The 134,982-nt window shown below is 57.3% G+C and overlaps 7 protein-coding genes, 1 long non-coding RNA gene and 1 other non-coding gene across 15 annotated transcripts; 8 read left to right on the plus strand and 1 right to left on the minus strand.

Moving 5' to 3' along the window:
- Nucleotides 1–1,447: 1,447 nt before the first annotated feature.
- EHD1 (EH domain containing 1) lies at nt 1,448–21,111 on the plus strand. Its single transcript, XM_058305220.2, has 5 exons — nt 1,448–2,117; nt 5,335–5,432; nt 15,892–16,304; nt 18,467–18,631; nt 19,109–21,111. Exons 1-5 carry the CDS (start codon nt 1,714–1,716, stop codon nt 19,631–19,633), a joined length of 1,605 nt encoding a protein of 534 aa, XP_058161203.1. The 5' UTR covers nt 1,448–1,713; the 3' UTR covers nt 19,634–21,111.
- A 2,359-nt stretch (nt 21,112–23,470) lies between these two features.
- LOC139439787 (uncharacterized) lies at nt 23,471–27,149 on the minus strand. The gene is made up of 3 exons (XR_011649889.1): nt 27,059–27,149; nt 24,335–24,440; nt 23,471–24,031 (listed from the first exon to the last, which is right to left on the minus strand). It is a non-coding gene; the product is annotated as an uncharacterized lncRNA (long non-coding RNA).
- Nucleotides 26,337–44,178, plus strand: CDC42BPG (CDC42 binding protein kinase gamma). Of its 4 annotated transcripts, none has more exons than XM_058305223.2 (37): nt 26,337–26,534; nt 28,874–28,965; nt 29,056–29,139; nt 29,488–29,583; nt 29,904–30,052; nt 30,492–30,585; nt 31,092–31,292; nt 31,395–31,643; nt 31,962–32,041; nt 32,744–32,841; nt 32,943–33,023; nt 33,285–33,391; nt 33,488–33,646; nt 33,866–33,958; nt 34,095–34,216; nt 34,293–34,365; nt 34,578–34,684; nt 34,766–34,880; nt 35,091–35,239; nt 35,320–35,408; nt 35,699–35,751; nt 35,829–35,927; nt 36,010–36,069; nt 36,434–36,590; nt 36,850–36,983; nt 37,064–37,203; nt 37,307–37,388; nt 37,787–38,003; nt 38,896–38,958; nt 39,076–39,675; nt 40,648–40,745; nt 40,843–40,927; nt 41,085–41,205; nt 41,329–41,443; nt 41,683–41,827; nt 41,923–42,008; nt 43,037–44,178. In XM_058305223.2, exons 1-37 carry the CDS (start codon nt 26,375–26,377, stop codon nt 43,091–43,093), a joined length of 4,710 nt encoding a protein of 1,569 aa, XP_058161206.1. In that variant the 5' UTR covers nt 26,337–26,374; the 3' UTR covers nt 43,094–44,178. The 4 variants fall into 4 exon arrangements, with proteins under 4 accessions (XP_058161206.1, XP_071074061.1, XP_071074060.1 ...); XM_071217959.1 differs by having other exon boundaries at nt 26,338–26,534; nt 35,832–35,927; XM_071217961.1 differs by lacking the exon at nt 26,337–26,534 and adding an exon at nt 27,375–27,679.
- A 7,695-nt stretch (nt 44,179–51,873) lies between these two features.
- On the plus strand, nt 51,874–58,144 carry MEN1 (menin 1). 3 transcript variants are annotated; one of them, XM_058305226.2, is made up of 10 exons: nt 51,874–52,102; nt 52,493–52,953; nt 53,902–54,110; nt 54,271–54,399; nt 54,702–54,742; nt 54,821–54,908; nt 55,661–55,797; nt 56,150–56,285; nt 56,696–56,860; nt 57,037–58,144. In XM_058305226.2, coding segments are annotated over exons 1-10 (1,851 nt in total). In that variant the 5' UTR covers nt 51,874–52,100; the 3' UTR covers nt 57,520–58,144. The 3 variants fall into 3 exon arrangements, with proteins under 3 accessions (XP_058161209.1, XP_058161210.1, XP_058161211.1); XM_058305227.2 differs by having other exon boundaries at nt 51,875–52,114; XM_058305228.2 differs by lacking the exon at nt 51,874–52,102 and adding an exon at nt 52,348–52,366.
- A 265-nt stretch (nt 58,145–58,409) lies between these two features.
- On the plus strand, nt 58,410–71,859 carry MAP4K2 (mitogen-activated protein kinase kinase kinase kinase 2). Of its 2 annotated transcripts, none has more exons than XM_004478553.4 (32): nt 58,410–58,570; nt 58,675–58,732; nt 58,946–59,036; nt 59,133–59,197; nt 59,472–59,527; nt 59,830–59,877; nt 59,966–60,008; nt 60,406–60,478; nt 60,556–60,687; nt 60,762–60,824; nt 61,095–61,176; nt 61,280–61,387; nt 61,863–61,941; nt 62,036–62,094; nt 63,936–63,979; nt 64,058–64,096; nt 64,190–64,223; nt 64,321–64,426; nt 64,507–64,595; nt 64,676–64,717; nt 64,796–64,880; nt 64,988–65,067; nt 65,155–65,215; nt 65,293–65,410; nt 68,779–68,837; nt 68,979–69,082; nt 69,180–69,357; nt 70,587–70,655; nt 70,760–70,846; nt 71,049–71,119; nt 71,220–71,275; nt 71,387–71,859. In XM_004478553.4, exons 1-32 carry the CDS (start codon nt 58,475–58,477, stop codon nt 71,472–71,474), a joined length of 2,463 nt encoding a protein of 820 aa, XP_004478610.2. In that variant the 5' UTR covers nt 58,410–58,474; the 3' UTR covers nt 71,475–71,859. The 2 variants fall into 2 exon arrangements, with proteins under 2 accessions (XP_004478610.2, XP_058161212.1); XM_058305229.2 differs by having other exon boundaries at nt 58,414–58,570; nt 62,036–62,100.
- A 12,308-nt stretch (nt 71,860–84,167) lies between these two features.
- On the plus strand, nt 84,168–84,270 carry LOC111760577 (small nucleolar RNA U13). Its single transcript, XR_002794228.1, has one exon. It is a non-coding gene; the product is annotated as a small nucleolar RNA U13 (small nucleolar RNA).
- A 3,026-nt stretch (nt 84,271–87,296) lies between these two features.
- Nucleotides 87,297–100,212, plus strand: SF1 (splicing factor 1). The gene is given in 15 exon segments (XM_058305230.2): nt 87,297–87,468; nt 87,470–87,645; nt 87,647–87,831; nt 89,276–89,404; nt 92,187–92,262; nt 95,343–95,495; nt 95,716–95,805; nt 96,168–96,351; nt 96,441–96,556; nt 96,661–96,768; nt 97,646–97,826; nt 98,075–98,348; nt 98,663–98,722; nt 98,843–99,022; nt 99,830–100,212. Coding segments are annotated over 15 exon segments (2,289 nt in total). The 5' UTR covers nt 87,297–87,429; the 3' UTR covers nt 100,168–100,212.
- A 5,509-nt stretch (nt 100,213–105,721) lies between these two features.
- Nucleotides 105,722–116,602, plus strand: PYGM (glycogen phosphorylase, muscle associated). Its single transcript, XM_058305231.2, has 20 exons — nt 105,722–106,047; nt 107,078–107,179; nt 107,275–107,353; nt 107,432–107,535; nt 107,860–107,991; nt 109,258–109,369; nt 109,455–109,537; nt 109,827–109,970; nt 110,283–110,375; nt 110,516–110,662; nt 110,819–110,982; nt 111,323–111,437; nt 111,942–112,043; nt 112,391–112,538; nt 112,844–112,902; nt 113,031–113,172; nt 113,534–113,741; nt 115,762–115,896; nt 116,060–116,126; nt 116,232–116,602. The coding sequence occupies exons 1-20, from the start codon at nt 105,805–105,807 to the stop codon at nt 116,379–116,381; spliced, it is 2,529 nt and encodes an 842-aa protein (XP_058161214.1). The 5' UTR covers nt 105,722–105,804; the 3' UTR covers nt 116,382–116,602.
- Nucleotides 116,603–118,568: 1,966 nt separating this feature from the next.
- Nucleotides 118,569–131,625, plus strand: RASGRP2 (RAS guanyl releasing protein 2). Its single transcript, XM_058305232.2, has 17 exons — nt 118,569–118,587; nt 119,647–119,787; nt 120,455–120,557; nt 120,899–120,961; nt 121,334–121,465; nt 122,266–122,416; nt 122,543–122,716; nt 122,924–123,040; nt 124,044–124,325; nt 125,004–125,081; nt 125,305–125,427; nt 125,793–125,908; nt 129,381–129,522; nt 129,797–129,833; nt 130,225–130,395; nt 131,226–131,290; nt 131,444–131,625. The coding sequence occupies exons 2-16, from the start codon at nt 119,715–119,717 to the stop codon at nt 131,282–131,284; spliced, it is 1,821 nt and encodes a 606-aa protein (XP_058161215.1). The 5' UTR covers nt 118,569–118,587; nt 119,647–119,714; the 3' UTR covers nt 131,285–131,290; nt 131,444–131,625.
- The last annotated feature ends 3,357 nt before the right edge of the window (nt 131,626–134,982 follow it).

The raw sequence follows: 134,982 nt of genomic DNA on the forward strand, positions 1-134,982 counted from the left end.
TGGAAGGGGGTTAGGCTGAAACACCCATAAAGACACAACCTCACAAGTACCTGAGGCCTCTTTCTTCCCAGCAGCACCTGATCTTACAGAGGTAAGGAGTGGGCGCCGGAACCTCCCATCTCGCCCTCTCTGGCTCCCTCTTGCCTCCGTGCCCCTTGTCAGATTCGCCTTCCCTTCCCACACCCCAGCATCCTTGTCCTTGCCACCTATTAGCCTCTTGGTCAGTCTGCTTTCTTTCCTGTCACAGGCACCCAGCCCCCCAGGCTTCCACACCTGGAAGCCAGAGAGCTGGTCTGGAGGCGCTGTGAGTTCCCAGTTTAATTTTAGATCTGTCCAGGAGACCCCCGGCCCCGCCTCATACACACACTTTGGTGTCACGCAAACCCTGGTTACATAACAATCACAGACCCCAAAGCGCTGACATCACCCCACTGAGGTTTCACCAGCTTGGACAGCCAAGTCATGTATGGCCAGGGATGATGGCGGGGGACCAGGCCTAATGGAACAGCCGGGAACTGGTAAGGACAGGCAGGTCAGAGTAAAAGGTGGAAACTGCTGGTGACTCTGAGAGGAAAGCAGAAGTATTTGGGTCCTTTAATTCCCCTAAATTCCCACCACATTTCATTGTTGCCCCACATTTCTCCTCCTCCCCACACGGGGAGTTTCCGATTTCACTTCCTCGGAACTTAAGCAGCTAGAGGGCATCGACTTCCTCTTTATCCTCCCCCACAGTGGTGGCCTCTTCAGGGAGGACGTCTCCTCCCGCCAGGTAGATGTCATACCTGCTCCCCATTCCCGGATCCGTGTCCCAATCCCAAACCCGCTGGCTTCAGGGGAGGTCGGGCCTCTGACTGCTGACCTGCCTTTCCCCACCCGCCTTCTCCCTCCCCATTTTGCTTTCTTTTCACCCCTGGCCTTGGATTTACTACTCTCTCGGCTTCCTCTATCACCCCTTTCCTGTCTCTCCCTCTCCCCAAAAAATCAAAGATGAGGGGAAGAGAGAGAGCTTGGAAGGGCAGTGCAGGGAGGGAGGCGCGCGCCCCCGGGGTCCCCTGATGCTGCTGGAGATTCTAAGCAGGTGGGAGGAGGAGGCCGGGTCTTGGGGGGATCTGCTGGGGGACGCGAAGCCACGGAACTGAGGGGCGTAGCTGGGGGCCTGGCGAAGCCATGCGGCGGGGTGGCCCCGACCCTTCCTCGCGCCCTTCACCCGCTTCCCGCCTTGCCAACGGCAGCAAGACCGCGAGCGGCCCCACTCCTGCCGGACCAAACAGGTGCGGTTGCCAAGGCACCCAGCGCGGCGACCAGGGGCGGGGAGCCCGGTAAGCGCAACTCGCGAGATTTGGGTTCGGCCAATGGGAGGCGGGGGAGGGGAGGACGTGGCGCGGGGATCGTGGGCGGGGCTGGGGAGGGCTCCACCCCCTCCCGTTCCCCCCGCTGCACCGCCCCGCCCCGCGGCGGCGCGCGCTCCGGAACGCAGGGCCCAGCCTTATAAAGGCGGCTGGGCGCGGCGCGTGCTCCACTCCGCAGAAGGTGCCTCGGCGGGTTGTTCCGTGCGCGTGCGCAGTGCGGGCCGCTTCCCCGCCCCCGGCCCCGCCGCCGCCGCTGCCGCCGCCGCCCGCCGCCGGCCGGTCCGGCCCCGCCTCGGTTCCGCGCGGTCGCCGCCGCTCTCAGCCGCCGGTCTGCCCCGCAGCAGCCAGGCCGGGCTCCGGAAGCATGTTCAGCTGGGTCAGCAAGGATGCCCGGCGCAAGAAGGAGCCGGAGCTCTTCCAGACGGTGGCCGAGGGACTGCGGCAGCTGTACGCGCAGAAGCTGCTGCCCCTGGAGGAGCACTACCGCTTCCACGAGTTCCACTCGCCCGCGCTGGAGGACGCGGACTTCGACAACAAGCCCATGGTGCTCCTCGTGGGCCAGTACAGCACGGGCAAGACCACCTTCATCCGGCACCTGATCGAGCAGGACTTCCCCGGCATGCGCATCGGGCCCGAACCCACCACCGACTCCTTCATCGCCGTCATGCACGGCCCCACTGAGGGCGTGGTGCCGGGCAACGCGCTCGTCGTCGACCCGCGGCGCCCCTTCCGCAAGCTCAACGCCTTCGGCAACGCGTTCCTCAACAGGTACCCGGAATCCCTGGCCCCGGGGGCGGAAGGGGAGGCCTGGTCCCCGGCTCGCCCTCGGGCCCCGAACGGTCCGCGGCCCCCCGCCACGCTTTGTCTGGGAGGCCCCGGCGGGACCCCCAGCGACCACTCCCTGGGGCCGGATCTCCTACCTCTTCCCACCGAACACCCGCGTGGGGGTCTGGGAGCGGGCGTTGCCAGCTCTCCCGGCTTCTACCACTCCCAGAATTTTCCGGTTCATCAGTTTAACTCCCCAACCCCCGCACCCCCCCCTAAGACCCCAGCCCCCGATTCCCTCCGAAGCAGGGGAGCCGTTACGAAGGTGACAGATTCCTGTCTTCTCTTTCTTGGTCTCATCTCCTGCCCTTAATGTAGTAACCCCCCTCTCCCAGCGGCCCAGGCACCTAGTTCGTTCAAATACCGCCCCCTCCCCTTGGCTTTCTTCAGGGGGCACTTTCTGAAGTGTATTGGAAAAGACAGGATGAAAATTTTGGTGCTTCCCCTTGCTGGGGTGGTGTGTGTTGTGCTCAACTTCCGCTGGGGTTGGTGGTTTTGTGTAGGAGGGACAGGGAAGGCCCTGCTGTGGCCAGCTCTTTAGGGCAGGCCCCTTGAGGCAGCGGCCAGATGGGGGGGCATGGACAACCTGCTCCCAGAGGCAGGTCTGGAAGGGCCTGGGCTGCCTTCAGGAGCGCGGAGAAACAGGGTGAGGCAGTGGCACTAGCTGCCCTGGAATGGCATTCGGGCCCCAAGTACCTCTATAGACTCTGGGAGGTTCCCTGACCTACTTGGGCCTCGGTTTCCCCTGTTGAATGGGTGAAGTCTCCCTCCAAGATTCTAACCCTGGCGACACTATGAATGAAACTCAGTGACCTCCTTTCTGAATCACGGTGAAACAGCCAGCCTCACTTTTCTGGAAAGGACTCATCAGTGGTTCCGACTCCCCCCCGCCACCCCATGAGACATACCAGAGGACTTACAGCGCCTGCCCGCTCTCCCACCTCCCATTCTAGGAGTGACTCCTCATGCCTTTCGACATCTGAGTGGGGGGAAGAGCCTAGAAAGGAACCCTTGAATCCTGCCTTCCCAGTCTCCGCCCTGTATGAGCACATTCCTTTCCGGACTCTGTCCAGCCCGCCCCAGCGCAGAGCCAGGGGCCGGGTTCCCCTCCCTTGAACAGAGAAGATAGGCAAGTTTCTCCTGGTCCTGTGGCCCCCGGCAGGCATTGGCCGTGTCAGGGCTGGGGTTGAGTGAAGCCCCTTGGGCTGAGACCCCTCCTCTGGTGTGTTAGAATTGCCGTGCCCGTTGGGGAGCAGTTGGCGCAGACAGTTTAGTGTTGGGAGCGATAGGATCTTGTGGAAAGTTTGGCTGCTGTGCTGGAAATTCCAAGCATGAGGTCTTTGCTTTCACTCAGAACTTAGGGGAGCTGGGAGGAAGGGTTGCTGCACCTGCCTCTTGTGGCCTTAGGTATCCACCGGTGATCACGAGAGCAGGGAGAGGACAGTTTTCAAGCTGCAGTGACCTCAGGCACCCCCGGCCCGCCCCTCGCTGCGTGAGGAACGGAGGCTCCAAGCCTCCCGTGGGTTTGTCGAACCCACACAGCAAGTCAGCGCAGCCACTTGCCACGCACTGCGCTTCTGCCCAAAGAGCAGTTCAGGAGCGCTTGGTCCACGACAGGCACTCTGCTGACATTGGTGCACAGAATCTGAGCATGGCACCACGCTCATGTTTCCTTCCTGCCTCCCCTTATCTCCAGAGGGGCCTTACCTGCCAAGGGTGGGGGCGTGGGTTTGCGCTGGAGCTGAGGCCTGGGCTGTCAGATGCCGAGGACTCTGCGTTACACCCGGGCACGGAGGGGACTACAGGGGGCTTTTCTCTGGGGGACACAGCCTCTCCGGTGCCCTTAAAGAGACCCACCGAATCCTGAACTCGACCCCCACCCCGCAGTACCTGCATTGGGGTGCGGATGGAGCAGCCCTGGGCAGGGTGCAATCGGTGTCGGAAGAGACTTGTGAAAACTCCTTGCATAACTGGTACTGCCTGCCTGCAGTGAGAGGGGAAATCGGGGTCCCCTGTTGGTCAGGAAGAGGGATGGGGGAAGGGTCTGTCCGGGCTGCTCCCTGCAGTGTTTCCCGCCTCGCTGGGCTTTGCCGACCCCCTCACCCCCAAGACGTGCAGGTGGTAACCCGCTCACCAGGCTCCCTCACCAAGCGTTTTTGTACACCCCCTCCCAGAGCCAGCTCTCCTCCTAGTCCTTGTATTTTGCCTTCTGCCCGGTGGCTCCTGTCCCTCGCAGGCACCCTGGCCTTTCGTGCAGTTATTTATGGCGTGCGCGGTTGGCTCCTGCTGCTCGTGAGTTGAGGTCCAAGTTTTGTTCACATGTGGGTCAACTGGCTTTACTCCGTGGGCACTTGCAGGCGGCACCTCTCACCCAGCCTCTGGCCACCGGCCTCGCAGGGGATGGGGCCCAAAGGAGAAGCTAAGCCGTTCAGTTTCCTCCCGCTGTAGGAAAGGCAGCTCTAACCTGCATCCGACAGGCAATGGGTCCGGATTTTCTTTGCTCACAATACCTTTTAAGGGAACCCCTTCTGTGCCCAGGAAAGAATCCCTGCCTTCAGTTTGGGCAGCTCCTTGTGCTGGGCATAGCGTGGGACCCGGGCACCCACAGCCAAGCCCTCACCCGTGAGTCGCAAGCCTCCCCGTGGCGTTGTTCTTCCTTGGCCCGCCTTGACTTTCAGAGCCTGGTGTGGCTGTTTTGCTACCCCCTCACCCACCGGCCCCTGCGGTCCCCAGCTTTTCCTGACCACCCACCGCAGTCCCTTCACCCTCGCAGCTGGGTGAAAGGGGAGGGCTGGTCCCGGCCTTAGCAGCAATAGGGAGAGACCATCTAGTGTGCAAATTTAGCCAAGGGCTTGGAAATTTTAGCATGGAAAATCAGGATCCCAGTGCTGCCCTGCTGAATGGAGTGGCAAACCAGGCCAGCGCACTCTTACAGTGAAGAGTTCCCCCTTGAACTCCGAGGGGGAAAGCTTAATGTGAGGGGGCCGCGTGAGCCTGGATTCCCAGCCACCCGTGGAACTAAGGCGATAGAAAGCCCTCTAAGTTCCCTGCTTTTGGAAGGGAAGCCGGAGGAAACGACGGCGTCAGGAAGTGCTGCTGCCCCGTCCCGGGCAGCAGGACCTTCGTCCTGATGTCCATGTTGCGTGCTTGCTTCCCGCAGGTTTATGTGCGCCCAGTTGCCCAACCCCGTCCTGGACAGCATCAGCATCATCGACACGCCCGGCATCCTCTCTGGAGAGAAGCAGCGCATCAGCAGAGGTAAAGCAGGCCGAACGCGGGTTGAGTCAGCTGACTTCCTTTGGATGTCTGGGACCTGAACCTGGAGCGAGGTGGAGTCTCCCAGCCCCAGGCTTTTTTGTTTTTCTAATGTGCGCAGGTGAGAACTCATCTCCCATCAGCGCTTTATCTCAGCACCAAGCCCACGGGAGCTGCTTTCTTCCTTCACTCCCTGGGCTAAGGTTGCAAGAGCAGGCAAGGTGAGACCACTGCCGCCGTGGCTCTCGTGTGCAGGCAGGGCTGGGAGTCGGGGGTTGGGGCTGGGCTGGGGGGCGTGTGGGAATCTCTATATCCCTGCTTCAGGCCCCTCAGCCAGTGGTGCCCAGGGGGCCGTGGTGCTGCCCTCTGGAGCTGACTTAGCTCAGACGGTGTTTAAAAACCTTTGCCTTCTATGGGAAGTGGATGTGGCTCAGGCGACTGGGCCCCTGCCTACCACATGGGAGGTCACTCGTTCAGATTCCGGTGCCTCCTAAAGAGACAAGGAAGATACAGCAAGTGAAAAACAACAAGGGGGTGGGAAGAAAGAAAGAAATACAGTAAATCTTTAAACAAAGCCAAAAAAAACCCCTTTGCCTTCCAAAGCCATGTAAATCCTAGGGAGTCCAGCAGGACCGGGACAGAACCATTTGGCCCGGGAGGCAGCCAAAAGAAGCTAGCTGACATGTGTTCAACCCTGAGGGTTGATTTGCTTAAACGCTGGCTCAGCAGCAGCCCCTCTGGGTGCGGTGCATGGCCTCAGCTTTCGTGCAGAGTGTGGTGCTTTTCCGAAAGGCCTTTCAGAAAAGGCCATGCTTTTCTGAAGATCTGGTTCAGGATGAGCCCGGGGCCTGTTCCTGCCTCCGCCCTATTTTGTAGAAGGGAGGGGCGCCTGGGGGCCTGAGTGCTTTGGTACGTGGAGGGGGGAGGTGGGGGGTGTTGAGTGCTTTCTATGCGGAACCAGGGAGGCAGGTGGATGGGACCTGGAGACTCAGAAGTGGAACCTGCTGCTGAGGTGGGAAAATGAAATAAGCCCAAACTCAAAGGGTTAAGGACAGGTGACCAGGTTTGTTTATAATGACCTTGCCAATCTTTCCAGAGCTTCTGTCCCTCTGGGCTGCCAGGCAGTGGCGACCCTTACAGGTGATGTCCCATCCTGAGGTGCGGGGTGTGGGGGGGAACGGGGCAGGGCAGGGTCTGTGCTGTGTGGCAGCTGTGAGTGGGTGGGGCCCCATTCTACCACTGAGCACTTTTGCTGCTTTTTTCCCAGTCAGTATTGGTGCTCATTGGAGGGTACCAAACTGCTCAATCTCCAGCTCTAAATCTGGCTTAAAACTCTCTAGTTAAGCTTTTAGGTTCCGTCCATTTCTGGAGGTAAATAGCAGTCCTGAGAGTTTAAGGGAATCGATTTTGGAACACCTTATAAAAAAGTTCTTTTTTATTGCTCTCCATCTGATTATTCTAACCTAGTTTTAGGAAAATGCCCAATAGGCTCAAAGTCCTGTCATCTGCCAAAGCAAGCCTAGAAAATCTGGATAAATTACTCTTAGAAGGCAAGAGAAGGAACCACCAAAGAATTTCTTCTCAGTCTGTCTCCAGGGCCAAAGTATCTGCTGACATTTTCTTTGAGGCGCTGTAGAGTTATCCTTTCCATGACCTGGAGTGGGAGGTGGCGGTGAATTCTTCTGACTAGGCCATCAGATAGAGACAGAGGCCACCTCTGGGCTTTTCGTAATGCTCCCAGCCCCGGCTGGTGGTCAGCTGGGCAGCTGGTGTGTCCACATCTTCAGATAAGTCAGTTGCCTACAAAAAAAGCTGACCTTCCCCAAAGGCCACTGGCTGCCTCTTGTGTGAGCACTAAGGGGGGTGGAGAATCTTGGGGCCTGTTTTGGCCCCTAAAAAGGAACTCAGAAGCAGCTGTTTTCCACCCAGTGCTGGGGATTTCCCCCACTGGTCTTTGACACTTTAGCCTGGGCCGGAGAGGTCACAGTGAGAGGGTCTGAGCGTGTGTCCTGATGTATCACGTTCTCTGGCCCTGCCCCGGCCCCGCTGGGATTGCTTCCCAGCCCTGCTTCCGGTTCCCATCCCTCTGCTTCCTTTCCCGTTAGGACGTTGGTGCCTGAACTTGTTCTCTCTGGGCGAGGCACCGAAGTGGAGCTTAGAGGACAAAGCCGCAGGTCCAGGGCGCAGTCTGCTTGGGGGCCAGGGCTGTGGGCGGATGCAGCGGGCGAGGCAGCCCCTGCCTTCAGGCTGTCACGGGAGGGCTGCGTGGGGGACAGGCCGGCAGGAAGCGCCCTGCCTGTGGGGCTGCCCTGCCCTTCCAGGTGTGGGGGTGGCCTGGGGCCCTGAGCAGCCCACCCGCCCAGTTCCCGCAGAAGGCCTCCTCTCGCCGTCGCTGGCGGGAAGGAGAAGGCCGGCTTCAGGCTCAGCCCCTCGCTGACCGGTGGGGGTTTCCGCCGTGCACTGGCGAGAGGTCAGGCCCATAGATCTCTGGACTGTTGCCCTCCGCCACCCCTAACGCTGTGCTGAGTAGATTAAACTAAAGGTTGCCAGGTGGGCCCTGGCCACGCAGTGGGCTTGGTGGCAGCACCGTGTGGGGGGAGCGGACCACGGCGCGGTACCTCTGGACGGACGGGAGGGTGAGTAGGTTTCCCCTGGCAGACCCCGCTGTGAGTCACGCAAGGTTCCCTGCGGCGCCGTGGCCGCCTCCTGCGAGGAAGGCCGAGGAGGCTGGGTGCTCCCAGCCTGGCCGCACTCTCTCCCTTAGCTGAGGGCGTGGAAAGCAGGTGTTTCCCTCGCAGAGCGATAGGGCCGAGGGCGGACGCGGGGCCGGGGTAGGGCGTGCGTTTCTGTGGTCCTCCGACCCTGTTCCCTGGAAACGACATTCTTTGGAGGTTGCATGTCCATTGGCGTTCCTAATTACATCGACTTTCCTTTCCCACCCCACCTGCCTGGCCCCTCCTGGTGTTTTTCCCTCTTCCCCCTCCTGCAGGAAACACTGCCTGGTGAGATAAGGTAGGGCCTGCCTGGCCCCAAGCTGCCGGGGTACAGTTGGGGCTCCGCCTCGGGGCCCCGAGAAGGGCTGCCGAGAACAGAAGGGGGCCCCGTGGGGGTCTCAGACGGCCCTCCCCCATGCCCTCGTCTTCCGAATGATTTTAAAGACCGCGTTCTCCTGTGTCAGCAGAGAGGTGGCCTTTGCGGACAGCGTTCATTCCTGTGCCACCCTTGTGACTGATAAGGGGTGTTCCAAAGGGCAGTGGGCCCGGCAGGGTCTGTGTCCCGGGCCTCCAGCGTTGGTGGCCGCCCGCATCTGAGCAGCATCTTTCCATGGTGGGGAGGCACGCTCAGAATGGGGCCCCAGCCTTGTCGTTATGTGGCTGTGAGCCGAGCCTTCGGTGCCTCAGTTTCCCCATGAAAGCCATGTCAGCAGGGCAGTGTCGTTCCAGCTTGGATTAGGAGAGCTGCACTCTGTGCCTGGCTTTCTGCCCGCCCCGCCAGTTCCGTCTAGTCTTCACAAGCAGCTGCTTCCACGACAGAGTGGCTGCTCTTCAGATGAGGAAACAGAGGCTTAGGAAAGCTAAGTGGTTAGCCCAGGATGACACCCAAGCTAGGAAATGTCTCAGAGCCCTGCCAGGGCTGTGCTCAGAGCCGCAGGGAGGCCGGGAGAGGCCATGTGGCAGGAGGCCGTGGGTGGAGGGATCCCGAGAGCTCGGATTCAAAGGGCCTTGACCCTGCCAGGGCGTTCCTGTGCCTCTCTCTTGTGGCCCAAGGTCAGACTCCAGGTTCTAGGCTTTTGGGGTACCTGGAACTTGGATTCCTAGAAATGGGCCTTGGGGGCTGGGGTTTTGAAGAATGTTGCTGGTCTCTTCTTTACTTTTCCCTCTTCCCTCTCTCCAGCCAGAAGTTGCCCCCAGGCCCTCCTGGAGGAGGACTGGGAGCCCCAGCGAGGGGCACTGGTCACTGGGTTCCCACTTTCCCTTCTGCTGGCAGGCCCAGGTTCTCAGGCTGCACCCAAGCCCCAGAGCCGTCCCCGTCCTCAGCGTCCAGCCTGGAGCCCTCAGAAGGGGCCCTGTGCTGTGGGCCTTCCCTCCTGGGCCCTACCTCACCGGGTCAGTGCTGCCCCCAGGGTTTTTTGCAGACCGTAGAATGCCCGGCGCTTGCCTTGGGCAAGGCTGAGGGGACTCTGTCCCTGCGATCCACCACACCCACGCACGGGTCAGGTCCCAGCTCCTAAAGACCTGGGAGGCACATGGGTTAGAAGAGCCTCTCAGCAGGAGTATGCACATGCTGATAAGCTCTCGTCCTGGTGCCTGGCACCCAGGTAAGCGCCAGCAAGTGCCATTGGGTGAAGAAATTCATAAAGACCCTGGCTCAGCCAGCGTTTCCTTTCAGACTCCAGGCCCTTGGGCCACCGCCCTTCTCTCAGAGCCCCCTCAGCTGTCCCCTCACCCTGCAGCCTTGCTGCTAGCCTGAACACCTGCTGGGATTCCTCGCAGGCTCTGCCGAGGGTGTGGGCCGCGCGTGCCGCAGGGGGCGCCGCACAGGCCGTCTCCGACCCGTCGGGGCTGGGAGCAGCTGGCAGGAACGCCTGCAGACCTTCGGTCTATATCTGGGATGTGAGGCATTCCTCACTTGACAGACGCAGGTCGTTGCCTACACACCCATCAGCATCTGAGCTTCTCTGCCACAAAAGACAAATCCTATGTATAAATAAGAGCAAACATTACAGAGAGCTTGCAGCATACCAGGCACTTGCTCAGCCTCACTTCACCAGTGGAGAAACCGAGGCTCAGAGAGGGTAAGTGGGTCCCACAAATGGTTGTTGAACAGAAGGTTCAGGATTCAAAAGTGGACCCGACGTCATCCAGCCTCATTGCTTCTATTTAGGTTGGATTTACTGCTGTCTGCGTTCCATTTAGTAAAATGCACTGTTCAGATGTGCAGCTCTAAGACTTTTGACTTGTGCCTGCGGTCGTATAACTGCCACCACAAAAATCAAGATCTAGACTAACATCCCATTCCTCCAGAAAGTTCCCTGTGCCCTAGCAGTCAGCCCTGACCCCCGACAACTACTGATCTGGGATTTGTCCCTAAAGCTTTGCTTTCCCCAGAATGTCATATAAACAGACTCGTGCAGTAGAAGCCTGTTGTGTCTTCTCTTTTTTTGCTGAGCAGAATCTGTCGCCCAGACATCACAGTCCTTTTATCCCTTCACCTGCTGAGGGGCGTTTGAGTGGTTTCCCGTCTGGGGCAGCTGTGAATAAAGCTGCTGTGAACACAGGTGGCCGGGGCCCAGTGTGGCCTGTGTTTTTTAAAGATGGATTTATTTTTTTATTTCTCTCCCTTTCCTGCCACTGCCCCCCCAGTTGTCTGCTCTCTGTGTCCATTCGCTGTGTGTTCTTTTGTGTCCGCTTGTACTCTTGTCAGTGGCACCGAGAATCTATGTCTCTTCTTATTGCATCATCTTGCTGCATCAGCTCTCCGTGTGTGCGGCACCACTCCTGGGCAGGCTGCACTTTTTTCATGCTGGGCGGCTCTCCTTATGGGGCACGCCCCCTGCACGTGGGGCTCCCCTACATGGGGGACACCCCTGCATGGCATGGCACTCCTTGCACGCATCAGCACTGCACATGGGCCAGCTCACCGCATGGGTCAGGAGGCCCTGGGTTTGAACTCTGGACTTCCCATGTGGTAGGCGGACGCTCTATCCGTTGAGCCAAATCCGCCTCCCATCTGGCCTGTTTTAATGCCTTGGGTAAATGCGTAGGCGTGGGGAGGCCCCTGTCCTACGAGCACGGTGGCACACTCAAGAATCCTTCTCACAGAACACAGCTGAAGGAATCCGGGGGCAGGTCCTGGCAGCGTGGGGTGTCCTGAGTCCCTGACTCCGACTGTTCTGTCTTGTCTGCGGGGCCCAACCTGAGCTGGAGATGTGCGACGGGAAGGTATGGCAAGAAATACCAAGGCCCACACTGCTTGAATGGCAGGAAGCAAGAGTCAACTGGAGACAAACCCTCTATTGTTCCGTGTTCTAGAAACTTTTGGAAAGTATGAAGCCGCTTTCCCCCAGCTGTTGGAACTACCTGCGCTTTGGAGGCTGCACGGGGAGGGCGAGGATGCATCAGAATGACTCCCTCTTGCGCCTCTGTGCCGGTGGCAGGAAGCGTACTGTCAGCATATCAGGAAGGCAGACTGGGGACGAGGCCAGCACACAGACAGCCGGGCCCCCCAAGAGCTGCAGGGGTCTGGAGGAGGCTCATGGGAACAGAGCCAGGACTGGAGCAAAATGCTTCCCGGTGGGGGGGCGGGACCTGGCCGACTGGCCCAGCCTGGTTGCCCTGAGTAACCGTTGTCCTTCTCCGCATCCCCATCCCATCCCCCATCTTTCTGAGCCGGAGCTTGTCCTGGGGGTTCACCGTGGTTCCCTAACTAAGACAGTTCCTGCTGCAGGGTCGGCTCTTCCTTTCTAGCCCGCTGGCCGGCGGTCCATGTCCTTTGTGGAGTTAGCAGGTGTCTCCCCGCTCAGTAAGGACACACAGTTTTCTGTCCGCCAAGCTCACCACAACGTCTCGTTTGGCTGCTCAGTTGTTGCACGGCGGGGGGGGGGCGGTGACGCCTGATTCAGGTGGCCAGACAGCCGGGCATGGACTCTGACCCACGGTGTGTGCCAAGCCTGAGGGCTCCCTGGTGGACCTTGCCTTAGGCAGTGTGGGGAAGGGCAGGCTGGGGCGCGGGCTCGCGATGGCTGGGGGGCTGGCAGGCGCCTTCCGCTCTTCCTCACCTGCCCGCAGGTGGCTGGGGCTGCCCCTGCCAGCTGTGTGAACCTGGCGCGCTCGCCGCCACAGGTTTGCCAGCTTCGGGGTCTGGCCTGGTTGAAACTTGGCAGCTCTCGGGCGGCGTGCGGCCCCTCCAGAGAGGAGCAAGGGGTCGGGCCTGGCAGTGGTCCACAGCCCCGGGTCACCCGGATGACGTCGCGTGAGCCCGAGCAGTATGACCCCGTCGTGGCCTGCGTGTGTACTTGGCTGGGTACCCTGTTTCTCTCAGACCGAAAGTGAGTGTTTCCCATAATTCACAATAGGAAATTTCATTCACCTGAGGAAAAGTGGGCTTAGCTCTTGCCACCAACTTGTGTTTGCCAGATGGGGGCATCGGCTCTGGCTTCTGGGCCTCTGGACCTGCCCGCTGCGGGTTTGCCATAATTCAGAGGTGCCCAGTCTTCTCTCTCGTGCCCCATCATCCCCCCTAGGGGGATAGGCCTGCGGCCACTGGGCGGAGCTGGGGCTGACCTCATCTCCCCACACCGTGTCCTGATGCCCAGGCCAAAGCTAACATGGCCCGAGCGCCAGCCCCTCAGGACGCCCCTGTTCCAAATAACTTAGTTTTGGCCTCGCTGCTTCCCCAGCTGTTGGAATTCATAGTTGTTTCAGCTCGTGGCAGTCTGAGGACACATGGACTGACGCTGGGAGAGGCTGGGCCTCTTTTTGCTGAGCACGGAGCCTCTGGCTGTGGTTCAGTCCCTGAGTCATCCAGCTTCAGGGCCGACCTGCTGTTCCCAGAACGGCCTTAAAAGGGGCGGCCATGGCCTCAGGCAGGCCCTACAGACTCGAGGCCCAGCCCCGGCCTAGCCAGGGAGCCGGCACCCAGCCCCCGCTCTTCGTCCCCGGCCTCCTCTCTCTCCAGTTTCGCGGGCGTCCCCTCTGGCTCCCGGGGCCAGCTGCCCAGCGTCTGGGGGCCCTCAGGGCCCCGTACTTTGGAACCGGCAGCCTGTCGGCGGGCGCTGGCTGCTCAGGAGTAGCCGACCTTTGCCCGTGCCATCGAGCCCTGCTGTTCTCTGCCCCGTGCCCGCCCGATACACATGTGCCGCTCCAGTGCCAGGCTCCGTCCGCCCTCCCCGTGGTGGCAGGAGGACTTGCTGTTTGGATTTTACAGACGTGGAAAGTAACTCAGAGGTCAGGAGATACATGGAAGGTCACAGAGCAAGAGTCTGAAGCCAGGTCCCGAGCCGAGCCGGCTGGTTTCTGAGTGTTGAGCACAGGGAGAGGCTGGGAACGTGTGGCTTCAGGCAGGCAGAGGCCCATTTGAACCCAGGGAGCCTGGGGGCTGGAATGTTGGTCTGCCCAGCATTCCTCCTCAGGTACAGCTTGTGTCAGGAGTTTATCAGAAGGACCTGGTGATAGGGGCCCGGAGCCCCAGCAGAGGCTGCTTCTCAGGCTGTTGACTTGCCTCCGGGCCTGGCGGGATAGGGAGGCTCGGCAGCCGGGCCGCCTCCTCGGCTCGTGGGATGCCGGTCAGCGCGTCCCTCACTGGAGGGGCGCCGAGGGCAGGTTGCTCCAGGCCCAGCTGTGCTTTTCCCTGACACTGTGTCCTTTCTCCTCCTGTTTTTCTGTTCCCTGCAGCCCAGAGAATGCACGCCTGACGCCTCGGCTCGGCCGGGGGCAGTGAGCGTCCTTCGCCGGGGACAGGCGGGCGAGGCTGCGAGGGCGAGGGGGTGGTTCGGGCCAGTAGCTGGGCTGCATCCCAGACCCCCACACCCACCCTGGTGCCTGGAGCTGGAACTGGCCCCGGCAGGAACGGCTCCTCTGGCTTGTTCTCAGGAGCGTGCCTGCTGTCTGGGAAGCACGTGGTGGTTCTTAGGGGGCCAGCCTATGTCCAGGGTGGCCTCTGACCGTGGGCAGCAGGGGAAGAATGAGACCCAACCCACATACAAGGGGCTTTCCCGGAGTCGCCCCGAGAGGAGGTGGGGGCCCCAGGGCTGGCCTCCCGCTCCCTGAAGGCGCTTCGTCTTCCCGCTCCTCCTCGTATTCCTGAGTGATGAGAAAAATGTTTCTTCCTCTTAGGTGGGGGCGACGGAAACAAGGGAAAAATTTTGAAGAGGCAAAGTTGTAAACTATGACACACATTAAGCCCTTGTTACAGAGACCCCAAGATCTGTTGACTTAAATCAGATATCAGGTCGTTTGTGTTGGACATAAGCATCTTGAACGAGCAGCCTTCCTGTCAGGACCCTAGGTGGCTGCTCCAGCTCCCACCGCACATCTGCATCCAGTCCTGAGGAAGGGAGAAGTCCTTGGATACCTTTTCTTCTCTTTTCTTTTTTTTAAAGATTTAAAAAATTTATTTATTTCCCCTTCCCCCACACAATTGTCTGCTCTGTGTCCATTCGCTGCGTGTTCTTCTGTGCCTGCTTGTATATTCTTGTCAGCAGCACCTGGAATCTGTGTCTCTCTTTGTTGCGTCAGCTCTCTGTGTGTGCGGCGCCATTCCTGGGCAGGCTGCACTTTTTTGTGCTGGGCGGCTCTCCTTATGGGTGCACTCCTTGCGCGTGGGGCTCCCCTACGCGGGGGACACCCCTGCGTGGCACGGCACTCCTTGCGCAACATCAGCACTGCACGTGGGCCAGCTTACCACACAGGTCAGGAGGCACTGGGTTTGAACCCTGGACTTCCCATGTGGTAGGCGGATGCTCTTTCAGGTGAACCAAATCCTCTTCCCTCATTTACTTTTCTTGTTCACTTCCGCTTCAAGTAAGATTGGGAAATGCAGGCTTAACTTGGGGGACCATGAATTCAGCTAAAACCTAAAAGTTCTGGAATTTAAGGAAGAGTTCCAATTAGCAGTTTCTACCACAGAAGGAAAGGTTCCCCTTAGGGCCTTAAACGGTTAGTGGGAAACAGCAGAGAACTGAGTGTAGACCTAGAGTTGATTCAGTCCAGCCCCCTCAGTTCGGAAAAACATTTAAGACCTGCAGGAGGGAAGTGGTTTGTAGCATTTCACAGGCTTGTTGTAGAGCAGAGGTCAGCAAAGTCTTCTTGCCGGGTAATAAATATTTTAGCTGTGCCAGCTTCGGTCTCTGTCACAGTGCCTGAGCTCCACTATTGCGGAGAGAAAGCAGCCCTAGGCAGTACAAATGAGCATGGCTGTGTTCCGATGAAGCTTTTTTTACAAAACCAGGTGGATTTTGGTCCCCGGGCCATAGTTTGCCAACCCTTGTTGTAAAGTGGCATTTATGCGTAGCAGGGCCTGGCCATCCTCACTGAACAGTAGCAGCCGCAGTTGTCAGTGCTACCCAACGGTACACAGCTGCAGAGGCAGCACCCAATCTGCTCTTTCCACCATCCTGGGCTGCGCCGTGTTGCCGGCATCGCCTCATTCTTGCCTTAGCCCGGTCTCCTTTAGAGCTTGGATATCGCAGCTTCTTTTGTGTTAGTTGTTTGTTAAGCACCTGGTGGGTGGAGGTGGGGGGTGCCAGGTGCTAGGTGGAAGAGGGGGCTAGGATGGTAGGCCCAGAGCTGGGGAGACCTGGTGATTCCTGCCCTCAGGGTGCTGTGCTCTCGGGATTGGTACATCCTGGATATTCTAAAATCAATCTCAGGCTGAGCAGTGTCAGGCCAGGCTAGAGACAAGAGCCGCTGAGCAGCCGGGAACCTCGGGGTGCCCCGAGCTCACCCTCCTTGTCCCCCCCCAGGTTACGACTTTGCTGCTGTCCTGGAGTGGTTTGCCGAGCGGGTCGACCGCATCATCCTGCTCTTCGACGCCCACAAGCTGGACATCTCGGACGAGTTCTCGGAGGTCATCAAGGCCCTCAAGAACCACGAGGACAAGATCCGCGTGGTGCTGAACAAGGCCGACCAGATCGAGACGCAGCAGCTGATGCGGGTCTACGGGGCCCTCATGTGGTCGCTGGGGAAGATCATCAACACGCCCGAGGTGGTCAGGGTCTACATCGGCTCCTTCTGGTCCCACCCGCTCCTCATCCCCGACAACCGCAAGCTCTTCGAGGCCGAGGAGCAGGACCTCTTCAAAGACATCCAGTCTCTGCCCCGGAATGCCGCCCTCAGGAAGCTCAATGACCTGATCAAGCGGGCGCGGCTGGCCAAGGTAGATGGCGGGGGAGCAGGCTGGGGAGGGCAGGGTCCCTGCTGGGGGCCTTGGCATTGGTCTGTCCTGGCTCTCGGTCCTAAAAGGCCCATTGCAGCCGTCCACATGGCCCAGCCCGCGTGGCACCGTTCCTGAACCTGTCCTCGCCACTCCACGGCCTTTTTTCGCTGAGGTTCTCACCTGGGCTCCCTCTTCACTTGTTCTGTTTTTTGGCGGATGCCCCCAAAAGGGATCTGCCGTTCCCGCAGCGGGTAAACACGTGAGCCAGGAGGTTAGCGCCGACACAGGAAGCCGCACCGGAAGTGGCGTGTGTGTTGGGGGCCAACGCCGAGCCTTGTCGGCGGTGCCCTGTGGTTTGTTGGGTGCTGAAGCACACCCAGCCCGGTGCCAGGCGCAGGGGGCACAGTAGGGAATGACGGGCGTGACCCGCCCTCCTGGCACTCGTCAGCCTTAGTGGGGAAGACAACAGTTACACTGAAAGTCCAGTGTGACTGGCGGCGGCGTGCGCACGTCAGGCAGTCTGGGGCAGTGGGAGCAGAGCTGGGTGTTGAAAGGCGGGCTCAGGCCAGGCTGCTGGTGCCAGTGAGGACCCCGGCCTGGCCCCGCAGGGCACAGTTGGCTCCTGAGACTTGCTGTCGACCAGCCCGAGGACCTGTCCCGACGGCCCCGCCAGAGCGCCCTGCTCCACTGCTCCTAGTGACAGGGCGGCGGAGGGCAGGCTGCTGACAGCCCACAGGCGGGCTCCACCTTGCGGGTCGCTAGGAGGGGCGAGAGCTTTGTGTGGCTGTTGGGGTTGCAGTGGCGCCCGTCCCTGTAGCTGAGCTAAGCCATCACCCGGGGCTCCCGGGGGGAACAGGACCTCAAAAGGACGCTGCTGGGAGCACCGAGGGCACTCGGGAGGGCCCGGGTCCTGCTCGGGCCTGGAGACTCACGGACGCTGCTATGCCCGGGACGTCCGGGCTGACCTGGAGTCTGGAGACCAGAATCGGGTGGCACTTGGGCACCCAAGGAAGGGAGCTGACCCTTGGTGCTCGGTCTACCCTTTGCTACCCAGAGCGTGGTCTGCGGACCAGCAGCATGGGCACATTTTAACACCATCCCCTTGTGGTCTGCATGCACAGCACAGTTTGCTCCAGGGGACACACAGCTGCGTGTTTTCTGGATAGTTCACTTCTTAAACCTCTCAGGTGAATGGAGCCAGTCCTGAAACAGGAGCCCTGAGAAGACTTGGGTAGCTGCCCCAGGGCCTCAGAGGACCAGAGAGCACCTGGGGCGGGGCCGGGGGTGGGCCCGAGCCTCCTGCACCAGCCCCTGCCCCCCTTGGCCTGCCCGCCTTCCTTCCCAAGTGGAGACCAGAGCATGGGGCTCCCACTCCCCGTTCATCTGTAGAAACGTGGTGCATCCGCCTGCCGGGGCTCTGAGTCACCATGCCTGGAAAGCCCCGTGGCCTCCAGCTCTGTCCTGAACCTGCTGTTTCCAGACTCTCCTCCTGCAATGAGGGCTGCCCCTGCGCTGACTTGCATTGTCCTCTGTGGTCCGCCTGGAAAATCCTAGATTTGTCAAACCAGATGGGGGTGTGGGGCCTGCTCCCCTCAGGCAGCCCTCACTGGGCTGAACTCAGGGCAAGTGGGGGTCAGGCCGTGGAGGGGGGCTGATGGGGTCGAGGGGGCAGTTCTGAGAAGTGGAGGAGAGGCCTGCTGGCTGCAGTGCTCGCGGCTGGACTTCCTTTGGGCTGCTCGGTGGGATTCCAGCATGTGGGCAAAGTATTTGGCCTCGGTGAGCCTTGCTCTCAGGACTGACACGAGAGGAGCAGGAGCCAGCCCCAGGGAGTTGGGGAGCGGAAATGGAGAGCGCGGGTGGGGCCGAGTGTGCTCAGGAAGCGGCCTTCTCCCTCTGCCAGACTCTTCTGCTGTTCCTAAGTGGTCACTATCGAGTATTCAAAGCGCTGCGTGTCTTCTGCTTCAAGTGGGCTTTCCTCGGCAGCCCCGGTGGCGTGCCCCGTCACGCCTCTTGCCAGAATTGTGGGTCTGCTCTCCTCGTCCCGTGACGGAAGCGGCCACTGGGAGCCTGAACCCCTCCTGACCTCGTCCTTGTCGCCCAGCCCTGGGCAGTGGGGGCTCCCAGCCCCTCCTCCCCATGACGTGTCCCCTCCGTCTCCCCAGGTCCACGCCTACATCATCAGCTCCCTCAAGAAGGAGATGCCCAACATGTTCGGGAAGGAGAGCAAGAAGAAGGAGCTGGTGAACAACCTGGGCGAGATCTACCAGAAGATCGAGCGGGAGCATCAGATCTCCCCCGGGGACTTCCCGAGCCTCCGCAAGATGCAGGTACGACCGCCCCGTGTACCCTGCTCAGGCTGGCCGCCTGGGGAGTGAGGACGGCCCCGGGCCCTGGGGCAGTGGCTCCAGAGGGAACCCCCGGCTCCAGGGGTGGGGCCTCCCCGTGGGAACGTCATCCCAGGTTCCTCCCAGATCGGAACACCCCAGAGGGGAGTGCAGTGACTCATGCTGAGTGGTGGGGAGGGAGAGGACAGGGCAGGCTCTCGGCTCACCCTCCCACAGCCTTCCCAGAAGGGACGGCCGTCGCCTCCATTTGACAGATTGGGCAGCTCAGGCCCAGAGAGGTAAACCGAGCTGCCCTGGAGGCTAAGTGGTGGGGCCAGGTCCTGGGGACAGCTCTCCACGTGTGAATGCCCCGCTTTGACCACCTGGCCGCTGCAGGGCCCCCGTGGTCCTGGCCCAGGCCAGTGGGTGCTGGGAGGGGCCGCCAGCCCCCCCACCCACACCCCTCCCCTCCCTCCGCAGGAACTCCTGCAGACTCAGGACTTCAGCAAGTTCCAGGCCCTGAAACCCAAGCTGCTGGACACGGTGGACGACATGCTGGCCAACGACATCGCCCGTCTGATGGTGATGGTGCGCCAGGAGGAGTCCCTGATGCCCTCGCAGGCCGTCAAGGGCGGCGCCTTCGACGGCACCATGAACGGGCCCTTCGGGCACGGCTACGGCGAGGGCGCCGGCGAGGGCATCGACGACATCGAGTGGGTGGTGGGCAAGGACAAGCCCACCTACGACGAGATCTTCTACACCCTGTCGCCCGTCAACGGCAAGATCACAGGGGCCAATGCCAAGAAGGAGATGGTCAAGTCCAAGCTGCCCAACACAGTCCTGGGCAAGATCTGGAAGCTGGCCGACGTGGACAAGGACGGGCTGCTGGACGACGAGGAGTTCGCCCTGGCCAACCACCTCATCAAGGTCAAGCTCGAGGGGCACGAGCTGCCCGCCGACCTGCCCCCACACCTGGTTCCGCCCTCCAAGCGGAGGCACGAGTGACCGGCCTCGCCCGCACCGCCTGCACCCTGCGCCGGCCTGGCACCTGGGCCAGCAGAGGCTGGGGGCGCAGAGGTTGGGGGGAAGGGGTGGGGCGCCAGTTCTCCAGGTCCATAAAGACAGCAGGTGTTCCCTCAGCTCTCACAAAGGAAAACCACCATCTTTCTTTTAAGGCTGTCCCCGGGCCCGTCGGGGGAGGCAGGGGTGATGCTCAGATGTGAATGATGGAATTTTTGTGCACAAGAACTATGGATATTTTTAATATATAACGTTAGAGGCAGTTTTCTTTCTTGCCTCCTCCTCTGTGCGACAGCCCCACGCACAGGGCCTCTGTCCTCTCCCGTCCTCTGCCCCCCACCCGGGGCTCGGCCGAGCAGCCCGGCAGCTGCTGTGACCGCAGGGGAGGAGCAGGCCTGTCTCAGCCGGCTCCCCTCCCGGCCCCTGCCAGGCCTGGGGTCGCGGATCAGCTGAGCAGCCTGGTGTGTCGGTTGCTTCTCGGGAGCAGCGGCTTCTGCCCGCGGTGCTGCCGCGGCCCCTGCGCTCTGGGCCAGCGTTGGTACTTGTGCCTTCACCCCTCCCCCTGGGCAGAGGCCCTGTCCTCGCCCACCAGCTTTGACAGCCCAGCGCGCCCTCCCTCGGCAGGCACAGGAGCCAGGCCCAGCTACCGTTGGGGGGCGTGAGGGAATGTCTTCCAGAAAACTATATAAGCTAGTTTTTGTTCTGCAGAGCAACACCTTTCATACTTGACAGGATTTTCCCGTAACTTCCCGACCAGTTGAGAAGCTGTGATTTTTGTCTCCTTCCCCCCACATCCCAGCCCCCGGCAGCTCCACCTGCGAGCCATTAGGTGTGGGGAAGGTGCAGGGGACACCCCGAGCCTCCACCAGAGCTCGTGCTTCCTGGTGGAAGTGGGGACGGCCATCCCAGCTCCCGCCTTGTCTGCAGTGTACCCCCGCGCTCCACTCGGGGCTTCTGAGTTGGCCCTCTGGGTGGGTGGAAGTTCTTGGGAACCTGGTTTTGGCTCTGGGCCTGTCGGAGGAGGGATGGCCAGAGCCTGCGGGCCAGGGGAAGCCCAGCGCCTTCCCTGCTTTGAAGGAAGCCCTCGCCCACCTCCTGCCTCTGTCGGATGTCCCCGGGACTACTGCGCCAACTGCGCCTCCCAGCTGAGCAATAAGAAACTGGAGCCGGCGAGCGCAGGTCCAGGCCGCCTCCCTCTGCGCTGCCCTGCGGAGCCTCCTGGGCGCACCCCGAGGCCGGCCGCACCAGCCCCGTCCGGCAGTCCCAGGGTGGGTTTCAGGGAATCGCCTCGCCCAGCGCTCCCCCGGCTCCCCCGAGCTGGCCGTGCTCCCTCCAGCTGGCACGAGGTGAGGAGGGGGTCAGCCTCCTCCCGGGGACCCGGGTCACGCGCGAAGGAGGGAAGGAAAAACTGAAGATGGAAGACCTTTTTTTCCCTTGGATTAAACGAGTGTCATTGTGCCGAAGCTGGTTTCTGGTGCTTCGTTGTCTTTTCCAGCCCCATGTCCTTCTCCCAGTGCCTCAGGAGATACCGGCTGGGACAGGTGGGTAAGGCGAGGCAGCCGGCGCTGCTCAGCCCTGCTCCACGGGGCCCCCCCTGCTGCCACCTGGACAGGCAGAGGCGTGGACCAGGGGTGGGGAGAGGGCGCCCCCCCCCCCCCAGGGGCCTGATGACCCCCCTTGTGGGGGTGGGATTGGGTCTCCGTGGAGAGGGCGGGAGAGCGCCAGTGATGGAGGCCGTCCTGGCATTCACACCTGGGCCCCACCTGAGCCTGGGCTCCACGCGGCCCCTCAGGGCAGTTGAGGACAAAGCTGAGGCAGCAGCACAGGAAAGGGACAAAGGTGTCAGGTTCACCTGCCCTCCTCATCCTGGAGGCCTGCCTTCTGTGCATTTTCCCGCTGAAGAGCCCAAGACTCCGAAGGCCTCGAATAGCAATTGTAGTGGAAGCAGGTTCAAACCACCCCCTGTCCCTGGTGTTTGTAGAAGGTGAAAGCAAAGCTCCCACCCCAACCCTCCCAACCCCCCCAGGCTGCTGCTATAGCCTCAGCTCAGAGATGAGATGCTGTCACTCCCAGCTCCTCCATTTCCAGGGGTCACCCAAGAGAGGCAAAGCTCGCTGAGCTCCCAGAATGCTGCGGGGCTGCTCTGCCCCCCTTGCTGAGCTTGCACCACCCGCAGGCCTTGGAGGCACATCCGGGTACTCTGGGGCCGGGGGTGGGGCCCTCGACCCCCAGACAGCCCGGGGGTGGGGCCCTCGACCCCCAGACAGCCCGGGGCCTGGATGCTGACCCGAGGCGTAGAGGGTGGTAGAGGTCCCACGTCTGCCCCGCTGCCCAGGGGCCGGGGGCTCCTCCAGGCCGTGATGGGGGTTCTGGAGGGCCCAGGTGTGCCGCCCCCCTGGGGTGCGAGCCCCAGCCCCTCGCTTCCTCCCCAGCTCCCTCAGTGGCCAGGGTCTCCTGGGTGAAAAGCTCCCCCTGCAGAGGCTGGTCTCAGCCGAGGGGTGTTTCCACCGCCCACGAGCTCCTTTGGGGCCCACCCCCTGCCCCTGGCCCCCACGGAACAGCCGCTTCACACGGGGTTCCCTGTAGGGTCTCGTTCAGAATCCGCCTTTCTCCTGCTCCTTGGAAAACAAAAGCCTGACTTCCATCCGCCACTGGGCTGGTCACAGGACTTGCCCGAGGCCCCAGGCCCGGGAGAGGGGTCAGGGTACCCGCCGGCTGTCCCGCCCTCTCAGTTAACAGGGTGCCTGCTTGGGCAGCCCCCTGGAAGGCAGGCCTTGGGCAGCCTGAGCCTGGATCCCAGCGCCGCCACTTAGGGGGCCCAGCTGGGCCCTCGGCCTCAGCCCGTCTCGAGTGCTAAAGATGGCTCGTGTCGCCTGCTTCGGCCGAAGAGGGCGGAGGTGGCAGCCTCCGTGGCTGAGTACTCCAGCAGTCGGTCAGGGTGGAGGTAAGGGTGGGGTGCAGATTGCACGGGCCCACCCAACTCCCACAGCAAAATAGGCTGGACCCACCCTTCCCCAGAGCAGCTGGGAGACTCCATGGCGCCTGCACACTCATGGGCCAGGACAGTGGTGGCCAAGGGGGCTCCAGCCGGCTTCCTCCCGGCCCCAGCAGATGATTGTAAAACCACATGGGGCTGAGCCTCTGTGTGAGGCGGGGGTGGAGCTCTGGAGCGCCCGGCCCCTGGAGCCTGCCTTAGCACTGCACAGAAGGCTTTTGGATGAAAAAGCAGGAGGACAAAGCCGCCATATGTCCACCCCCTGGCACTTTGGACTTTTTAAAGGTTGGGCCCCCAGTGTGCTGGGATGGCAGGAGGACAGGGCAGTGGGCCTGTGGGACTGGGCAGTGAGGGTGGTCCCAACACCCCACAACCTCCATCAGCCTCTCCCCCAAACCACTCTGGTAACACACATTTAAATAAAACCCGTGCTGAACTGCAAGGCAGTTTTCAGTGAACTCCCCCACCCTTCCGCCCCTCGGCCGCCCAGGCTTCTGCTAGCTGGAAATGCTGCCATGCCCTCGTCCCCTGCCCACCGGATCAGGTGCAGTTCTATTCTGTACACTGAGAGGCGGAGCCTCCCCTCCCTTCCCCCCGGGGAGGAATTGACTTGGCCAAGGCCACATGCCACATGCCTGGTCAACATGGAGCCTGCGGTCAGGGGCCAGCCCCCAGGACTGGAGCAGCTTCCCAAGCCAGGGCTGTCCTGAGGCCTCCTCTGGACTCAGGGGAAGGGGAAGCTGTGGCCAGGCCCCTTCCAGAACCAGAGGAACCTGGGCTCCCTGCCACTCGCCTGCACTGGGCCCTCGGGGCCTCTCCCTGCTCCCTTTTCTGAACCTTCTCTTTCTTTCTGTCTACTGCATGAGTCATCTGTTCAAATGACAGTTTCTCTTTCTCACCATCCAAACCTCTTCTCAGAAGCCGACATCAAATCCTCCACCATCTGGCCTTGCTCTGGCCCTGGGCCCCGGTGTCTGGAGGCCACACAGTGCCCTTCTGGGCCAAGGCACCGACCTAGGCGCTGACCGTGGGGCTCAGGCAGGGTGTGGCCCAAAGCAAAGAGCTGCGTGCCTGCAGGAGACCAGGGCTCCAGCTGCTCCACCCCTGCAAGGACAAGGAATCTATCTCTCAAGGAGGGCCAGGGCCCTTGGGAAGATAACCAGCCTGAGGGCACTTGTTTTTTCCACCTTTTTTCTACCCCTGATCTGGCTCCCTCGTGTTTGCTCCTTGTTGTTGTTGTTTCCTCTTGTTTTTGCTCATTGTTGCACTCGTTATCTGCTCGTTGTTTGTTGTTTGTCTTCTTTAGGAGGACAACGAACAAACCTGGGCCTCCTGTGTGGGAGGCAGGTTCTCAACTTCTTGAGCCACATCCGCTGCCTCTGAAGGCTCTTTGAAATGCCAAGAACACCACAGGAATGCAAGGTGTTAGCCTCAGGTGAGAACTAGCCAGCCAGTGCCAGCCTCCCCCACCCCCATAGAAAAGGGCTTCGGGGTGGGGAGTGAGAGGCTGTGGGGGGAGCAGGTGACCATGGAGGGAAAGAGGCGGGCTGACTGCCCAGACCAGCTGGGCTGAGGCTCTGGGGTAGAGTGGCTCCTGCTCGAACCCTCTCGCCCGCCCAGCACCCTGGACATGGTTCCTGGGGAGCAAGGCAGGCCTCTCTGGCTCGCAGGGGAGCAGGGAGCAGGCTTACCGGGGTAAGGTGGGCCCAAGCTCAGGAGCTGTTTCTCGCCGGCAGGGCCAGGGGACTGGGCACTTGATCAGGTGGAAAGGATGTGGCCGTCATGGGCTTTCTGACTCTGGAAGTGCAAAGGTGTGAGCAGGGACCCCCATCTCCCTGTGACAGGCAAGGATACCGAGGCATGGAAAAAGAGTGTGACGAAAACTAATACACGAGTATAAGTAGAATTAAACACCAGATGGGCAGGAGGCCGACAGCCTGACCCAGCTCTGCCCCAGGCAGCCCACGGCGGACGCCCAGGTTTTGCTCTCTGGGACTCAGTTTCTCCTCCTCTGTACCTCCTCTGATGGCCCTGGGCACTGGCCTTTTCTGAGAACTCAGCATTCAGCCTGAGCCAGCCAGAATCCAGTCGCCTTGTTAGTCTGGCCTCTGGGGGCCGTGGTGGGGTGGGGGGTTGGGGGCAATCTGGGTGTAGGAGAAGCAGCTTGGAGGCCGTCTCTTAACTCAGGGCCCCTCCCTCCCTTTCCTTGGAGATGGGACCTGGTCCCATCCAGCACCTGCCTCTCCCCCGGTCTCTGGCGCCCCCGTGTGGCCTTGGAGGGCAGCGCCCCTTCTTACCACCTGCGGGCCCCATCCCTGACCCCAATCCTGCAAGGAGGGCCCAGAATCCCTCAGGTGAGAGCAAGAGGGTGCAACCAAACGGTCCAAAGTCCTTCCCCCTACACCCCCCTAGGAGGAACGGAGGTGGGGTGGACTCCCCAGATCTGGAGTCGAATCCTAGTTCCCTGCCCCTGCCTGCCTGCCTTAGGTGGGACAGCTGGACTGTTTCCCCATTCCACAGATGGTGGCAGCTGTGAAGTCACGGGGAGGGCTCTGAGGGGATCACATGGGAGACACACAGGGAAGCACCCTGTGCGCAGCCAGGGGCTCGATCCGGCTCCACCAACACAGAGGCCTCCCTCCCCAGCAGGAGGACTCGGGCCCCGCCACCTCAAGAAGGCCCCTTCCGAGGGGCAGGCAGGCCCCCAACCAGATCCTAAAAAGGAAGAATTTGTTGTCTGGAGCCACTAAGATGCCCCGTCCTTTGACCTCTCATCTCGGATAGACCCAGGGCCCCATGGTGTCCAGTCCAGCACAGCTGGACACAGCTGGACAGAAATGAGAAATGCCGCGGGACAAGCCAGCTTCCCCCCCCCAGCCCTCCTCCAGCCCCTGTCCCGCCTCTTCTTACCCCTCCCCATCCATGGCAGGCGGGAGGCCGCGATCCCGCCCAAGCTTTCAAAGCCTGCGGTGGAGGTAGAGGCCCGCACCCACTCTAAGCCTCGTGTCCGCGCCTCCTTACGGTCAGTCCCTCAGTGCACACCCTCCCAAGCCTCAGAGTGCCCATCTGCCAAATGGGTGTAATCACCCCTGCCTCACCCACTGGGTAGGGTTTCCCAGGTCCAAGGATACAAATAAAATGAGGTCAGACACTGGCGAGCGTTTGGGCGGGGTTGGGAGGGAGGGTAAGCGCGGGCGGGCAGCCCGGGGAGGGAGCGGACTACAACTCCCAGCCGGCCCCAGGGCCGGGGCGTCCCCAGCCCCTCTCCCTAGGCCAAGGGCGAGGCGGCCGCTGCCCCCGGGGCCGAGGGAGGCTCCAGGGCCCCGGGCATCCCCCAGCTGGATTGGGGCATGCGGGGCCCCCGGTGGGGCCGGCGCCCGGACCGCGCGGGGGTTTGGGCAGCCCTCCCGGGTCCCCGGGACCGTCCCCCCAACACGCCCGCGGGGCCCAGGAGTTCCTCGGCCCGGCCCCGCCCCCCACTTCCTGGCCGGGCCGTGGCCCCGCCCCCGCGGGCCTCCGCCCTCCCACCTCCGCCTGCAGCCGCCGCTCCCATTGGCCGGCGCGCACCTGCCCGTCTGCCGGGGGCGGGGCGCGGCGCCCAGGTGAGGGCGCGCGGGCGGCGGCGGAGGAAGGTGACAGCGGGGAGGGCGGGACGCCGCGGGGAGGACGGCCGGACCCGCGGGCATGCGAGCGGCTCGGCTCTAGCCCGGGCGTGGGCTGCGGCCGCGGCCATGGAGCGGCGGCTGCGCGCGCTGGAGCGCCTGGCGCGGGGCGAAGCCGGCGGCGGCCCGGGGCTCGACGGCCTGCTGGACCTGCTGCTGGCGCTGCACTACGAGCTCAGCAGCGGCCCCCTGCGGCGGGAGCGCAGCGTGGCGCAGTTCCTGAGCTGGGGTGAGTGGCGGGGGCGGGGCGGGGGGCGGCCCGAGGGACCGGGCGCCGCGACCCCCTCGCCCGCGCGCTCCACTTTCCCGCCGGGCCCCGCACTCGCGCCCTGGCCTTGGCACGTGCCCGCGGGGCCGCAGGCCGGCTCCTTCACCGGGGTACCTCACACCCACCCCGGGGAGACCCTCACTCACATTCGCACCACACCAGTCTACGGGCAATAACACACGAACTTGTTCCCACGGACAGGCCCAGACACGGACCCGACACGCACCTCACACCCAGAGCCACTGTGGGGCTCCTTGCATACAGTCTCCGGAGACCCCTGTGCGAATCACCCCGATAGGCACGCTGCCTCGCAGTCCGCAGGCGCTCGGGGACACACTGAGACCTCACAGGGCCGTGGATCCCCACGCTGGCTGGACACACACTTGCCTGCTTGCACTCACAGACGCGGCGGGATCCCACGCTTGGCACACACACCTCCATCTCCCTGCATACGAGACCACCCCAGGCTGGACCCAGGCGCCCACCTCAGCCCTTTTGTCTGTGCCAGCATTCGCCAGGCTCCGTGCGGGCTGCTTCCCCAGGACCAGGGGGCCTGTGCCCCTGCCTCGGTGACTCATCTGTGCCACCGGGAGTGGCTGGCCCCGGGTGACCCTGAACCCAGTGTGGGCACTGGCGCCGGCCCGAGAGCTCCCTGGTCACGCCCGGCCGGGCCCTGGGGAGGGAGGGCACAGGGCCTGGCCCCGAGGGTGGGGTGAGGCTGGTGTTTGCCTAATGGGCAACGAGCGTCCTCGACTCTCCTGAGCTCTGGGCAGGCATGGGGCCCGCCACCCAGGTTGGGGGCCCGCCACCCAGGGGTGCCGGCAAGCCGGGCCCCAGCCCCTTCCTCCTGGGCAGGGCAAGCTGGACAGAGGGCCTCTGCCCCTCTGGCCTGCCCCGTTCCCGGGTTTCCTGCGTGCTGTGCGTGTGTCTGACATGTTGTCAACACCTCCCGTGATGCCTCCCGCCTCCTGCGTGCTCTTCCCTGCCGGCCTCTGCCTGGGACCCTGGCGTGGGGGCTGGTCTGTTGACACCTCCCGAGGTGACTCACTCTTCTCCTGTCCCAACTTGAGCTGCTCCTGTCCAGAGCCCCCATCCTCTAGGGCAAGGTGAGGGGCCTGGGGAGCCTGTCCCGGGGGCCTGGACCCACCCCAACCCCCAGGCTGGCTGATTGCTGGTACCTGCCCTTGCCTCAGTTTCCCCTTGGAAGTCTGGGGCTGCCCTGCCCCAGCTCCCCACACAGGCCTGGGAAAGACGATTTCGGTAATGAGGTTTCCACACCACCCCCGCTGCAGGGGATCTGCCTGATAAACCTGTGGAGCAGCTCTCCGTCCCACCCACAGGCCCGCCCAGCTGGCAGGGAGTTTACCTCCTGGCAGGGGGAAACTGAGGCAGGAAGCCAGCCCCCTCAGCTGTCCCCAAGCCCTGCTGGTCACTCTGGCTTCCCTGAGTTTCCAAGACCTGACTCCCTCCCCCCAGGCCCGTGGCCACTCCTGGGCTGGGAGGGGCTGGAGATGTCCCAGCGAGGTTAGCAGGGCTGACAGGAAGGCAGAGGATCGCGGCCAGACACAGGCTGTGTCCGGGCTGAGTCCCAGCGTCGTGGGGCCGGCCAGCGCTGGAGGGCATCCTGGGCGCACACCCTTGGGTGCCAGTGGCAGGCGCTAGGGAAAGGGTTTGGGGCCTTGCTTTGAGTCCTGTGAGAACCTGGGCAGACTGGAATCGATGCCGCGCCCACGGAGGCCCCTCTGGGGAGCCTGTCCTCCCAGGGCCCTGCTGACCTCGCGCCCCACCGGCCCCCCACCGGCCCACCAGGCCCCAGGCCTACCCCAGCCCAGGACCTCTGTGCCTGCAGGGTCCCCAGACCTCAGCTCCTGAATGGCAGAGAAGCCACTCTGGGGACAAGGAATGTGGCCCGTCCGGTTCCCTTAGACAGGCCTGGCCTGGCCCTGCTAGGGGGACAAGAGCTGGGAGCTGGGGGTGGGAATGGTGCCCCCATGGCCCCCAGGGTGACCTGGCCGGCCAGGGGCAGGCCCCAAACTGGGCGGGACTACAAGTCCCATCAGGCCCTGGGGTGAAGGCTGCCTGGGGTCTGGGGACCGGTCCAAGGGGGCCGTGGACTCAGGGAGATCTGGGGGCCAGGTGGCAGCAGAGCCCGGACCCTCACTGGCCATGCCCACATCAAGCCCTTGGCGGGAGGGCGTCCCTGTCGCACCCCACGGGCATTGCAGCTCCTGGTTTCCCACGGTGAGAGAGGATGCCGGGGCCCCCCTCCAGCTCCCTGAGCCCCCCTTTGTCCCCCACAGCCAGCCCCCTTGTCACGAAGGTGGAGGAGCTTAGGCTGCAGAGAGATGACTTTGAGATCTTGAAGGTGATCGGCCGAGGGGCCTTTGGGGAGGTGAGCACAGCGCCTGGGGAGGGGAGGGGGGAAGGGGGGAGGCTGTTGGTGCCCAGACCGGCCTGACCCCTGCCCCCCCTGCGGCTGCAGGTTGCCGTGGTGAGGCAGAGGGACAGCGGACAGATTTTTGCCATGAAAATGCTGCACAAGTGGGAGATGCTGAAGAGGGCCGAGGTCAGCTTGGAGTTGGGGGGGGGGCGGGGAGCCGTGCGCCACCAGTGAGCAAGGCCCCGGGGGCAGCCAGGGAAAGGAGCTGCAGGCGGAGGGGGCCAACCCCGAACATCTAGGGACTTTCTATCCCTTCCTCACAATGAGCCTTTCAGAAAAACCGGCAGAGGCGGTCCCATTTTCCATAAGGTGACACCGAGGCCCAAGGCCATCAAGCACGGCCTGGACTTGCACAAGGCTAGCCCTGGAGAGAGCAGAGCTCCTAGACTTTCTGAGCCTTCCTCCAGCTCCCGAGCTGATGAGGGGGCTCCTGACTCTGCCCACACCCCCCTCACTGCCCCGGGCCGGCTGCAGGTGGCCTGCTTCCAGGAGGAGCGGGACGTGCTGGTGAAGGGCGACAGCCGCTGGGTGACCTCTCTGCACTACGCCTTCCAGGATGAGGAGTACCTGGTGAGGGTACTCGGCAGGGCGGGAGGGGGTCCCCTGGGGGCAAAGGAGACAGGGCAGTCCCGTGGGGACCTGAGCTCTGGGTCCAGTGAGAGCGAGACCCCCTCCTCCGGGGACTGAGAGGTTTCGCCTTCTCACAGCCCCTGGGGCTGCCTCCTGCCTGGGCTCGGCTAGGGGCTCACTGCCCCGGGGCTGCTGGGAGACACAGCCCTGCCTCCCCAGAGCCCCGGGGGGCCATGGTGAGGGTGGCAGGGGCAGCTCCCGGGGTGGGTGCCCCCTGCTCCCAGTCTGATTCTTGACACCCACCCCCGTCACCGCTCCAGTACCTGGTGATGGATTACTATGCTGGCGGGGACCTCCTCACGCTGCTCAGCCGCTTTGGGGACCGCCTGCCACCTGAGCTGGCCCAGTTCTACCTGGCCGAGATGGTGCTGGCCGTCCACTCGCTGCACCAGCTGGGCTACGTGCACAGGTGGGCCCCCGAGCCCCCACAGCCCACCCAGCCTCACCGAAAGCTCTGGGGAGAGCTGCCTTTTCCCGAGCACCCCACGTGCCCAGCCCTGTGCTGGGTGCCTCACTTGCACGATGCCTTTTTGCCCTCGACCAGGGGGCTCAGCACAAGGAAGCACCGGCTCGAGGGGGCTCAGCTCGCAGGGGGCCGAGCCATGGTTGCCCCCGGGAAGCCTGGCTCCTGTGCCCCCCGGCGCACCTTGCTGCCCGCTGAGCCCTCCTCCTGGCCGCTCTCCTCCCCTTGAGGGCCCAGGAGGCCGGGCCTTCCCCCCCTGCCATGTGCTAGCGTGCAGGAAGCCGCGTGAGCACACGCCCGCTGGTGCACGCTCATGCACACGCATGCACGGGGCGTGTAAATGCACATCCCCACACGCAGGTCAAGCCCTCCCCCCCTCCCCCAGGGATGTCAAGCCGGACAATGTCCTGCTGGACATGAACGGGCACATCCGCCTGGCCGACTTTGGCTCCTGCCTGCACCTCAACAACAGTGGCATGGTAAGGGCCCTCCTCAGAGGTGGGCACGGGGGCAGCAGGCCGAGCTCCCAGGGATGGGAGGCACCAGGACTCCTGCAGGGCAGCAGGGTCCCAGGGGAATGAAGACTGGCCTAGACCCTGGCGGGCAGCAGCCAGCTGAGCCCTAGGGGAGTGGGGTGCCAGGGCCTGGGTTGTAGCAGGCTGGCTGAGCCCTAGGGGAGTGGGGTGCCAGGGCTCGGGGGCAGCAGGCCAGCTGATCCCTAGGGGAGTGGGGTGCCAGGGCCCGGGGGCAGCAGGCCAGCTGAGCCCTAGGGGAGTGGGGTGCCAGGGCCTGGGTTGTAGCAGACTGGCTGAGCCCTAGGGGAGTGGGGTGCCAGGGCTCGGGGACAGCAGGCCAGCTGAGCCCTAGGGGAGTGGGGTGCCAGGGCCCGGGGGCAGCAGGCCAGCTGAGCCCTAGGGGAGTGGGGTGCCAGGCCTAGATGAGGGCCAGCTGGTCCTCCTGGCGTCATCAGCAGCACCTCCCGCAGGTGGACTCATCAGTGGCAGTGGGGACGCCTGACTACATCTCCCCCGAGGTCCTGCAGGCTATGGAGGAGGGCAAGGGCCACTACGGGCCGCAGTGCGACTGGTGGTCGCTGGGAGTCTGCGCCTACGAGCTGCTCTTCGGGGAGACGCCCTTCTACGCAGAATCCCTGGTGGAAACTTACGGCAAGATCATGAACCACGAGGTCTGGCCGCCGGGCTCCGGGGTTCCGGGAGGGCAGCGGGAGAGACCCCTCCTGTGGGCCAGCGGGGGGTCCGGACCCACCATCACCCTCCCCGCCCCGCAGGACCACCTGCAGTTCCCCCCGGACGTGCCCGACGTGCCGGCCAGCGCCCGAGACCTGATCCGCCAGCTGCTGTGCCACCAGGAGGAGCGTCTGGGCCGCGGCGGGCTGGACGACTTCCGGAAGCACCCCTTCTTCGAGGGGGTGGACTGGGAGCGGCTGGCGACCAGCACGGCCCCCTACATCCCCGAGCTTTGCGGGCCCGTGGACACCTCCAACTTCGATGTGGACGACGACACCCTCAACCAGCCGGTGAGCGGCCGGCTTCCTGCACAAGTTCCCGGGGCAGGGGCTAGACCGGGGCTGGGCCGCCCTGAAGTGGGTTGTACTAGGTGAGGGTCCTTTGACCCCATACCCATTCTGTTAACCAGAATTCACGTAAAGACGAAAACTCCCAGTAGCCCCGGAGAGGCCCATAACCTCAAGGACTTGTCAAAGCTGGGGTCTAATTCAGGGGAGCCCATGTTCTCCCCTGCTCCCCACCTGAGCAGCGTGAGGGCATCGTGCCTGGCATTGGGGAGCCTCTTGGTCCTGGGGAGTCGGCTCTAACCCCTTCCCCTCGTCCTGCAGGGGACCCTGCCGCCACCCTCCCACGGGGCCTTCTCGGGCTACCACCTGCCGTTTGTGGGCTTCAGCTATACCTTGGGCAGGTGAGTCTACCCTGCATCCCTGGGAAGGTCGGTAGGTGCTCAGGTAGCAGGCCAAGCCCTCAGGAGGATGACCCCGTGTCCACCCCTTCCGAGCCGCGGCCCAGCGCTTGGCCTTCGCCGCGCCCTGCCCAGAAGGCCAAGAGGACCCTGGACTTGGAGCCAAAGGCTAGCGTTCGAAGGGCCCCCCTGGCTCCCCCAGCCTCACTTGGTGCCTCTGTAATGGGATGGAGACCTCTGCTCAGTCCTCCTTCACGGGGCCAGCCGGCTCCTGCCCGAGGTCCTCGGGGAGGACGTGCTCCTAAGGTGTAAGGAAAGATGTCTGGCTCCCCCTCCCTGAGTGCCTACTGTATATCGAGTGCTGGGCCCCCTGGGCCCCCTGGGCCCTCTTGATCCTCTTGATGGCCTTAGAAGAGGCCCTGTGAGGTCACCCAGCTGGAAGGGCCAGGCCTGGAACTTGACCCTGTGCCCTGGAGCCCCTACCTGGGCTGCCACCCTGGGGCCGGCTGGGTAGCTCTGAGTGCAAGGTCTGGTCTGATTTGTTTCTCTTCCCAGCACAGAGCCCCAGAAGGGGCTGTGCCATGGCATTTCTTAGATTCTTAGGTGAATGAGTGATTGGCAGGATCGGCTACAGGAAGACAGAGGAGGCTTTGCGGGGTGGGGTTTCTGCCAACTTGTGTCACCCCTGCCGTCCCCCCGTCCCAGTCCCAGGCAGGAGAGCAGCGCCAAGCTGCCAGCCGCCCTGGAGCAGAAGCTCCGTTGTCTGGAGCAGGAGAAAGGGGAGCTGAGCCAGAAGCTTCAAGGTGGGGGGGTACTGCTGGGCTGGGCAAGGCTGGGCGGGTCTACCCTGGGGGCTCCTGCTGCAGGGCGAGCTACTCACCTGTGGGGACCCCTCCCTGGCCAGAGGCTCTGCAGACCCCCTCCGCCCATCGGGAGCTGGAGCAGCTACAGAAGGAGGTGCAGACCCTACGGGAGAGGCTGCCAGGTACCCCTCCTTCCCTGCCCCCACCAAGGCTGAGCTGCTTTCCCAGCACACAGAGTCAGCCCCGGGTTCCAGCTGTGCCCCTGCTCTGTACCTGCTGTGTGATTGTAGGGAGGTAACGTAAACTCTCTGAGCCTGCATGTGGGAAATGGCAAGGCTGTCCACCCCAGGGCTAGGACAGGGCTCCATGACCGCCTGCCCGTGGAGGGCTGGCTGCAGCTGCTGCAGTCCAGGCGCGTGGCTCTCAGTGGCTATTCCTGGCAGAGACGCTGGAGGAGAGCAAGGCCCCCTTGGACCAGACGGACGGGTCCCCTGCTAGTGGCCCAGGCCAGGCCAGTGCGCTACGACAGGAGAGAGACCAGTTGCAGCAGGTGATGGCTGGCAGGTGAGTGGCCTGGGGCTCCCTGCCAAGGGGGTCTCTGCCTTGACCTCGTCCTTGTCCTCCCCACCCCACTCCGACTGCCCAGGAGCTGGCCGAGGCCCGCGCCCGGCTGCAGGTGCAGGAGCAGGAGCTCTGTGGAGCCCAGGCGCGGCAGGAGGAGCTGCTTCGCAGGCTGCAGGAGGCCCAGGAGAGAGAGGCGGCTGTGAACTCCAAGCTGGAGGAAGCCCAGGGGTCCTGGAGCGAGGTGGGTGACGGGTAGGCAGGGAGAACAGATCGGCTGGCGGAAGCCTGGGAGGGAGGTGTGAGGGGCTGGCACACAGCACCCCTCGGGCCCCATCGAGACTGCACAGGCCTGAGCAAGGGGGCGGGGGCTGAGGATTGGGCAGGAGGGCCTGGCAGAGCCAGGTGGGGCAGGGGGCGGCGCGGGCCAGGGCGGCACTGCTTCATCTGCACCCCCTCCCAGCTGGAGGTCCAGGTGGCCGTCCTGAGCCGGAAGGTGATGCGGCTCCAGAGGCAGCGGGAGCGAAGCCTTGAGAAGGAGCCTTCCCAGAGCAAGGTAGTGGCCCGGGGGAAGGGTAGGGGGGGCGTCCCTAAGCCCAGGCCCTCTCAGGGCCTCCGGGCCTGTGTCCCGGGGCGGGGCGGGCTGTGACCTCTCTCGGGCCTGCCTCCTGACTCCTCCCCGTGTCCTCAAGACCATCCACACCTCCTCTGAGACCAATGGCACAGGCCCGCGGGGGGACGGGCTGCCGGCGTCGCAGCTGAGGGAGAGGCTGGCCTCCCTGCGCGTGCTGCTGGACGAGGCCTGCAGCCATGGGTGAGCTGGGCAGCCGAGGCTGGTGGGGCCGGGGGTCCGAGCTCGGGGCTCACCGCCCCATCCTTCCCTTCCCCAGGCCAGGCGGGAAGGAAGAGGCCCTGCAGCTGCTGCAGGAGGAGAACCGGCGGCTGAGCCGGGAGCAGGAGCGGGTGAGCCGGCGAGGATGGAGGGCGGCTAGACAACCAGCGAGACGGCAGGTGGGGAGGCAGGCTGATGGGTGAGGCCCCCCGACGTAGCTGCCAGCCGCCGGGTAGGCTGCAGCGGGTGAGCGGAGCGGACAGAGGCAGGGCTCAGCAGTGCTGTGTGGATGGAAGGAGAGCTGGCTGTGCGGCCTGACCCCCCCTTCCCACCCCATCCCCAGCTGGCAGAAGAGCTGCAGCGGGAGCAGCAGAGTAAGCAGCGGCTGGAGTGCGAGCAGCGGGAAACGGAGAGCAACTGGGAGGCCCAGATATCCGACATGCTCACCTGGTGGGCGCCCGATGGGCAGGGGCATGGGCCTGGGTGAGGCTGAGGGCCCGGCCCTGACCCCAAAGCCCCCTTCCCAATCAGGGTGAACGATGAGAAGGTCTCGAGGGGCTACCTGCAGGCGCTGGCCACCAAGATGGCCGAGGAGCTGGAGTCCTTGCGGAATGTGGGTGCCCAAACTCTCCAGGCCCGACCGCTGGTGAGCCCCGGAAATACCCGGGAGGGTGCCAGTAGCCTTGTCCCACTGGTGGGGACACTGAGCTCATAGTGGGCCAGTGACTTGCCTAAGCTCCCAGCAGGTGGGTGGCAGACCTGGGGCTCCGAGCGTGGCTGGCTGGCATGGTGGGAGGGGGCCTCAGAGGCAGCTGGGCCCGGAGGGCATCTGACACGGGGGTCCCCCGGCCGCCAGGACCACCAGTGGAAGGCGCGACGGCTGCAGAAGATGGAGGCCTCGGCCAGACTGGAGCTGCAGTCGGCGCTGGAGGCCGAGATCCGCGCCAAGCAGGGCCTGCAGGAGCGGCTGACGCAGGTGCAGGAGGCCCAGCTGCAGGTCGAGAGGTGGGGCCTGCGCCGGGGCCGCGGGGGGCCCAGGGCCCCTGCTGAGGCCTGTGGTGAGCCCCCACCCCGCTCTCCCCCAGCCGTCTGCAGGAGGCCGAGAAGGTGAACCAGGGCCTGCAGCAGGAGCTGGCTGCGCTGCGGGAGGAGCTGCAGGCCCGCAGGCCAGGGGGTGAGTGGCCATCGGCCTGCCCGTCCTGGTGCGCCGGCCCCAGCCTCAGCGGGCCCCGGGGCGGCCCTGCAGGAAGGAGACACGAGGCTGCTCCCTGCCACTTCCCCGCCCCGCTAGCCAGCACTTGCTGAGCACCTACTGGGTGCCGGGCTCCACCACGGCCTGGGGCTGCTACCCCAGTTTACCAAGAGGAAACAGAGGCCCCCACTGGCCCGTTTGCTCAGAAACAAGTATTAGGGCTGGGCCAGGGACCCCCCGAAACCCTGGTGAGCCCTGTCCTGTGATTGCAGATGCCAAGCCCTCCAACTCCCTGCTTCCCTTCCTGTCCTTCTGGAGCTCAGAGGTAAGAGGCAGGTAGAGGGGCTGGCTGGGGAGGATCCCTGGGGGCCTTGACTTTGTAGCACCACCACCCCTCCCCAGAAGGACTCCGCCAAGGACCCTAGTCTCTCGGGAGAAGCCCCGAGGCCTGGGGTGGAGCCAGAACTGAGGCCAGAGGGCCGCCGCAGCCTGCGCCTAGGGGTGAGGCCAGTGGGAGCCCCGGGGTGGGAGGCCCGGCCCCCCTCGGCCCTGTCTCCCTCTCAGCTGTCCCCTCTCCTCCCAGGCCGTGTTCCCCAGAGCACCAGCTGCAACCCCAGCCGCTGCGGAAGGTCCTCCTGCTAAGGTCAGCACCTCGAGCGGCGGAGCGGGATGGGTGTGCCGGGCCATTCCGCCAGGTTTCCGAGGGAGGCTGGTCAGATCCTTCCAGTGCCTGGCACGGGTGGGGGCGGCCGGCTCTGCTCTCCTTCCCCATCACGGCCGGCAGGCCCCACCAGGGAGGACCGCCTTAGGCCTGCAGGGTTCCTTAGGCCTGGGGAGGCCGGAACGGGGAGGCAGGGGCTCTAGCCGCCTGGCCCGGTGCCCAGTTCTGCCTGACACCAGGGCGCCCTCAGGGGTGGGGAGTCTGGCTGGGGTGGCATCACAGGGCATGGGCTGGGGCCTTGGGAGACGTGGTCAGGCCTGGGGTAACTTCCCGTCCAACCCGCCAGCCCTGCCCACGTTCGCTGCGCCCCCGGAGCCTGCCATCCCTCACCTCCCAGCCCGGCTCCCACACGCTGCACCCCCGGAGCTTCCCGTCCCTCACCAAGTGCCTGCGCTGCACCTCGCTGATGCTGGGCCTGGGCCGCCAGGGCCTCGGCTGCAACGGTGAGCACCCAGCCCGCCCGCTGCCCGAGAACGGGGAGGGTGCTCGTGATCCCCGCCTACCCTGGTTCTGTCCTCGACCCAGCGTCGCTGGCACTGCTGGTCACATCTCCCACTGCTCAGTCTTTCTGTTCTTTTCTCACTTGCGGTGAACCGGTAGCATTCGAGGGTCACTGTGGCCTCAGGGGTGCTGGGGTGGGAATACCCAGAGGCCACGCCTTGGCTCTGGGCTCACCACCTGCCCTCTCCCTCTCCCCGCCAGCCTGCGGCTACTTCTGTCACTCAGCTTGTGCTCCGCAGGCCCCACCCTGCCCCGTGCCCCCCGACCTCCTCCACACGGCCCTGGGAGTGCACCCTGAAATGGGCACGGGCACTGCCTACGAGGGCTTCCTGTCGGTGAGCTGGGCATGGTGATGGGGGAGAGTGGAGGGTCCCGTGGGCCTGCGCAGGCCCCACCACGCCTGCCTCCCCCGCAGGTGCCCCGGCCCTCGGGTGTCCGCCGCGGCTGGCAGCGGGTGTTTGCTGCACTCAGCGACTCGCGCCTGCTGCTGTTCGACGCCCCTGACCCACGCCTCAGCCCGGCCAGTGGCGCCCTCCTGCAGGCCCTGGACCTGAGGTGCGGGCCAGGTGGTGGCTGGGGGCAAGAGACCGGGGGTATGTGGGGGGGTGTGGCGTGGCCAGGGGCCGTGTGGCTCTGACCTGCTCCATGGGCATCCCAGGGACCCCCAGTTCTCGGCCACCCCCGTCCTGGCCTCTGATGTCATACACGCCCAATCCAGGGACCTGCCACGCATCTTCCGAGTGAGTGCCTGGGGCTCTCTGGGCCCTCCTGCCACCCTGCCTCCCCGTGCCAGCTCTGTTCCGGCCACTTTTCTCCATCCCAGCGGCCATCGTTGTCGAGCAGCCCCCTCGCCTCTTTCTCGGGGCCCCCGCACCTCCTCTCCACCCTGCAGCCACGCATGAACCCAGCTGCCACCTGCCCGTTTAGGACCCTTCGCTGGCTCCCCATTGCCCTCCCTGCTCCTTACTGTGGCCCCAAGGCCCCGGGGGCCAGACCACGCAGATCCCCAGCCTCTCCCCGGCGCCCCCCGGCCCCGGCCACACCGTGCTGCTGCCAGTTCCGAGACCGTGCCCCGTCCACCTCCCTCCCGGCTCCCCGGCCCCTCACCCACCTTGACCGACCAGGTCCCCACCGGCAGGTGACGGCCTCCCAGCTGACGGTGCCGCCCACCACGTGCACCGTGCTGCTGCTGGCGGAGAGCGAGGGCGAGCGGCAGCGCTGGCTGCAGGTGCTGGGCGAGCTGCAGCGGCTGCTGCTGGAGGCGCGGCCCCGGCCCCGGCCCGTGTACTCGCTCAAGGAGGCCTACGACAACGGGCTCCCGCTGCTGCCGCACACTCTCTGCGCCGCCATCATCGGTGAGCCTCCCGCTGGGGGGGGGGAGCTCAGGGGAGAAGCCAGGCCTGTGCGGACCGTGGGGACCCCAGGCCCAGTAGTGTCCCTGCATCCGTGCGCGGGAGCCCATGGCCACTCTGCCCACACGTGCCCTCCACGACCCTTCTCGGGGCAGAGCTGTGCGAGGAGGCTGGGGGCAGGGGGCTTCTCGTTGCTCCGTTGCTCTGATCCTAGTTTCTCCTTTTCCTAAAAGAGACTCTCAAGTGAGGAGAAGGAGCTTTAGAAGCACCCGAGTGAGGCCTCCGGGCCTCGCTCCTCCTGCCACCAGCAGGTGACCGCTACCCCTGAGCCATATGCCGTCTTCCAGGCGGGGCTGCCCGGGGGGCCCTGGTGTCCAGCTGGGCCTCCGTACCTGACCGCTGGGAAAGAAAGGAGCAGAAGCCATGCTCCTTGGCTTCTGCCAGCAGCCGAGGCCCCAAGCCAGCCCCTGCTCTTGGCAAGCTGGGACCTCTCTGGCATCACGCGGGGCAGAAGCCGCCTGCGTGTGGCCGCTGGGAGTCAGAGGGGAGAGGGGCATTTCGTGAGCAGGGATCGGCGTGGGCTAGAAGCTCTGCCTAGCGCCCTCCCCGCATCGCATCAGCTTTCTCCATGAGAAAGGCGTTGTCATTGTTCCCGTTATGAGGGGAAACTGAGGCTCAGAGAGAGAACGTGACTTACCCAGATTCCCACAGCTCAAGGTGGTGGGCCTCTCACCCATTAGAGCCGGTCTGGACTCTGGGAGAGAAGGACAGTGGGTTCCCGTATGCTGTCCCCATGTCCTCGAGAGGAACTGGGGCTGTGCACGGGCAGGCAGTCGGCCCAGTCTCCCAGCCGCTGAACACCCTCTGACCCCTGACCCTCTCCCTCCCCCATCAGACCAGGAGCGGCTTGCCCTGGGCACCGAGGAGGGCCTGTTTGTGATCCACCTGCACAGCAACGGTACATGCCCTGGCTGGGCCCGGGTGGCGTGTGGGGACGTGCCCAACAGACAGAGGCTGGGCACCGGGCTGCTCTTTGCCCTCTGCTGGTGACGCCCTCCCCTCGCCAACCCCACAGACATCTTCCAGGTGGGCGAGTGCCGGCGGGTACAGCGGCTGGCCGTGAGCCCCACTGCGGGCCTGCTGGTCGTGCTCTGCGGCCGCGGCCCCAGCGTGCGTCTCTTCGCCCTGGCTGAGCTGGAGAGCATGGAGGCGGCAGGTGCCAAGATCCCCGAGTCCCGAGGCTGCCAGGCACTGGCAGCCGGGCGCATCCTGCAGGCCCGCACCCCTGTGCTCTGCTTCGCTGTCAAGCGCCAGGTGCTGTGCTACCAGCTGGGGCCAGGCCCGGGGCCCTGGCAGCACCGCATCCGTGAGCTGCAGGCAGCAGCCCCTGTGCAGAGCCTGGGGCTGCTGGGCGACCGGCTGTGCGTGGGCATGGCCGGCGCCTTCGCCCTCTACCCACTGCTCAACGAGGCTGCACCCTTAGTGCTGGGGGCCGGTCTGGTGCCTGAAGAGCTGCCGCTGTCCCAGGGGGGTCTGGGTGACGCACTGGGCGCCGTCGAGCTCAGCCTCAGCGAGTTCCTGCTGCTCTTCTCCACTGCCGGGGTCTACGTGGATAGCAATGGCCGCAAGTCTCGTGGCCACGAGCTGTTGTGGCCAGCAGCCCCCGTGGGCTGGGGTAAGGCCCGTGAAGGGCAGGGCCTGGGTGGGGCCAGGCTGGGCTAGCCTGTGTATCCCACATCGTGGAGGAAGGCAGGGCGCTGTCCGAACCCCTGAGCCTCCCACACCCTGGCCTTGATGTCCCCTGCCGCTGGGGATCCTTCCCTCAGCCCCACCCTGGGCTGTTTGCATGGGCTCTGTCCCCTGCCTCTGCTGTTCTCTTTTTTGTACCTGGCAAACTTGACCCACTCCAGCGTTGGCTCTGGAGGTGGTAGGTGCTCCATGAACAGTCACCGTGGCTGCTGTCACTGTCATTGCTTTCATTCTCCCTGCCCCGCCTTCCCCCTTCTTTGGGCCTCTCTCCTCTTTGCCACTGCTTTGTTCAGCCCCCGGCCCACCTCTCACCACCTGCTATAATGACTGGTTGGTGCGCCGGGGGCCTGCAGAATGGGCTGGGGCTGGTGACTTCATCCTATACCCAGCACCCAACCCTGGCGAGCTCACCCCAGGGAGTTGGAATGCTTGGGAGAATGAATGAATGAGTGGGGCAGTGGGGGAGTCGGGCAGATGCACAAGTAACTGGTGTGAGGGGGCTGGGGGTAGCACAGAGATGCTGCCCTGAGCTGCTGGACCCAGACTCTCACCAGCTGGGGGGCCCGGGCCGCTATTTGGGCCCTGGGGTTTCTGTATCCTCCTCTGTGAGTTAGGGAGGGAAATCAGACCTACTCCAAGGTGGTTGGGAATTAAGGAAGAAAAGGCGGGTGAAGAGTTGGCAACTGGGCCCTGTGTTAGTGAGAGCTCCATAATTGTCACCTGTGATGGATGGTGGCGGTTGGGTGAGGCCAGCAGTAATTTTCAGAGGAAGGACCTGTGTGTGGCTTGCAGAGCTACTGTGCTGACAGGGCACAGGGCGTGCCCGGGGGTACAGACGAGGAAGCCAGCTCAGAGAGGTGCGGAGGCCGCACAGCACAGGCAGTTTCCTGCCCTGCAGGGTACGCAGCCCCCTACCTGACAGTGTTCAGTGAGAACGCAGTCGATGTGTTTGATGTCAGGAGAGCAGAATGGGTCCAGACCGTGCCGCTCAAGAAGGTGAGGGCAGGCCCGGACCCCTGGGGCGGGCCTGGGGTGGGGGTGGGGTGGGGGCGGGGTGGCCTGGTGTGACCGCCGGGCCTGCTGCCATGTGCAGGTGCGACCCCTGAACCCTGAGGGCTCCCTGTTCCTCTATGTTACCGAGAAGGTCCGCCTGACCTACCTCAGGAACCGGCTGGCAGGTGAGGGGGTGCGTGTGCACGTGTACAGGTGTGTGCAAGCGAGTGGCGGACCTGTGCGCGTTCACCTGTGCACAAGTCTGGGCTGGGACCTTGAGCGCCCGCTGGCGGGGACCCTGGGTCCTTGTGAGCCCCGCCCAGCTCTCCGCTCCGCCCACAGAGAAGGACGAGTTCGACATCCCCGCCCTCACGGACAACAGCCGGCGCCAGCTCTTCCGCACCAAGAGCAAGCGCCGCTTCTTCTTCCGCGTGTCGGAGGAGCAGCGGCAGCAGCAGCGCAGGTGCGCCTGCGCCACCCGGGGGGCGGGGCCTCCTGCCCTTGGGGGCGGGGCTGAGCTTCGGAGGGGGCGGGGCGGGCGCCTCTCCTCGGCCGTCCCTCTCCTACCCGCGTCGGTCGCCCGCAGGGAGATGCTGAAGGACCCCTTCGTGCGCTCCAACTTCATCTCGCCGCCGACCAACTTCAACCACCTGGTGCACGTGGGCCCTACGGAGGGGAGGCCCAGTGCCAGGGACCTGCCCGTGAGTCTAACGGAGCCGATCACAAGCCGCGCTGGGGAGACCGAGCCAATCCCAGGCGTCTCTAGCGAGCTCGAGCCCATCGCAGGCCTGTGTGGTCACCTGGCCTCCGAGGCCGGACTCCTCTCCGGTCCTTGGGGGTCCTCGTGCCCAGGCTGGGGCCGGGTCGGGTGCCAGGGTCCTACCTCTCCGGAGCTGGGGCTGACCGTCCTGTCCCCATGCCTCTGCACTGCCCCCTACAGGCTCTGGAAGAGAAGAGCCCAGGTGTCCACGGCTCCGGCCCGCGGCGGCCCCACAGCTTCGAGGCCCCTCAGTGCCGGGCCTCCCTGGGCAGTGATGGCCTCGCTGAAGACCCGGACCCCAGGAAGGGCAGCCCCATGGCCTCCAGTACGTACACATCCTTCCCCCAAGTGTCCATCCCCTTTGGACCCAGCAAGTACTGACCGTGGCATTTTTATCCCCTCGTCCTGCACCTGGAATAGCAAAGAGGAAAACTCGGACATCTCTGCCCAGCGAGTCCGGGTCCTGCCCCCAGGGATCTCTGAGTCCGGCGGCCTCCCGAATGCAGGTGAGTGAGCTGGCAGCTCCTTCCTCCCGCACTCACCCAAGGAGCGGTGCTCTTGTAAGCAAGGTCCCCTCTGGGAGCTGATGCCAAAGGACAAGCTGGGCCCAGCTCTGCCCTTGGTAGCTCCAGCTCCTAAGAGATGCAGACCCTTAACCTATCTGAAGCCTCCAGCAGGCCGAGGTGGAGTCTTGGCTCTTGACTGTCCCTGAACTTCCTCATCCATCATAGGAGGTTATTACTGTGTGGCCTGTGGGAGGTGATGCTACCTGGGAAGGGCTCAGCACAGGGTCTACCCGTGGTGGGGACGCCACAGAAGGGGAAGCTCTTGGGATTCATAACAGAGACCCAGACTGTGTGGACCCAAGGTTGGGGCAGGGAGGACACACACACACAGAGCAGTCCATTCTGGCTTGGGACTGAAGGTCTAATTGGACTGGGAGGGCTCCCACTCACACCGTCCAGCCACATCTCCAACTGTCCCCCACCCCCCCACCCCCGCCAGCCACATCAGTACACACAGAGCCCCAGGGCTTGCCATGTTCTTTTGTACCATCAGGCTCTTTCCCCTTGTTGCTTTTGTTTTGAGTGCCCTTCCTTGGCCTCAACCTGATCAAGCCCTCAATCTCATGCCAATATCACCTTTTGCAAAGAAGCCCTTGTGGCTGGTCAGGTGGTCACTGCTTTGCTGGGTCTCCATGGGCGCCTTGCTCCTGGCTCCTGCTATGGTGTGGATGTCCGTCTGGGAGCCCACCCTCCCCCCTTGATGGGGGTGCTCCATGATGGAGGGACTCAGGGCTCTTCTGCCCAGAGTAAAGCATGAATGGTGGAAAGACCGGACCAGGGACTTTGAGTTGGTCTCCAAGGTGGTGAAGGGGTTGCCCAGGTTCTCCCATGATTTGTGTTACCCTATACTTACACATCCCTCACATCCGGCCTCCTCCAAGTGCTCTGCTTCTGGAGGGCACTGTCTTGGTGAGCAGAGACTCCTGCCTGCTTCTTGCCATCCTGACTTCCTTCTCTTCCCTCTCCAGGTCTCAGAACGGCCCCAGAGCTTCCCTCCAGCTCCAGAATCAGAGAGCTCCCCTTGACACCCTCCAGCAGGGCCCACCCCAATCCCAGGACAGAGAGCTGTGAGGAAACCGAGAGCATGAGGAATGCCATACTCCGGCTGGTCCGGGACGCGTGGAAACCCAGACTCAGGGAGGGCCCAGGCTGGGCAGTGACAGGAGGCCTCCCAGGCCTTGGGGCTTCTGAGTCCCAGCTTTCATCCTGCCTTTCTTCTGTGGTCCCAGCCCAGCCTTTGATAGTCATTAGGAGTAGAATGGCCCCCTTTCTACCCTGTGGGTCCATTTGCCTTTGTCTCCAGGGGTGATTGTGCCAAAGTTCTAATTTTCAGTGCCAATCCCTAGGAGGCTTGTCAGGAAGAGGGATGTAGAAGGACCAGGTCCCTGGGGGCAGACCTGGGGTCTTAGTTGTCTGTTGCGCCCCCAGCTGAGGCCAAGATGAGTATGTCCAGGTTCTGCTCAGGTCAGGGTGAGAAGGGCAGGCCCTGGTCCAGAGGAAAGGAGGATAGAGGAAAGGGAGGGATGCAGGTGAAGAAGGTCAGAGCAGCAAGGGGGAGGAAAGCAAGTGGAAGGGGAGGTGGTGAAGAGTGGAGGGAGACGGAAGTGATTCAGAGGAGGAGAGAGAGAGACAGAAGGAGAGGGAAGGAGAGGGAGAGGAATGTGTGTAGAGAACTCAGGATTCACAGATTATTTCCTTCTGGGGAAAGGGCTCAGTGAACAGAACTGATATTTAATCTGCCCGGAGACGAAAGTAATTCCTAGGCAGGGATGGGTTGCGGTTATTTATAAGGGCTCCTTGGTGGGAAGGAGGGCACCTGTGGGGGCCACTGGAGGGTCTCCAGGCACACTCTGGCCCTTCCCAGAAAGGAAGGTCCTTTCTCTCAAAGCTTCAACCAACTGTGTATTAGGGGACTCTAGGGGGCATTTTATTATTGATCACAATTATTATTATTATTATTATTATATAACTATTTTTATTAAACTTCCTCCTACTGAAGCATAGGGGGCAAAATAAGTATTTATCTCCTTAAATGCCACATTCCCTCGAGTGATCAACTCTGATGCTCTGTGAGGCAGCAAGAAACCAATAAAGACAGCTTTGTAAGCTCCTGGCCTCCCTGCCTGGATCTGTCAGGTCTTCTTCCCAACTTTTTCACATGGGGTAACTGAGCAGAGTGTTATGATTGGGGCAGTTTACACAAGTGTGGGCAGTGTTAAGGTTACCCAGGAAGGAGGGGCAGGGCTCCCAGGGCCCTACCAGGGCTGTCCAGGCAGGATAAGAAAGTGGTGTTACCCAGCAGGAGCTGTGACTTTCAGCAGAAGAACTCAGCCATGGATAAGCAGGAAGGCAGCCCAAGAGATAACTTCCTTGCCCTCACTTTACTCTCTCCTTTATCCTGCCTCCCTTATCCATACTCAACCAGCCTCCAAAGGCCTGAGAGCCCAGTTACTGCTGATGATAGAGGGCAGCCTTGGGGCACAATGCAGGGTGGAGAGGGCTAGAAGTGGACCTGGAGGGCACATAAGGGTATGCAGCATCCTTACTGTCCCTCCCAGGCCAGGTTGCTGAGCCCTAAATGGTTACACTAAAAAGAGGAAAGACCTCAAATTAGAGACAACCTCAAAACTGAAGGATCTAGAAAAAGAAAAGCAAACTAAACCCAACGCAAGCAGAAGAAAGGAATTAACAAATATTAGAGTGGAGAATGAAATAGAATAAAAAAAAAATAGAATCAACAAACCTTTAGGTAGACTGACAAAAAAAAGGATATGACTAACGTTAGAAATGAAAAGGGGGACATTACTACTGACCCCACAGAAATTTTAAAAAAAAAAAGGATACTATGAATAACTGTACACCAACAAATTAGATAACCTAGAAGAAAGGGACAAATGTCCAGAATTACACAAACTACCTGCACTGACTCAAGAAAAAATAGAAGATCATAACTCACCAATAAAGATTGAATCAGTAATTGAAAACCCCAGAGCCATATGGCTCACTAGTGAATTTTACCAAACATTCAAAGAATTAACACCAATCCTGCTCAAGCCCTTCCAAAAACATCAGAGGAAATGACCCTAATTCATTCTATAAGGCCAACATCAATGCCAGATAAAGATACAAGAAAAGAAAATCATAGACCAATATTCCTTATAAACATAGACGCAAGAATCCTCAATGTCCAGGAAGACTGAGGATTAGAGAGATACAGGACTCATTTCTCTCCCGGAAAAATAGCTGGAAGACAGGCAGAAATGGCCTGGGAAAAAAAATGTTCTAGGGTTTAGGGCACCAGGGGAAGGCTGGACACCACCCAAAAGAGAAAGGGGCAAAGGAAAAGGATCTTGGCAGGAAAACTGTGAGTAAAAGCTGCAGCTGCCAGCATCCACACCCCCATCCTCAGAGCAGACAGCTTTGAATTCTCCAGTTATTGGCTGGTGGCTCCAATGGACCACAGGGGTGCATGTCCCTGGGAGAGGAAAGAGAGGGATGCAGCTTATGGCTGATTCAGCTTTTGATCACATATTTGGTCTGCTGTGTCCCACAAGCCCATCCAGGCCAGGTGGGGCTGTACCAATGTTTGCCTTGGTAATGAAGGGGTTCCAAATCTAACAAACACCTTCCCTACTGACAGAGACTGGTTGTTGAGGACACAGAAGGGAGTGGAATTGTTTCCTACCTGAGAAAAGAGAGGAGGGTGCCTGCAAAGGTTGGAGAACAGCCTCTGAGAAAGTTTGATTTGTAAGGCTCTGAATAGCCTTGAGGCAGGATCCTCTGTCACATGGTTGGGTTCCCTTGCCAAAACATTCCAACCCAGGTTTGAACTGAGAAGCTGTTGAGCACCATTTGCTACTGAAACAAGGAAGTGCTTCTGAGGAAATTAAAAGTAAATAAGAGAGACTTTCCTGGGCCTTTAACAGCCTCCCTCCCCAAGACCCTTGGAAGGGGGTCTGCAACCCATTACTGGATCCATGGCCCAGATTTGACCAATGAAACAGGGATAATACTAAAAAACTAGGACGGGTTGAACCAAGAATCAAGAATGGCAGTAACATATAGTCTCCTGCCACTAAAACCCTATGCAAGAGAGAGAAACTGGGCACCAGAGTGAACTCACCATCATGATTGTATGCCTAGAAATCAGGGGGAAAAAAATTACAAGCCATTCTAAGAAAATGGAAGATATGGCCCAAGCAAAGGAATATATCAAAGCTCTAAATGAAACACAGGATTTGAGTCGACTAATCAATGAGGTCCATACACATTTCCAAAATCAAATTAAAGAGTTGAATGACAATATGGCTAAAGAGATAAAGGACATCAAGAAGACACTGAGTGAACCCAAAGAAGAGTTTAAAATCCTGAATAGAAAAATAACAGAGCTCATGGGAATGAAAGACATGATGGATGAGATCAAAAACACATTAGGGAAGCAGCTTGGCTCAATCAGTTGGGCTCCTGTCTACCATATGGGAGGCCCTGGGTTTGCATCCTGGGTTCGCACACCGCGGAGAGCTGCCAGTTCACAAGCACTGCCGAGAGCCGACTCAGCAAGGTGATGCAAAAAAAGGGAGACAAGTAAAAACACAAAAGAGTACACAGCAAATGGACACAGCAAAAACAACAAGCAAGCTGCGGGGGGGGGGGGGTGGAGATAAAAATAAATACAGACGCACAGAAGAACGCACAACAAATGGACACAGAGAGCAGACAGTAAGCAAAAACCACAAAGCGGGGGGGGGGTGTTAAAAATGCTAAAAAAAAACAAACAACATTAGAGGGAGTGAATGTAGCTCAAGTGACTGAGCACCTGCTTCTCATGAATGAGGTCCTGGGTTCAATCCCCAGTACCACCTTAAAAAAAAAAAATAGAGGCATACTAAAGCAGACTAAATGATAGAAGAAAGAATAAGTGATATGGAAGACAGAACAGCTGAAATTGAAGAGAGAAAAGAATGGAGCAGAGACTCAGGCAGTTGAATGATAACACAAAGCACAACAAAGTATGTGTCATGGAAGTTCCAGAAAGAGAAGAGAAGAGAAAAAGGGCAGAAAGAGTCCAACTCTCATGGAAGAAATGAATTTACATGTCTAAGAAGTACAGTATACCCCAATCAGAATATATATTAATAGATCCACTTCAAGATACATAGTACTCAGAATGTCAACGTCAAAGATAAAGAGAAAATTCTGAGAGCAGCAAGGGAGAAGCAAACCATCACATACAAGGGACACCCAGTAAAACTTAGTGCAGACTTCTTACTAGATACCATGAAGGCAAAAGGACAATGATATGAGAAGCTTGGAGGAGAGTGTAAAAGGCAATAGCAAAAGGATAACCAAAAGAATAAAAGAACAAATGAAAAGACATGACATGAAAACCAAAGAATAAAATGGTGGAAGTAAATAATGCATTTATAGTAGTACTGAATGTCAGTGGATTAAACTCCCCAATCGAAAGATATAGGATCGGGAGTGGATGTGGCTCAAGCGGTTGAGCTCACACCTCACACCTCACACATGGGAGGTCTTGGGTTCTGTTCCCCATGCCTCCTGAGAAAAAAGCAACCAGCAAAACAAATGAAAGGAAAAAAAGAAAAGAAAAGAAAAACCTCAGGGAAGCTGATGTGGCTCAGTGGTAGAGTACCAGCTTCCCACATAAGAGGTACCAGGTTCAATCACCAGTCCCTAGAATCTAAAAAAGAAAAAAAGATATGAGCTGAACAGAATGGATTAAAAACTTGAGTATTTCCACATGTGCCTACAAGAGACTCACCTTCAACCCAGGGATACAAACCAGCCAAAAGTGAAAAGTTGGAAAAAGATACTCCATGCAAACAGTAACTAAAAAAGAGCAGGGGAGCCATACTAAAATCGAACAAAACAGACTTTAAATGCAAAAAATTTGTAAGAGATACAGAAGGTCATTCTATATTAATAAAAGGGACAATCCACCAGGAAGAAATAACAGTCATAAATATCTATGCACCTAACCAGGATGCCCCAAAATACATGAGGCAAGCTCTGGCAAAACTGAAGGGAGAAATAGGCATCTCTACAATAAGAGCTGGAGACTTCAACACACCCTTCACATCATTAGATAGAACAACTAGACAGAAGATCAACAAGGAAACAGAGAACATGAACAATATGATAAATGAGGTAAACCTAAAACATACAGAACACTGCATCCCAAATCAGCAGGTATTACATTCTTCTCAAGTGCTCATGGATCTTTCTCCAGGATAGATCACACGTTGGGTCACAAACAGGTCAAAATAAATATAAAAAGATTGAGGGAGTGGATGTGGCTCAGGCCTTTGAGCACTCCCCTCCCACATGGGAGCTCCCAGGTTCAGTTTCTGGTGCAACCGTGGTGGTGGTGGTGAACTACGGAGAAACTATTAATAGAAAAAGAAGAGCAAAACATTCCCAAAGCAAGCAGAAGAAAAGAAATAATAAAAATTAGAGCAGAAATAAATGAAATTGAGAACAAACAACAAAAAAGGATAAGAAAATCAATAAAACCAAAAGCCGTTCTTTGAGAGTAAAATTGACAAATCCTTAGCTAGACTAACAAAGAGTGCAAATAAAATCAGAAATGAAAAGGGGAAAGTTATGATTGACCCCACAGAAATAATAAGGATCATAAGAGGATATTATGAAAAACTCTATGTCAGCAAATTGGACAATCTAGATGAAATGGACAAATTCCTAGAAATGCACAAACAACCTATACTGTCTACAAGAAATACAAGAACTTAAGAAATCAATCACATTTAAAGAGATTGAATCAGTCATCAAAAATATCCCAACAAAGAAAAGTCCAAGACCACATGGCTTCACATTTGAATTCTACCAAGCACTTTTAGAAGAATTAACACCAATCCTGTTTAAACTCTTATAAAAATTTGAAGGGGGGGGGGCGAAATTACCAAACACATTTTATGAAGCTGACATCACCCTAGTACCAAAGCCAGTTAAAGACACTACAAGAAAAGAAAATTACAGAATAATCTCTCTAATGAACATGATGCAAAAATTCTCAACAAAATACTTGCAAATAGAATCCAACAGCATATCAAAAGAATTATACTCCATGACCAAGTGGGACTTATTCCTGGTATGCAAGGGTGCTTCAGCACAAGAAAAACAATGAACATAATACTCCACTTTAGCAAATTGAAGGGGGGGAAAAAAACATGATAATCTCAATTGATGCAGAAAATGCATTTGGCAAAATCTAAAAAAAAACACTTTGGAAGATAGAAATAAAAGGAAAATTCCTCACTATGATAAAGGGCATATATAAAAAACCCACAGCCAACATTGTATTTAATGGAGAAAGGTTGAAAGCTTTTCCCCTAAGATCAGGAATAAGACAAGGATGCCCACTATCACCATTGCTATTTGATATTGTGCTAGATATTTTAGCTAGAGCAATTAGACAAGAAAAAAAAAGGCATCCAACAGGAAAAGAGGAAGTAAAATTATCACTATTTACAGATGACATGATCCTATTTTAGAAAATTCTGAAATGTCTACCACAAAGCCAAATGAGTTAATAAACAAGTTTAGCAGAGTGGCAGGATACAAGATCAACACAAAAAATCATTAATGTTTCTGTGCACTAGTGTTGAGCAATCTGAGCAGGAAATCAGGAAAAAATTACATTTATAATAGCAACAAAAAGGCTTAAATACCTAGGAAACAATTTACCCAAAGAAGTACAGGACCTATATTCAGAAAACTACAAAACAATGCTAAAAGAAATCAATGAAGACCTAAAGAAATGGCAAGTCATTCTGTGTTCATTATTGGAAGACTAAATATTGTGCAGATGTCAGTCCTATCCAATCCTGATTTATAGGTTCAATGCAATACCAATCAAAATTCCAAAAGCCTACTTCTCAGAATTAGAAAAAGCAATTACCAAATTTGTTTGGAAGGGAAAATGCACCTGAATAGCCCAAAGCATTCTAAAAAAGAAGAGTGATGTGGGAGGAATTTTACTGTCTGATATTGAAAAATATTACAAAGCTACAATCAAAACAGCACGTGGCATTGACATTGATCGGTGGAATAGAATTGACTGTCCAAAATGAACTGTCAACTCTAAGGCCAACTGTTTTTTTTGTTTGTTTGTGTCCATGTGTGTTCTTCTGTGACCGCTTCTATCCTTATCAGTCGCACAGGGAATCTGTGTTTCTTTTTGTTGCGTCATCTTGTTGTGTCAGCTCTCCGTGTGTGCAGTACCATTCTTGGGCAGGCTGCACTTTCTTTCACGCTGGGCAGCTCTCCTTATGGGGCACACTCCTTGCATGTGGGGCTCCCCTATGTGGGGGACACCCCTGCGTGGCACGGCACTTCTTGCGCACATCAGCACTGCACATGGGTCAGCTCCACACGGGTCAAGGAGGCCCGGGGTTTGAACCACGGACCTCCCATGTGGTAGGTGGACGCCCTATCCATTGGTCCAAGTCAGCTTCCTGTTTGGAATTCTTGCTCCAAATATCCACACTGCTTATTCCCATTCCTTCTTCTGGTTGTTAATTCAGTGTCCGCCCCTTTTCAGTAAGGTCTTCACCAGTCAACCTATCTAAAATTGTAATCTCTTTGAGACTCCTATCCCCTTTCTTTGCTTCATATTTTTTAATGTTGATAGTTTCCTAACATATCATCAATTATCATATTTTAGATTTATAGAACCATTGCAATGATACTACAGGGTTCCCTAAAGTTAACATCTTACATAACCGTAGTACATTTATCTAAAAATAATGAAAACTATGAACAAAGCTACAGACTTTTATTTGGATTTCACCAATAGAGTGGCTAATTTGTCCCACTTTACTCAGGACTTTCCCGGTTTTAAAACTGAGAGCCCCATATCCCAGGAATCCCCTCAGTCCTGGGCAAACTGGGGCAGTTGATCACTCTATTTACCAGATTTCCCATTAATGTCCTTTTTCTGTTCAGGATGCAACCTAGGATACCACGTTGCATTTAGTCATTCCTTAGTCAACTCTGATCTGCAACAATTTCTTGGTATTTTCTTGTCTTGTACACACTTGACGTTTTTTAAGAGTGCGGGCCAATGATTTTCCAGAATGTGCTTCAATATGGGTTTGTTTTATGTTTTCAATGATTAGACTGGGTTTATGGATTTCGGAGAAGGAAATCACAGAGGAAAAGTTGGTAAAGTATTTTGTTTTATTCACTGCTATATATGCAATGCCTAGAACTGAGCACCTGGCCCATTGTAGGTTAATAAGTGAGTCTGTTGAATAACCAAGTGAATGAATGACTCTACAGAAATTATTTAGTATTGTTTTGAGGTTTTAAAACGTTAAGTTAATGCTATCATACATATTGCTCTGCGGCTTGTTTTCCCTCAACAATATGCTCTAGAGACCTATTTCAGGATGTCTAGGGCACTTCACTTTTTTTAACTTGTACCCTATTACAAATAATTACAATGATTCTTTCGATGTTCTTTTTTGCACACACGCTAGACTTTCTCATGGACGCAATTAGGGAAGAATTGCTAGGCGTAGGGTAGGCCCATTTACATGTTAATGGATACTGATAAATATCCAACTAAAGTGGCTAAACACACATACACACCAGCAATGCTTGTGTACCTGTTTTCCTCATATTTGTCGATGCTTAATAATATAACCCACAGCAGCGGAGGAGCTACCAGGAAACGCCTGGTCACGTGCCGGACTACATCTCCCAGGAGGCACTGCGGTTCCTCTACCCACCTGGTCTACGCAAAACGGAATGACCCCTCCCTAAGGGCCTCAGGCCGGAGGCGCAGCCTCCGCTCTCACCTGCCTCTGGAACGCCCAGAGCCGAGACTACCGCTCCCATAAGCCACCGCGGCCTGGCCACCATTTCAAGGCTCGGCCCGCGCGCGAGACTGCCCCGGACTCAGCTTCCCGGCAGGCAGTGCGGTTCGCGACACGGAACTCCATTTCCCAGCAGGCGCCAGGCCGCGGGCGCCGCTCTGCCTTGTGTGGGATGTAAGCGCGGAGGTGGGCGCGGGGGACTGAGGCCGGAACCCTTCTAGAGATTGGGGGGACTAGGTTGGCCTGGGGGCGCCTCGCGGACCGGCTGCAAGGGGCCGGGGGGCAGGGTTAGGGGGAGGGGGCGGGGCGGCCATTGGAGGTCCTCAGCAGGGTCCTTGGGGCGCACCCCATCGGGGCCGGACCCCGGGGATTGTGGGGGGTCGAGGAGGCCCTACAGCCTCGGGTGAGGGGGTCTCGCCTACGAAAGGAGGGGAGCAGGTGAGCGGCAGGTGAAGGGAGCGGGGAAGCACGGGAGGTGTGTGTGTGTGGGGGAACCCCAGCCGAACCTGGGAGGGGGCTCCTCCACCGGACCCGCCCGCCCCTCCCTCCCCCGGCCTGCTGCAGGCCGCCGCCCGCCGCCATGGGGCTGAAGGCCGCCCAGAAGACGCTGTTCCCGCTGCGCTCCATCGACGACGTGGTGCGCCTGTTCGCTGCGGAGCTGGGCCGAGAGGAACCGGACCTGGTGCTCCTGTCCCTGGTTTTGGGCTTCGTGGAGCACTTTCTGGCTGTCAACCGCGTCATCCCCACCAACGTGCCCGAGCTCACCTTCCAGCCCAGCCCTGCGCCCGACCCCCCAGGTGGCCTCACCTACTTCCCCGTGGCGGATCTCTCCATCATCGCCGCCCTGTACGCCCGCTTCACTGCCCAGATCCGGGGGGCCGTCGACCTGTCCCTCTACCCCCGGGAGGGGGGCGTCTCCAGTCGCGATCTGGTGAAGAAGGTCTCCGATGTCATCTGGAACAGCCTCAGCCGCTCCTACTTCAAGGACCGAGCACACATCCAGTCCCTCTTCAGCTTCATCACAGGTTGGAGGCCGACAGGTGGCAAGGGCGAGAATCCTGGCCCACTGGAGAACCGTGGCCTACCTCTTCACAACCCTGTCTAGTTTACAGAGCCCTTTTGAGACCTGTAGGCCTTGTACCTGGGGGCAGGTGTGATTCGCCCCCCCGTTTGCGTGGGGGAAACTGAAGCTGGAGAGGGCAAGTGATGTATGAAGGTCACACATGGAGAGAACAGGCAGGGTTGGTCCCAAACCCATTAAGCCACTTTCTACACCCTCAGCATCCTCTCCCCCCCTGCCCTTGAGCAGCCACTGGAGTCCTGTGGCCCAGAGAGTGGCAGTGGTTTGGGGGAGGGGAAGGGGGGGTGAGGAGACAGTTGGGTTACACTTTCAAAAATGAAATAAAATACTATCTGTGAGAATGTTTAAAAGTAAACAGACCAGGGGCTTGACCTCCGGAAGCTCAAAGCGCTGGGCTTGCAAAGAGCCTTCTTGGTGCCAAGCCCAGTTAACTGGCTGTCACACCTTGGAGTGCCATGTTAAGAAGGAATCTAAGGATGCCTTTGAGCTTGGCAGGAGGAATGCAGAGTGAAGTAGGAGTACTTGCCAGTGGGGTGTTAGAAGAGTGTTGGCCGGAGTGCCCTGTTTTTGTTATCGCTGTGATAATCTGATAGGGAAAATAAAATGGGGACAGCTGTATATTAACAGAAAGATATACTATGGTTGCAGAAAAAGGGAAGGGAGAGGCTCAAAGCCTGGGCTGAGTTATGAGAGATCCAAGAAAGTCTTTTGTTGGGGCTAAGGAATTTTGAAGGGGAAAGGAGATAGAGAATAGTAGGAGGAGGGATTGAGAAACGATGAGCAGGAGTGTCTGAGGTCTGGGCACTGGCTGGGAGATGGGGGCTGGAGGGAGCATGGTCCCTTCCCCAGGCCAGAGCTGAGAGGACCCTTTTCGTTACCTCCCCTCCCCCAGGCACCAAACTGGACAGCTCTGGTGTGGCCTTTGCTGTGGTGGGGGCCTGCCAGGCCCTCGGTCTCCGGGATGTCCACCTGGCCCTGTCCGAGGATCATGCTTGGGTTGTGTTTGGGCCCAACGGGGAGCAGACAGCTGAGGTCACCTGGCATGGCAAGGGCAATGAGGACCGCCGGGGCCAGACGGTCAACGCGGGTGTGGCTGAGCGGGTACTACCTCCCACCAAGCCCCCTTCACACTCTGCCTACCCAAGCCACTCAAGAGACTTAATTTTTTTGGGGCATACTGTCCTCTTCCTTTCACCACCTATTGTGTCAGGAAGAGGAGGCAGCAGGCCATCTTGAGATATCTGCTCTTGTCCCTCCCCAGAGCTGGCTGTATCTAAAAGGGTCATATATGCGCTGTGACCGCAAGATGGAGGTGGCATTTATGGTGTGTGCCATCAACCCTTCCATTGACCTGCATACTGACTCCCTGGAGCTGCTGCAGCTGCAGCAGGTGAGGCTGGCCCGAGGCAGGAGTGGGCTAGGCCAAGTCTCTGACTTGCTGTGGGTTCCTGAGCTTCGACTTTTCCTTCTGTAAAGTGGATTGATGATTCCTGGCCTTTCCCAGGACTCCTGTGAGGGTGGAATTGAGATGTAGAAGGGCTTTGACTCCAAGGAAGGACTGGTTCCTGAATCCTGGCCCTTCCCACCTGGTGGGAGGTCCCTGAGGTGCTGGACCCCACCTCTTCCTGACAGGCTGCGTACTCCTTTCCCCCTCCCTTCCCCCAGCTCACACCTCTCTCCTTGGGTCCCTAGAAGCTGCTCTGGCTGCTCTATGACCTGGGACACCTAGAAAGGTCAGTAGGGGGAAGGGGCCAGGGATCCTTGGTGGGTGGAGTGCTGGGTGGCAGCTTGGACTCCTGCCCCTTTCCCAGGTACCCCATGGCGCTGGGCAACCTGGCAGATCTGGAAGAGCTGGAGCCTACCCCTGGCCGGCCAGACCCACTCACCCTCTACCACAAGGTTGGGGCATCTTGGGAGGGCACAGAGGGAAGGCCTTAACAGTGGCTGGGCACTGGGAGGGGGCAGGCAAATGGAGAAAAACTTCCGGTAGCGGAGTGGTCACCCACTCAGTCCGTGTTTTGTGGGCACCTACCATGTGCCCAGCCCTGGACTGGGTCCTGGGAATGGACACATGACCTGCCTGTGGCCCCTGCTCTCGAAGAGCTTCAGGCTGGGGCTGGGAGCTGGTGGCTCGCTTTATGATCAGGGCAGTCTGAGGCTGAACCCTTGTGGCCGGCTTCCCAGCCTGTGCGTGGCAGGGCCTGGATTTGACCCCTCAGCCCTGCTTTTTCTGCTGTCCTCTTGCTGTCCTTCCTGGACTACAAGAGAGGTCAAATGGGGGATGCACTGAAGAGGGGGTGGTAACTTGGTTGGAGTGGGTAGGAGGGACAGTGAGCTGTCCTCTGAAGGCTTCAGTGTTTGTGAGGAAAGCTGGGGAAAGGGTCCAGGCCCGTGTGTGGAGGGCGTCCCCCTCACCCTCCCTGGGCCTTGCTCTGTTGGAGACCCCCACCCCCTGCAGTCTGGCCCGGGGCTCATAAGCTGTCCTGCCTACCCAGGTGAGAGTACCTAGTTGAGGCACAAGCAGGGTGGGTTGGAGTGGGTGGTTCTTGGGGGTCCTCCAGTTGCCCCTTGTGGGATGACTTAGAGGGCATCTGTGCCAGCCGGGGCAGCTGGGGGCTGCCCGCCTGAGGCCCTTGTGCCCCACCCCCCAGGGCATCGCTTCAGCCAAGTCCTACTACCGGGACGAGCACATCTACCCTTACATGTACCTGGCTGGCTACCACTGTCGCAACCGCAATGTGCGCGAAGCCCTGCAGGCCTGGGCCGACACGGCCACTGTCATCCAGGAGTGAGGACCCCCCACTCTGCACCCCCTTTCCGGCCGCCCCATCCCTCCCCACCTATTCCCCCCCCCCATCACCCAGGGGGGAGGAGCCCCTGGTCAGGGCCGAGGCCCCGCCTGCCTTCCCTGCCCCTCCCCTGCCCCTTCCCCCACCCTGCCTCTAGCTGTGGGGCCTCGACCCCCAGCCCGATGCCCCCCCCCCCACTCTTGCTCTGGGCTGCCCCAGACATGTCATCTAGGAGTCAGGATCCTAACCACTAGACTGGCTCCCGGGAGAACCCTGGGCCCCACGCCTCACCAGGCCCCTGGGCCCGCCCATGTGGCAGAGACCGCATAGTGCCCTCTTCTGCTCTCACAGCTACAATTACTGCCGGGAGGACGAGGAGATCTACAAGGAGTTCTTTGAGGTAGCCAATGACGTCATCCCCAACCTGCTGAAGGAGGCAGCCAGCCTGCTGGAGGCCGGCGAGGAGCGGCCGGGAGAGCAGAGCCAGGTGAGGGGCCGGCCTCCGCCCGCGTGCACCCTCCTGAGCCGCTCCCCAGCCACAGGCCCCCGAGACGGAGAGCTCTCTTCTCTTCTGTGTGGCTGGGGTTCTGAGCCTGGGTGTGAGGGAGGGGTTTTAGGGCTCCTAGCCCAGGTAAATGAGGTGGAGGCTCGCCCCTTCCATGGCCAGAGCCCCTCAGGTGAGGGGTCGGATGAAGGTAGGGGATGGGGCCTCCCTTCTCAGTCCTGGCTGAGGACTGAGGTAAAAGGCAGGAGGTCCTGAGAGTGCTTTTGGCCTCCACTCGCCTCTTCTGGAGCCGGGGCCCTCGGTCTAGGTGGGGTCCTGGAGTCCCTTCTCATAGGGTGCCTCCTCCAGGAGCTGTGGGGGTCTGACCCGGGCCTTCCCTTCTCCCCTTCCAGGGCATGCAGAGCCAGGGCTCTGCTCTCCAGGACCCCGAGTGCTTTGCCCACCTCCTGCGCTTCTACGATGGCATCTGCAAGTGGGAGGAGGGCAGCCCGACGCCTGTGCTGCACGTGGGCTGGGCCACCTTCCTTGTGCAGTCCCTAGGCCGTTTCGAGGGACAGGTGAGGGGTGGCAGTGAGGGTGCTGGCAGGGGGACTGGGGACAGGTGGTGCCAGCAGCCCCCGGGGGTCCCAAGGCAGCATCCGGGGCCCCCAGGACGACCACTTGCGGCTGGGGCTTGAAGTTCCAGCCCCTGGCCTGCAACCTTGCCCTCGGCTTGCCCTTCCGGTTGGCCCAGGTGCGGCAGAAGGTGCGCATAGTGAGCCGCGAGGCCGAGGCTGCAGAGGCGGAGGAGCCGTGGGGCGAGGAGGCGCGGGAAGGCCGGCGCCGGGGTCCGCGGCGCGAGTCCAAGCCCGAGGAGCCGCCGCCGCCCAAGAAGCCGGCGCTCGACAAGGTCCCCGGCGCGGGCCAGGGCGCAGTGCCGGGGCCCCCCCGGCGACCCTCAGGGACGGTCCCGGGCCCTGCCCGCGGCCCTGAAGGCGGCAGCTCGGCCCCAGCTCCCGCGCCCGCGGCGTCGCCGCCTCCGGAGGGGCCGGTGCTCACTTTCCAGAGTGAGAAGATGAAGGGCATGAAGGAGCTGCTGGTGGCCACCAAGATCAACTCGAGCGCCATCAAGCTGCAGCTCACGGCGCAGTCGCAAGTGCAGATGAAGAAGCAGAAGGCGTCCACGCCCAGCGACTACACGCTCTCCTTCCTCAAGCGGCAGCGCAAGGGCCTCTGAGCCGCCCCGGGGCTGCCCCAGCCAATGCCGAGCCTGGCCCCGGGAGGGCGGGCTCGCCCCCCGCCCCTGAACCTAGGATTCGCCCCCAGCTCGGAACCGGGGGCCCCAGCCCGGCCATTGGACGACAGGTCGCGCTTCTTAGGGCCCCAGCGCGGGGTCGAGGCACGAACCCCAGGCCGTCGCCGCTCAGGGGCTGTGCCCCTGTCCGGGACTCGGAAGCTGAGGCTTCCTCCTGACCCGGGGGGTGCGGGTCCCGCCTGGAGCCCGGGAACCAAGGACCCCTGGGCCCCCAGGAGCACCTTTTCACGCTTCAGAATTCCATCTCTCGGGAACCCAAGTGCCCCCACCCCAAAGTCCCTCTCCCAGTTCCTCCTTCGCGGCCTCAGAAGTCGGGGGCGAGGCTCCGCCCCCAGCCCGTGGGCCCCGCCCCTTTCGACCCCCGGGCGCTGGGTCCCAGCGGGAGCGCCCTTCCGACCCGCGGGCCGCCCGGGCCCGGGCCCGTCTCGGGGGACGCCGGAGGAAATCTGCAGGGGGTTGGGAGCGGGCGAGAGGAGCCAGATCTCTTCCTGTTTTGTACATAGATTTATTTTTCAGTTCCAAGGAAGACGAATACATTTTGTAAAAAAAAAAAAATGCGCGTCTGTGTTTCGTGGGGGACGGGGCGGGCAGGGAGGGGGCGCACTCCCCAACGCCAGCCCCGCAACGCCTGCCCCGCGCCGGGCTGCGGGCTCCGCACCTGAAGCGCGCGGCGGGCGGGCCTGGCGCCTCGCTCGGCCCCGCCCCTGGCCCGGGACTTCCCCGCGGCCGAGGGCCGGCCCCGCGGGCGCCTCCGCCCGGCCGCGCCCCGGCGCCCCGCCCCCGGCCCGCCCCGCGCCCGCCGAGCCGCCCGCGCCCGCCCCGCCCCGCGCCGCCCGGCGCCGGCTCCGCAGCTCGCGCCCGCCGGCCCGCCCGGGCCATGGCGCTGCTGCGGGACGTGTCGCTGCAGGATCCGCGGGACCGCTTCGAGCTGCTGCAGCGCGTAGGGGCCGGGACCTATGGCGACGTCTACAAGGTGCGCCGCGTGGGAGCGCGGGTGCCCGCTCCGCGTCCTGCCGCGGGGTCCAGCCCCCGGCCCCGCCCCCTCCTCACACCGCTTCGCCCCCTCCGCCCCTGCAGGCCCGCGACACGGTCACGTCCGAACTGGCCGCCGTGAAGATAGTCAAGCTAGACCCAGGTGAGGGCCCGGGGCCAGGCCCTCTGCGCGGCCAGGGGCGAACGGGCGGGGAGGTGGCCTTTCTGAGTCCCCTGCGAGGCCGCCCCCAGCAGGGACTGTCGCCTGGCACCTGCCTGGCCCGGAGGGAGGCCCTCTGTGCCCATTCCGCAGATGGGCCACTGAGTCAGAGCCGCCCCTGACCTCTGCTCCCCCATGATGCCTTGTGCTCCCCAGGGGACGATATCAGCTCCCTCCAGCAGGAAATCACCATTCTGCGGGAGTGCCACCACCCCAATGTGGTGGCCTACATTGGCAGCTACCTCAGGTGAGGCTGCTCTCCTCCCAGCCCCCAGGCAGCCCCCACATGGCCCTGCCGTGTGCCCACCCCAGCTCTGAGTTGTGTCCCCTCCCCCCCACCCAGGAACGACCGCCTGTGGATCTGCATGGAGTTCTGTGGAGGGGGGTCCCTGCAGGAAATCTACCACGGTGAGGCCCGGGACTCCAGGCTCCAGAGAGCCCCGGCCTTCCCCCAGATGGAGCAGCTGGGGACAGCCGGCGGGACTGGGCCCCCCTGCCACTCTTGACAGCCTTTGTGACCTTGAGGGCAATGCCGTCCTCCTCTGGGCCCCGTGTCCCTGACTGTGCAGGGAGGAGATGTGGCCGACACTGTTTTTACCCAGCAGTGCCTGCTGCCTCCCCCACAGGGTGGCCGGGCCTCTCCCCCGGACCGGCTTGCCAGCCCTCACCCCTTGCATTTCAGCCACTGGGCCCCTGGAGGAGCGGCAGATTGCTTATGTGTGCCGAGAGGCACTGAAGGTATCCGGGCGTGAAGTCACCCACCCCGCCCCACCCCATTCCCCAGGAGCTGTGGGCAGCGAGCCCAGCTGGCCAGTGGGGGGGGGCGGGGAGGGCCGGCCCAGGGGGCTGCGGGTCCCGGGAGGGAAGGGGCCCCAACCCTGTTGCCGGAAGCAGCCCATTTCCCTCTTGGCTCAGCCACTTCCTGTTTGGGGAGAGGGGAGGAGGAAGCCGCTTGGGTGGGGGGCCCCAGTCCAAAGAGGGAGTTGGGGAGAGGCGGGATGGTGCTGGTGGGCCCTCTCAGGGGCTGTCTTGGTCCCCAGGGCTTGCACCACTTGCACTCTCAGGGGAAGATCCACCGTGACATCAAGGTAGGGATCTGGCCTGGGGCACGGCGGGGGGAGGGGAGGAGGAGCCGGTCCGGGTACCCAACGGGATCCTCTCTCCTTCATCCCACAGGGAGCCAACCTTCTCCTCACCCTCCAGGGAGATGTCAAGCTGGGTCAGTACCCCAGAGACAAAATCAGGGTGAGGGTTCCGTGGGGCCTCCTGAAATCCTAGAACCTGGATTCCAGTGCTGGGTGTCTTTGGGCAAGTCGCTTTATCATCTTGAGCCTCAGTTTCCCCACTTAGAAAATGGAATAGTACTCTTTTCTTTCTGCTGGGAGTTGGAAGAGGTTGGGTCTGTACCAAGTGGGACCTGGAACCGGTACTTGGTCAGGGATGGAGTGTGGTGGACTCCTCCTGGGAAGGGGACCCGGCCTGGCCTGGGGCCCGGGGCAGCTGGGGCTGGACCCGGACCACCTGCCTGTCTGAGCCCCGCCAGGTGCATCCTGACCTTGAGCCCTGGAGAAAGCAGCAGTCAGGGGGCGGGTGAGAGTAGCCGTTTCTCCCTGCAGCCGACTTTGGGGTCTCAGGCGAGCTGACGGCGTCCGTGGCTAAGAGAAAGTCTTTCATTGGGACGCCATACTGGTGAGGCTGCTTCACGAGCAGGGGGACGGGGCCACAGGTGGGGTCCCTTGTCATCCCATCTGTGACCTTTTCCCTAGGATGGCCCCGGAGGTGGCCGCCGTGGAGCGCAAAGGGGGCTACAACGAGCTGTGTGACGTCTGGGCCCTGGGCATTACCGCTATCGAGCTGGGCGAGCTGCAGCCCCCTCTGTTCCACCTGCACCCCATGAGGTCAGCCTCACACTTGCCCCTTGCTTGACTCCTGCCCTGCTGACCCTTGACCCCTGACCTTGCACTCTCCACAGGGCCTTGATGCTTATGTCGAAGAGCAGCTTCCAGCCCCCCAAGCTGAGAGACAAGCCTCGCTGGTGAGGACCCCCGGGGCAGGAGGAGCCCTCTGCTGGCTCCCAGGGTATACCCCCAAGAACCCTGTGCTCTCTGGCCTCCACAGACCACGGGGGGAGGGGCTTGCCTGCCTGTGATATAGACAGGGAAGAAGGGAAAAGGGTGATGCTACAGGAGCCATCATTGCTCAGGCTGGCTGCCCTTGACCTCAGGCTGACTTCCTGGTACAGCTGGCAGGATGCCCGGCATGGGCGCTAACCTGGGTTGGGGGTGGGGGCTCTTGTGCCCACTAGGACCCAGAATTTCCACCACTTCCTCAAGCTGGCCCTGACCAAGAACCCTAAGAAGAGGCCCACAGCAGAGAAGCTTCTGCAGGTGGGAGGCAGAGGTGGGATGAGGGGCCTGATGCTTGAGAGCAGGGGCCCAGAGGTCAGGGGCTAACCTGTGTCCCTCCCCTCCCCCCCGCCAATTTTCCCAGCACCCATTCACAACCCAGCAGCTCCCCCGGGCCCTCCTCATGCAGTTATTGGACAAAGCCAACGACCCCCACCTGGGAACGCCCTCCCCAGATGACTGTGATCTGGAGGTGAGTGGGGGGTGGGGGAGCTGGGGAAGCAGGTCTTGCCTGGCCTGGTTGGAAGGATACCTGAGGTCAAAGAGGGCAAGGTCAGTTTAGTGCGAATGTTTCCCGCACAGGGAGTCTCCCTCCAGAGAGTTGAACCCACCCATTAGGAATCACTCCTGAACCAGAGTAGGGTCCTGCCTTCCTATAGCCCCCTGCTCCCCACCTCCCACTCCAGATAGGCTGCTGCCCTTGGGCCCAGACTGACCGTGATACTCGCAGAGCCATCTTCTTGCTCTCTGTGTTTATCCTTGGCAAGTTACTTGACCTCTCTGTGCTATTTTCTCCTCCGTGAAGTGAGTGACAGTGTATCTCCCAAGAACCTTAGAGGGTGGCTGTGAGAATGAAGCACACTGATGGGTGGAAAGCACCTGACGGATACCTGGTGTGGAGCAGGAGCCACGCTGGGTGACATGCCGCTGCTTCTGTCCTCTCTTAGACTTATGACATGTTCCCTGACACCATCCACTCCCGGGGGCAGCACGGCCCGGCCGAGAGGACCCCCTCGGAGATCCAGTGTGAGTTTGGTGGGGTGGCTGCAGTTGGTGGGGGTGGCCTGAGACCCAGGCCTCCGTAACCTCTGTCCTGACCCTTGTACCCTGGGTCTCCCAGTTCACCAGGTGAAATTTGGCGCCCCTCGCAGGAAGGAAACAGACCCGCTAAACGAGCCGGTGAGGGTGTGTTGGGGGAGTGCGGATGGGCAGGGGTGAGGGGGGCAGGGTGGGTCCGGGTGGCACAAAGGAGGGGGTGCTGATGGGGGGTGAGACTTTCAGCTCAAGAGAGCTGCAAAACGGGCAGCAGTAGAGGTGAGTATCAGAAGCCACGTTCACTTTGGCCATGATGTGATTTCGTGGTTAGTCCGCGCTACAGCAGGTGCTGAACATCTAGCGTGGCACACGAATGCTCATCTTCAAAATCAACGAGCTCAGCCTTGACCCCACGCATAATGCAGATCTGACTCCTCAAAGACAAAGCCGTACTGTTGGGTGTTTTAGAGATTTTCCTGTAAATAATACATTTGATAACAACAACAACAAAACGACAAAAAACAACAAGAGGGGCAGCTGGCTCTCAGGCCTGGGAAGGCTGCGGGAGCAGGTGGCCCAGCCTGGGACCCAAAGACCGGGAGCTCTTCCTGGGCCAAGCCCCTGTGGACAGCCCACTGGGAGGCCATACTTTCTGGAAAGCCTCCCTGCTCCTCCCTCCCCCTTCCTCCTCGTCTCTCTTCCTCACCCTCTCACGTCTAGTAATTTTTTTTTTTAAGATTTTATTTTTTTAATTTACTGCCCCCCTCGGTATTTGCGCTCACTCTCTGTTCTGTGTCTGTTCATTGTGTGCTCGTCTTCTTTTTCAGGAGGCACCGGGAACTGAACCCGGGACCTCCCATGTGGGAGGAAGATGCCCAGTGGTTTGAGCTACCTCCACTCCCTCCCATAGTCCTTTGAGTCTCTATTTCTTGCTCTTGCAGTTGCCCCATCTCTGTCTGTTCGTTCCTCTCTTTCTCAATCTTTGGTTTCTCTGCCTCTCTGCCTTAACAGGTCTCTTGCCTTTACCACCTCACTGTCCGTCTATCTTCTCTCTCGAACAATCTCTACTTTTTTAAAAAATGCAGTTTGAAATAATTCCAAACTTAACAGGAGATATGCAAAAATAATACAAAAAAAATACAGAGAACTCCCAGATACCCGGATTTACCACCTTGGGTGTTTTGCCATGTTTGCTGTACCTTTCATTTCTTTTAAGTTATCTACTTGTTTATCATTTATCATCTATCTATTGACTCAGCATTTGAGGGTACATGACATGTCTCGCTTCTCTAACACTTGATATTTCTGTGTATCCTAAGAATAAGGATGCTTCCTTATGTAACCACATTAAATATGGTTTTCAGGTTCAAGAGATCCAACGTTTATTAATATGTATCAATAAAAATCGATGTGGAAAAAGAAATCCAACGTTGCTAGAAGGCTCACAATCTATATTCCAATTGCTCAGTAATGTTTTTTGGGGCCTTCTCCATTATTCAATCTGGGCTCATGTATTGCACTTAATTGTCATTATTTTTTTAGTCTTTCTCTTTTTTGTGTTATAATATACATACAACTTAAAATTTCCCACTTTTCATAAAATGTACCACTCCCAACCGTACAACTCCGTGGCATTAGTTTTGTTCACAGTGTGCTCCTATCGCCACCACCCGTTACGGAAACGATTCCCTCAGTCCAGGCAGAGACCTGTACCGTTAAGCCTTGGCTCCCCATCCCCCATCCCCGCCCCTCCTAATCTGAACTCTACTTTCTGTTCTTATGAATTTGTATATTCTAGTTATTTCCTGTAAGTAGAATTATGTAATGTCTGTTCTTTTGTGTCTGGTTTATATGTTTATTTCACCGAACGTGATGTCTTTAAACTTCGCCCATGTTTTAGCATGGCCCACAATCTCTGGATTGCTCTCTTACTTTGCTTTTCTGTCTCTGCCTCTCTGCCGGTCTCTGGCTCGGTTTCCTCGCAGTGGGAGGAAGAATGGACGCTGCTGGGGAAGGAGGAGCTGAGTGGGTGAGTGAGGGGAAGCTGCTGGGGATAGCTGGGGGCGGCGGCGAAGGCTGCCCTCTGAACCGCTCCCACCCTGCCCAGGAGCCTGCTGCAGTCAGTCCAGGAGGCCCTGGAGGAGAGGTGAGGGAATGGGGTCGGTGGGGGGGGAGGTGACCAGCCCTGGGTCCCAGTTCCATCTCACACGTTCTTTTCCTCTGGTCTGTCCCCCCACAGGAGTCTGACCATCCGACCAGCCTCGGACATGCAGGTTGGGGGGTGGGGGGAAGGCAGACTGGGCAGGGTGGGAAGTGTGCTGCAGGGGTGTCCCTGGGTGGGGTAGGGTCACAGGGTCCCCCTCCTGCCAGGTGCTGGACTCCCCAGACGACGCCATGGGAACCATCAAGCGGGCCCCTATCTTGGGGCTGTCCCCCCCTGAGCCTCCAGCTGAGGACCTTCTGTCCAGCCCTCCAGGTGAGTCCCAGACTTGGGAGGCCAGAGGCCGGCCCGGGCCGGGCCTGGGGCTGGAAATCACAGCGGGTCTGTGCCTGCAGGGACCCCGTCCCCGCCTCCACCAGGCCCCGACAGCCCCCCACTGCTCCCCACTGCGTGGGCCACCATGAAGCAGCAGGACGGTCCCGAGGTGAGGGGGCCACAGAGGGGTTGTGGAGATCGGGGGCTGGGGGCTCACCTCAGCCTGACCCCTTCTCCACCCACCCCCAGAGACCATCCTGCCACGGGCTCCCGCCGACCCCCAAGGTGCACGTAAGTGTTTGCTCCGCGGCCCGCAGCCCTGCCCCCCCGGCCCCCGCCCGCCCTCACCAGCCTCGCGCCTCCCCACAGATGGGCGCCTGCTTCTCCAAGGTCTTCAACGGCTGCCCCCTGCGCATCCACGCTGCTGTCACCTGGGTTCACCCCATCACCCGGGGTAGGCCAGGGCCCGGGAGCCAGGGAGGAGGCAGGAGCGGGGGACCGCCCCAGCTTGGGCCAGGGGGGCGGCCCCCCTGACCCCCGATCCCATACCCAAACCCGCAGACCAGTTCCTGGTGGTGGGGGCCGAGGAGGGCATCTACACGCTCAACCTGCACGAGCTGCACGAGGACACACTGGAGAAGGTGAGGCCGGGCGGGCTGAGGAGGGCGGATGGCCTCTGGGGCCTGGCGCTGACCGTCAGTCCGTGGGTGTCTGTCTGTTCCCTCCAGCTGATTTCACCCCGCTGCTCCTGGCTCTACTGCGTGAACAACGTGCTGCTGTCGCTCTCAGGTAGGAGCCCGTGGCGGTGGGGGCGGGGCCGGCAGCTCCCTGCCCGCCCACACTCTCCCCGTCCTTCTCCCTGGCAGGGAAATCCACGCACATCTGGGCCCATGATCTCCCCGGCCTGTTTGAGCAGCGGCGTCTACAGCAACAGGTTCCTCTCTCCCTCCCCACCAACCGCCTCACCCAGCGCATCATCCCCAGGTCAGGGGCGCCGCCAGGGAGGGGGCCTGAGTGCGGGGGGAGGGTGGGGGAAGCAGAGGGACCTCGCCTGATACTGAGACTTGGCCTCTCTGAGCCCAGTTTCCTCATCCGTCAGGGCAGTGCTGGCCCCCCACGCCCCCCGCAGACTCGAAGGCAGAGGATGTGAAAGCGCTTTGCAAATCGTGGGCCCTGTGCGTGTTAGGATGTGGGCCTTTGTGCGACAGTTAAAGGTTTACTGAGTACCTATTTCATCCCAGGCCCCGTGCCAGGAGAGGGAGAGTGTTAGGGACAGGGAGAGGGCGAGGGAGAGGCTTGGGGACATAACGAATCAAACACATCCTTGACTTCGAGGAACGGGAGAGGTGGACCCATTAACAGACACCTGGGACCTGATACTGGGGAGAGCTGGGAGAGACTGGGGAGCCTTCACACCTCCTGGTGGGAAAGTTTTCCAGGCAGGGGAAGAGCAGGTGCACTCGCACGCGAGCTGAGGCTGTCCGGCCAACCTGGGAGCACCAGGGTTTTTTGGCCTGAAGGAGAAGGGCAGAGCAGCAGAGAACCAAGCTGCACAGGTGGCGGAGCCCTTCCTTTGGTGCCAGGCCAAGGATTTGCACTTTGGCCCACTGGCGGCAGACACCGTGAGCGTTTGGGGAGGATCACTGCATGTGTCAGCAGCATTCTTTGCATTGCAGATGATTCGACTCACTGGCTTCAGCACAAGAGGGGATTTAGTGGCTCGTGTAACTCAAAGGCCAGGAGTCTTTTTACATCTCTTGGCTGTTTCCATCTGTTGTCTTCGTTCTGTCTAATGCTGCCCGCCTGCAGTTCCAGGCCGGCCTTCCACTAGCTAAACCGCCCAGTAGAACTAGAGCCTCTGTTTCCCAGCAATTCCCCCAGAAACCCAGGGCTGATTCCCATGGGTCTGGCTTAGGTCCCTGCCCGGCCTGGAGCCAGCTCACTGTGGCTAGTGACCTGGCCTGGGTCACGTGTGCTTTCCTAGTACCCCCCTCAGAGGAGAACCCAGGGGCTATTAGCAGGAAGAGATGCTGGACAAATAAAAACAAGAGGCATGTACTGGGCTGGCTGCGTGGACGGAAAGGATGCCTTGGAGAGTGAGGCAGGGAAGAGAACCCAGCCGACCCGGGGACAAGAGACGGGGGGCAGGCCAAGGGACAATAACGATGGACTCGAGCAGTATTGAGGAAGTGGAATTAACAGGGTTTGGGGACTGATTGGAGTTGGGGTGAGTGGGGGGTGGTTGGGGGCCTCCAGAGGAGCAGCTTATGGAAAGAAAACGAGCCCACCTTTGTCATGGGTTTTTTGAGCTCCTGGGGCACGTCCCAGGGCAGAGTCATCACTCAGTCATCCAGTGACCATCTCCTGAGTCCCCCCGTGACTTCCTTGTGGGGGAAGACAGACAACAAACGCAGACGTAGGAAAGGAGTGTGTTCAGTGGTGAGGCAAGAAGGGAGGGCAGGGCGAAGGGAGGCCAGGAGGGCGAGGTGGGGTTGTGGTTTAAACAAGGTGGTCAGGGAAGGAGTTGTTTGAGCAGAAACTTGGAGGAAGCGGGGGCAGAGGGGCTGGCCCGTGCAAAGGCCCTGAGGCAAGACCTGTTGGAACACGAAGGAGGCCAGCGGGGCTGGCTGGAATGGACGGAGGGAGAGGGGTGGTCTGGTCGGGCCTTGCAGCCCCAGGGAGGCCTTTGGCTTTGACTCTGAGTGGTCTAGAAGCCTCTGCCGAGTTGTTAGCAGCAGAGGACGCAGTCTGATGGAGGCTTGAACAGGATCATTGTAGCTGGCTTGTGAGGGAGGAAGCAGGGGCACCCCCAGGGGCTGTTGCAACAATTCAGAGGGGAGGTGATAAAGGCTTGGGCCACGGTAACAGTAAAGGAGGTGGTTCTGTTTTGCAAGTAGAACTAGCAGGATTTCCTGATGGACTGGTGGTGGGTGGAAGCAAGAGATAGGAGCCAAGGAGGTCTCCAAGGCTTTTTGGCCTGGACAACAGGAAGGATGGAGCTGTCATGGCGGGGGGGGGGGCAGTGGCAGAGTGCAGTTTTGTCACATTAAGTTTGAGATGCTTGTTTAGTCAGTGGAGGTGGTTGGGGTGGGGGGTGTGGATTGTGGGGGGCAGGGGGTGGGGGGCTGGCACTTTGAGGAGTGGAGGAGCCAGGGCTGTGGGCTTAGAGGTCATAGCCAGATTGGGGGGGGGGGGGAGGCCAGGGGGTGGGCCAGGAAGGAGGGGGAGGCTGGCCCAGAGGCAAGGCAGCCTGGGAGGCCGGGAGGACCCCGGGCCCTTCCTGCAGTGAGGAGCTCGCCCTGGGGTCCATCTGGAGCCCTGAGGTCTGGGGCTTCCTGAGCTGAGTCCCCAAACGAGCCTCCTCTCTGACCCAGGCCCTACAGGAAGCAGGTGCCTCAGAGGCCAGTAAGTCACAGGTGGCTTTGGGCGTGTATTGGGAAAATCAGAGTCAAAGCATCCATTTTGAATGTCCAGGCCAGAGAACCCGAATTGTTTGGAGAAAAAGACAAATACAAAATCAGATGCCTGTGCCCGATCCGAAGGCTGGCTGGGAAAGAGGGTGAGAGGTCAAGTGGAGAGGGGCCTGCAGGGGCAGGGGCTGGGGGAGACAGGCACTGGCACTCGGCAGGGCCCAGGAGGAGGCAGGGAGAGGAAGGGAGAGCCTCAGAGGGTCTCCTGGGAGCTTGGGGTGGGGGCACCCCCTAACCAAGGCAGGGACCCCTCTGCTCCCACCCCTCCCACTTCTCCCCGGCAGCCAGGGTGAGCTGTGCCTGGCCCCCTGGCCGTGGCCTTTACTAGGCAGTGGAGGGCAGGCCGTGGCCATTTTTTTGCAAGTCATTGGCCCATTTGCCCAATTGTGAACTGAGCAAATATGGGGTTGGGACAGGACTGTGAGTCCTGCAGCTTGGTGGCCCCTTCACACTCTCATTTCTTCGTTTATGCCCTATCTTCGTCTAAAAAGGATTTTTAAACAGAAAAGCTGGCCCTTTGGGAGCACACACCTGTGCCACACGCTGCTGAGATATGCCCTCACACTTACTCATTTTATCCTCGCTGAGACCCTGTGAGGGGACCCTCCCATCATCCCCATTTTACAGATGAGGAAACTGAGGCACAAGAGATTAAATGAGTTTTCCAGAGCCACATAAAGTCAGAGGAAATTCCAGGCTGTAGGCATGGGCGCTGGACCTTCAGATCCTGGGCCCGTCACCAGCTGTGCTACCTGGGCAAGTTGCTTTGCCTCTCTGAGCCTCAGCTGTAAGCAGGGAGGAGGGTAGTGCCCACCTCCCTGGGGCCCTGCAGGGCCTCGCCCTTGGATGGTACCCATGACGCCTGCAGTTTGTCACCCCCAGGCGCTTCGCCCTGTCCACCAAGATTCCAGACACCAAAGGCTGCCTGCAGTGCCGCGTCGGTGAGAGCCGGGTGGGGGGGCAGCGAGGGGCTGGGGTGCAGGGGCGGGGTCAGGGAGGGCGAGGGGCGCTGGGTGGGGCCTGCGAGGGGCTGAGGCATGGGACCCGGCCAGCCCGGCACCCACTGCCCGCTTCCCTTGCAGTGCGGAACCCCTACACAGGCAGCACCTTCCTCCTGGCGGCGCTGCCCGCCAGCCTGCTCCTGCTGCAGTGGTATGAGCCCCTGCAGAAGTTCCTGCTGCTAAAGGTGCGGGGCGGGTGGGACGGGACCAAGGGGGCCGTCGGGTGGGTGGCGGGGGGCCTGGGAGCAGAGGTGGAGACCTGAGCATCCCTGCTGCCCCCAGAGCTTCTCTAGCCCTCTGCCCAGCCTGGCAGGGATGCTGGAGCCACTGGTGCTGGAAGGGAAGGAGCTCCCGCAGGTGTGCGTGGGGGCTGAGGGGCCCGAGGGGCCCGGCTGCCGGGTCCTGTTCCACGTCCTGCCCCTGGAGGCCAGCCTGACACCCGACATCCTCATCCCACCCGGTGAGAAGGGGGGCGGGCTGCTGTGTGTGCGCTGAGAGGGACGGTGTACAGACCAGGCTCTCCAACTGTGTTCCCCACGGCCTGGCGCTCCGTGAAGGCCCTGGGGGCCCCAGGGCAGCCGGGGGGGGGGTCCACAGCCCCCAGCCCCACTTCAGCGATCCTGCAGTGGGCTTCCAGAAGATACTTCTTTAGACCCAAGGGCTTGACAGCTGAGGAACAAACTGACTGCCCTGCCCTGGCGCTGTGCCGGGACTGTGGGGCAGAGCCAGGCCTGGGCAAGGCAGCCCCGAGGCGCCCGTCCTGAGCAGGGAAGCAGGACGCCCTGACGGGGTGTCAGGGCCGCCCAGGGGAGCCTCACGAGTGGCGGTGGGAAAAGGAGGAGGGATGGCCCTGCTGGGTGCCAGGCCCCGAGCCAGGAGCTCCAAGCAGGTTTTCTTCTCCCCGTGGCCTGGCTTAGCGTTGTGCTGCCCTAACAAAGTTCCACGAACGGGGCAGCTTAAAGCCACAGCAGTTGAGTGTCTCCCGGTTGTGGGGAGCCCGAAGTCTGAAATCCAGATGCCGGCAGGGCCGCCTTCCCTCTGACACCCACAGGGAGAAGGCCTCCAGGTCTTGTCCGGCTTCTGGTGTTTGCTGCCGTCCTCGACCTTCCCTGTTTGTTGATGCAGCACTCGGGGCTCTTCCCGTCTCCTCTCTGTCGCCAGGTTTCCTCTTCTCCTAAGACACCAGGCATCCTGGGTTGGGGCCCGCCCTCATCCACTTTGACCTCATCTGAACTAATCACACCTTCAAAGGCTCTACTTCCAAATAAGGTCCCACTCCCAGGAGCTGAGGACTTGGGTATGGCTTGGGGGATACAATCCAACCTGAAAGAGTAGGCGCCATCATCCCTGTGTTACGAATGAGGAAACTGAGGCTCAGATGGTGGAAGAGACGTGCCTGGACACACAGTGAGCCCCGAAGCCCACTGGCCTGGTTGCAGGGTCCCTGCCCTCCCCCGGCTTTCTGGGAGCAGGCCTGGCCTGACTCCTCTCTTCTCTGTGTCTTGTGGACCAGTCACTTCACTCTCGGGGCCTCAGTTTACCCAGCCGTTGCGTGTCTCAGACCTCGCAGGGATGTTGTGAGGTGGCAGTAGATGGTGGCCGAGCGCCGACTGTCCCCCTCGTCGTACCCTCTAGGGGGCAGGGTGGGGCTGGCGGCTCAGGCAGGCTGTCTCTCTTCTGTGCCTGCAGAGGGGATCCCGGGCTCTGCTCAGCAGGTCATCCAGGTGGATCGAGACACGGTCCTGGTCAGCTTTGAACGTGAGCACTCGGGGTTCACGGCCCCGGCTTGGGGGATGCTGGGCGGGTCTGCCTGTTAGAAGGGGCCACCTCACACCCGGCCCACTGGCCCTTTCCCTGAGCAGGCTGCGTGAGGATTGTCAATCTGCAGGGTGAGCCCACGGCCACGCTGGCTCCAGAGCTGACCTTTGACTTCCCCATCGAGACTGTGGGTGAGCGAGCCAGAGGTGGGGGGGCGGGAGGCTCCCCGGCTGGGAGCACGTGTCCCAGCCCAGGGCCTGGGCGGCCTCTCCTGAGGGCCCTCCTGGGCCCCCTGGTCAACGAGGGCCTCAGTGGCCCAGAGCTGGGTCCCGGGCGGGGCTGAGGGAGCAGCCTCCCCAGGCGGGGACACTGACGCCAGCCTGGCCCCTCCAGTGTGCCTGCAGGACAGCGTGCTGGCCTTCTGGGGCCACGGGATGCAGGGCCGCAGCCTGGACACCAACGAGGTGAGTGGGGCTGAGCCACCCGGCCGCCCCCAGCCCCTGGCCGCCCCCACCTCGTGGGAGAGGCCCCGCGGGGGTCGCCTCAGTCCCCTTTCCTTCCCAGGTAACCCAGGAGATCACAGACGAGACAAGAACCTTCCGAGTGCTTGGGGCCCATAGGTAGGACGGGGCTCCCCGGCCTCCCCTGCAGACCCCTCGAGGCCCGAGAGAACCTGGTCACCCCAGGGTGCCCTCCCTGCCCGCTCCCCTCTGGCTTTCTCTCCCCTCCAGAGACATCATCCTCGAGAGCACGCCCACCGACAACCCCGGGGCTCACAGCAACCTCTACATTCTCACGGGCCATCAGAGCAGTTACTGAGCGGCGGCCGCCCCCTCTGCCCCAAGCCTTAGCTGCCGGCCCTCCGGGGCCATGGGGCCCCTCCCGATCGGGGAGCCCGGGCCCCTGGCCCTGCTGGGCTGCAGGGCAGAAATAATCCTGGGAAGTATTCGGGCCGGAGAGGGGAGTCCACCCTCCACCTCGGCAATAACTGGACCGGAGGAAGCTGCTGTCACCCCCACGCCTGCAGGCAGCCCAGGCACCGCAGGGCATCCTGGGCCGGGCAGGGCTGGGCCCTGGGTGATCCATTCCATTCTGTTCCACCTTTCCTTTCCCCTCTTCTGCCAAGAGCCTGGCCCTGCGCTCTGTGCTGGGGAACGTGGTATTTAAGAGAGAACTATATTGTATTAAAGATGACTTGATTTTGCTCTGCTGCTTTCTCTGGGTTGGGTGGGAGCCGAGCCCACTGCCTCCTCTCCCTCCTCTTCCTCTCCTCCCTCCAGCCCACATTTCTGGGGGCGCCTCATTCACGGATGGCAGGCTGCCAGCAGTGGGGGCGGCTTTGAAATAGGGAAGCAGGGCAGAGGTGGGGGACCAGTGGTCCCCAGCAGGCATCCCAGGGCCCTGTGTCTTCCCGGGCTCCCCTCTTGGGGATCCAGCCCCCAGCTTTGCAGTTTGAGACCTCTGTGGTGGCTTGACACCCCAGGGAGTCATGCAGATAGGTGGAGCTGCTATAGAGGCTGAGGAGCCCCAAACAAAGGGACTCCCGTCCAGGGCCCCCTCTGCCTGACGTGGGCCCTCACCAGGCAGCCTGTGAGCCGGGGAGGCTGTGGGCCTAACGAAGCTGGGCCCCCCTCTGGGCCCGGGGCTGCCTCCCTGCCTCCTCCCCTCTGCCACGGCCGTGCCTCTGTCTCCAGGCCTGTATCAAGCCAGGAGTGACTACACAGACCTGATCGGGCTAGACTAGGAGGATCAGCCTGAGGTCCATTTGTCCATTTAACACATATGCCCCAATACTCGATGTCAGGCCGGGCTACCTCCAAGATGTGGACTGTCTGCCGCGGCCTGCGTCTCGAGGGCACGTCCAACCATGCCGACCTGGTGCTTTATGTCCTCATTCCTGGGCTTCCTCTCCGAGGACCCCGGGCCAGGGATGCTGCTGCCCCAAGTGCTGGCTGGGCTGCTCCTTAGCAGAGCCAGGGGCGGGGCCTGCGGGCAGGGTGGGAGCTGGCCTCGAGGGAGGGGCTGCGGAGGGCGGGAGGGCCCTGGACGGGCCGAGCTTGAGCCAAGGCCCAGCAGTGCAGTCCCAACTTTGGCCGGGTGGTCACTCTGCTCCTATCCCGGGCTTCTCTACACCTGCAGGGTCCCAGCAGCTATCTGCTCGATGAACAGAGGGACGAGCCGGTGGGTGGTGGGGAGAGGGTGGCCCCCTGAAGAAACAATGGTGCAGTGGTTGCCACTGTCCCTGGGTCACCCCTTCCGCAGAGCCCCACCTGCTCTGACCCCTTCCAGCGAGCAGGAGGGATTCTGGGCTGAAATGGGACCCAGATCAGGGAGGGGACCCAGCTCCTGTGCCTGGGCTCTCCCATGTGTTCTTGGTGGGACCCCAAGGAGGGGAAGAGGCACCTTCCAAGTGCTGAAGGTTGGTCTGCACTTGCCCAGGAGGTATCTGATGGACCAAATGATGGGGCAACGGGGATACAAAGGGAATTCCTAACTTCCAACTCCAGATTTCTTGGAGTCAACGCGGGATTTAGCTGAGCTGTGCCGGGGCGGCAGACCAGTGCCGCCTTGTGGTGGCTCTTCCCAGCCCGCAGCTGCTGCTCATGTCGGAATCAGGAAAGCAGATGGGGGTGGGGGGTGTCAGCGTCTTAAATGCCAAAGTTGTGGGGTCGTGGCAAATGCAAGGCAGTGTGGCCTATGAGAAAATGTTTGCTTCCAACAAAAGTCAAAAAGCTGGGGAATATGCACTGAAAGACAACTTAAATTACTTTTAAATAGGTAGCACTTGCCCATGGTACAAATTTCTTTTATTACAGAAAAGATACCAAAAGTCTCCCTTTTCAGTCCCCTGCCCTCCAGCCCCCCACGTCCTGGTGACTTATGAATCCTAGAAGTCTTTATGCATATTTAGTCAATTCAATGTTTTATTCTCCTCCCCACCCCCTTTTAAACATACACACAGCATTCTCCCCCCCCCACCCCGTTAAACATACACACAGCAACATATTCCATATACCGTTCAGACTTGGCCCTTTTAAAATGTCTTGAGGATCCTTCCATCATCAGGGTTTCCTCCTCTGTTCCTTATAGCTATAAGGCATACCACGGTATGGGGTTCCAGTAATCAACGCTAATTAACTGTAGGAGATGCCTACTGATGGAAATTTAAATTGTGTCAATTACGTTGATATTACAGACAGCTATTATATCCTCATGCCAGTGCCACTCTACGTATTCAAGTGTTTCCATGGGATGAAGTCCTGTTAGTGGCAGCATTGCTAGGTCAGAGGTGGCCGTGTTTGTCATTGTGACGGCTACTGTCAAATTACTCAACTCAGGCTGGGGCCTCTGACCTGGGTCAGATCAGCCTAAGTCATTTCTGCGGCTAAGTGGAAGATGCATGGGCACCCCAGGATGTTGGGGTAACTGGCCCTTAACCCCGTAGTCCTGGTGGTGAGGGCCAAGGGTGAGGTTACAAGCAGCATGTGCCTTCAGGGGGACAGGGCATTTGCCACGTTGGCTGTAGTGGGTCCAGCACTGGCTCACAGGAGACCCCGGTGCTTTCCGAGTGAAGGAGTGAACGTGATGTGGGGGCAAAGGGGAGGTCCTGAGCTGGGCTCCTGGAATGGGCCAGCTGCCCCATCTTGCTGAGATCTTCCCACATAGACAGTATGGGGTGCCTATGCAAAGTTCCAGAAATGCATTGGCTTTTATAAAGGGTGTTTATTTGTGGTAAAAGTTTACAGTTCCAAAGCCATGAAAAGTCCAAACCAAGGCACCATCAGGGATGCTTTCTCACCAAAGCCAGCTACTGCTGATCCTGGCGTGGTGCCACACGGTGAAGCAAGATGGCCTCTGATCTCTGCCAAGGTTTCAGCCTTCCCCTCTGGGCTCACCCTTTCCTCTTGAGCTGCTCTGGGGTCCTGCCTCTTGGGGCCTCGTGCTTAAGTCATCCTTTCTCTTCCATGGCAGGAAGAAACATGGCAGCTTTTTTTTTCCTGCGCTGTCCATTTATATCAGATTCAGCAAGGGGGCGGGACACGTAACCTTAGCCAACCCTCACTGATGTAGTTCAATCCAAAGCCCCAAAGCGATCTTATCAAGTCATCTAATCAAAAGCCTCTCAATTGAATTTAAGGCAAAGATATCACACCCAGAGGGAGAGATTAGTTTACAAACATCATCTTTCTCTTTTTGGAATTCATAAAGTCATCTTGAACTGCCACATATGGTATCTTAAATTTACCTGTGGGGCTGTTAGGAGGAGTGGAAATAATATACAAAATATGCAGATGACTCTTAGAAATTTAATACTGAATTGAAACAGCAAATTGCCTTACACGATGCTTGCTTTGATAACATTTTTATAAAGTTCAAAATGCATAACCAACCATGTAGTCTTTGGTTTTCCATGTACTCGTGATAAAACTCTACTGATTAGAGAGGCATGGTATTCACTTCTCTCCCAGAAAAAAATAGCTAGATGACAGGCATAAATGGCCTGGAAAAAATGTTTGAGGGTTTAGGACACTTGGGGAAGGCTGGACACCACCCAGAAGATAAAGGGGCAAAGGGAAAGAATCTTGGCCGAAAAACTATGAGTGAAAATTTAAGTTGCAACTGCTGGCGTTCTTCCCCCACCCTATGAGCAGACAATTTTGAATTCTCCAGCCTCAGAGCAAACCATCGCATACTAGGGATACCCAGTAAGACTTAGTGCAGACTTCTCATTAGAGACCACTGAGGTGAGAAGACAGTGGTACGATATAATTAGGATACTGAAAGAGAAAAATTGCCAGCCGAGAATTCTTTATCTGGCAAACTCATTCTTCAAATATGACACTGAGTTTAAAATATTTGCAAATAAACAGAAACTAAGAGAATTCATAAAAAAGAATCCGTCTTTGCAGGAAGGAGAGGGAGGCTTTGAGGAGAGTGTAGAAGGCAAGACTAGCAGAAAGTATAACTAAGAGAGTAAAAAGACATGAAAATAAAATATTACAGTTGAAAATCAAAGAATATGGTGGAAGATAATGCATTTACAGTAATATCATTGAATGTGAGCAGATTAACTCCCCCAATCAAAAGATAAAGGCTGACAGAATGGATTAAAAATTATGAGCCATCTATATGTTGTCTACGGGATACTCACCTTAGACCCAGGGATTCAAACCAGCTTAAAGGGAAAGTGGGAAAAAGGTACTCCATGCAAACAGTAACAGAAGAAGAGCAGGGGGAGCCATACTAAAATTGGACAAAACAGACTTTAAATGCAAAAAAGTTGTAAGAGATACAGAAGGCCATTCTATATTAATAAAAGGGACAATCCACCAGGAAGAAATAACAGTCATAAATATCTATGCATCTAACCAGGATGCCCCAAAATACATGAGGCAAACTCTGGCAAAACCAAAGGGAGAAATAGACATCTCTACATTAATAGCTGGAGACTTCAACACACCCCTCACATCATTAGATAGAACAACTAGACAGAAGATCAACAAGGAAACAGAGAACTTGAATAATACAATAAACGAGGTAGACCTAAAAGACATACAGAACATTGCGTCCCAAATCAGCAGGTATTACATTCTTCTCAAGTGCTCATGGATCTTTCTTCAGGATAGACCACATGTTGGGTTACAAGGCAGGTCAAATAAATATAAAAAGATTGAGGGAGTGGATATGGCTCAAGCCATTGAGTGCCCCCCTCCCACGTGGGAGGTCCCAGGTTCAGTTCCTGGTGCCTCCTGAAAAAAAAAAAACAACAAGCAAAACAAGGGAATAAACCAACTCAGGGACATCAGTGTGGCTCAGTGGCTGAGAGCCAGCCTCCCACATAGGAGGTCCTGGGTTCAATCCCTGGCCCCTGGTACCTTAAAAAACAAAATTGAAATTAAACAAAGCACCTTCTCAAATAATAATGGAATGAAACTAGAAATCAATAATAGTCAAGAAAGGGGAAATTTTGCAAATGTGTGGGAGCTAAACAACACACTCCTAAACAATCAGTGGTCAAAACAGAAAGTGTGGGAGCAGATGTGGCTCAAGCAGTTGAGCACCTGCTTCCCACATGGGCAGTCCCGGGTTCAATTTCCGATGCCTCCTAAAAAAAAACAAAACATCAAGCAAACAAACAAACAAATAAAACCAACTTAGGGGAGCCAATGTGGCTCAGTGGTTGAGTGCCAGCTTCCCAAATGCAACATCCTGGGTTCAATCCCCACTCCCAGGCACCTAAAAAAAAAGTGTAAGAGAAATTAGTATATATATTAGGAATATGAAAATGAGAACACAACTTATCGAAACTTATGGGATACAGCAAAGGCAGTCTTGAGAGGGAAATTTATAGCCCTAAATGCCTATATTAAAAAAGAAGAAAGAGCTAAAATCAAGGATCTAACTGAACAACTGGAGAAATTAAAAAAAAAAAGAACAGCAGACCATTCCCAAAGTAAGCAGAAGGAAAGAATATTAAAATAAAGATTAGAGTAGAAATAAATGAAATTTGAGGGAAAAAAAAAACAATGGAGAAAATCAGTAAGACCAAAAGCTGGTTCTTTGAGAGTAAAATCGACAAATCTTTAGCAAGACTAACAAAGAGTGCAAATAAAATCAGAAATGAGGGAAACGGACTTGGCCCAGTGGTTAGGGCGTCCGTCTACCACATGGGAGGTCCGCGGTTCAAGCCCCGGGCCTCCTTGACCCGTGTGGAGCTGGCCATGTGCAGTGCCGATGCGCGCAAGGAGTGCCCTGCCACGCAGGGGTGTCCCCTGCATAGTGGAGCCCCACGCGCAAGAAGTGCGCCCGTAAGGAGAGCCGCCCAGTGCGAAAGAAAGTGCAGCCTGCCCAGGAATGGCGCCGCCCACACTTCCCGTGCGGCTGAAGACAACAGAAACAGACAAAGAAACAAGCAAATAGACACAGAGAACAGACAACCGGGGGAGGGGGGGATTAAATAAATAAATAAATCTTTTTTAAAAAAAAAATCAGAAATGAAAGGGAGAAAGTTACAACTGGCCCCACAGAAATAATAAGGATCATAAAAATTGTATGCCAACCAATTGGACAACCTACAGGAAATGGAAAAATTCCTAGAAATGCACAAACAACATACATTGACTCTACAAAAAACACAAGAAATTAACAAATCAATCACATTTAAAGAGACTGAATAGTCATCAAAAATCTCCCAATAAACGTGGGAAAGTATGGGCTATGATGTGGAACACGGGACATGGGGTGCAGCGATGCCCGGAGATGTACTCACCAGACGCAATGGATGTGACATGATGATGGGGGAGAGTGTTACTGTGGAGGGAGTGGTGGGGTGGGGATGGTGGGGGTGAATGGGGACCTCATTTTTTTTAATGTAATATCTTTTAAAAAAAATGAATAAATTGAGTAGAATTTGGAAAAAAAAAAATCTCCCAATAAAGAAAAGTCCCAGACCTGATGGTTTTACAGGTAAATTCTATCAAGTTAGAGAAGAATTAATACCAATTCTGTTTAAATTATTCCAAGAATTTGAAGAGAAGGAAAAACTAACCTGACACATTTTATGAAGTCATATCACCCAAAGCCAGATAAAAATATAACAAGCAAATTACAGACGAATCTCTCTAATGAACAGAGATGCAAAAATATCAACAAAATACTTGCAAATAGAATCCAACAGCATATCAAAAACATTATACACCTTGACAAGGTGGGATTTATTCCTGGTATGCAAGGGTGGTTCAACATAAGAAAATGGCTTAATGTAATATACCACATTGGCAAACTGAAGGAAAAAAATACATGTGATCATCTTGATCAACGTAGAAAAGGCATTCAACAAAATCCAGCATACTTTCTTGATAAAAACATTTTGAAAGATAGGAATAGAAAGAAAATTCCTCAATCTGATAAAGGGCATATGTGAAAAACCCACAGCCAATATCATACTCAATGGGAAAAGAATGAACACTTTCCCTTTAAGGTTGAGAACAAAACAAGAATGTCCATTGTCACCACTGTCATTCAGTATTGTGGTAGAAGTTCTAGCTAGAGCAATAAGACAAGAAAAAAAAATTAAAGGCATCTGAATAGGAAAAGAGGAAGTAAAATTCTCACTATTCGCAAATGCCATGATTCTATATTTAGGAAATTCCAAAATGTCTACCACAAAGCTGATTGAGCTAATAAACAAATTCAGGAAAGTGGCAGGATAGAAGATCAACTACAATATCAGTAATGTTTCTGTACACTAGTATTGAATAATCTGAGGAGGATTTCGGGGAAAAAATTCTATTTACAATAGCAACAAAAAAAAACGAAAATACCAAGCAATCCATTTAACCAAAGACGCACAGGATTGGGAAGTGGACTTGGCCCAGTGGTTAGGGTGTCCATCTACCACATGGGAGGTCCGCAGTTCAAACCCCGGGCCTCCTTGACCCATATGGAGCTGGCCCATGCGCAGTGCTGATGTGCGCAAGGAGTGCCGTGCCACGCAGGGGTGCCCCCGTGTATGGAAGCCCCACATGCAAGGAGTGCGCCCCATAAGGAGAGCCGCCCCGTGCAAAAGAAAGTTCAGCCTACCCAGGAATGGCGCTGCACACACGGAGAGCTGACACAAGATGACGCAACAAAAAGAAACACAGATTTCCAAGCTGATTTCCAACAAAAGGGGACAAAGAAAAACAAACAAAAACGCAGCAAATAGACACAGAGAACAGATAGCTGGGGTGGGGGGGAGGGGAGGAGAGAGAAATAAAAAAAAATAAATTATATAAAATAAAATTTAAAAAAAGAAGTACAGGACCTATATTCCGAAAACTACAAAACAATGCTAAAAGAAATCAAAGATTCCATGTTCATGGATTGAAAGAGTAAATATCATGATATCAATCCTACCCAAACTGAGTTATAGATTAATGTAATACCAATCAAAATTCCAACAGCATACTTCTCAGAAATAGAAAAGGCAATTAACAATTTATTTGGAAGGGAAAGTACACCTAAATAGCTAAAAGCATACTAAAAAAGAAGAGTGATTTGGGAGGAATTTAAATGCCTGACATTGGAACATATCACAAAGCTTCAGTGGTCAAAACGGCATGGTGGGTGGAAGCGGACGTGTCTCAACTGATAGAGCATCCGCCTACCATATGGGAGAGTCCAGGGATGGATACCCAGGGCCTCCTGACCTGTGTGGTGAGCTGCCCATGCACAGAGCTGCCATGCACAAGGAGTGCCATGCCATACAGGGGCGCCCTTGCGTGATGCCCCATGTACAAGGAATGCACCCTGCAAGGAGAGCCGCCCTGTGTGAAAAAAAGCACAGCCCGCCCAGTAGTGGCGCCGCACACACCCGACGCAACAAAAAAGAGACACAGTTTCCTGGTGCCGCTGAGGGTGCAAGTGGACACAGAAGAACACACAGCAAGTGGACACAGAGAGTAAACAATGGGGGGGGGAGGCGAGAGGAATAAATAAATCTTTAAAAACAAAACAAACAAAAAAATGGCATGGTTGAGTGCCTGGTTCCCAGGTTCCCATATATGAGGTCCTGGATTCAATCCCTACTACCTCCTTAAACAAAACTAAACGAAACAGCATGGTATTGGCATAAAGATAGACACATGGATCAATGGAATAGACTTGAGAGTCAGAAATAAACCCTCACCTGTACAGTCAACTAATTTTTGACAAATCTACCAAGTCCATGTTACCAGGACAAAACAGTCCTTCGACAAGTGGTTCTAGAAGAACTGGTATCCAAAATCAAAAGAATGAAAAAGAACCCCTATCTCACTTCTTATACAAGAATCAACTCAAGACCTAAATATAAAAGCCAGGACCATAAAGATGTGGGAAACATCTTCAAGATCCTATGGTAGGTGGTGGTTTCCTGGATCTTACACCCAAAGCACAAGCGCAAAAGAAAAAAAAGATATAAGGGACCTCCTCAAAAGTAAACACTTTTACACCTCACGGGACTTTGTCAAAAGGGTGAAAGGCAGCCGACTTAATGGGAGAAAATATTTGAAATTGCATATCTGGAAAGGGTTTTGTATCCATAATACACAGGGAGATGCTACAACTCAACAATAAAAAGACAAAAGACCTGGCAAAAGACTTGAATAGACATTTGTCCAAAGAAGAAATCAAATGGCGAAAAGACACATGAAGAAATGTTCGCCATCACCAGCAATTAGGGAAATGCAAATGAAAGCTACAATGAGATACCATTTCTTACCTATTGGAGCGGCCACTATTAAAAAGACAAAGAACTAAAAGTGCTGGAGAGGATGTGAAGAGATAGGAACACTTATTCACTGTTGGTGGGAATGCAGAATGGTACAGGCACTGTGGAGGACTGTTTGGCAGTTCCTAAAGAAATTGAATATAGACTTGCTACGTGACCTGGCAATACCACTACTGGGTATATACTCAGAAGAACTGAGAGCAGTGACATGAACAGACATCTGCACACTGATGTTCATAGTGGTGTTATTCACGATGGCCAAAAGATGGAAACAACCCAGGTGTCCATCAACTGATGAACGGATAAACAAACTGTATACACACAATGGAATATTATGCAGCTGTAAGAAGATGTGCAGTCATAAAGCATATGACAACATGGATGAACCTGGAGGACATTATGTTGAGTGAAGCAAGCCAGACACAGAAGGACAAATACTGTATGATTACAGCACTATGAACTAAATACAGTGTGAACTCATGGAGTTAATAACTAGAATATGGGTCATCAGAAAATAGAATGACGTTAGAGAATGGAAAGCTTATGGTTAACCTGTGCAGAATTGGTCGAAAGGTTGTTGGTTAATCTTTGGAAATGAATAGAAAAGGTGAAAGCACATCTTAATGTTTGTAACTAGTAGTGCTATTATATGGGTATGACAGTAGTTGAAAGGGAAAGTCTAAGGTCATATATATTATTAGAAGGAAAGCTGAAAAAATGTAACAAGGGACTGCAGAGCATAGTAAACGTTATGCAAAATATGAATACGGGTAAGATTGCATATATGACTGTTTTTCTTTTAAACAAGATGTAAATATCAGGCAAAAAAAAAGACAACAATATGCTAAGTGAAAGAAACCAATCACAAAGTACTACATATTGTAGGATTCCATTTATATAAAATGTAAATATAAATCAATTTATAAGAATGAAATTAGATTAGTGGTTATGTAGGGCTGGGGAAGGACTGCTAAGGGGTGTGGAGTTTTTCTTTTTGGAGAAATAGAAATTGTTCTAAAATTTTTTTTGTTGATGAATGCACAACATTGTGATTATACTAAAAGCCAAGGATTATACACTTTGGATAGTTTGTATAGTATGTGAATATATCTCAATAAAACTGCTTTAAAAATAAATAAATATGCACGTATAGCCAGAAATAGCAGCTATGTACAACAGAGGAAGCATAGATTGAGAGATGACAAATTTTTTTGTCTGTTTTTTTAACTTATTGAAATAATGAAAATGCTCTAATAATGATTGAAGCGATGAATGCACATCTATGTGATTATACCAAATACCATTGATTATACACTTTGGATGGATTGTATGTTCTATTAATATGTACAAATAAAAGTGTTCTTTTTAAAACATGTTACTTCACCCATCACATAGGATGTAAGCATTTGTATCTCTCTATCCTACCACCCAATCTTGGTCCTCTCTATCCACACCCAGCATTTGGGGTGCGTGGCATAGAGATGTTCAATAAATGTAACCTGGGTTGACTTGGAAAAAAAAAATTGTGGTAAGTGAAAGAAAACAGACACAATACATATATATTGTACGATTCCATTTATATAAACATATATTGTCAGACTTCATTTATATAAAATGTAAATATAAATCAATTTAGAATAAATGGTAAGTGGTTTAAAAAAAACCTCTATGAAGACAGCAAGAAAAGGAAAAGCACAAAAATTCAAGATAGCAGTCGTATGAGGAGAACCGGTCTCGGGATGAGGAAGGACCCGGGACCTGTAAGCTTGCTAGGATCTTGACTCTCAGGTTGGGTGGCAGGCTCATGGGTGTTCAAATTGCAACTGAGTTTCTGACTGTCACGGGCACCACACATCTTGTATGTGTACAATTTCATATAATACAATGCAATTCTCAATAATTTAAAATAACCACTCAAATAATGTGAAACCTTATAAATGCTTTTAAAAAAATAATCTTTTCCTAGATGATGAAATCATCACGAATGATGAATTCACGGTGAAAGGCTGATGCAATCACCTAGGAATTACATCAGAGCTCTGCTTTGCAGAATTGTGGGCAGAACCCCTACTGGGTAGCTGCTTTTTTTTTTTTTTTTAAAGGCTTTGAGGCATAACTGATATACAATAAATTTTGCACTATTTGATGAGTTTCGACATCTCTGTACACCCATGAAACCCTTACCGCAGTCAAGATACTGAATATATCCATCACCCAAAAGTTTCCTCCCTCCCTTCTTGCCTCCCTGTCCCAAGGTAACCACTGATTAATTTGTACTTTCTAGAATTTATATAAATAGAATCATACAGTATGCACTTTTTTTTTTCCTGGCTTCTTTCACTGGGCATAATTGAGATTCATCCATGTTGTTGCATGTATTAATAGCTTATTCCTCTGTATTGCCAAGTAGCATTCCATTGTCTGGAGGGCCCCACAGTTTGTTCAGCCATTCACTTATTGAAGGACACCTGGGATTAGTTGCAATGTGGCATTGGTACAAATAAAGATGCTGTAGGGAAGCGTATGTGGTTCAAGCAGTTGGGTGCCCGCCTTTACATGGGAGGTTCTGGGTTCGGTTTCCGGTGCCTCTTAAAGAAGACAAGCAAGACAGCGAGCTGACATGTTGGGCTGGTGTGGCAAGCTGATGCAATAAGGAGATGCAATGAGGAAACACAATGAGGGAAGCAGATTTGGCCCAATGGATAGGGCATCTGCCTACCACATGGGAGGTCCAAGGTTCAAATCCAGGGCCTCCTGACTTGTGTGATGAGCTGGCCCATGCGCAGTGCTGATGCATGCAAGGAGTGCCCTGCCACGCGGGGGTGTTCCCTGCATAGGGGAGCCCCACGTACAAGGAGTGTGCCCCATAAGAACTGCCCAGAGCGAAAAAAGAGCAGCCTGCCCAGGAAAGGTGCCACACCACAGAGAGCTGATGCAGCAAGATGACTCAAAAAAAGGAGACACAGATTCTGGGTGCCACTGACAAGAAAACAAGCGGGCACAGAAGAACACAAAGCAAATGGACACAGAGAGCAGACAACTAGGGGCGGGGGGCAGAGAAATTTTAAAAAAAAGAAACACAATGAGAGACACAACGAGCTGGCAGCAGGGGCGGCTCAAGCAATTGGGTGCCTCCCTCCTGGATGGAAGATCCCAGTTTCGGTTCCCAGTGCCTCCTAAAGACGAGCAGACACAGAGAGCAGATAACAAGCACAATGAGGAGGGAGGGAGAAACAAAATAAATCTTAAAAAAAAAATAGATCCTTTTGTAGTTCATAAGCCTGATGAATGGATATTGATACACTAATGAGATGTGCCTCCCTCAAACCTTGTTACGATGTTCATGCTCAAGTTGGTGTGTCTATACATATTTCCTTTTCTCTTGGGTAAAAACTTTAGAGTGGAATGGCTGGGTCGTGTTTTTGATAATTTTTCAGGAAACTGCCAACTGTCTTCTGAAGTGGTTACAACACTTTACATTCCCACCAGCAGTGTAGGAGAGTTCCAGTTCTTCCTTGCCAATACTCGGTCTGGTTAGTCTTTCTAAATTTCTTGTATTTATTGAATAAAGATTTTCTTTTCATTTTCAAAACAATTGAGACATCAAAGTTTTTCCTTTCTTGTCCACAATATTAGCTTCATTTTTTTTTGTTTATATAAATAATACTTTCTCCCTTTCTATACAGTGTATGAACAAAAAAGTAAAGATTACCTGAGATGCCACCATGAGAAATCTGGTGACTGTCCATTGTGAATCTATTAATGCCTATGCAGTTATACAATGCTATATAAAGGACTCGTGACTAGTAATGGAAGAAACTGTAGCACTGATGTGGAGAAAGTGGCCACAGTAGTTGTTGAGGGCAGGGAGAGGGAAGAAGAGATGTGATGTGGGGGCATTTTCGGGACTTGGAGTCGTCCTGAAAGCAGGGACAGACGCTGGACATTATATATCCTCCCATAACCCACTAAATGTACTGGGGGAGAGTATAAACTACAATGTGAACTATAATCCATGAGGTGCAGCAGTGCTCCAAGATGTATTCACCAAATGTAATGGATGTGACTCAATGATGAAGAAGGTTGTTGATGTGGGAGGAGTGAGGGCAGTGGGATGTGGGGTATATGGGAACCTCATATTTTTTAATGTAACATTTTGTGTGATCTATGTATCTTAAAAAAATACAATAAAAAATAAATGCTCATAAAAATAAAAGTATTCTGGAAGGCAAAAGAAAAAGGATTTGTGTCTACATTTTTTAAAGTATAAAGCATACTTTTTAAAAGTATGTTGGATTCTTAAAATGTGTTAGATAGGGGAGCAGACTGAGTACCTGCTTCCTATATACAAGTTCTTGGGTTCGATCCCCAGTACCTCCTAAAAACAAAAACAAACAAATGAAAAAAATCAATTCTCATTGGGTGGTGGATGTAGTTCAGTGGTTGAGTGCCTGCTTCCCATGTTAAGAGGTCTTGGGTTCAATCCCTTGTACCTCCAAAAAAAAAATATATATATATATATACACACACACACACACACACATATTAGATAACTTCCAGGCTTGCTTAACCCCCATCCAGTGTCTTCACTGGGAATCACATACCGTGTCTCCTTCCCTAGCTTTCTCCATATCACAGAATCCCACATGAATGTGCACATATGCATAGGAGGTTTGTTTTGCAAAAACAGGATCACAGAGTATATATTTCTCTGCTTCTTTTCTCTTTTAATAACACTTCAGCAGGAAAGTCCCTCCAGGTCAGTTCATATGGACTAACTCCTTTGCAAGATTGCCTAATAGTCCAAGTTGTGGATATTCCAGTGTGTTCAACTATTCATAATTGCTTGAAAGTCACTTTGATTCCAGGTTCTTTCCTACCCTTGCAATAATCCGTTCAAATAAAGTCCTTACCAAATTCTGATGTGTTCATTTGACACCTGCCTATTCATCTTCTTTGCTCATTTTCTATGGTTTTTGTCTTTTATATAATTAATTTTGAATTGTTATAGATATTAGCTGTAGCTGTGGAAAATATTTTTTCTCACCTATTATTTTACTTTTACCGCATAATTTAATTTTTCTTGAGAATCAAGTCATTTTTTCCTTTATTGTTTCAAATTCCTTGCCTTCACAAAGTCTCTTAACCCCTACCTTACTTTTATGATCTCCTAAATGTATTCTACGTTTGCTCATTGCTTACATTTAACACTATTCCATTGGTTAACTAAATCGTCTCCTTACTGAAATAAAATACCACCTTTGTGTTATTTCTACCTCTCTCTGGGGAAACCTTATTTCCGGACTCTACCACGTTCCACTAATACGGCTTTTCTACAGCAACATCGCAGTGTTTTCATAAGTGTGTTCATATATACCATGTTTACTATCTGAAAAAGACAAGCTCCTCAATGTTTCAATAAGCTTTTCCACTATTTGAAGTTATTCATCTATATAATTTTAAGATGATGCTATCAAACTTCCCCCAATCCCGTTGGGATTCTAGTGGAATATTTGCAAATTAATTTTAGAATCGACAATTGTATAGTCTTCCAATTAAGATTTTATGTCCTTCCATGGGCTCAGATATTGTTTTACATCTTTCGATTAGACTCTATCTTAAAACGCTTCTATTTCCAATTTCTGCCGCGCCCCCCCCCCCCCACCAATCTTTTACCAGCAGCGTCAACGGACCTGGTTTTCGGGCACGCGCCGGCCCCTCCCCCTGCCGCTCCACGGTTCCGGGTTACCATGGGAATCGAGGCTTGACGTCACCCAGGGTTTCCGCGCCAGGCCCCGGATTTTGACCGCAAAGAGCGGCGGAAAGGCAGCTCGGCCATCTACGCCTGCGCACTTCCAGCCCCCGCCCTTTCCGCTCCACCCCGCCCCGCCCTCAGTCTCGTTCCGGCCCGGGCTCCTCCGCCGCGACCTCTCTCGTTCAATCCGGGCAAAAATGCTCCCCGGGGAAGGGGAGGGGAACAGGAATCAAACGAGCGACAGCCAATCCCACGACACTACGACGCAACCTAAATTGATGGACCCAGTAGCTCTCAGCCAATAAGGGGGCGCCTCCCGCCTACGTCATAGAGTTGGCCCCACCCCGCTCCTTTCTTTCAGGCCTCGGAGCTCAGCTCGCGCAGTAACAAATGAAGTGCGCGCTGCGACACCTCCCTGTTCGCTAGGCTCCGCCGCCATTTCCTTTCGGGGCCTAACGGTTCGGCCAATCCCGACGCACATCGAGCAGGGCTAGGGTTCCGCCAATCCGGGGCTGCCGATCCCAGCCTCTCGCCTCGGTCCGGGCCAATCAAGGCCCCGGCCCTGTCGCCCCCGGCCCGCCCCCGCGGCGCCCTCTCTCCTCCCTCTTTGTGCGTCTCGCGCCGCCGCCGCCGCCCGCCGCGTGAGTGGACGGGCTCCGCGCGCTCCGCGGCAGCGCAGTCGGGTCCCCTCCCCGCGGGAGATTCGCGAAGCCGTCGCCGTCGTCGCAGAGGAACAGGAACCGCCGGCGCCGGTCCCCGGGGGCGCCATGGCGACCGGAGCGAACGCCACGCCGCTGGGTAAGCTGCCCCCCCCCCGGCCTCCCCCCCCTTCCGGGGCCCAAAGGTGGCTTCGAGCCGGGCCCGCCGCCTGCCCCCGGGCCTGGGGCGGGCCTGCCGGGGCCGGGGCCGCCGCCGCCGCCGCCGCCCGGGGGCTCGATGGGGGCCCTGACCGCGGCCTTCCCCTTCGCGGCGCTCCCGCCGCCGCCCCCCCCCGCCGCCGCCGCCGCCCCAGCAGCCGCCGCCGCCGCCCCCCGGCGCCTCGTACCCACCGCCGCAGCCGCCCCCTCCTCCGCCGCCGCTCTACCAGCGCGTGTCGCCGCCGCAGCCGCCGCCACCACCCCAGCCGCCGCGTCAGGACCAGCAGCCCGGCCCGGCCGGCGGGGGAGGAGGTGAGTCGGGCCGAGAGAGCGCGAGAGGCGTCGCGCGGACTGTCCCGGCCGGCTCAGGGGCCCGCGGCGGCGGCGACGGCGGCTGCCCGCGGCCGGGGGCGCGCGCGCGCGCACGGGGATCTGGGCTGAGGCGCCGCAGGGCGCGCGCGGCCCGGTTCCTGGGCCCTGGAGCGCGCGCGGGGAGGGGCGGTGGGAAGGTCTGCTTCGCGCAGGCGCAGCGCGGTGGCCAGGCCTGCTGGCGCCCTGGGTGTAGGGGAGCCGAGGTGTGGCCAGGCTTGGAGAGGCCCGGAGGGCGCGGAAGGGTCACCTGGCGACGGGGAAGGTCCTTTTCCCGCTTCCAGAAATTGGGCGTGTTAATAAGTTTTCCGAAAAGGAGGGAAACGACAAGACTAGTGTCTTTATTTGTACAGTGAAGCACGGTTTGTTTCCCACGGAGTACGAGAGGGTTTGGGAGATGTACTTTCAAGATTTCCACATAACCACCAGTTTTTACTCAGTGACTCCTGCATTTGCCGCTCCTTGTTTTGGTGTATTCTTAACAGCATCGTTCTCCATGAATGCCAGGTGTCGTTTGGGCTTGTTCTTTGGTGGTCCTCTTTTGGGGAGAATTTTCCCGTTTACTCCACCTTGGCTGGCTGTTTATTCCCTAATCTCCCCCTATTTATCCTAGGGCCTTTCTCAGTCCGTCGCCCCTCCCCGCATTACTTTCAAGGACCGTCTCCCTGGGCCTGTATCCCTTGGGAAATAAAACAGCTTTTGTGAAAGTAGGAAGTTTCTGCCTTTGCATTAGGGAAGAAGTGTTTGGCCATTTCCTGTAGTTCATTCTTTATTGGATGTTTGGTAGATTTCTTAGGAGTTTAGATTAAAGGTCTGGGCCAGGAAAACTGAGTGCTAATATTGGTTAAAACTTAAGGAAAAGATGAGCTTGTTGAAGAGTCGGACTTTTTCACTTAGTAGTTCGTTAGGATAGGTTGTGTTAAGCCTCCATTTAGAAAGAGATGGGGAGGGGGGCATGGAACAAGCCATCAATTCTCCAATAAGGCTTTACAGACTTGTTTGTAATTCTTCAGTCTACTTTTGTTCTCTTGGAGCTTGCTTCTAAGGCCCTCCTGGCATGTAGTGTCTATCTTTTGAACAGTCTCATTATCTGAAACTTCATGCACTCAAATTTGTTAACCTGGTTTGCCCACTTCATTGTTTCTTTGTAGGAAAATTGTAAATATGGATTGTTTAACTTTTCTGATTCAGCTCCAGGTACCCTTGTAGAAGCCATATATTTGCATCTTTGACTTCCTGAGGTTTATCATCTTTGCTATTTAAATTTTAGATTAAAGTTTCAGTTCCACTGTCTGCCAAGATTTATATGCTACATTAAGCATACTCTACTGTCTGTTGGTAGTTATCTGATTTGCATTTGCATCTGATGGATTTTATCTGCCTTTAGACTTCCCAAATAAGAAGCGGAAGAGGAGCCGCTGGAACCAGGACACAATGGAACAGAAGACAGTGATTCCAGGAATGCCTACAGTTATCCCCCCTGGACTTACCCGGGAACAAGAAAGAGCTTATATAGGTAAATACACGTTCTGCATCCAGATGCATTTCTACACTGTTACTGTTGATTCAGAGCAATATTTCTATCAATTGCAAAGCTTGAGGTTTTAAAGTTTTCTGTTTTGAAAAAGACTTATGGTCAGATGTACTTTCAAGGCTTTCACATAACCATCAGTTCTTACTCAGTGAGTCTTGCATGTGCAGCTCCTTGTTTTGGTATATTCTTAACAACATGGTTCTCCATGAATGCCAGAAAGGTAGAGGGGCCCACGCAGGCGTGAAATAGTTCCCAGGCCAGAAACACCCCCACACACACCGCAATCCTTTTCAGCTGCTGTTCAGTTTCCTTGCCAGTTGATGAGGTGAGTGCCTTGTGCCTCTGGACACAGCCCCAGTGGTGAACACTGCAGGTATTGTAAATGCGAGTACCTTTTTCACAGCATGGCCTTTTACCATAATTTCATATTCCTCCCTTTCCCTAAAAACATGGTGTTTTACTTTTTATAGGTACTTTTTGAGAGGGGCAGGGGCAAACTCAGTTTGAACAAAAAGTGTTTCTGAAAGCGTGTTTATAGTAACACCCATTTTTACCATTCTGTTGAAATTAACCTTCCCAACATCTTTTCTGGTTTGGTTTCTAGAGAGCTGTCTTAAAATGAAGGCTCTTGGATTTTTGCTAAAGAACTGCGCTGGGAAAGGGATATTGCTTGGAAATGGAATGAGATAGTAGCATAAAAGATCTTAACTGTTGGGAAATTTCAGGAATTAAGAATGTCCACACTGGAATTGAAATTAACTTCAGAATTACTTTTGTTTTACTACAAGGTTTTTAATGCAAGTTTTACTTTTATGAACTTGTGCAGCAGTCTCAGAAATATTCACTTGATAAATATGATTTTCTACTAAACAAAGATACATCCCCTTTGGAGGAAATTACAACCAAGGCCTTCTAGATGTATGAGACGGGCCTTGGGACAAAAAGCTTCAAGGCCAGCATGTTATTTTTGAGGATCTTAATTTCCTGTGTTTTTCAGACTGCTGAAAATTTTGAGGCGTTGAAATTGTCTGTCTCCTTTTTGCAATGCTGCTAATAATTTTTTCTTTCCCCATTGCTTCTCTCTACTCCCACCCAGCCCCTTTCTTTTACATTAGACCCATTTGGGTCTTTTCAGCGTTGTGAAAATGCCCCCTAGTGGAGTGATACCCCGTGAACAAGAGCAGGCTTAGAAAAACAAACTCGTTCTTTGTATCCTGGTTCTCTTCCCTAGGGCTAGTAATGCACTAAGCCTTAAGGGGGTGTTTAAAGCTATAAGCAAAGTAATAGAAATCAAAGCAGAGGCTGGTGTAGCTCTGCCTTCCCTTAGAACCACAAAACAGGAGACATGTCATTAACAGGAAATTGCCTTCAAGCTATTAGCATGAGGTCTTTTTCCAGAAGAATGCAAAAGATAGCATCACTTTTGATGTATTCTTTAGTAACAGCTGTTTCTTCAAAATAGACGGTACACTCTGACGGTTCAGATAAGAGGGCTGCCTTTCCTCCTATGAAGATGTCTTTCAACCTTGGGTGTTGAGTTTGGTACATGACTGCTAAGTCAGGACAGTAAAGGAGTTTAGGGAACTATGTGTCTTTTTCATCTTCTGTCTCCCGTGTTACAAACTGCCTTGTCCAGAATGCCTCAATACTTCTCTTGGTGTTAAATGGTTCTGTGGTGTAGCCCTGTGGTATGTTTTTAAAATTAAAGGCCATCCAGAGTTGGGCATGGCCTTAATCCCATCTTGGGGCAAACTTAACATCCATCCAAGCCAATAGGACTAGCCCTTATTAGAGATGTTTGTTTAAAACTCAGATGCTACAAAGGTAAGAAAATAGGTGGTTACTCAGCATGCTGAAGAAAGAGGGTCTGGCTCCACAGTTACGTTGTCTTGGGAAATCAGCCATGTAACATTTCTCCAGAGTCACTGGCAACTTTTATGAAACCCTCATTTCTCTCTCCATGTACAGCCTCAAATGTCAAGGTCTGAGGGCCACACACAGTATCCTTGACCCACACTTTGCATCCTCTACACCTCCTTTTGCTCCCTACATAGTAGCAAGTTTAAAAAAAAGAAAAAAAAAGATTTCTTGCATCTTTATGGGTACTCGTTTATTAAAGTACATGGTTTGCCATCTAACATTTAATTAAAGCAAGCAGGTATTGGGAAACCCTTCCTAGTACGGGTCCGATCGCATAGAAAGTATATATAAACTTCTATAAAGTGTTGAAGTGGTTATTAAATGTTTTAGTTGTTTAAGAAAATTTAAGCCTGGTGTTAATGAAAATAATCTTTGTTCAACTGATTTATTTTTTTCTTGTCCCATGTTAATTGGGTCTCATTTTGGGCCATGTTTAATATTTTAATGAAGAAAAATAAGCTTTTGCCCTCAATCTGGTGGGTATGGGGTATCGGTGTTATCAGATGGCTTTGGTTCTGGGTGCCAATTGTATAGCAAGCCTTGGTGGGAGGGAAAGCCTTGCTTTGATGTTAGCATTAGTGAACAGTCTTAACTGCTAACCCCTCTTCCAACAAACTGTTTGCTTCCTTAAGTGATAACCATTTTGAAGTGAAAAAACTTATAGATGTTAAGTGGACTCCTGCCAATAGATGGTTGGGGGTTTGCCTCAATGTGTTCACTGATCAGTCATCCCTTTCAAAGTCTCCGAGTTCTTCATGCTTGTTGTTGAGATTTGAGATGTTTTTTGGTAACATTGTCTTTTTTCCATCCTTTTTTTTTTCTTTCCTAACCTGGTTTCTTCCAGTGCAACTGCAGATAGAAGACCTGACTCGTAAACTGCGCACAGGAGACCTGGGCATCCCCCCTAACCCTGAGGACAGGTTGGGAAACAGTTTTAACCAGCTGACAGTAACGCTTTTACCTTTTTCTCAATACGTTTTACTGGTGGCAACATATTGTGTCAGTTCGATAAAATTCTAATGAGAAGACTGGTACTCTTGACCATTCGGGGAACTAGGGTTTATTAGCAATATTTATGATCAGTTAATAGTTAGGAATGGAATGGAAACTTAAATTACTAGCAAAATAAAAAGTTACAGGAAAATGGACAACTGGTTTCCAATTGGTAAGCATGTAGATTTTAACCTGATTTACCCATCCATAGAGACAGTGAAGTGGCTTGTTAACCTGCCTTTCAGTACCTGCTTTGGCTGAAAGCCCAGGGTGTACAGTTTTTTCACAGGTACACGATGCAGGGATTAAGAATATTTTTGAGCATCACTGAATTTGAGCAAGCCAGAAACCCAGTCTGGTCAGCTCATTGCTGTCTTCTCCTGCTCATGGTTTTGAGATGGCTTTAAAATCAGACAAGATTTCTAACCAACTTACTTCACTGACAGTTAATTTTCAGCCTTGGCCATTGCCTGGGGATGTTGGGAAGGGACCAGGACATTCTCACCTGTTGTGGGATAGCAAGCAGCTAACCCTAAATTATATTTTTGTATTGTTTTGTTAAGGGGCGTGTGGTCCTTGAACAGGTGTGGTCATGTTCTTTCAGTGTATCATTTCTTTAATTCCTTTGAAAAGTTTAAGGGAAATGAATTTTTTTTAAAAAAAAAAAAGACCAAGAATTTTATTGTCTCAGTTGGTGTTTGAACAGCTAAAATCTGATCGTATCATAGAAGGGCAATAAACCCCCTGCCCAGTGAAATTTCTCTTAGTGCATGCACTTTAGTTGAAAACACTTGGCTTTTAAAAAGTGGTGTTTTGAGCATGTTTACCCAGTTAGTGCATTAAATTTAGAAAGATGATAAAATGGCTTTAGAAGCCATTCATTTATGCTTTTTCTGCTGCCCTTTGCCAAAAAAGAAGCTTCTTTATTTCTCCATATTGATCCTTTAATTTTCTTTTTAAATTTTATTTTTTTCACCTGTAAATTTTGGTTGAAAGGTTGTGTTGTTTTATTTCACTTTTTTATTTGAATGGGTTTTTTTTGGGGGGGAGGGGGGGTTATTTTTTGTTTTTCTTTTTCCCACAAAGAGATTTACATTGTAGTTTATAGACCACAAGTGTCCAGTGCCTTTTGGGCCTTTTTCCCTTTATTATGTCTTACAGGTTACCAGGCAATTTCTCAAAAGGTTGAGTTTTTAACAAACCTTTGCTTCCTAGAGAGCTGGGATTAGAATTTAGTTGATCTAACATGCTGCCTACTCGAGGTGAAGAAGTTGGCCAGTCTCACCTCTCGAATATTAGTTTCTACCTTTTACTTCTTTGGTTTGGGAAGAGGTTAAACTGTTGTGAGGCTTTTAAATGACAAAAAATTGTAAAGCTTGTTTTGATAATTCAGTTCAGAAATGCTTAACTCTAGACAGCCGTGGGTGGGAATTAGAAATGTCAAACATTTTAGAAATAAAACCAGAGCAGTTTTCCTCACTTGTATTCAGTTTGAAGGAGGCCCTAATGCCTGATTGGTTTTGCTTTTGAGCCCAGGTTGGCGAGAAATGCATGAGTTTCTTACCTTAAGATTATTTTTTAAGAAGTTGTGCTCTCAAAATTAAGCCACTATGTTATTTTGATGTTGCTTCAACAGTTAAAAATGTTTAAAAAATCTTTTATAGAATTAAATGTGTAAGATGTTAGTCTAATGAGCTGGGGTATGTTTGCTTTTTTTCATTATTACTGAATTGTGCTAACAGTTTACAAATGCTAGAAACGGAGGTGTCATTTAGCCGTCATTAGCCATGAACAAACCTGACCTTTTATTTCATCGTGTGTGTAACGTGGTATGACATGGTTCCCTTTAGGCTGAAGACAGTGGGAGCAGCCGAGTTCAGTCCTTGCTCTCCAACTAGGCAAGGTTCTCTCAACTAAACCAAGGGTGTAGGAGTCTTAACTACTTTCAGGATGTTTTTTTTTAATAACCTGATCCACATGGTCTCTTCCCTTCTTGCAGCTGCTACTAAATTTTCATTCAGAATATCAAGCTCTATGGTCCTTTTTGTAATCTTAACAAAGAATTCTAGGAGTGTAACTTCTCTTTTTTTATTACCGCAAAATCCAGCTGTGGTAAACTGACCATTTTATCATTACTATTTTTTATTTATAGCAACAGCATTTTACTCATTAAAAATGAGAGAGAGAAAATCTGCTTTCTGGACTTGTAAACTCTGGTGGAGAAACATAGGTTTTCCCCTTGCTGTTTGCAGGTTCAGACCCTAGACAAGTATTTGACCAAATAAATCTGCATTTGCAGCCTCTCTTAGAAGCTGCTGTAGCATTTTAACGTTTTTCTCTACCCAGACTCCCCAACCTCGAACAGCCAGAAAACAGGTTGACTCCTGGGCCTTGGACACAGCCAGTCAGGCCATTGAAGGAAAAGCAAAGACGGAGCCTTGAACCATCTCTCTCCATTGTGGGGGCCAAGTAGCTGCAGTAGCCTTGAGTCCCAGTTGCATTGGGTTAAAGAGCTCATACTTACCATGTGTTAGAGGTACAGATGCTCTTCCTGATAGGGCATGAGCTCTCCAAGAGTTACCTAAACTTGGGGTTTCCATGGCTCATAAAATGAGTTCTAATATTGTTTTTGTTTTTTTTTTTTTTTTAATTTTTTCAAATGAAAGAAAATCCATAATTGGCAAGAAGACTCAAGAGGATGATACTCTCCTTGCCATTTTCAATCCAGAGATTTTCCCCCAAAAGGACAGTTTTCCCTCTCATCACTTTTAGAAGCAAAACCATTTTTTTCCTTTCTCACACCCCTGTCCTCCCCAGTCCCCCTAATGATAAGCCAGCTTCATCTTCCCATTCCACACGATCTTGAATGGCACACGTTATGGTCGGTTCCTCCAAAGAGTATTGTATTAGGGACTGAGAGGCAGAAGGGCTGGGGAAGACGTATTATAGCCCATGTGGGAATGAGAGAGGGTGGGGCAGAGTAATAATGGCCATCTGTCTCCCACAGGTCCCCTTCCCCCGAGCCTATCTACAATAGTGAGGGGAAGCGGCTGAATACACGTGAGTTCCGCACCCGCAAAAAGCTGGAAGAGGAGCGGCATAACCTCATCACGGAAATGGTTGCACTCAACCCTGATTTCAAGCCACCAGCAGATTACAAGTAAGTAGGGAGCTGGGGCCTCTGGAGTAAGAACACATGCAGGTCCCGCATAACCTGAGAACAGTTTTGGTACTGACTTCTTACCTCTTGGCTCAAATCACCTATAATTACCAGTCACCAAGGTTTAGTTCTAGAGGAGCTTTTGGTCTTTTTTTTTTTTTTTTTTTTTTTAATAACTCCCAAAATTTTGCAAAGGAGTTGACAGTCTTTTCTTTCTTAGACCTCCAGCAACACGTGTGAGTGATAAAGTAATGATTCCACAAGATGAGTATCCAGAAATCAATTTTGTGGGACTGCTAATTGGGCCCAGGTGAGTAACTGCAGTTTTCTGAGATACACACCCTTGTCAGACATGTTTATTTTGTACATTATTGGGTGTCATTGGTTTGCCTTCCTGTTTCTGGTCAGTGACTAAGTTTGGCTGGGTTATGCCTTTCTGGGAGAAAATCTCTTTAACTTCCTCATTTTGCTGCAGAGAAGTCAAACCTACAGGATTTCCATGACTGACCTTAACTTAGAGATCACGGAGCTCTTGGTGGGAAAACCCAGTTTCTGCACTTGTTTCCCCACCAATGTCCTGTACAGTCCATCCTTTGTCACCTTTGGTGTGTGCACTTGAATGCCAAGTGTGATAATTTGATCCCTTTGCCGTTTGCTTTCTACTTCTGATAGAGGAAACACCCTGAAGAATATAGAGAAGGAGTGCAATGCCAAGATTATGATCCGAGGGAAAGGGTCTGTGAAAGAAGGAAAAGTTGGACGCAAAGATGGCCAGATGTTGCCTGGGGAGGATGAGCCACTTCATGCCCTGGTTACTGCCAACACCATGGAGAATGTCAAAAAGGCAGTTGAACAGGTGAGAAAACTGGAAAGGACACTGCTTGCTGGAAATCTGGGTGGTGGCCCCAGCACTGACATGATATAATTGTCCACTGTCTTCACTAGATAAGAAATATCCTGAAGCAGGGCATTGAGACCCCTGAGGACCAGAACGATTTACGGAAGATGCAGCTCCGGGAGTTGGCTCGCTTGAATGGGACACTTCGGGAAGACGACAACAGGTAAGTGAACGGCTTAGAGTCAGAGACCTGAGTGAGGAACCATGAGTGCAGGGAGATGCTGTTTGTAGCGCCTGTGTTGACTTTTATTTTTTTTCTTGCATCAGAATCTTAAGACCCTGGCAGAGCTCAGAGACCCGTAGCATCACCAATACCACAGTTTGCACCAAATGTGGAGGGGCTGGCCATATCGCTTCAGACTGCAAATTTCAGAGGTAAGGGACTGGCAGCTCGGGGTTTCCTGGTAGCCCGCAGTGTCCAGGGTTGCTCTTTAACCCTGGGTTGGTTGTCTTACAGACCCCAAGAAAAGTACACTCTGTGGGTGTGGTCTGTGTTGTGTGACTTCAAGCCCAGGACGGTTAGAAATGGCCTTGTCTAGATGCGCCTGCATTTTATCTTGATTCTAGAAAAACTGCAAGAATTCTCGTTTGGGTGTAAATGTTTTCTTTTTTTTTTTTTTAAAGATTTATTTTTATTTATTTAATTTCCCTCCCTTCCCCCGGTTGTCTGTTTTCTGTGTCTTTTTGCTGCGTCTTGTTTCTTTGTCCGCTTCTGTTGTCATCAGCGGCATGGGAAGTGTGGGCGGAATGTTTTCTTTAGGACTCAGTGTTCAGTTACTTGCCTTTGCTGCTTAAGATTCATTCATCCAAGAGGACAAAACAATTGGTTTTTGACCAATTACAAACTAGGACTTAATATCAGCGTTTTCTACTTTGGCAAATATATAAGGTTTGTTAAGGGAGTCCTGCAAGTTCCAGTTTTGCGTAGATTTTCTTTCCCGCGAAAGGGCAAATGTAGATTTTGATGAGAACTGTTAGTTGGGAGTACACATGCTTTTCTGCAGGATCCCTGGTTATGGTCTGGTGCTCACTGTTTCCTCTTCTGTAACCTTAGCCCATGGTCTCTGCAGGGGGTGGAGATACTCCTGAGAGTCTCAGCTGGGACCCTTAGCACTGAGCCAAAGATCTGACAGGACTGTGAGCCATGCCCACTTAAGTGCTCAGAGGAACAATCTGACAATTAGATCCCTCCCTATTTTCTATATATAAATTCTTCAAGGTAAAAGTGTTCTTCCCCCCACCCCACTCTCAGGCCTGGTGATCCCCAGTCAGCTCAGGATAAAGCACGTATGGATAAAGAATATCTGTCTCTCATGGCTGAATTGGGTGAAGCACCTGTCCCAGCATCTGTGGGCTCCTCCTCTGGACCTGCCTCCACACCTCTGGCCAGCGCACCTCGGCCCGCTGCTCCTGCCAACAACCCACCTCCACCGGTGAGTTTTGGGGGCTGGTTCTTGGGGGCTGGTTTCCTGTTCTCTTCCTCAGAGACAGGGAGCTTTGGGTGGAGCAGGTCGATGGGCGTGGCTGGCAACATTGTTCTTCCGGGATGTCAGGCCAGTTTGGAGACTTCTCACTTTGGGGAGACCTTGCCCTTGTGTTCTGGTCTGTGATCTAGCCGAAAGAACAGTGTTGCCACCAGGGTGAGCAGGCGGGGACGTTGGCAGGAAATGCTCTCACATAGTCTCTCATGTCTACTACCCAGAGCCGCCCCCCCTGGATGAATTCTGGCCCTTCGGAGAGTCGGCCCTACCATGGCATGCATGGAGGTGGACCTGGTGGACCAGGAGGTGGCCCCCACAGCTTCCCACACCCGTTACCCAGCCTGACAGGTGGGCATGGTGGACATCCCATGCAGCACAATCCTAATGGACCCCCACCCCCTTGGATGCAGCCACCGCCACCACCGATGAACCAGGGCCCCCACCCACCTGGGCACCATGGCCCTCCTCCAATGGGTAAGTAAGTGTCAGACCAGAAACCTTGGGGGCTTTGGGATAAGGAAGGGTTTACATCAAGTTGCTGCCGGTCAAAAGCAGCTGTCATAGTGGCTAGGGGAGGCAGTGGGTCTCCCCGACTTCTGAAGAAGCAAGGTTCCTTTCTGGTCTGGGGAATGAGTACCTTGTGAGGTAGCATAGGCCACCCCCTGCAGACGCTTTCTCAAGCTGTGCGACTGGATAAGCTTTTGGTCGGAGGGGGCTGGGGCGGGGGGGTGGTCTTTCCTGGCCAGTTCACATGTCCTGCTAAGTCCCTGCTCTTTCCTTCCATCAAGATCAGTACCTGGGAAGTACGCCTGTGGGCTCTGGGGTCTATCGCCTGCATCAAGGAAAAGGTAATGGAGCCACGTGCCTCTGCTCACTTAAGTCCACACCTAAGCCTGGGAGCATGTGGGGTCTCCATCCCAAAACTGCCCTTTCCCTGAAGCCTCCCCTTCGTCTCCATCTACCTGCAGGTATGATGCCGCCGCCGCCTATGGGCATGATGCCGCCGCCGCCGCCGCCTCCCAGTGGGCAGCCCCCGCCCCCTCCCTCTGGTCCTCTTCCCCCATGGCAACAGCAGCAGCAGCAACCGCCGCCACCCCCTCCGCCCAGCAGCAGTATGGCTTCCAGTACCCCCTTGCCATGGCAGCAAAGTGAGTGGCATATTTTGGGCTCGTGGGGGTGGGTGGGATGGGGGGGCACTAAGGATTAAGGGATGGTGGGACTGGGGTGGGGTGGGGCGGGGCGTGTGCTGAGAGGAACAGGAGAACCTCAGCTCACGGCCAGACCTTGGGGGGTGGGACTCTGGCCAGCAGTGTCTTTTGGCTGGGGGAGGGGGGGCGGTCGATGGAAAGGAGGCTTCTGGCCCAGTTGGTCTTAGGGAGGAGAGAGCTGATGTCTGGTGTGGTTGTGTTTGGGAAAGGTCTGTGGGGGGCTTGAAGAGGGAGCCTGCTATTGTAGGTAGGGTGCCAGGAGCCCGGGCTCAGGCGGAGCGTGCTGGCCCAAGCCTTGTGTATGTGGCCAGGGTGGGTGGCGCACGCGCATGCTCTGTGGAGAGGGATGTGATTGGGGCCTGAGAGACTGCAGGGATGGGACTGGGGACTGGGGAGAAAGCAGCTGTGGCCTTGAGATCGAATGTGCCGTTCGGTGGTGGCGGCGGCAGCTGGGCGGAGGGACTTGAGAGCGGTTCTTGTGTCTGGTACCTTTCCCTGAGCCCTTCCAGGGGCATTGGTGACAAAGGGCTTACTCCGCTAAGCCCAGAGACCTCGAGGCTGACCCCAGGGTAGTCCTGTCCACCCCTCCACTCCCCATCACCAGGACAGCCCTCCCGCCCGCCCCCCACCACCGTACCGCATGCCAAGCAAGGAGCAGGCGCCCCTCGCCCCCATCCCAAGGCAGCAGCCGCAGAGAGCCGCGGTGTGCCCCCGCGCGTGTGACCTTGGGCTTCTTTACCACCCCAGATACGACGACTACCACCACGAGCGCTGGCACAGGGTCCATCCCGCCATGGCAACAGCAGCAGGCGGCTGCCGCAGCTTCTCCAGGAGCCCCTCAGATGCAAGGCAACCCCACTATGGTGCCCCTGCCCCCCGGGGTCCAGCCGCCTCTGCCGCCCGGGGCCCCTCCCCCTCCGCCGCCTCCGCCGCCTGGTTCCGCCGGCATGATGTATGCCCCGCCCCCTCCTCCTCCGCCTCCCATGGACCCTTCTAACTTTGTCACCATGATGGGCATGGGGGTGGCGGGCATGCCGCCCTTCGGGATGCCTCCAGCTCCCCCACCGCCTCCACCACAGAACTAGACTTGTTTTTTTTTTTTTTTTAAGAAAATATATATTATATAGAGAGAGAAGTGGTCTCATTTAAACACGCCGAACCTCACCATGTGGAGCCAGACATTGGGACGCACGCATGTGATTGTGTGTGCACGCATGTGTGTGTATGCACGCACTGGGCTGGGCCAAGCGACCGAGGACTTGCTTGGGAATGGGCAGGTGGTAGTAGGGGCGCCAGCTTGGGCTCTTCTGGCGCCCCGTAGCATCGAGTGTCTTCTTTGTCTTCTTTCTCTCCTCACCCAACTCCCTTTGCCTCTCCCCAAATCGGGCCGCCAGGATCCCTCCCCGCGGCGGCGATGGCCCGAGCCATGAGAGTGAGGACTTTCCGCGCCCATTGGTGACTCTTCCAGGCAGACAGCCTCAGCAGCGCCCCTGGTGGACAGGATGGTTCGGCAAAGCAGCCTGAGTTGTTTTTGTGGACGGAATCAGAACACGCTGGCTCCATATCGTGAAATTTTTATTAATTTTTTTTCCTTTTCCTTTTCCTTTGTATTTCCTTATCTCTTCCTTTCTTCAGACTCCGTCCAAGGAGATGCTCTCCCCGGTCTTCTGCTGCAGTTAGAGTCCTTTCCCTTCACTCCCCGTTCCGCCCTTTCCCAGGAGAGGGGAGCAAATGGTTTTAGGCACAGGCTTTGGACATTCCTGTCAGGCTCGTGGGGGGTGGGGGTGTTCCTTTGGTTCTAAAGTTTTCTATAAAGTTGGGGATTTTATCTCTGCCTCTGGAAGGGGGCCTTGTAAAATCGCAGAGGATAGGTCAGTCTCCAGGATTCCGGGGTGCCCATCCATACTGGGGCCCCTGCCAGCAGTAAGTGGGTGGGCAGCCCAAACCGCCTTGGGCTTGCCTGCCGCCTGGAGCCCTTCCCATGTTCCCTGACCACTGAAGCTGCCTCAGATGCCATTTGTTTCTCTCCTTCCTAAAAGGCTTCCTTTTAAATTTTACTTTCAATTCCAAATGTCTGAATGTTTTGCAGTGTCCAGGGGTTTAAACCCCTTGTTCTCGGTTCTGCTTCCCTCCCCTGCCCCCCCCCAGCCCCCCTCATGGAGTGATTATGTTGACAATAACGTATGATGTGTGTTCGCTTCACTGGTTTATCTGCAGAAATTTCTCTGGGCTTTTTTTTCGATGTATGATTTGACACTGTGTTAAAGGGGGAAGTGCCATTGAATAAAAGAGCAGTGTGGTTTTCTGTCTCTGTTTCCTTTTTTCCTTCACCTACCTCCCCCTCCCCACCAACAGCAGCAGTTACTTTTCGTTGTATTCAGCACCTGGCGCAGGCCTGTGCTCCCTAGGGTGAACGGTGGGGTGTCAATTAAGGAGGCCCACCACCTGTCTCCCTGTGGGTGGCTCCACGGTCTCCCACTTGTTTTCCCACTTGTTTACTAGTTTATATAGCAAGGAATCTAGTTAACCCCTTCGTGGTTATCCCTTATTCCCCTAGTCTCTCCTCTCTAAGGCCTTTCTCCGGGGTGGGGACCCGAGTTGTGGTTTATGCCTGGAAGGTGCAGCCTCCCTGAGTCTAGGGAGGCCTTAGCACTAAAGGACAAGCCAGTTAATCCTTCTTGTCAGGCACAGAGCTGCTAAAATTAAAATTGCCAAGTGGCTTTTTCTTTCTCCACTGGTGACGTGTGGCCTGCCAGCATTCTAGGGGGTGGCGGGGGCAAGGTAGAGTGCCCTGCCTTGTGCCCTGTCAGCATTTCTTTGCAAAGGGTCTTAGGCTGTTTTGTTCTTTCAAGGCTAGGGTAGTGGACAAGTACTCGTGGGATCAGAAAAATCCATGTTCTGTCGCAGCTCCAGGAGGAGTGAGATCCTCGCCCAGCTCCTGCTGTTGCTTGTCTCTGCCGCCTCGGGGAAGAAAGGCTCGCTAGAGCCTGCCCATCTTCCCGGGCTGCCTTGCCTTCAGGGAGGCGTAGAGACGGGCAGGCTCCTCCTGCCCCCGGCATTTGTCCAGTGGGGACAGCAGTTCTGGCCCGGGCTGCTGTCCAGCCCTGTGCTGGAGCTGGCGCCTTGTGTTATGTGGGGTAAGTCTAGGTGTCGGCCCTGTCCAACATGCCTTTACTGCTTTCCTGTAGTCCAGTGGGGGTGTGAAGAGCCTCAGAAAAGAGGTTCAGTGGGTTTCCATAGTCGAGCCCTGTTCTTCAGTCAGCTAAGAGCTGGGAAAGGTTTTTCTCTCTGTCCTTCACTGAGGGGATGGGTCTGGGGCAGGCAGGGCCTGGCTGCCCTCTTTGACCTTGGCTTCACCTCACTGCTTTGACCACAAATCTGGTGTCCCTGGGGGGCTCATCGGGTGGCTAATTAGCTCTTTGAAGCTCTGGAAGAGGCAAAGCGGTGCTATGTGGGTTTTAGAAATAAAATCAATAGGGACTTAACCACAGCCCTGCCATCTCCTGCTCTCCCCTGGGGCCAGCTCCATTCCTGTACTGCTCACTCCCTCTCTGCTCCCTGCTAAGGTATTTGAGGGTAACAAAGGGGCTGACAGGCATCACTCTCAGGCCCTGCTCCAAGCTGCTCCAGGGTCCCAAATGGAAAAGAGACATCAGGAAGCACCTGCCTTTGTGGCAGAGTCCGGAAAGGAGAGGCATTTGCACCTGCCTGAAGACACTCAGTACTGGAAAACAAGGCTGGCTCCTGTGGTTGCTGAGCACCTCGCAGCCCCCGTTCCAGTTTCTGCAGCAGCAGTGGCGTCGCCCCACCCCCTAGCTCACTTGGTGAAAGGAGTGCAGGTTGGGAAAGGTCAGCGATGGGGCTCCGTTACTGAGACCTGGCCAAGCGCTCGGCCTGGAGAAACCCAAGATTTGTCGCGGGGAGGAGGCAGTATTTCTGGTTAGAAACACACAAACAACCCTGAGTTGGTTTCCTGTGTAAGAGTGCTTTCAGAGTTCATTATATAAATCTGTACATGCAACACTGAGGGGCGGTGACAGGGTAGAGGGAACGGGACCCTCCAGCGGGATGTTGTCCTGGGCTGGGGCAGCAAAATAAAGGACGGGGTGCTTCAGGTGGCATCACTCCTGCAGGGAGAGCCTGGGAGGGTGAGTGGGGGCCAGCAGCACAGCGAAGATGGAACCCACAGAGATCCTGGATAGCTCAAGAGTAAAGTACGTGCTTTCCAGTGGAAAGGTCTGGCGCCAGTCAGTACCTTGAACTCACAGGGAGGGAGGCGATGGGCTGAGTCGGCCTGCAAGGTGTGCAGCAGGTGGGACTGGAGAAACATCCCAGATGAGCAGAAAGGGCTGCTGCCGGGAAAGGGTTGAGAAGTGGGGGAGGCAGGAAGAGAAGGTGGCAGCAGTCTGTTGGAACCAAATCCTAGTGGCAGGAGAATAGTCTTGCAGGCAGCAGGGTCTTCAGAGGAGGGATGTGTGGCCAAGGTGTGCCGCCACATTGGTGTGAGACGACAGCACTGACATCTGCCTTTGTTGAGTGTTGATTGTGTGCTCTGGCGGGGGCAGCCCTCTGAGGGGGGTGAGGGAGGTAGGCCAAGGTGAACCTCAGCTGCTGTGAGGTGCTCGTGGGTGGGGGGTGGAGTGCATCCTAAAGAGAAAGCCTAGGAGAGGCTGAGTGCCAGTCACCAAGTCAGTTTCCATAAGGTATAAACATTTTAGGGAAGCAGATGCGGCTCAAGCAGTTGGGTGCTCGCCTACCACATGGGAGGGTCCCTGGTTCAGTTCCTGGTGCCTCCTGAAAAGAGAAGATGAGCACACAACGAGCAGACTGAGTGCAAACAAGAGTGGGGCGGGGGGAGATAAAGTCTTAAAGTAGATTTATTTTCAAGAAAAGCTGAAAATATGGGAAATTTGAACATTTTCTACAGTCTCACTACTTCAGTGTAGGCTCGAATGATATTTTAGTGCTTTCATCCTGACCATTTTTCTCTTCCACACGGCCCCTCGATTGCCGTTTGCGGGCAGGGGCAGAGCAGGGCTTGGGAATTCGCAAACCTGGGAAGGACTTGCAGTTTGGCCCGCACGCTGCGCTGGGTCAGCTGTGGCTCGAGGAAACAGCTTGGCCTTCCGCGAACCACGGGGCTCTCAATAGCATCCTGCAGCTGTCCAGGCCTCTGACCTGCTGCCTTGGCTCACAGATCAGAACAACCAGTTCTCAACCTGCCCACCGCCTGGGAGGCTCGGGCACCCTTTGAAGGAGCATGGGGTCCTGGGCTTCTTTGACTCAAGATCAGAGCAGGACCCAAAGTCTCCCCCACCTGGTTAAGAGGGCGGATGGGTGAGGCAGGGATTTATTCTCTCATTTGAGTGTAAATTTGATGAAGGAATCCCAGGCTCAGAAAAGTAAAGCAACCAACCTAAAGTCACACAGCAAATGAATGCCGCAGCAGCCGAAACCTCAAAGGGAAGAGCTGGGAGCTGCCAGGCCAATGGTATAAAGTCCCCTTGGTGCTGGTTAGGCTCCCATTTTACAGGCAAGGTCACAGCGGGGAACCCTGGCCCTCTACATCCCATTGCCCAGCCCAGGGTGTGGCCCCAGGCGCGGGGGGGGGGGGGGGGGGGGGGGGGGGGGGGGGCGGGGAGTGAGAGAAGGCTTCCAGGCACTCACCTGGTAGCGGAACCACGGGGAGCCCTCACTATGGTTAACCAGTTTTGGGGTGCAGGTGCTTCAGGTCCTCCCACCCTTGAGGGCCCACAGGACTACAGTTCCCAGGGGCCCCTCCTCCAGGCTGGGGGCTGTTGGCCAAAGCTGGCCTGTAATCCGACTGCCCTTCTGGAAAGGTCACCCCAGAGCTCCTTGAGGGACAGCAACAGGGGAGCTCAGAGTGGCTCAGCTTTGGTGGGGGTGGGGACGGGGCAGTGGCCCTGCCTCAGGCACCCTCCCCCCAGACCCCCCCAAAAGCCAGGGTGCTGGCCCCCCCTTTCTCTCAGATGCCCCATGTCCCCTCTGATATCCAGGGCCCACTGACCCTCCTCTCCTGGACCCTCAACCTGCAGGGAGCTCCCGGCGCCTCTGGCCACACAGGTCGCCTCCCCTCCCCAGCGCAGCCAACACCAGGCCCTCTGTCCCGTGCCACGGTGGGGAGGGCCTCGATGAGGGGCCACCGCGGAGGCTTTCCCAGAACTCCTCAGCCCGCCGCCTGCAGTCCCTGGGCGATGCATAAACACAAGGCTCAGCCTCTCCGATGGAGAAGGAGGGCCCGGGGGCCAGGTCTCCTGTCCCTCTCACCATTCCCCTAGGCTCCTCCAAGGAGCCCACGCTGACAGCCCCCCCACTCCATTCCCGCCCCTCACCTATCACCCAGGAGAAGGGCCCGGGGAGGGGGCACTTTATCCAAAGCCATGCGGCCAGCCAGGCTCCCGGGGCAGCCCCCTGCCTGCTGGACCTCGGGCAGGGCTAGGGGGCCCCGTGCGGAGGAAGCGGCCAGTGCGGGACTGTGAGCAGGCCGGGCCCCTGTGGAGGCTCGTCCCTCCCCACACCTCCTCCCGTCGCCCCAAAATAGCTCCTGAGCGGCCAGGCCAAGACCCTCCCCCTGCAGGGGCGGGGCGGGTGGCCGGGCCAGGCCTTAAAGCCCCTCGTGGCTGGGGATCTCCACTCCCTGGCTGGAGGCACCGCCACTGCCTGCCTTGTCCCCTGTCGGTCCGGCCCGCCCTCCCGCAGCCATGTCCCGGCCCCTGTCGGACCAGGAGAAGAGGAAGCAGATCAGCGTGCGCGGCCTGGCCGGCGTGGAGAATGTGACGGAGCTGAAGAAGAACTTCAACCGGCACCTGCACTTCACCCTGGTCAAGGACCGCAATGTGGCCACGCCCCGGGACTACTACTTCGCGCTGGCGCACACCGTGCGCGACCACCTCGTGGGCCGCTGGATCCGCACGCAGCAGCACTACTACGAGAAGGACCCCAAGGTGCTGCTCGGGACCCCCCCCCCCCGGGGGGCGCGCGGGCTCGAGGTCCCCTTGGGGAGCCGGGGCAGTTCTGCCCAGGGCTGGCCCCTTCCTGGGTCAGGGTTTGCAGCGGCAAAATCAAAGGTCACTCCAGTTCCAGGGGTGCCGGGGGTGCGGCAGATGTGGGGGTGCGGCTCAGAGGGAGGGCCCCGGGGTGGGGACGGGGCGGGGGGCTCGGGTCAGGTCGGCTGACTGCAGAGGCCTAGCAGCCTCTGGGGGGACTGCTGGGGGGGTGGGGAGGAAGGCCCCAGTGGCCGGGGGCAGACCCCAAGTGGAAAGCCTCGTCATTGGACATGTGCACGCGTGTGCCAGGGCAGCGGGCTGGGTGGGGCTGGGGCAGCTGGGTGGCAGGGATCAAGTGTCTGGTGGGGTCACTGGTAAATGTCAGCAACCTAACACCCCACGGGGGGCAGGGAGGGCACCCAGGAAGCCAGGAGACCAGGCTACCAGCATCCCGGATCCTGGTGCCTCCCCATCTCCTACTTGGGAGTGAGGCTTGGGGACCGGGGGTGACTGGGCCCTGCACGGCCAGGAGGTGTCGGACTCAAGCCCTGAGTCACCGTGTGACCTTGAGAAACTGTCTTCTCTTGGGCCCGGCCTTCGCCTCTGTACCCGGGAGGTGCTTGCCTGCATCCCGGTGGGGAGGCCGGAGGGAGACGGCGGCAGGGAAGCAGCTTTGATCTCTCCCCAGTTCCTTGCACCCACGCTCCCTTAGTCCTTCCCGCTCTCCCCAGGGAGGCACGGCCAGCCCCGTTTTCTAGGCGAGGAAACAGGCTCAGAGAGGACAAGCAATGGGTCTAAAATCAGGGACTGAGCCATCCCCGTCGGGCCCCAAAGCCTGAGCTGGAGTAGGGAGCTATTCCTCGGAGTAGGGAGAAAATCTGGGGACCAGCAAGCGTCGGGCTGGGGCCCGGGAGTAGGGCAGGAGGGTCGCGGGGTCTGGATGTCGGCGGGCGGCCCTGACCCCTCCCCTGGCGCCCCTCTCGGGCAGAGGATCTACTACCTGTCGCTGGAGTTCTACATGGGGCGGACACTGCAAAACACCATGGTGAACCTGGCCCTGGAGAACGCCTGCGACGAGGCCACCTACCAGGTGCGTGTGGGTGGCGGGCAAAGGGCGCGAGCCCCGGGGTGGGGGGCGCCGCTGCCGGGGCGTGGCTCCGACGGCGGCCTCCCCTCCTCCTCTAGCTGGGCCTGGACATGGAGGAGCTGGAGGAAATCGAGGAGGATGCGGGTTTGGGCAACGGGGGCCTGGGCCGGCTGGCAGGTAAATGACGGGGTTGCGGGGAGGGGGGCAGAGGAGCACCTTCGTGCTGGGTGACCCCATGTCCCTACACGTCCCTAGCCTGCTTTCTGGACTCCATGGCAACGCTGGGCCTGGCTGCCTACGGCTACGGGATCCGCTATGAGTTTGGGATTTTTAACCAGAAGATCTGCGGAGGGTGGCAGGTGAGCAGCCTTGGGGCCTGATCCTGTGGGGTCCTCATAACAGAGGGGACCCCCCACTTTGCGGTCATCTCCAGACAGCTCCCCGGCCAGCCCCAGCCACGGCAGAGAGCGTCCTTGCCCCCTTGTCCTGCCAAAAGACAGCTGGAAACCCCAGCCGCAGGCAGTCCACTCCCGCGGGCTGCTCGCACCCCCCCCCCCACGCGCCAGGTCCTGCTGATCTCTCTCCAGACCGGCCCCCGCCAGAACCGGCCCCCTGGCCCGCTGCGGGGGTGTGCCTGGCTCTGACCCTGCCCTCCTTCCTCCCCCGACCTGCCTTGGGCTCAGATGGAGGAGGCTGATGACTGGCTCCGCTATGGCAACCCGTGGGAGAAGGCCCGACCCGAGTTCATGCTGCCTGTGCACTTCTACGGCCGCGTGGATCACACCAGCCAGGGAGCCAAGTGGGTGGACACACAGGTGAGGAGCGGCCAGGGGCTAGGGCAGAGGCGGGGAGGTGGGGAGAGGACCAGGAGGCTCCCCGAGGAGGCAGGAAACAGGGAGACCCAGGGAAAGAGCCCTGGTGTTATCTCTTTTACAAGTGAGGCCACTGTGGCTCAGAGAGGTTAAGTGACTTCCTCAAGGTCACACAGCGGGAGCCTGGAGAAGCTGGAGACAGCGTCCCAGCGCAACCCGGCCAGGTCAGCTGGGAGAGAGAGGCCACTCCACCAGTGTCCCTCCCCTGCCCTGGCTCCTCCCACCCAGGTGACTTCTCTCTTCCATACATCTGAACTGGGGGACTCGACAGGAGGCAAACAACAGCCCAGAAAAGGGGACAGGGGAGAAAATGAAGGCCTTGAGAGGGGAATCGACTTGTTCGAAGTCACATAGCAAGAGCAAAAAGAAAAAAAGAAAAAAAAGAAACGAGCAAAAAGAAAACACAAAAATAATCGTTAAAAAAAGGTCGCATAGCCAGGTGGAGGGAGCCTAAAGCCACACCACGTGCCCAGATCCCAGTTCAGCCAATCCTGCGTGGCTGCAGGTCATTAGCCTCCAGCCGGGCTGCAGGGAAACCTGTGGGCCTTCGGGACTGGGCATTTGTTTGACTGGCATCCAGGCGAAGGTCTAGCGGGAGCTGCTGGCAGTAGAGGCCGGGTGCACGTGGCAGCCTGGCAGAACAGCTCTGGCCAGAAGGCCCAACACCCGGTCCCACCCCGCTCTGCCAGCTTAGCGGTGTGCTTCCCTCCCAGGGGGTCCCCTGGAGGCGTGGCTGTGCCCCTGGCATCGTGGGAGCAGGCACTTAATGGCAGCAGTTCTCGATGGTTGCTACTTGTGGAGCCAGCATTAGACACATGAGCCCTGTGGTCCACCAGGTCTAAGTGCCTTAGATGGACTTGATCTCCGATGTCAGCCTGGCCCCAGAGCCCCCAGCCCTTCCACGAGTCCGGAGTACCCGTTCGGTTTTGCTCGGGCCGGGAGGACCAGTCCTGTCACTGCCAAGCAGCCACCAAGGCAGCCCCCACCGTGGGCCCTGGTCCCCTCACTCAGGCCTCCCCCACTCCTTCTCCCAGCAGCCCTGCGAGGCAGGGGTGGGGAGTGGGGGGTGTTAGGGGGTGTCCTCTCTTAGCGATCAATGCCACGGTTAGGACTGGAAGCTGGGGGTGGGAGGCGGCAGGTGCGGGGGCAGAGCCTCGAGTTGCAGCCTTCAGGCAGACGGCCCAGCCCCTGACGCCGTGTGCCCTGCAGATGGTCCTGGCCATGCCCTACGACACACCGGTGCCCGGCTACCGCAACAACATTGTCAACACCATGCGCCTCTGGTCTGCCAAGGCCCCCAACGACTTCAACCTCAAGGACTGTGAGTTCCGCCACCGCTGGGCCAAGCCCGCCCCCTGGCCCCCGCTCAGCCCAAGCCTGATCATGTCCCCACTCTCCCCCCTCAGTCAACGTCGGGGGCTACATCCAGGCTGTGCTGGACCGGAACCTGGCCGAGAACATCTCTCGTGTCCTCTACCCCAACGACAACGTGCGTCACCCCCCGGGCAGGGAGCGGGAAGCCTGAGTCCCTGGGAGAGGGCAGGGAGAGCTGGGGAGGGACGTGGCCAGGCACACTGAGGGGACTGTCCCAGGCGACACCCGCAATACTCTTGGTCCCTATCGGCCCCCTCCTGACACCCCCCCACACACCACTTCTTGGTGGGGGTGAGGGCAGTTGTAGGGCTCAGGGGTCCTGGTGCAGGTGGGACTGTCCCCTCGGCAGCTGGTGGCCACGCCCCTGCCATCTTGACTCTGCCTTGCCTGGCACTGTCCCCCAGTTCTTCGAGGGGAAAGAACTGCGGCTGAAGCAGGAGTACTTCGTGGTGGCCGCCACCCTCCAGGACATCATCCGTCGCTTCAAGTCCTCCAAGTTTGGCTGCCGCGACCCTGTGCGCACGAGCTTCGACGCCTTCCCTGATAAGGTGACAGGCGGGGGGGAGGGCTGCCCTCTGCTTCCCTCTGCATCGCTCCTCCAGCCCCCGCCTGCCAGCGGGTTCCTGTGCCCCTTCGATAGCCGAGGAAGCCGAGGCTGGGGCGGGTGTGCGGGCGTGACTTAGCATCTTCAGCCAACATGCAGGGACCTGGGCTTCCCACCTTCCCGTCGGGCCTCGCAGCTGCCTCCAGCTCAGTCCCAGAACCACTCCCAGCCCTCTAGGGGGCTCTGGAGAGGCCAAGGACCATGTCCATGGGCGCTTGGCCCGGAGCCCCGCCTGACTGCCAGCCCCTCCCCCCAGGTGGCCATCCAGCTCAACGACACCCACCCCTCCCTGGCCATCCCGGAGCTGATGAGGATTCTGGTGGACCTGGAGAAACTGGACTGGGAGAAGGTGAGCTTCAGGGTCCCACCACCCGGGTCAGCCTTCCCTGGGTGCACAGGGGTGGGGAGAGCCTCGGGGCCCACGGAGGCGGGGAGGTGGGGTAGGGGCAGTGGGTCTGATGGGGGGCCCTGACTCCCTGCATCTGCTAGGCATGGGAAGTGACAGTGAAGACGTGCGCCTACACCAACCACACGGTGCTGCCCGAGGCCCTGGAGCGCTGGCCCGTCCACCTCTTGGAGACGCTGCTGCCGCGGCACCTCCAGATCATCTATGAGATCAACCAGCGCTTCCTGAACGTGCGTGGGGGCGGGAGGCTTCGGCCCGAGGCCCGGGCCTGAGGGGGTGGACAGGGGATCCAGCCCAGGTTCCCAGGCGTAGCCCTGCGGGCACGGGGCTGGGGCTGGAGGCCCGAGTTCTTGGGTCCCAGTCGCAGCCTGGTTTCTCCGGGACAGAGGGTGGCAGCCGCGTTCCCGGGGGACGTGGACCGGCTCCGGCGCATGTCGCTGGTGGAAGAGGGCGCCGTGAAGCGCATCAACATGGCACACCTGTGCATCGCGGGCTCGCACGCTGTCAACGGCGTGGCTCGCATCCACTCCGAGATCCTCAAGAAGACCATGTGAGCCCCGCCCTCCCGCCGGCCCCGCCCCTCCAAGCCTCCGCTGCTCGTAGGCCCGCCCCCTCACCGCCCTGAAACTCCTCCGATTGGCCCTTTCCGCAGCAGGGGTCAGCAGTGCAAGCATCTTAGTCCCGCCCAGTACAGTCCCATCTTGGCCCCCAGCTAACTCCGTCTTACCGCACACGTGCGCGCGCGCGCGCGCGCACACACACACACACACACACAGACTGTCCCCCTCCAGGCCTCTTTCAGGAAGAAGCCAGAGTAGGGCCCCCGGGAGGGGGGAGGAGGTCTTCATCCTCTGGGGTGAGTGATGAGCTCCCCCAAACCCCTCCTGCAGCTTCAAGGACTTCTACGAGCTGGAGCCTCATAAGTTCCAGAACAAGACCAATGGCATCACCCCTCGGCGCTGGCTGGTTCTGTGTAACCCCGGGCTGGCGGAGGTCATTGCCGAGGTGAGAGGTCACTGTGTGGCCAGCTGCGGTCAACCCAGGTCACTGCGGGGATCAGTTGGGTATGGCCGTGTAGGTCGTTCACTGCACAAGGGTGCCAGCTGAGGGCTGAATTCTTACCCTGCCCTGCATCCCCAAGCCTTGCGCCTGCTGGGGGAAGGGGCACCGTTTTCTCATTTGCACGAGGGTGCCCTATGGGCCCTGAAGCTCAGCCTGGTGGAGTTCACAGTCAATGGGTCACATCCAGAGTGAGGCTGGGAGGGGACGGGGTTCTGGTGGAGAAGCCTCAAGGTCATTGCCAGCCTTAGGAAGAGGCCAGGAAGGCTGCATGGTGGGGGAGGAAGATAGGTGGGGCAGCACCGCGAGCTGCTGGGAGGCCAGAGAGGGAGGCGCTGGGAGGATGACCAGAGCAATCAGCCGTGTGGATGGGCCTGGGTGCCCCAGAAAGAGAGACCTCTGCGTCGGGAGGAGGGACGAGGGGCTTGCCTGAGAGTTCTCTTCCGGCAGCGCATCGGCGAGGACTACATCTCCGACCTGGACCAGCTGCGCAAGCTGCTCTCCTACGTGGACGATGAAGCTTTCATCCGGGATGTGGCCAAAGTGAAGCAGGTGGGCGGGGCTGCGACCTGGGACACCGAGGCTGGGGCTGGCACCTGGAGAGAGCTGGCGGGGCCAGGAATCTGGCTCAGGGATGGCAAATAGAGCTTGTCTCTCCTGCCAACCCCAGGCCGTTGCTGGAGGCTGCCTGGAGGCCGTGGTGGGAAGGCATCCTCTGAACTCACTGGAAGAGTCTGACATTGCCAAGTCATGTCTGCCCTGGGACAGGAGTGGCTGGGAGAAAGGGGCAAATGAGCCTCCTGCCATCTGCCCTTCTGGGCCTGGGTGAATGGAGAAAGTGGGATTTCTTGAGGCTGACGCCATTTGGTGAGCCCTCTTCCCTTCCCTGCTGCCTCCAGGAAAACAAGTTGAAGTTCTCTGCGTACCTAGAGAAAGAGTACAAAGTCCATATCAACCCCAACTCGCTCTTCGACATCCAGGTGAAGCGGATCCATGAATATAAACGCCAGCTCCTCAACTGCCTCCACGTCATCACCTTGTACAACCGTGAGTGGCAGGCACTCCTCTGTGTCCCTGTCCTCCCCTCCGGCACCTCTCAGCCTATGACATGCCTCCTAGTCAATAGCCTTCGGTCTCACCACAACTCTTGGGATGTGGGATTATCCCCATTTCACAGATGGGCAAACTGAGGCTGAGAGAGGGGAAAAGCGACCGATCTCAGGTCACGTCGCAAGCGATGACCCAAGTCAGGCCTCCATCTCTCATCCCGGACCTCGGGCAGGTGGATGCTGTCAGGTGCTACTGCCCGCAGGGAAGGGCTGGTCTACTTGACCCCCCTCTTTTCTCCACAGGCATCAAGAAGGAACCCAATAAGTTTGTTGTGCCCCGAACTGTGATGATTGGAGGGAAGGTGAGAGGCTGGAGGTCAGACCCCTGCTCTGGTCCTTTGAGGTCCAGGTTGAGGCCGGCCTGGTGGGATCGTGGGGTAAGGGGTGGGGCTCCGGGCTGTGGAGCTGACCCTGGGCTGTGCCCCCACAGGCTGCCCCTGGGTACCACATGGCCAAGATGATCATCAAACTCATCACGGCCATCGGGGATGTGGTCAACCATGACCCCGTGGTGGGCGACCGCCTCCGTGTGATCTTCCTGGAGAACTACCGGGTCTCACTGGCCGAAAAAGGTGGGCTACTGCCAACAGAGGCCCTGGGAGACTCCGATTAGTTCAATCCCAGGTAGAGGTACTAGTTACCCTGAGAGAGGACAAGGCTCGAGAGTGTCCCTCTACTGGTGGAAGTTCAGAACTGGGTGAAATCATAAGGCAGATGGGCTTTGTTGATGCTGCTCAAGTCACACTACCAGCGGAGAGGGGGGGCATCCAGGTTGGATCCCAGATGTTCAAGAAACAACGGGAGGCAGGGGATGGGTGGAAGGGCCCCTGGCTCTGGCTTTGCCTAGGACCACCCTCAGAGCCCCAGAGTCCCATCTGGAGTGGGGCATTTCCCTGAGCTGACCTCGACTCCCTGCTGCTCCCCCTCCCCCAGTGATCCCTGCCGCCGACCTCTCCGAGCAGATCTCCACTGCGGGCACCGAGGCCTCGGGCACTGGCAACATGAAGTTCATGCTCAACGGCGCTCTGACCATTGGCACCATGGATGGGGCCAACGTGGAGATGGCAGAAGAGGCGGGCGAGGAGAACTTCTTCATCTTTGGCATGCGGGTGGAGGACGTGGACAGGCTTGACCAGAGAGGGTAGGGGGGTCAAGGACTCCGAAGTTCAGGGCCCATGGGTGGGAGGTACCAAGGTGTGCCTGCTTGCGGGGGAGGGGGATGGCACACGAGGAGGAGATGAGGAGATGTGCCTGAAAAGTTTGGTGCACATGGCACAAGGTTTTAGCTAAGGCCCTCAGGGATCGGGAAAGCTAATGGAATGGGGGTGGGGGTGGGAGAAGTAATGCAGAACTAAAAGAAAAGGAAGAGAAAATTATATCAATCCTAAGAGATAATATTGTTTCTGGAATTGGATGTAAAATGAAACTCTTAGCTCCCTGGCAGCCATGGCAAAAAGAGAAATATGAGCACAGGAGTTAAAACTGCGCTTGTGGTCAGAAACACAGTTCTTCATAGGAGACATTTTGCTGGTAATAGTAGATTTTTTAAAAACTTCTTTTAAAATACGATTTTTTATCATAAAATTAATGCATGCTTATTAATAGGAAAACATTTTAAAACCACAAAGATTAATATAACTATCATTCCATCAACTAGATATAAAGCCATAGACCTCTGTTTCTATGTGTTGCTGTGTATATATACGTATCTTTTACCAATTGGGAATATGTACACATGTACCATTTTGAATCCATTTGAATTTAACATTCAAGAGGCATGTCCTACGTTATTAAGCAGTCATCAAAAATATTTTCACTGTTTGTAAGTGCTTCTTCCTATGGACATGCCATAATTTATTGAGTCAGTTCCTTACAGGTGGACATTCAGGTTGATTTTTCATATCCGAGTCAAAAAATGTGAAAGTTTTTTAAGTCTCTTAACACAAATTGCCAAATTGCTTTCCAAAAAATTGGCATCAATTGACACTCCCAGCAGCTGACGAGAGCCAGCTTTATATGACTACGGAATTTTTTCTGTGAGGCTGGATTAGAAAGTTCAGACTTTTGTCCTTTGGGCAGGAGGGGGCCAGGGAATGTTTTGAGCAAGGTCAGACATGTTCAGAATTAGGCTTTGGAAAAACAAGTCTGGCTGCAGGATGGAGGATGGATTGGAGGGGGCCAAGTGGAGGTGGGGAAACCTGAGTGGAGGCTGGCGCCACTGTGCAGGGGTCAGTGGGAGGGACAGAGTTGCCTGGCCCCGGGCAGTGACAGAGATGGACTCTAAAGCAGGGGGCCATAGCTTGAAATTCAAAAAAATGTTTTCCTTTGGGGATGTGTTAGTGCGGGTATATTAAATAATGCACAGCATAGTGTGGACTTACTAAGGGGTCTTTGGTTTTCACCTGACCAGCAAAGGGGTCTGTGGAACAAAAAAGGTTAAGAACCCCTGCTTGGCCTAAGGAGGAGGCTTTGGGGCTGGCTGGACGTGGCGAGGGAGGGAAATACACAAGACTGGCCTGGGGGAGGGTTTTGAACTGGGGTGGCTGAGAGGTAAGCTGATGTCTCAGAAAGCGGACCAGGGTGGAAGCTGGGGCGGCGATGAGCTCGCTTGGACCCCGAGTTTAGGGATGTTCCTGAGGACATGTCAGACCTGCTGGCTCCCGGAGTGAGGACAGGCCTAGACTTGGCAGAGTGGGGGGACAGAGCCATTCGCGGAGGCAGCAAACCTCAGGACTTGGGGGGGTGGGGGGGGTGTTGTGAGAATGGGCTAGGGGGAGAAGAGCATTTGCTTTGGTGCTTTGGCTGGGCCTCCTCCAGGCCTCGACTTCCTTGTCCACAAGGCAGGGTGGGTTATACCAAATCGCATTGACTGTACACTTCAGATGAATTGTATGCTTTATTCATATGTATCAAGAAAATGGATTTGCTTTAAAAAATAGGGAAAAAAATGGGGTGGGGAGGGTGACGAGCCAAGCTGGAGGGAGGGGGTTGCAAGGAGGGTCAAGGAAAGACCCCGGACCCCAGAGGGGTGTGACAGCTTCCCGGAGCCCAGCGGCCGGCTGGGCCTGGGTTCTGACCCTGGGGCTTGGGACTCCGTCAGTTTCCCTGGAGGGGCTCCCAGATCCCCTTCCCGGGGTGCGGACCACAGCTCTGCCCCGCAGGTACAACGCCCAGGAGTACTATGACCGCATTCCCGAGCTCCGGCAGGTCATCGAGCAGCTGAACAGCGGCTTCTTCTCCCCCAAGCAGCCTGACCTGTTCAAGGACATTGTCAACATGCTCATGCATCACGACCGGTGAGCGAGGCCTGGCCGGAGGGTGGCGCGGGGGTGAGTGGAGGCCGCTGGACTGATCCAGGCTCAGGACTGAGCCACTCTGCAGGTCCCCAGCTGTCCCCAGGGACAGGATGGCCTTAGCCCTTGCCCTCACGGACCTTCCTGCCTCTCCATTCCCCTCCAGGTTTAAGGTCTTTGCGGATTATGAAGACTACATTAAATGCCAGGAGAAAGTCAGTGCCTTGTACAAGGTGAGGGGGCCGGGCCTGGGCAGGGCAGGGCGCTGGTGACCCTGGCTGGGATGAGGCCCGAGGTCAAATCGCTGGGCCCTCCGTGGGCTCCCTCTTGGCCTGCAGAACCCACGAGAGTGGACGCGGATGGTGATCCGGAACATAGCCACCTCTGGCAAGTTCTCCAGCGACCGCACCATCGCCCAGTATGCTCGGGAGATCTGGGGCGTGGAGCCTTCCCGCCAGCGCCTGGCAGCCCCTGATGAGGCCATCTGAGCCCCCAGACCAGACCCCAAACCGACCCCAACTCTGTTTGCAATCCCTCATCCAGGAGGGAGGCTACTGGAGTTAGACCTCCCAGCCCCCTGTGGAATCCCCAGTTATCTCCAGCCTCGAGATCCCAGTGTCCAGTGTGACGAAGGACACTGCTGCCCTCCTCCTATTTATGGGGTCTGACCAACTGCACCCATTCCCCAATAAAATGATTCTCTTTGGGAGCCTCCTTCCTCCTCCCTCGGTCGGGAAATATTTTTAGCTCTCAGCGGGGCACACTGGCAGCTGCGCCATCACCCCCCCCCCCCCCCCCCGCCCCAGGTGCATCCCCTCGGAGGCGGGCGGGGGCGGGGGCGGCCCGGCGGGCGGGGCTCCTCCGCGCCTCCCTTCTCGGGGCCGTGGCCATACTAGGTCAGCGGCCGGCCAGGCTGGCCGGGGGCGGGGCGTGCGCCCGGGCGACGCCCGCCGGGGCTGGGAGCCCAGCCCGGGGTGGAAGCCTCCCGGGCTCCTGAGCAGCCCCGCTGCCGGGAGTGGGACCCGGAGGGGGAGGAGCCTGTGGTGCCTTCTTGGCTCCGCCCTTATCCCCGCCCACTGCGGCTTTTAAGGGTCTCTTAGCAGGTGGCAATGCTCTATTCAAAGCTGGGAGCACTCCGAAACCCGCTAGGCTAGGTCAATGTCGCCCCCCCCCCCCCCCAACCAGGGGACTAGAGCAATACTTCCAGGCCTCGCAGGACTGCAACCGACCTGGGGAGAGGGGGAAGTCCCCACTCTCTGGCCCCGAGGCAGGGAGTGGTAAGCTTCGGAAGAGAGGTTTGGGGCCACGGTTTCTGTGCTTTCGAACCCAAACGGCCGGAAACTGTTACCCGCTCCTCTAGGCTCGGTTTGTGGGGACCCCAACCGCCTGCGGCTGCCCCTCCCAGGTTCCTCCCCGCTAGGGTCCAAGCATCCAGGCCCCCGCCCCCGCGCGGAGAACCCACCCGCCCCCTGCCGCTGCCCCTCTCCATCTGGGCCCCGCGTGCCCGCAGGAAGACGCCCGGCCCGCGGCTGCCTTAGCCCCGTGGGAACGGTTAGTCGCGAAAACAGGAACCCGGGCCGGGGGCTGGGCGGGGCGCCCCTTCCCCACCGCAGTCCGCTTCCTGCCCCTCCCCGCTTCCTCCGCCCGACACCCAGGCAGGGCGGGGGGCGTGGGGGCGCCGGGGTGGGGGAAGAGGGCTCGGGGCTTAGCGCCCCCTCCTCCACGTGCCGCGCGGCCTAACCTCGGCTCGCCCACCCCCGGCGCAGCCAGTGGCGCAGCCCCCAGCCGCGGCCCGGGCCTGCGGCGCGGCGCGGCAGGGGAGGGGTTAAGCTGCCGCAGGGACCGCCGCGTGCCGGGTGGAGGGAGCCCCCGGTGGGGGAGGCGCCGCCGGCGGTGCGGAGTCGGGCGCAGGAGAGGGGAGGGGGCGGCCGCGGCGCGGGGGCGGGGCGGCGGGGAGCGGGGCAGCGGCGCGGAGAGCGCGCGGGAGCCGCAGCCGCAGCGAGGCCGGCGGGCGGGAGCGCACTGAGGTCGGCGGGGCCGGGCGCGGGCTTCGTGCCGCGGGTCCCGAGAGTGAGTGAGCGAGCGCGGGCGGGACGCCGGGCGGAGGAGGGCCGGGTCCCTCGGGGTTCCCCGGGGGGCGCAGATCTGCGGCGGTGTCGGGGGCAGAAAGAAGCTGCCGGGAAAGCCGGGAGCCTCTGCCGCGCACCCAGCTCTTCCCAGGCACATCTCGGCGGGGTCTTCCCCCGAGAACCCCCATTTGACAGATGAGACTATTGAGGCTCCGAGACGCCAAGTGACTGTCAAGGTCACCCAGAGTGGAAGCAGCAGCGCCCAGCGGGGACAGCTCTGGTTGGCTTCTAGGAAAAGTGCGCCCACGAACTCCGTGGAAGAGCGCCCGTTCCCAGCCTGGGGGTCCTTCCGAGCCTGGGGGCACGTGTGGCCGGGGTGGGAGACCTTTCCGTAGGGCAAGGTTCTGCCACGGCCTGGGGTGGGGGGCGACAGGATGGCTCTGGACCGCAGAGGAAGGAGGTGGCGGAATGGGCGTGTGCGCGCCCCCACGGGGGGTGTGCCTGTGTGTGTGTGGAGTGTACATGCGTGTGGATGCACTGGCTTGCGTGCGGGCACACGTGTGCGGATGTCGGTGCCGCTGAGGCCGCGGGACCCGAGGCTGATCTGGCTCGAGAGACCAAGCAGGTCCGGGAGCCGGCGCGCGCCACGGGTTTGCATTCTGGGGTGGGTGAGCTGGGTCTATGCGCCGAGGGTTCCTCCGCGCAGGTGTGCACAGGGTGTATGGGAGCCCGAGGATGGGAGGCGAGGGACTGCGCCCTAGGTGTGTGGAAGAGGGTGTCTTGCACCCCACTGTGGAGCCTTGCACATGGAATGTGTCTGCCCCCTGTGTGGGTCCGTGTGACCCCGCCCCTGGAGCTGCTGGTGGTGTCATACACGAATTCGCCACCCCCACGGCGCTAGCGCCCCCTACAGGGAGCCCCACTCTGTGCCCCGGCGTGGCCGGCCCGGGAGTGCCTTCCCACTTCGACTGTGCCGAGGTTGGGGAGGCAGAGGGCCAGTGCGAGTCGGGAACCCTGGGGCCTCCGTGGAGGAGGTGGCCAGGGACCTCCGGTTCCCAGGCTCAGGCCTCCCGCTGACGCCTGGGGACCGCAGCAGGCTCCCCCCGCCCCAGGAATGTTCCTCTCTCCGCCCCAGCCCGCCTCCCCAAGGGCAGGCCCCAGGGGGCCGCCCTAGCCCCGCCTCGCCTTCCCGGGTGCGCCGGGGAGGGGACGACGAGGGGGGCAGGACGCCTGGGTTCTCCCGTCCCTCCTCCCATCCCAGAGAGAAATTCCTCCGAGGTCCCCTCAGGCTCCGGGTTCCCAAAATAACCCTGCGGGGGAAGGGAGGCTGTGGAGGGAGGGAAGCGGGAGGGGCGGGAGCGGAGCCGCAGGGTGCTGCAGGTGCCTCTGGGCCCTCGAGGCGGGGAGGGCCTGCGCGGGCCGGGCGACCTGCCTCGTCCATCCGGGGGAGCCCCCTCGGCCGTCCGGCGACTCCGAGGGAGGGCCGGAAGCCTCTCGGCGCGTCGGTTTCCCAACTGGCGGGTTGCACCATCCCCGGCCGGACCGTTTAACCCCGGGAGAGGCCGGGCCGAGGACTCCGCCCCTGCCCAGCAGGGGGCGTGCCGGCCCCGCCCCGTTCCTGCCCCGCCGGCGGCTTCCCCGGCCCGCGCCTCCGCGGACTCGCGTTCTGCCTCTCCCGGGACAGGGGACCGGCCGAGCCCTCGGGGAGGCTCCGGGGGCGCAGCTCGGGCCCAGCGCCTGGCGCCGGCGGCCATGGCGGGCACCCTGGACCTGGACAAGGGCTGCACAGTGGAGGAGCTGCTCCGCGGCTGCATTGAAGCCTTCGGTGAGTGGCCCTGGGGGGCACCCCCAACCCGGAGCCGGAACCCAGGCCCCCGCCTCCCCGCTGAGATCCCTGGCCCGGCCCCACCCAGCTCTGCACCCTGCGGCCCCTGGCGAAAGCCTCACTGTCCCGGGGCGCACGCTTCAGGCAGATGCGCAGGTTTCGTCCCCAGTCGGCCCCAGCCGGCGTTGAAGGGACAGCCCGGGTCCCCAGACTGACACATGAGGGACATTATCTGTCTCCTGGGGGAATCCGGAGGAACTCGCCATCTCCGGCCTGGGAGCCGTTTCCGGCTGATGGGGGGCGGCTTATCTGGTGAAGGGGTGCCCCTTCCCCCAAGCACTCAGGAAATGACCTCTGGATCCTTGATCCCGGGGCACCCAGACTCCTTCCGTCCCAGCTGGTTCCCCTCCTGACCGTGGGCCTCGCTCGAGCTCCCCTCTCCCCACCTCCTCGGGTCCCCCCCTCCTCGGGTCCCGCCCTCTACTCCCACCCTACCTTTTCTTTCTAATCTGCCCCCTGTTGGCGGAGTTCTGGGAAAGCAAGAGGTGGGCAGGTTCAGGCGTGCGGCGGGAGGGGCGAGTTGGGCAGGTGGGCTGCGGGTGGGCTTGGGGGCCCAGAGCGGTGGGACCAAGGGTCAGCCGTCTTCTCTTTGACCCCCGGGAGCTAGATGACTCCGGGAAGGTGCGGGACCCGCAGCTGGTTCGCATGTTCCTCATGATGCACCCGTGGTACATCCCCTCCTCTCAGCTGGCAGCAAAACTGCTGCACATATATCCTTCACCCCGCCGGGGCCCCTGGAGTCCTGAGCGAGCCCCGCTGCCCATCCCAGGCCGGGGCTGAGCGCGTCGACCCTCCTGCACCCCAGAATTCAGGATTCGCTCCAGCCGGCCTCTGTCCCTACCTGGGCCTTGCCCTCAGCCTCCCTTTGGCCTGACTCCCAGCCCAGACCCGGCCTCTGGCCTCGCTCCCAAAACCCAGGCCTTGGCCTCAGCATCCCTGAACCTAGGCCCCGCCCCCACGCCGCCCACCCACCGCGCCCCGCCCCTTCCCAGGCCCACACCAGCCTTCTAGAGGTGGCCTCCATCCTTGCAGTTCCTTAACTCTTGTTCACCTACCAACAATCTCGGAAGGACAACTCCAGCTCCCTGCAGGTGAAAACGTGCCACCTGGTCAGGTGAGTCCCCTGGGGCTCTGGCCCCTCCTGCTGCTCCCTGCTCAGATTTCAGCCTGTGATTGGCCTGAAGGAGTGGAAGGAGCCGCGCTCTGGAAGTTGGGTCTTGTGGGGTTGAATCCTGGCCCTGGCCACGGTGGGCTGTGCCTGCCTCGCTCAAGGCCTTGGTTTTCTTATCTGTCCAGTGTGTGTGTGTGGCGGGGTGTCTCAAGGAGCTGATATACACTTGGAGGAAGAAAGAGCTGGGTGGGGGGTACCTCAGTTTGAGGCACGGCAGGTTCTCTCTTTGGGGACCCACTACAATCTCAGACCCATGGGCAGCTCCCTCGGGGAAGGTGGGGGAAGCGCTGCCCTGGTGACCCTGCCCTCTTCCAGGTACTGGATCTCCGCATTCCCAGCGGAGTTTGACTTGAACCCCGAGCTGGCTGAGCAGATCAAGGAGCTGAAGGCTCTGCTGGACCAAGAAGGGAACCGGCGGCACAGCAGCCTCATTGACATCGAGAGCGTGTGCGTGGGGGAGCACGAAGGGCTGAAGGGCAGGCAGGCGGCACTCGGCGTCCTCCACCATCTGTGCTTAATAAATGTTTGTTGAGTTGAATGAGTGAGGATCATGTCACTCTCTTGCTTAAAAGCCTTCCATGGCTCCCTATCGCCTTCAGAACAACTCAGCTGGGCATTCAAAGCCCTTCACAGCCTCTGGTCAGCTTGGCTTTCCTGCCTCATCTCCCGCGGCCCACCGCCCATCCCATGCACCTCGTACCACAGCCATGGGGGCCCACTTCCCAGGCTCTGGCCCCAGCGCCTCCTTCCTCATCACGGTGCTCCACTCCTCTGTTCCCCTTGCCTCCTCCTCCATCTTCTCATGACTCAGCACAAGTGTGCCGTCTCTGGGCTCTGCGGGCTCAGGCGGCGTGTGTCATTCCTGCCTTTGTCCTCCCGTGGCACTTGGTGCGGACGCCTGTACCAAAGACCCCTGTCCCCGTGGCGCACTGTTTTGTGATCGTTTGTTTCTGTCTGTCTCCCCCAGTAGACTGTGAGCTCCTCGCGGGCAGGAACCGTGTCTTGTTCACCTCTGTGTCCCCAGCGCCTAGCACAGTTGCCTGGCCCAGAGTACGTTGTTCATAAACGCGTGTTGAGTGCTTGAGGAGGGGGAGATAGGAGGCGTGGCTGGGAGTGGGGACCGCAGTGCCTAGGATGGTGGCCCGCAGCGTGGAGGCAGGCACTCGGATGGGTGCGTCGGTGTGAGTGTGGGGGCCACAAGGGACGGGATCCTCAGCAAAGGGCTCACTACCCCTGCCCCCCCCCAGCCCCACCTACAAGTGGAAGCGGCAGGTGACCCAGCGGAACCCTATGGGACAGAAAAAGCGCAAGATGTCCCTGTTGTTTGACCACCTGGAGCCCATGGAGCTGGCAGAGCATCTCACCTACCTGGAGTACCGCTCCTTCTGCAAGATCCTGGTGGGGCCCTGGGGCCTGCAGTGCTGGGTGTGGGCTGTGGCCTGGGGCAGGGGTCCCAGGAGAGGCGGAGTCCCCGGGGTGGGCCAGGAGAGCCCGGCTGGGTGCTGAGGCTGCTCCCGCCTCCAGTTCCAGGACTATCACAGCTTCGTGACGCATGGGTGCACGGTGGACAACCCAGTCCTGGAGCGTTTCATCTCCCTCTTCAACAGCGTCTCACAGTGGGTGCAGCTCATGATCCTCAGCAAGCTCACGGCCCCGCAGCGGGCCCTGGTCATCACGCACTTCGTCCACGTGGCAGAGGTGCCGGCCTCTCCCCGCGCCCCACCCTCCCCGAGAGCCAGTCAGGGAGTGGCCTGGGGCCCCTGCCCCTACCCGCTGACCCCAAGTCGGCCCGAGCCCCCTCCTCTCCACGAACCCCGGGTCTCCTCCAGAAAGATGGGGCTAACTTCCGGGCCCGTCCAGTGACTCACGGCCTCCCCCTCTCCCTCCGCCTTTGCCCCCACCCAGAAGCTGCTGCAGCTGCAGAATTTCAACACGCTGATGGCGGTGGTCGGAGGCCTGAGCCACAGCTCCATCTCCCGCCTCAAGGAAACCCACAGCCACGTTAGCCCCGAGACCATCAAGGTGCCTGGGAGTGGGGAGCAGGACGGGTCGGGGGAGCAGCCTTCTCAAGCCCCGCGCCCAGCACTTCTGCACTGGGGGGCTGGGCACCGCCCTCCCATTTGACAGATGAGGAAACTGAGGCTCGGAGATGTTCATTGCTTTTCCCAGGTTGCGCAATGCGAGTGACAGAGTGGGGACATGCAAGTCTGCCTGACTCCAAGGCTTGTGCTTTCTCCTTCTATTTTTCTAACACACCCAGTGCATTAGAAAAATACACGTATAGGAAAAGATATAAAACATAGGTGTGGTTTCAAGAAAAATGAAAAAGAAGTGCCTGTGTAACCACTACCCAGGTCAAGAAATAGCAACTTGCCAGGCCCCAGAAGCGTCCAGCGCCTTAGCGCATGACTCCCCCAACCGAGGTGACCACAGATGTGACTTTGCTGATAGGCTGACCTTGCTTTTTTTTTTTTTTTAGCTTTACCACCTGTGTGCATCCCAGAGCAATGTGGGCTTTTTGTGGCCTGTTTTTAAGCATTCTATAAATGGAGTCATGTTGTATATGTTATTTTATGTCTGGTTTCTTTCATTCCATATAGTTGTACGATTCTTGCCTTTGGTTGCCATCTATACCCCAATTATGTGTCTTTTCTGTTGTCGAACGTGTGGGGTGTTTCAGTTTGTCTATAACAAACAATGTAGCTAAGGCCATTCTTCTAGTTCATTGTCTTATGCTGCCATGCCTCTCTGAGCCTCAGTTTCTTCTTCTGTTCAATGTTGGTGATAACCTGTGCCCAGAGTAGAGGTGTGACCTTCGGCAGTGGGTGTTGCTTGAACCTGTGACCTATGAACTCTGACCTCCAGGAACTGATGTTGGGGGCAATTAGGGAGGATTTCGACCTTTCCCCTCTGCCAGACCCTGGCTCCTCAAGCTCTCCCACATTTCTGGGGCTGGGGGAGGGGGCTGGTTGAGCCGGCGGCCTGTGTGTGCATGGGTGACCCTCTCTCCCCGCTGCCCGCTCAGCTCTGGGAAGGTCTGACGGAACTAGTGACCGCCACGGGCAACTATGGCAACTACCGGCGCCGGCTGGCAGCCTGCGTGGGCTTCCGCTTCCCCATCCTGGGTGTGCACCTCAAGGATCTGGTGGCCCTGCAGCTGGCACTGCCCGACTGGCTGGACTCTGCCCGCACCCAGCTCAACGGAGCCAAGATGAAGCAGCTCTTCAGCATCCTGGAGGAGCTGGCCATGGTGACCAGCCTGCGGCCTCCCGTGCAGGCCAACCCCGACCTGCTGAGCCTGCTCACGGTGAGTGCCCGGGGGCCGGCACCAGGCCTCAACAGCTGCGCTGGTCCTGGGTGTCCCCGAGGCTCTGGGCTTGGAGAAACCAACGGGCTGAGATCTAGCCTAGCTCCGAGGGCTTGGGGAGAAGTCTGAGGTGCCAGGATCAGGGTGGGGCTACGGACCGAGCTCTGACCTCTAGGTGGGCACGTGGACTCTAGGCTGGGCCCTGGGTTGAGTGCCCGGCCCTGGGTTATATTCAAGGTTTAGGGCCAAGTTCTACGTTCTGGGTGCCAGGGTTGGCTTCTAGACATGGCCCTTGGCTCCGAGATTCTCAGCTCTGAGCCAGGTTCTGGGCTTGGCCTCAGATTCAGTTCTGGGGGTCTAGGGTGGGAGTTGGGTTCTTCTGGACATGGTTGAATTCTTAGCTTCTTTGCACCTCCAACTTGGATTCTGGGTGCTGGCTGGGGTTCTGAATTGGGGATGCATTTCAGAGCTCCAGGCTGTGTTCTGGCCCATCTTACCTGAGATCGTGGCCGTGACTTGTGTTCTGGGTTTGGGACTCAGCTGTAGAGCTGGGCTGGCTCGAGGGTGCCAGTGTGTGAGCCGAGCTGTGGCCTCTAGGCAGACCAGCGGCTCTGAGCTCTGGGCAGGAGGCTGTGCGAGCGGCAGGGCTGGGAGGCTGAGTGAGCCCCTGTGTCCCAGGTGTCTCTGGATCAGTATCAGTCGGAGGATGAGCTGTACCAGCTGTCCCTGCAGCGGGAGCCACGTTCCAAGTCCTCGGTGAGGGGGGCAGTCCCCGCTGCCCCATTCTGGCCCATTCTCCATCCCACCCGGGACTCCCAGGGCGAAAGGACAGGCAGAGCTTTAAGAGGTGGCCTCATCCTGTTTATCAGACAGATGGGGCCACTGCGGCCCGGGGGGAGGGGCTGGCTTCTTTCTCCCCCAGGGGTTCCCCGGGACCCCCTCCACACTGGCCCTAGCCCCAGGCCTGGCCATTTCACAGCCAACCAGCCCCACAAGCTGCACCCCGCCTCCCCGGCCCCCCGTGTTGGAGGAGTGGACCTCAGCCGCCAAACCCAAGCTGGATCAGGCTCTCATGGTGGAGCACATCGAAAAGATGGTGGAGGTGAGACTCCGTGGTGGCCGGTCCTGGAGCCTGAGGGGTGAGGGGAGAAGCTGGCCAGTGGATGTCGTGGTCCACGAAGGCAGGGTTTGCCGGAGCACTGCTTTGGGAGTCACCCTGAGTACCACATTCGAGGGCCAGCACCGTCTCTGGAAGGCAGAGGGCGTAGCCTGCGAGCCGCGGGGGCTGAGGGGCTGACAGGTGGGGTTGGGGTGGGGTATGGAAAAGGGAGCAGGTGGGGGGGACAGCCAGCCTCCCGCATCCCCGGGGACACTCTTTCTGCGCGGTGTGGCCTGGGAATATGGGAAGGGGCGGGGCCTGATGCTCCTTGTCTTTGCCCCTCCCCCATCCTGTGTGTCCCCCCCCAGTCTGTGTTCCGGAACTTTGACGTTGATGGCGACGGCCACATCTCACAGGAAGAATTCCAGATCATCCGTGGGAACTTCCCTTACCTCATCGCCTTTGGGGATCTCGACCAGAACCAGTGAGGAGGCTGGGAGGGCACGGGACTGGGGGAGAGGGAAGGCAGCCCAGCTCACTTCCCCCCTCGGGTTTCAGTTTCCTCATGTGCAAGAGGAGGCCATTGAACCAGACGACCTTGGCAGAGGAAGGTCCCTCTGTGGGGAGGGGCTCTTATTTTGGTGGGGGGATGGCATCTGCCGAGACCGCGTGTCACCTCACTCATTCAGACAGATGAGGGGCTCTGCCTGAAGTTTGCAAAGACTTTGGCCTTGGGGCTAGTGCCACAATAATGCTCTTTTATTTGTGGAACTCTCAGTTGCAAAAAGTGTGGGCAAGTGAAGTTCCTGAGTAGCCTGTTTCAATGAATAGATAAGAAGGGCCTGGAATTAACAGCATCCACTTGCTTATCAACAATTCATATGCTGACGATTTGGAAAAACAGCTGGTTCTCTAAAGCAGATTCAGCATGCCCCTGCAACCATGCCCACGTGCCTCATTGGCTGAGGAGACAAAACTCGCATCAAAATTCACAGCCCATCCCAGGTTGATTTTTTTGTTCATGTTATTGGTGTTTCAAAAGTTTTTTTTGTTTGTTTGTTTACCAAATTACAAAAATTCATGGGAAAAAGACAATTTGGGAATAAAATAAATTTATAGTGAACAAAGCACATAAAGTAAGAAGTAGAAGTTCCCTCTTTGTTTTCCCACGGGCAGAGAGAGGACCACTATTTAGCACTGTTAGCAATGTTAGTGATTTGGCAATCTGTATCTATCCTTCCAGTCCTTTTTTTTCTTTCTTTCTGTGCATGTGCAAATCAATACAGATTTTGTTGCTTTGGTGTCTGTTTCATGGACAAACAGGATTATGGTACAAATCCGGTTCTACCCTTGGCTTTTAAACATTTTTAAAATTTTTCGTATTCTTTTCATTGTTTTGTTTGTTGTCTGCTCATTGTTTTTTGTTCCTTGTCTTTTTGTTTTTTTTCTTTAGGAGGCACTGGGAACTGAACCCGGGACCTCCCATGTGGGAGGTGGGCACTCAACTGCTTGAGCCACGTCCACTCCCTGCTCTTGGCTTTTGGCTGTAGTTGCTTTGTTTTTCCTCCCAGTGCCGTGGCAGAGGTGTCCACGTTGGCTGTCTGGGCTGGTGGGTGGGTTTTCCAAGACCACCCTTTCAATGGGAATGCAGCTCTTAAGACCTTTGAGAGCCTTAACCTGAAAGAAACCTCCACCTCCCTGGTTGGCTCAACTTAGCACTTGGCTCATCGAGTTTGAGCCCAGCACCCCCTCCCGGGGCAGCTACAGTGCTCGGCCCCCTGCTCACTACCTCATCTTGAAGCTCCTTCTTTGTTTCTGGAACCATTTCTTTCTTGTTAACTCCCCAATGCGTTTAAAGCAATTTTTTTTTTTTTAAAAGATTTATTTATTTATTTAATTTCCCCCCCTCCCCTGGTTGTCTGTTCTTGCTGTCTATTTGCTGCGTCTTGTTTCTTTGTCCGCTTCTGTTGTCGTCAGCGGCACGGGAAGTGTGGGCGGCGCCATTCCTGGGCAGGCTGCTCTTTCTTTTCACGCTGGGCGGCTCTCCTCACGGGCGCACTCCTTGCGCGTGGGGCACCCCCACGCGGGGGACACCCTTGCGTGGCACGGCACTCCTTGCGCGCATCAGCGCTGCTGCATGGCCAGCTCCACACGGGTCAAGGAGGCCCGGGGTTTGAACCGCAGACCTCCCATATGGTAGACGGACGCTCTAACCACTGGGCCAAAGTCCGTTTTCCTAAAGCAATTTTTGATGTACTTTAGCCAGCATTTCTAGGTGACGGTAGCAATGGGGTTCAGGTTTTTAAAAAATAATCACTGTCTTGATGGAATTGCACACCTTGCTTCTTCGGTTTTATGTTTGCCGCTTAACCCTCTATCGCAGACATCTTTCCATGCCCGTTCTTGTAGAACTGCCTCATCTTTTAGAACAGTTGCAGAGTCCACTGTGAGGCTGGAGCCTCACTTACCTTCCTGTTCTCTTGCTGATGGATGTGTAGGTCGGTCCCAGTGTTTCCACCCTTCTGCAGTAAGCATTCTTGGACCAAAGCCCTCGGGCCAGTATCACTGTATGAGAAATTCCTAGAAGTGGCATAATTGGATCAAAAGATATGCACATTTCAAATTAGGTGACAGTTTGCCAAACCGACCTCAGCCGAGGTTGTACCAGTTTGCACTCCCATCAGCAGTGTAGGAATGCCCATTTCCCAACTTCCTTGCCAACGCTGGGTGCTATAATAAGCTTCAACGTTTTGCCGAACTAATTGGCCAATGGTCTTGGTTAAATTTGCATTTCTTTCATATTAGTGGGAGCAGGGTATCTTTCCATGTGTTTACTTGCCATTTATATTTCTCCTGTTAATTGCCTGTTCATATTTCTTTGTTCATTATTCTACCATGTGGTTGCTCTTTTCCTCATTGATTTTTAGAATTACTGTAAATGGATAGTAACCCTTTGCTGTTGAATGTATTTGTGAATATTTTCTCCAAGTCTGCGTCTGTATTGTCTTTTTCCATATAAAATTTAAAAATTTTTGTGTGCTCGCCATGTCCGTCTTTTCCTTTATGGCTTCTCAGGTTTGTAGTATGTGCAGATGTGCCCTTATCATTTCAAGATTACAAAAATACTCTCCTGTATCTTTTCAGATATTTTATAATTTTATTTTTCACATTAGTGTCCCAAGGTCCCAATGAGTTGAAGGGCCACCTAGACCACACTGGGGAGCTCCAAGTACAACAGGTGGAAGTTTCAAACTTCCCAAGGGGCCAGCAGTGCGCAAGGTAGCTCCTGTGGGTCGAGAAACTATTACCTACACAGGCACTTGTGTAAACACTTCTCACGCATCATCTAAGCCTCACAAAAGCCCTGTGCGGTGGAGGAACGTTCACTCTCCGGTTTATAGTGAACACACTGGGGCGCCGGGAGATTCACCAGCCCCCGGTCACGCCGCCAGGAAGTAGTAGCACTGGATTGCACTGAGGCGTACCTGTCTCCAGAGCACGTGCTCACTCGTCCCTTAAAATATGGTAATAGGTGGCAAAAGCGTTCCGTGGGAAACCCTGGCCTATAGGTGTCTTTCCTGCAGGATTATGCACGAGTTAGGCAGGTACAGCTTTTCCCATCCAACCTTTCCTAGACGCGGAGCTCATCAGAAAGCTCTTAATTCTCAGGGCTCCCGACAGGTGTTCCTCAGAGCACACTTCGGGAAAGGGAGGTTTGCCAAACCTCACTAACTCTGTAAAGTGAGCTGGGCTGGAATTTGTTCCCCATTTTTCTGAGGAGGAAGGGGGGGGGAGTGGCTTGTCCAAGGCCACTCTAGTAGTTGGTGGTAGCCACCAAACCTGCCTAACTCCAAGTCTAGGGCTCTTTCTTTTCCTGCACCGGGGTCCAAAATCAGGGGTTCTGATTGTTGGCCCGTTCATTTGCCGGGGTTCCCCCGCCTCACCCTCCCCCCCAGGGATGGCTGCATCAGCAAGGAGGAGATGGTCTCCTACTTCCTGCGCTCCAGCTCCGTGCTGGGCGGCCGCATGGGCTTCGTCCACAACTTCCAGGAGAGCAACTCCCTGCGCCCGGTTGCCTGCCGCCACTGCAAGGCCTTGGTGAGCCCCGCCTCCCCGGCCCGGGCCCCGCCTCCCCAGCCCGGCCCCGCCTCCCCGGCCCGGGCCCCGCCTCCCGCATTGCCTGTTGTCTCCGCCCCCGCAAACCAGCAAAGGAGGTCGATTCCACCTGCCTTTACTCTCCCGGCTTTGCAGTTGACCTGAGCCCCGCCCTGAGGCACCAGGGAGTCAGTTCCAGCCCCTGTCCTTAAGAAGGTGGGGCAGAGCCATCCTTTCTAAATCCCTACTCCCCAGCACAGGCCTTCCTCTGTTTCAGATTCTGGGCATCTACAAGCAAGGCCTCAAATGCCGAGGTGAGACGTCATGGCAGGGCAGCTGGGCCGCGAGAACTAGAAGGGTTTTTTTGGGGGGGAGGAATGGCCGTGTGGGTGGGGATTCTTAATTTATTGGGGGCACTTGTCATGGGTGGCTTGGAGGGGATGCAGGAGGTGTGCCAATTGACGTGACAGGGATGTCCTTTAAGAGGCTTTTAATTTGGTGAGGCAACTGCTCAGGAACACGGAACTTTGGAGAGGGCAGAGACTGGCAAGTAGGATGAAGAGAGCACATTGAGAGAATACTCTTATTTTGGTGGGGCAGTTGCTCAGGACCACAGGCACCTGGAAACGGTGCAGGCTTGCAGGATGGGATAGAGGGTGTTCTAAGCAATGGCCCTGCCCAAACTCCCTGTCTGCTCTCTCCCAGCCTGTGGTGTGAACTGCCATAAGCAGTGCAAGGACCGCCTGTCGGTTGAGTGTCGGCGCCGGGCGCAGAGCGTGAGTCTGGAGGGCTCTGCACCCTCCCCCACGCACACCCACCACCGGGCCTTCAGCTTCTCCCTGCCCCGCCCAGGTAGGCGAGGCTCCCGCCCTCCAGGTAAGAGTGGGTCTCATTCTGTACTGGCCTGTGCAGGTGGCAACATAGCAACATATGAACCTTTCTGGGGTGGGAACCACTGGGGGCTTGTAATTCGCTTACCTTAGAGGGGTGATGAAGAATTAGACAGGTCAGGGTTCCATAAGGTGGCCAGGGAGCTGTTGTTCTTCTGGGAGGCTTACTAAGACAGGTAAGATGAAAAGAGTCTTCAAGATCCCAGTTGCACTCTTATTTTGTTAGGGGGATTGACAAAGGATTGTAGAAGGAGTTAGGTGAGCCATTTGCCTGCATTTCCCTTCTGGCTGCTCTGGAGGCCACTCTGAAAAAAGCCCTTGCTCTTATAATCTCCCAGCAAATGCCGTGGGGTCTCTGGTAGTTTTAGGTCAATTTGCTGAATGACAATTTGCAAAATGATTATTTTGCTGAGAACAGTTGGGGGCAACCATGTTAAACTGGGATCTAAGGCCGTTGACCACAACTCTTTGGGTTGGCATAAGTCTTCAAAAATAGAAAAGATAAAACCATTTGCACCGAGCCTTCCAGAAGTGCCGGGGTCTAAAATATGAAATCCACACAAAATTGACATTTAAGCAAACTGCACCGATAAACCTGTGGCTGCGACAAAGTTGTGGCAAAACTGAAAACTTAGAAAAAGAGCCTCAAACGCTGGGCCCTTCGGTCATTCAGTGAGTTCATGTTTTGGTGGGTTGGTCTGTTTCCGGGATGGGGCAGGGTGTCTTGGGGTGGGGGTGGGGTGACGAGGGAGGGCAGGGCTGCTGTGGTCACAGAGACCCAGGGTTTGGTTCTGTGACACCCTTCCACCCTCTCAGAGATCCGAGAGGAGGAGGTGCAGACCGTGGAGGACGGAGTGTTTGACATCCACTTGTAATGGATGGTGAGTCCTCCCCTGACCTGCCTGGGAGCTGTCCCCAGACAGCCGGGGTGGGGACGATGGCAGGAAAATGCTGCTCAACCCAACGGCCCCAGGTGGGCACTTACTTTGTCGGGGAGGGTCTCCCTCACAACCTCTGTTTTTTTTCCTTCCCAGCTGTGACTGGATCAAGGACTCATGCCTGCCTTGGAGGAAAGACTCTCGGAGCAGAGCAGGGAGCCTGGGGGTGGGGGTGGCATGCGGTGGAAGGCAGGGCCGGGGCTGTCCTCGCGAAGGCTGTACAGACTCTTGTGAATATTCCTATTTTCCAGATGGAATAAAAAGGCCTGTGTAATTAACTGCGGACCTTCCGACCCTAGAATCCTGGGGTGCTGTAATCCAAGGGGACTGGTATCTGGGGCTCTAGAGTTGAATAGCCAGGGAACCTTGGGAGGTCTCGAATCTCATGTGTCTGGAATCTTGGGGGGCAGGAATCTTTCTGGAATAGAACCTGAGAACCAAAACACTGGTTTTTGCGGGGGGGTGGGGGTGGGGTGGGGTGGAATGTGTGTGTGTGTCTAGAAGGAAGCCAGCATCTAAAATTTGAAGGTACCGGATCTTTACACCCCGGAGTTGCTGGGTGGAGGGGTCATCTTTAACCACTGCCTTCAGCCTGCGGCTGCAGGGGCCCTGCTTGACAAGTGGCCTTTCAACCCCTGCTTGAACACTTCCAGCCCTGGCGAGGGATCTGGGGAGGCTGGGAGGGCGAGGGGCAGCCCGAGTGCTGGCTGTAGGGGAAGGGCCCCGGGGTGGGGGCTGCACTCACTGGGCCTGCAGCCTCCTTGCCAGCCGGAAGGACGGTGACTTCCAGAGGAAATGCATATTGATCCTGCTCTCAGCCTCCTGCAGCCTCTCCCAACCCGGCTCTTCCCTCTAGAGCTTGCAGCGTGGAGGTTTGGGGGGTCACACTGCCCCTTCGAAGACTGCTCCAAGTGGGGAGGGTGGGCTAGGGGTCTGCTGATGGTTCTGGGCCAGCCCCCACCGCCCAGGCTCAGGAGACTCCAGATAGCAACCCTGAGAATGGGAGCTTCCCCCCTAACCCCCAAGGTGGGGGTGCCGACAGCAGCTGCGGGATTGCCCTGGGGGTGGAGGCCTAAGCACCCCTAATTCCTGTCTGCCAGGCATGATATCAGCAGGCCTGGTGGAGGCATCAGCTCCCCTGTGCATGCCCCAGCCCTCCTCCCCTAGGGCGCCCCCAGTCTCTGCCCCCCTCTCCCTTGGAGACCCCACGCCTCCTGGCCTATTTCTCATTGTGGGTCACCCTTCCCCCCATTGTCACATCTCAGGGGCAGCCTTGCCCCCTATGGGCTCCCCAGCCCTGTCCCCCATCGGGTCCCCTGCTCTGCCCCTCCTTCTGTCCTCGGCCCCCTCCCACCCCTCCCCCTCTGAGGCTGTAATATCCGTTTCACGATTTGGGGGCTGTGTTGCTATAACAACAGACGGCGATTGTGTTGTGAAGAGCAGCTCACTCCCTGCGCTGCCGCCCGCGCTGCCACCATCCCTGCAGCCTGGTCGCCCCGCTCCCCACCCCCCCAGCCCCAGCCTGAGCCCCTGCCCCTCCAGGCCTCTTCCCAGTGTGTGTGCAAGTGTGTGACGTGTGACTGTCTTTTCCTGTGGCAGGATCTGGTGTGTGAGCTGCACATCGCATGTGGGTGTGTGCCTGGGTGTGCACGGACACGCACGCTGCGTCTGCTGCGGCTCCCCTCCACGGGGTGTCCCCACTGGACTGGGTGCGAAGGGGGAGGGGCGTGGGTGCGTGTTGGGAGGGGTGCATCTTGAAGCAGTGGGTCCCAACTACTCTGGGGAGTCTGAACCTCGGCCCCTGGTGGGGCACATCCCTGTGGCTGCAGAAGGGCAGGGAGGTGCAGCGGTCTCCAGGTGACCTTTCCTGCCCTTGGTGGGCAAAGGTGGCCCAGAGAGCCGCGGGTAGGGACAGGAGAAGTGTTCACTTTCACCTCCTCCCTGCCCCTGCCAGACCCCCACCCCCCATTCCCAGGCCCGTCCATAAGGGCCTGGGAGACAGTCTGTCTGTGAGTCACTGCACCTTCTGTCTGTCCCTCTAGCCCTGGCGTTTGGACAGACAAGGCTGTGTGACAGCCCATGCTGATGAGGCTGTCCAGGGGCGGGGCGGTGGGGGATGGGCAGGGCAGTGGGCTGCGGGGTCAGGGAGGCGCTTTGGCATCCACGGGCCTGACTCAGCAGTTCCCTTTCTCTGGCTCCTCTGGTGGCCTTGGTGGGGCCGGCTTGAGGGTCTCTCCAAGGTCAGAGCAGGCCCGACATCTGAGAGCTGGCTCAGGGATCCCTCTTCCTGACCCTTAGGGAGCAACCCTGCAGCCTGGGTTCCCTCTCACCCTGGTGGGTGGGTGCCCACGCTCACCCACTTAGTAACTGACCCCTCGGTGCCAGGTGCCTCGGGGGGTGCACGGTGACCCCACAGGCAGGTCCCCTGTGTGCCCGTTCCCCTGGGCATGCCGTTGCCCTGGAGTGTGAAAGACCCTGTGTGCACAAGTTGGTGTGCGTGCTTGGCCAGCATGTGCTTCCCGTGGGGGTCTCACCACGGTTGGGCATTTCTGCAGCTGTCAGGCCTGCACATGCGTGCACCAGTGGTTTATGGGAGTGTTCTTGCATGTTGCCTCTGGCTAAGTAGGCGCTGACCACCGCAGGCTGTGCAGATTACAGACCCTGCAGCAGGATCAGGGACCTGGAGCGAGGCGGCAGAATGGCAGGTGCACACACACACACTAACTCATTCGGAGGCCCAGTGTCCAATTCCGGCGCGTGCCCTAGGTGCCGAGTGAGTGGCTGAGTGAGTGAAGGGGTGTGCAGTCATGAGCTGCCCTTGCAAGGAAGGCCTCCACCCCAGTGCCACACTCAGCCACACTCTGCAACTCATGGTGTGGGGGAGAGGAGAAGAGGGAGGGGGCTACTGCCAGCTTCCCTTCAGTGGTCCAGGCAATGTGCAGTCGCGTCTCCGCCCCCCAAACCGACTCCTACCGCAGCCCAGGGTTTTTGGCAGGCCTGGGAATCCCGCTTCCAACTCTGGGATTCCCATGAGGCAGGGCTGGGAAACCCCAAGCCCTAGGTCGATCCTACCCCCACTTCTGCCTTTCCTCCCCCAACCCCTCTGTCCTTGTGCTAGACCAGGCCCTCCCTCCCCAGTTCTGGGGGCTCCAGGCCAGGGGGCCCCGGAACAGTGGGAGGCGAGGGCCAGGCTGCCGGCTGGAAAAAGTGCCCAGCAGGCACCGGCGGTGTCCGGCTTCCCCCGGGCTCCCCGCAGCCGAGGCCCGCCCGGGGCGTAGCCGGCAGAGGGCGCTGCAGCCCAGGCCCCGCGCCGGTCCTGCTTCCCCGGCGGCGCGGGTCGGGGCCCACAGCCTCCGCTCGGCTCGCCCGGCCCTGGGCGCTGCCACATGGCTTCTCCGGCCTGGAGGTGCGGGGTCCAGGGCGCCTGGGTTCTCGGAAAATGCAGAGGCCAGGTTGGGGTCTGTCTCGTCGGGCCCCGGGCTGCTGGGCGGAGGACCGAGGGGGGGCGAGGAGGAGCTCCGCGGCCCTGGGGCCGGGACGCCTGGGTCCCGTGCGGGGGAGGGAGGTGGGCCAGCAGAGCGGCGGGACCCGCGGCCTCTGCGCCTTCCCATTGGCTGCGCCGCTCGTCCGTTAGC

Source organism: Dasypus novemcinctus, chromosome 10 (assembly GCF_030445035.2).
Source record: "Dasypus novemcinctus isolate mDasNov1 chromosome 10, mDasNov1.1.hap2, whole genome shotgun sequence".
Taxonomy (NCBI): Eukaryota; Metazoa; Chordata; class Mammalia; order Cingulata; family Dasypodidae; genus Dasypus; species Dasypus novemcinctus.

Coding starts and splice junctions, on each gene's coding strand:
- EHD1 (XM_058305220.2), top strand. CDS start 1,714: ATGTTCAGCTGGGTCAGCAAGGATGCCCGGCGCAAGAAGGAGCCGGAG. Junction 16,305..18,466: donor AGCGGGCGCGGCTGGCCAAG/GTAGATGGCGGG, acceptor CCGTCTCCCCAG/GTCCACGCCTACATCATCAG. Junction 18,632..19,108: donor CGAGCCTCCGCAAGATGCAG/GTACGACCGCCC, acceptor CTCCCTCCGCAG/GAACTCCTGCAGACTCAGGA.
- CDC42BPG (XM_058305223.2), top strand. CDS start 26,375: ATGGAGCGGCGGCTGCGCGCGCTGGAGCGCCTGGCGCGGGGCGAAGCC. Junction 34,217..34,292: donor GACGAGGCCTGCAGCCATGG/GTGAGCTGGGCA, acceptor TCCCTTCCCCAG/GCCAGGCGGGAAGGAAGAGG. Junction 35,752..35,828: donor TGTCCTTCTGGAGCTCAGAG/GTAAGAGGCAGG, acceptor ACCCCTCCCCAG/AAGGACTCCGCCAAGGACCC.
- MEN1 (XM_058305226.2), top strand. Junction 54,111..54,270: donor ACGCGGGTGTGGCTGAGCGG/GTACTACCTCCC, acceptor GTCCCTCCCCAG/AGCTGGCTGTATCTAAAAGG. Junction 56,861..57,036: donor TAGGCCGTTTCGAGGGACAG/GTGAGGGGTGGC, acceptor CGGTTGGCCCAG/GTGCGGCAGAAGGTGCGCAT.
- MAP4K2 (XM_058305229.2), top strand. CDS start 58,475: ATGGCGCTGCTGCGGGACGTGTCGCTGCAGGATCCGCGGGACCGCTTC. Junction 58,571..58,674: donor CCTATGGCGACGTCTACAAG/GTGCGCCGCGTG, acceptor CCGCCCCTGCAG/GCCCGCGACACGGTCACGTC. Junction 59,037..59,132: donor TACATTGGCAGCTACCTCAG/GTGAGGCTGCTC, acceptor CCCCCCACCCAG/GAACGACCGCCTGTGGATCT.
- PYGM (XM_058305231.2), top strand. CDS start 105,805: ATGTCCCGGCCCCTGTCGGACCAGGAGAAGAGGAAGCAGATCAGCGTG. Junction 109,538..109,826: donor TCCTCTACCCCAACGACAAC/GTGCGTCACCCC, acceptor ACTGTCCCCCAG/TTCTTCGAGGGGAAAGAACT. Junction 109,971..110,282: donor TCGACGCCTTCCCTGATAAG/GTGACAGGCGGG, acceptor CCCTCCCCCCAG/GTGGCCATCCAGCTCAACGA.
- RASGRP2 (XM_058305232.2), top strand. CDS start 119,715: ATGGCGGGCACCCTGGACCTGGACAAGGGCTGCACAGTGGAGGAGCTG. Junction 121,466..122,265: donor CTCATTGACATCGAGAGCGT/GTGCGTGGGGGA, acceptor GCCCCCCCCCAG/CCCCACCTACAAGTGGAAGC. Junction 129,523..129,796: donor GCCGCCACTGCAAGGCCTTG/GTGAGCCCCGCC, acceptor CCTCTGTTTCAG/ATTCTGGGCATCTACAAGCA.